A 121,896-nucleotide genomic window follows, 5' to 3' on the forward strand; every position below is an offset into this window, starting at 1 on the left:
TTCCTGCCATATATTCTTACTACATACTACTATTTCTCTAATGTGACTCAGTAAGCACCTGTGTGGCCTCTATGGATGTTTGATTGTGTAGCTTTCACTTTAATATATTTGAATCCTGAGGACCTTCAAGAAGCCCCCTTCAAAGAAGAGTTATTTTTCCAAGATTGTGTTAGCCATGCTCGGGGGGGGAAACAAAGTCATTCTTTTGTTTCCATCTTCTTCATTAATTTCTTTAGCCTAATAGTGAAAGAAAAAAAGGAAAAAAAATACTACCGTGTAGAGAAATCTCAATATATAAAGTACTTATATAAAGGTCTTCTTGCTCATTCTAATTGGCACAATTATTGCATAATCAGCTTTCTCTCCACCTTTGATTTGGCTCTTGATCATGGGGAAATCAGCATCTTTAATTACTCAGTCCTTCCTAAGGTCAAGTCTAGATTTCAGGTAAAAACTGAGACCCAAGAGAATATCTGTATTCCCCACTGTTCCCAGCACAGTCTAGTCCAGGGCAGGTATTCAATAAAGGTATATTGAACTTCCACCTAAAGCTGACAAGTTAAACACAGACATTTCCTCTGGCGCCCTTACAAAACATGCACACACACAAAGGATTTTTTTAAAAAGAGCCATAAGTCTCGAAGACAACAGGAAAGGAGAATGATAACAATGTAATGTTGGAAGCTGGAAAGCAGAAGAACAGGTATCTTACCTAATAAACCAAAGAAAGTTGAATCCTAAGACAGTGGTGGGGAAAGCAAAAAAACAGCATCCATCCTTTCTTCTGCGTGGCAGAGAACGGGGGCCTGATTCCCTCAGAGAGCTAAGAAAAGAAGGCCTGTGGACTGGGGGCTTTAGGAACAGTTAGTGGTGTGGACACCATATTGAGAAGAGGAGAATTAAGTAAAATGTGTATGTATGCACACGAGATATTGAAACCACTGCCAGCACTCTTTCCCTACTTGGCTCCCAGAAAGCAGACGGTGAGGTTCATACCACACAAGAGTGAAAAAGTTTCTTCTTTGGAAATCTGACCTCCCCAAGAAAAATGACCTAGAAATACTGATGGGAGGCGGACATTCTCATAAACAGAGCTGCCCAACCACACTACAGTGGGACCCACAGTCATCAGGCCTCCCTGGCCGAGCACAGACCTTTCACCGAGCTTTTAGGTGATATACAATCTTAACTATTACTGAGCAGGCAAGAATCCCCAGGTATGTGAGGAAAACCTTCAACATCAGAGACAAAGTCCAAATGAACAAAAGAAAAAAGAGATGAATTGCAACTTGGAAGAAACAAAGACTATTGGAGATGAAAACCTATTTTAAAAAAAGCTATTATTAAAAAGTTCAGAGAAATAAGAGATGATATTGCATCCATGAAAGTGGAGATTCTAGCACAAAGAAACAGAAAGATGTAAAAACAAAAGGAATTCTTGGAAATTAAAAGTATAATAACAGAAATTAGAATTCACTAGATAAATTAGAAGAGAAACTGAAAAACTCTCCTAGAAATTAGATTAAAAACAAATAGTAAATGTAAGTACTCATAAGAAAATTAGAGAAATACAGGAGATCCAACAACTGAATAATAGGACAACAGGGAAAATGAAAATTTCCCAAAATTAAGTAAAGAATATGAGTTTCCACATAGAAAATGTCCAATATGGTTAATAAAAATAGAAAAATAAGGTCTCAGAACTCAGGACAGTGAAAAGACTCACGATGTTTCCAAAGGGAGAAAACAGATTAGATCAAGATTGAGAACCAGATGAGACTTCTCAGGGGAACACAAGGAACTAGCAGAAAATGGAGCATTGCCTTCAAAACTCTGAATGAAAATAATTTCCATTCTGTAATTCTAGGCTCAATCAAAACACCTCTTAAATGAGACATTTTCAGAGATTCAAGGTCCCCCACGTTTGTTTCCTATGAATCCTTTTTCATGTAACTTTTGGAGGAAGTCCTTTCTCCATCACACAAAAAAGGGAGGACAGGGGAGAAAGCCAATTAAGAACAAACTAGGAATCCAATAAACTGAGGATCCTGAACATTTGAGAGGCAAAGGGAGTCCATAGGACAAAAGTAGTGAGACGCCAGCCTAGGTTATGCCGGAATAACAGTTCCACCTACATTTCACACGGCAGGCGTATCTGTCATGTTAGCCCTAGCCTAACACAAAGCGCACCTCTTCAGACCTGGTTTACATTATGATTGCTGACATCCAGATGGGTGAGATGGGTGTGGGTGTGAGTGAGGGTGCAGGATGGGAGCATTTTTCACAAGTCACAAATGCTTTTTAAAGGAAGGATTCATTTTGGGGTCACATTTTCCTACTTCTCCATCCCCAACTTCCCCCAAATCTATGAAGACCCATGTAACAGAAATCAAATCTTAAATACATTTTGTTTTTAATCAATTTTTTATTTTAGAACACTCTGGGGGGCTTATGGAAAAGTTGCAAAAATACTAGAGAGAGTCCCCTAACACACCTCCCGCGGTTTCCCGCATTGTTGAGGTAGCAATTCATCTGACAGGACCAGGGAGTCATCGTCAGTACTTTACTATTAAGTAAACCCCACAGTTCACTCTGCTTCACTATTTTTTCCCTGTTCTAGGATCCTATTCTAGGTTATCACGTTATATTTATTTATCATGTCTCCTTAACCTCTTCTGGTCTGTGACAATGTCTCAGATTCTCCTTGTTTGGATGACTTTGGCCATTTCGAGGAGTCCTGATTAGGTATTCTGTACAGTGTCCCCTAATTTGTGTTTGTCTGATGTCATTAGCATGGTTAGACTGGGCCTTGGAGGTGACGTACCCTTCCCTTCATGTCATATCAGGGCTACATGCTACCAGTATGACTCATCACTGATGACATTCACCCTGCTCGCCTGGCCCAGACAGCTTTTGGCCCCATTTCTCCATCGTGAAGTCACCTATTCTCTTTCCCAGAAGCAAGCCACTAAGCACAGCCCATACTCAAAGAGTGAAGAGCTCAGGTCCACTTCTTTGAGGAGCTGTGGTGAGTACCTACAAAACTTATTTGGAATTCTTCCTTAGAAAAGGTTATTTGTTCAGTTGTGGATTTCTGGATATTTATTTTATACTTTAGATTATAAGCTACCTTATTTATTTTGTTGCCCCAATTGTTCCAGGTTCGTCCATTGGTAGTTCTTTTACGTTGACTCCTATTTTCCTTTAACATGCCTAATTTTTGGTTTGTTTTTTGTTTTTTAAGCACTTCCTTACTCTTGGGCAGTATAGGATGCTCCAGGTCCAAGCATAATCTCTGCCTCAGCCCTATAAACTGCCATTTCCCCAAGGAGCCTACTTCCTTTTATTAGAAAAGGTCACATACCCCTAATTTATTGTGAGTTTTTTAAGGACTCCCCCCCAGCCCTGCCCAACCTTAAAAGCTATTTGGAATACCAGGAAAAGAGAAAGATATTGACAACATACTTCAGGATGAATGTAAACTTTAACACCTTACTACTAGACAGAAACTATATTAGTTGTCCCTTGTCCTAGAAAAACAGTACTACAAATTGAAATTTTCAATTAACCTTGTACCTTTAGAAATGTTACTTAACTAATATTTTATAATCCATCTGAAGAAGGCTAAACAGGTATTCCAAGAATGAGTTTCAGTGATATTAAGTATTTTAAAAGCAGGAATCCCATAAGTATATAAGATAGCACTCTTCCTTAGTCTTCACATTTTTATTAGGAATAACTAACAGCTTTTAAATCCTATATTCTGAGTCTTTCGATGTGTGCATTGCCAGTGCCATTTTTTAAAACCTACATTAAGGGGGAAAACAGATGTTTTCACTCTACACGTGAAACGAACAACCAACACTAGAAATGAAAAACTGCTTCAGAAAGGGGAAGTTACATTAAATTAATCTGAAATCTATACTATGTAAACGTGAATTCAGTTACTTGTATTTTTCCCTAAAAGCCACATTTGTACTTACACATACAAGGCTCAAGTCAACTGTCCGTGTCAAATGCCATCATCTGGTTATCAGACCTATGTGGGGTTGTAAACACTTTAGTGAAAGGGGAAATACATTATTATTTTTGTTAAAAGTAAGTTTTGCAATTCAAAGGGTTTGTTCATTTGGGTCTCCAAGATCCTCCTTTCGACATGAGGGAGTCTTGAAAGTGGTATCTTTGCTTCAAAGGATTTTGCTTTCAAATCTAACTTTTGCTTTGAAACCAACCGAAAAGAAATTAAGTATATCAGAACCATACCTAATCCCCTAGGAGACAGCATTGCATCGAGTTTATTAAAATTAAACATTTCTTTTTTTTTCTCCTCCCCAAACAGGCATCTAGTAATAAAGGCAAATCAGCTGGGTTAGGATAAAACAGGCAATGTTTTTCCTTCACTAGTTCATTTGGAGAAGTTGCTTTGCTAATTAAGAAAAATTTAATGGATTTTCCTTGTATTAAAATAAAGGTGATTGCTTCATGGCGACAATGTACTCATTTGAGAAAGTCGTTACACTTATGCATTGTGTTTTCATGTAAATACTTTTGCCAAAGTGTATTAGCAAGGAATATAATATTATGGTTCATGGGCCATGTAGTATCTGAGAAGAATGATTGCATAACTAACTAATCACTGAAAACAAAGTAAATGTTCCTCTTGGGTTTGTTCAATAAAAATGGAATTAGAATTATTCAGGCTCAAAAATGCAAATATAAAGCATCTCTACCAGCAGAAAAATGAAATATTTAAAAGCAAAACTTGTATATTAAGGCCAGTTTCAGTTCCTCTGAAAGTCTTAGTTTGATTTCAGAACCGATCTCATCAAAATTCATTTCATGCGTTTTTATAAAGTAATCAAATATTTCACTCATTCTTTTTAAAACAATGAAATTATCGTTCATTCTCCTGAACAAGCTCACTGATATTCTCAACACATTTTGGGGAAAATTAATGCTACTACTCAGTGCAGCGGCAACTACCAAAATAGCACTTTAATGTATTAAACAGTAACATAAGATTAAATTCACAGTAAACTCAAGAGCAAATAACCAATATCAATTTAAACAGATTAAATCCTGGGAAAAAGCAAAGGTTAGAAAAGATCTGAAGCAATAACCAAATTCTAGTGAGAACAATAGGCCTTGTATTAGACAACAGCAGCCCCTACCGGAAGCTTGAGGCTGCCGGGACAGGCATTCCTGGAGGCTGCAGGGAAGGCTGGGGAGGGGGGAGGACAGGCATCTGTGAGGGCGCTCCCCCTCCACCTGGCAGGTGAAGCTGTGGCCATGGAATGCAAGTGCACCTTCAGCTCCAGAATCCTTTCTTCTCTATTGTGCAATCGTAAACCGAAGCTTGATCACTTAGCTTTCTTTATTATTTCTCAAGTGTAAGTGAACAAGAGATTGTTTCAGAAGGTTTTATTAATCACCGTTTAGAGCGCCCTTTTTAAAGAAAGCTAAAATGCTGTGATAAATACTCGACACTAAAGAGCGCTCTCTGCTCATGGAATATTTTTAATTAGGTTTCCTAAGAATTTCCCCAGCGCTTAAAATTGTTCCTGTCATAAGTCGAGAATGTTTCTGAGGGTGCTTTGATCTGACACCCCAATAAGCATGCGTGGTGGCTGCACATATACATTTGTACACAAATACGTATGTACACATGTATGTGTATGTATATATATGCATATCATGCAATCTGTGCTTCAGAGTACAACTTAGAAAAGCCTCGCTAATTGGAAAGTTCACCAACAGTTTGCCACTTAGTGTTCAGGCTTGTGACTTTTTTCTCTATTTTCTTTTTTTGGGGGGCGGGGGTATAATTAAACATCCTTAACAATCACTTATAAAAAGAAATATGAAAACATCTGAGAAATGATAAAGGGCCATAATTTGACAGGCCAACCATCTATAAAACATTTTCATTTAAAAATTAATGTGAAATGCCCTGAAAGGCATGGCTCAGTTGGTTGGAGCATCCTCCCTTAACCGAAGGGTTGCAGGTTTGATTCCCTGTCAGGGCACAGATCTAGGCTATATGTTTGATCTGCAGTTGGGGCACATGTTGAGAAGGCAACTGATTGATGTTTCTCTCTCACTTCAGTGTTTCTCTCTCTCCCATCCTCTCTCTCTAAAAAAAAAAAGCAGTGAAAAAAATTGTCCTCGGGTGAGTATTTTTTAAAAATTAATTTTAAATGCCCAACAATATTTTGAATGTGGCAATTCAACTAAATCAAGTATTTAAACTATTATGTCATTTAACTAAAGAAATCCTCAGTCAAGCTGACTTGCTAAACGTGTATAAATCCCACGAGCAACAATTACAGTGATCAGAGAACTAAAATGGAACCAAATAACCAGGCAAGATCATTTTAACAGATGGGGTCAGCGAGAGAGAGAATGGAAGAAAAAAGGAAACTGAAACAGGCACTAAAACCAGATTTGTCTTGGGAAAAAAGCGTAAGTTATTATGAAAAATGATTGTGAAACATCTCTCAACTTCACACTTCGTTCTCAACTTCGTTCTTACTTTCTGAACACCCACCCCACCACCTCCAGCACCAAATGCTTTTGTTTCATGACTTACTTGTGAAAGGTTTTTATAAAAACCTACCAGGAAGGCGCATCACCCAACCAAGTCAGTCCCGTCTCAGAGCCCATGTTCATGTTCCCAGACAGAGGAGAGGAGAAGCTGACTTTCCTTGGAATTTCAGAAGTGTACAGAGGAGGCCAGGGCAGCCAAATTGTCAGGTGCCATATTTAACTCTCCTGCCTGAAATATGGACTAAAATCATTTTAGAAAGGAGTTCAATATTTTCTGAGAGTTGTCTGCAGGTAGAAGTGTTCACTTCTTGAGGCTAGAAGCACCAAACACATTCCTCAAAGAACCAAGATTAAAAGCATTTGGAATTACAGTTAGTTGCTCTATGGAGGCAGCTTCATAGCTGGGAGAAAACCCTGGGTCCAGGGCAGAGGAGGCCAGGAGCCAACATCAGCTTGTGCGCTTTTGAGCACCATTGAATCTCTCTATGTCTTCACTTCTTCATCTGTAAAAATGAAGGCATTTGACTATTTTTCCAGTTTGATGGCAAAATACATTTTAATGAGGATACAGTGTTCACCCAAGATATAATTTAGCAGTGCGTCATAGAACCCTTATTACTCAAAAAGAGAATGGGTGCACACAATCAGAGAACTAAAGTTAGTGATGCATCTTCCCTGGATCTGCTCATTCATTTTTTTATTTTTCCATAGGTACTTAGTAAATGGGTCTACTGTGAGTCAGAATCCAAGCCAGGAAACAGAATACAAACTTGGATAAGATCCAATCTTTTCCCTAAAGAACTTGCAGCTTAGTGGGGAAGAAAGACAGACAGCTCTGTTTTCACAACACAGGGCAGCAAGTCCTCTGCTAACTTGCCGCAGTGCTGTGAGAACACGTCTGGGAGGATCTCAACCAAGAAGGCAATGATGAAAATGTCACCAAAGGATACCCAGAGAGGCAACATGCAAGGGCCATCTTAAAGCATGAACAGAAGTTAGCCACGAAGAAAACAGGGCATTTGAGGCAAAGCGAGCAGCCTTTGAGCTAAAGCTAAAAGCAGAGGAAAACCTATGGACGGATGGTTCAGGCACCTTCAAGCTGTTCAGTGTGGCTGGCGAGCAGGGCTGTGTCCCGGGAAGTGGCTGCAGAACAAGTAGGAACAAGCCCTGAGTTGCTGAAGGAAAAAGCTCTTTCTACCCAGGGTGACGGTGAGGTGGGAACAGGAAGAAGCAGATTGGAAATTTTTAAGACTGGTGGCAAGAAGACCAGTTAAGAGTTTGTGATAAAGATCTGTACTAAGGCCACAGCAGTGGAAATAGAGAGAGGGGAAGAAATTTGTAAATATTTATAAAGTAGAATTAACAGGTTTTACTGATTGATTGTGTCTGAGGGCGAGGGTGAAGGAGAGGGAGAAGTTAAGGATGACTTCTAGCGTGGATGCCTGGGGCCATGGACAACAGAAGGATGGAGATCAGTTTGGCTTGGGAAGAATGAGGAATTCTGTCTTGGCCATGGGTTAATGAGACATTCAGATGGAGATGTCTAACGGGATTCTAGAGATCAAAGGAGATTAGAGCCACGGACATAGATTTGGGAGTGAACTGAAGCAATGTTCCAGGATCATATCTTTACCATTTAATGCCCAAGAAAGAAACTCCCTTCTTCTCTCTGCCACCCATTTCTCCGACCAAGTATGAAAACATCCTGTGGAAGAATTCTGATTGGCTTGGATGATAGGCCCAACTCTGTGGCCAAGACGGTAGACTGCATTGATTGGCAGCTTCTGCCAGGACCATTTACATGGAAGGATTATAGACCAAAAGGTATAACGGTGCTGTGCAAAGCCAGGAATGTCCCTAGCACCCCTCCATCCACTGTCTTCTGAATAAGAACCCATTCTCATGACCACATCCTGAAAATGGATACTTCTGGAACTCGTCCACCTCAGAAATTCCATTCTCCCATCACAGCCTCTCTCACCCCATGTTGGTCTGCACCCGCCTCAATCTCGCACACACACTTAACCATCTTTAACTTCATCCAGGTGCCAGTCTGCAGTCCCTTGCTCGTTTGTGCATTGTACCAAGCTCCTGCCAACTTTACTTGCTTCCCTTCCCAGTCTGGACCACAAGGGTCATCATGTTTGGTCTGATTATGGGTCTGTATAGGATCATGAGGAACTCACAGATGACACAGACCAGCCTGAGGGCAGGCCATGGCCATTCCAATCGATCCCTGAGACTGAGATCTGAATATTCACATACTCTTGCCATGTCCTGGTTCGGATGATACTCAGCTGACTTGCCCACAACCACTCTGCATAGTCCCAGACCAAGCAGTTATAAAGCGGCCCCAGGCTGAGCTCCTAGGCCAAAGCCTTTCCTCTCCCCTCAGGAAAGTCGGAAGATGCCAGTGAATGTTACCACAATTTTAAAATGACAGCTCCTCCATGCCATTAGAGAAAGCCACAGTTCCTGGACTTACAGTTCCTAATGAGTTACTCCACTTGTTTTTCAGTAAGTATTCAATAATATTTGTCCAGCAAATAATATTTTCAAGTTATATTCATTCCCTTTAAATTTTATTGTGTATTTTAGTAAGTAGGCTGAAACCTTTTAATTCTCTCTACTAAAATGCTCTGTTCAGCAGGGACCACTGATAAATATGTTGATAACAAGAAATATGGTAATTTAGTAACCCCTAGAGCTAAACCAGTAAAACACATAATGTACATCAACACCCATCTGAGGAAGTAAACCAAGACTTTGTTAACATGTGACTCCCCCACCCACAATTAGGAAGCCCCACAACTCCAATCAAGGTAATCTTAAAAATATGTATAGAATAGGAAAACATATAGTGAATTATGTGGTAGCAAAACTGGGGACAGACTGTAAAACTCTGGAAAAGAGAGCGATCTGTCTAAATGACAAGGCTGCATACACACTTCAATGGTATCTGATTTCGTTTTTCAATAACCGTCTCATTTTCTTTTCGTAGGTTCACTACATGAAGAGAATATATTGGTTGTGCAGATGGAATGCACCATCTTTCTGGCAGTCATATTCATCATTGCCAATTAGAATTTAATTCAGCCATCTCTACTGGATTTAGTTATCTGATGGGCTGGCATCTCCAAATTCTGACTATGTAGGTGGATGCAGGTTCTGCAAAACCTCAGGTTTGAAAGCCATAGAAAAGTAAATGCCACCTGTAGAAAAAAAACCCGGGCAGAAGACTTGCTCAGCCCTCCAGCCACACACTTGACTAGGACACCTGCAAGACACCTTTTGTAACATTCGAAGAGCAGCCCAGTTGATAAGTCAACAAAATATTGACCCACTAAACTTAGGTGTGGTTGTTAGTGAAAATGATCATTCCTATGTGTTGAATGACTCCACTGTGTCAAGAGCAGCTCTGGGTACTTTTTGTAGGTGCACAAAAAAAGTACATAATTTTTTTCCATAAGCTCTTATTTATAACACTGTTATGTACTGAGTATTTGTGTCCCTCTAAAATTCAAATGTCGAAGCCCTAATCCCCAGTGTGGTAGTACTTGGAAATGGGGATAGAAACCTCGTGAATGAGATCAGTGCCCTTTAAGGAGAGACAAGAAATCCACTCTGTCTCTTTCTCTGCTCTCCACCATGCAAAGATGCAACCAGAAGGTGACTGTCTCATCAGACACTGACTATGAAAACATTTGACTATGGACTTCCCAACCTCCTGAATTGCGAGAAATATAATAAATATTTCTTGTTTAAACCACCCATTTTGTGGCGATTTGTTATAGCAGCCCAAACTAAGACATTCACCTAAACCTGGAATTGACCTAAACATTCAAATTACAGAAATCCCAATTGGTATTCACATACCAATCATCTGCTTTGTTCTTTTATGTATTTAATTTTTTTCTACAGTGAATATATATTTTCTAACTGAGAAGATTTGATTCAAAGTTAATTCACACAAAAAATTCAAAATTATTGTATGTCTTCAGAATCTTCTTTAGATATTATTTTAATGCAATGTAGGAGTTCTTATAAAAATCATATTGAATTTTTAGATGAAATATAGTTATACTGTCTCTTTGGTTTACTAAAGACTTGATTTGTAATTCTGCATGCATGTTTTTGGTCCCTCATTCAAAACAAAACCAACAGGGCAGTATCAGCCTAATTTTGCTTCGTTACCATGGCAACATAATGGTGACAAAAAATCACAAGGCTTCTTCCCTCCCTCTCACATACATTCCTGTTACTGTTTCTCTTTTGCTTACTTTCATTCATTGCCACTTTCTTCCATCGAATTTTTTCATCCTTTTTCATATGCTGGCTTCCTTCCTCCCCAAAACATTTGTGTATGTCGAGGGAAAAGTGGAGATGACTAATCAAAACACCCTAAATGCCAATTTATTTGCTCTATTTTGTTCTCTTTAGGGATTCTCCTAGTCAACCATAAATAAGGGACACATTTTTCCTGAGATATTTATCTAATCTGTACTCCTGAATGAAAATAATGTCAACATTCAGAACTTAAATCAAATGTGTTCTTAGGTGGAAGGAAAGCACGCACATTGGGGGAGCCACTAGCAGTAACTGAGTTTTACTGGGCTTTGTTCCACTCCCTTCTCTCATCCCCCGCATAAGCAGCTGTGAAGAGATGGGATAGTGACAGGAGCTATCACAGAGAACCATTTCAACGACACTTAAAATGAAACCAGGGACATGGACGCCATTGTACTCCATACAGAGAATGTGCAGGTGGTCTTGCCTACCACTTCCACTCTGGGCCCTCCTTTTCCTACACCCCTTCCTCCTTCCTAAGAATTCTGACTTCATTCAGGTATCTATCTACCTTTTTTTTTTTGCAAAGATATCTCTAGCCCCAAGCCTAGATGGTGAACCTTGTTTGACATAAGCTAATTATGGCAGTACTATTCCTTTGCCAAGATTTGGGCTTAAGCACGAGCAGGCAATGCTCTTCTGGCCAATAAACATAAAGGAAAATCTGCTAGTGGCTTCTAGGAAAGCTTATTGAGAGGTACAAGAATGTAGCAGTGACTGCTCGTTGTTACCCACGATGCATGCTCCATTTAGTCCACAGCAGTAGGAAGTTTACCTGTGTACGTGGACATCCAGGATAAAGAACACATTTCTCAGCCTCTTTTGTACCCCATTTAGGCCTGAAAGCTTCTGACCAACAGCAGAAAAGCAGAAGTGCAATGTGGCAACTCCTGGGAATCTTCCTTATTAAAAGCTGACAAGTGCCATTTACCTGCTCTTTCTCCTTTTCTGTGTTCAGCTACGTGGAATGGGGATGTGATAGCTGGACGTAAAATCGCCACTTGAGGTCATGAATGACCTTGGAAATGAAGACCATGTATGGAAGAACAAAAAAGATGCCACACTTAACCTACTGTTATTTTGGGTTTTCTGTCATTTACAATCAAGCCAAATTCTAACTCATTCAGAGAAAGAGATGGCCGATGTTAAGCCTCCACACGTTGTTGTGTCTAGAAGTAATGCCTGGAACCACTGCAGCTGTTGCGCCACCAGTAGGGAAACCAGCCAGAGGCCAAAGCCAAACAGAAGGGTTCAGGTGATAAGACAGAGCTGCAGTATCAACCAACCCTGCAGCTACCTTCCTGTGGATTTTTTATTACGTGAAAAAATATATTTTATTATTGTTTAAGCCACTGAATAGGTAATTTCTGTTTTTTGCAGCTGAAAGCAATCTAGCTGGTATGGAGTTTAATGGTTTATAATGATCATAAACTACATGATCCTTTAGAAAAGACTCAACTAACCAATGACTCAGAAGAAGAAAATGATTAAAGCTAAAGGGAAGCTGTATTATAAAACATTTAAAAAATCGAAAACAGAGGGAAAAATAATTTCACCAGTCCAAAATAGCTAAGATAATAATTTTGACCTTCTGGTCTTTTAAAAAAAAGTATTATGTATAATTTCATATATTTTTACATTTATAGATATACATATATATAGTCACACTATACATTTAACTTTCTCTCTCCCACTGAATATAAATTAAAACTCTGGACAAAGGATAAGAAGCAACTGCCTGAGGACTATGAAAAGGAAAAAAAAGAACAAAGTAGTTTAAAGACAGAATTCAAAATTTGAAGAAAAACTACTATGGCAGTTTCAGCTTTTGGGGGGGGGTTGTTTTTTGGCTTTTTTGGCTTGTTTATCTTTCAGCTTTTACTGGAGGGTGGGCCGAATCAACAATCTGCTCAGGAGATGCAGACCATGGAGACCTTCGGACTAGCACTGGGTACGGGAATCACTGCCTGCCTTCCCTTGATCTACCTTTTACTCCACTTACTTGCAAATATTAGATGCTTCGTTAGGTCTCTTAAAACTGTGCCTCCTAAGAAGAAATTTTTTCTTTTTTTGCATTTTAAATAAGACAAACGGAAATGTCTTAACACCCACGAAGTATCTTCAATTCACTTATTGGAAAACTTAAATTTCATCAGTCATTTTTCTGTGTTGCTAGCAACCGCAGCAAAGATTTCCAATTTAGCTAACCCGACATCCAGCCAATTTGGCCTCACAAAGCAAGAATAACCAATCCGTTATTTCCTTCTGTCTACTAGGAAAGGACAAAAACACTTGGTTTTTCAATACAGGAGGCAGAAGCAAGGCCATTTCTGGACTGTTTCTCCCATCTCCTGAGACCACATGCCAGGCCATGGCTAATACCGATGGCCTCACTCTCACTGCCAACTGGCAAAGAATGCGAGGAGGAAAAGAAAGAAACTGAGAAGACAACACTGGATAAAGAGAGAGAGAAGACTGGCGTCATCTTTGCAGCAAAATGCGCATCGATCCCAAGGAGCTGCTCTACAACAGTGAGAAGGCTGGCCACTCCTTGCGGTGCCCCTCTCCTTCCTCCTGGAGCAAATTTCCTAATAATCGCAGCTCAGAAGAGTTGTTCCTTTTCAAGTCACAGCCTTTGGGTGCTTCTCTTTAATCAATTCTAAGTGATGCTTATTTTCAGATCACATGCTAAGACCGAAAATAAAATGTTAAATATTTTCTATGGTTAAGCCCTGGCTGGTGTGGCTCAGATGGTTGGAGTATCATCCTGTGGACCCAAAGATCACAGGTTCAATTCCCAGTCAGGGCACATACCCAGGTTGCCGGTTGGATCCCCAGTTGGGACACGTAGGAAAAGGCCACCAATAGATGTTTCTCTCTCTCCCCCTCTCTCTCTTCCTTTCTCTCTAAATGCAATGAAAAACATTTCCTCAGATGAGGATTAAAATAAAATAAAATAACCTGATTTAAACAATACTTTCTATGTTTAAAGTGTATACAGGATTGTTTTTTATAACTTTGGTGTTCACATTGTTTTAAAAATAGTCATTTTATCTTTAATAAGGTAATTCTTTTTTTTAAAGATTTTATTGATTTATTTTTAGAGAGGGAGAGAAACATCAGTTGGGGTTGCCTTTTGCATGTACACCAACCAGAGACTGGGCCAAAACCCCCGCATGTGCCGTGATCAGGAATGGAACCAGCAACCTTTTGCTTTGTGGGACGATGCCCAGCCACCTGAGCCACACCAGTCAGGGCTGTAATGAGGGAATTCTGACTTCTGACATTTAAGCAATTCAGGCTTCTTCATGTTTTATTGCTTATAAGCAAACATATTCTGTCAAAAGTGCAAAACATTTTTGTAGACATGAATGTTTTTTTAAAAATGTAGTTATTTCAGGAAATACCTGTCTGAAAAATTCTTAAACTGGATTTGTATAGCATAGCAATGTGTATGTTGATATTTGAACTCTTTATGAACTTTAAACACAACAAACTGAAGATTATTAAAGTTTTAAAAAATTATCTCTGGTCCGACAGTTTGCCAGATGACCACGCTTTGCCGAGCACACATGTTCCTCCTAGTTTTCTGGGACACTGAGGCTAGCAAATGTTCACAAATGAATAAAAATTGGGGAGAATTTCAGGCAGAAATAAAAGTTGGAAAAGAATGGAAGTTTGTTTTTCTTAAAAAATAAACAAAACACTTTCCAATGCATTCATGCCGACAACACCATAACGAAGTGATTGAAATGTTGGTTGCGATGAAGGAATTGCAAATCGATGAAAAGCCAGGTAGGTACACAGAGAGAGCTTCACTGCACTAAAACTGTGCCTGCCAGTCTGTGTGGAGAGGCAGAGCGCAGGGCAGAAGGGCAGCGAGCCCAGGGGAGTCTGCTCTCAGGAACACCAGGGTGTCACCTAGGAAAACATCCATCTCCCTTATTACCCCACCGCGCTTTTCTGCCCCACATCAAACACCAGATGGACAGCCAGCTGTCAGAAAACACTGCTCGCTTGCCTCCTCAGTGGGAGTACAGTGTGTGGAAGGTACCTTTTTGTCGAGTCTTGTACTTTCATGTGAGAAGTGCTGGCAAAGGCAGCAGGAGCTTGGGGTAGGGGTTAGGTGTTACAAAAATGGCCAGAAACATCAAACATTACTCTCTCTACAGAGAGGTAGGCCCCAGCTTTAGCAGCTGATTCTTTGGGCTCAAGCTGAGTCAAGCACTACACAAAGAATAGACAAAAGCCTGCAAACGACTGGCAGTCACCATGGGGTACGCCAAACCGATGACGGCGAACTCCTGACACTTTTCCTTCCCTGTGGAAGAGCAGCTGCACCTGTGTCCAGCTGAAGCTTGGACACATCTCCTCTGGACCCCTGGAAGATTCCCCACCGCAAGAAGACAGCACTCTCATCTTTGAAAACCCTTGTTTCTGTATATGTTTGAATGCTTATTCATATGGAGATTTTATTCCTCAGGCTTCACCGATTTTAAGCTTGAGCCTTTTTTTAATGAACTGTAAAACGTGGCATGACACAACTGTTAAAAATAATTCCTCCTTCAATAACTAAACCCAAATGCAGTTTTCTTTTTCTGGAGGCCTATGGAATTAGCCACACGCCTCTATTATCAGCACACATCTCCCGCATCACCCTTCGACACCCCGAACCCTTTCCATCACCCATTGACTGTTCACTGTCACACGGACCCTCACAGGCCACTCTTTTGAGTGTCTCCTGCCAGCTGGTATGTCAGCTTTTTAAAAATATCACTGTTTTCTCTAATAAGAAGTAAATGAAAAACATTTTCTTTCATCTAGTAGTATGGATATCAAGAATAGTAAGATACTCATGGATATTAAGAACTGTCTGCCCATGGGGTTTATTTCTTAAATGAACATTTCTTAAACATGTATAGAACATCCTATTGTATAAGAAAGGGGCACCCATTACTCTTTCCATTTTATAGAAAAGGAAATAAAGCCTAGTTGCACGATTTCTGCAGATCCCTATTATGTAGTGGGGATGAGAAAAATTCCAGGAGAACCATCTATAAAATGATTTAATGCTTTTATGTTGTTATTTATCAATGCACAAAGCATTGAGAAATCTACACATTTCAATACTTAACGGAACATAAAATTGTAGAAAGAAAAAAACACTTTTTTCACACTTTCCTTTTTGGATTCTCTCCTGTGTCAACTCTAGGATAGGGTTGCTGCCCACTATTCACAGTTCCAGCGTGATGCTGGGTGTCTAAAACAGGGCCTCTGTGAACAGGAAATGTCTGCGGGTTGGGAGGCCCTCAGCACACTGAAGAAGCAGACACCAAGCAAAGTGGTCTGTCGTATTCGGCTTTCTTTCTTATTTGTAGGTATATGGTTAGAAGATCCTTATTCCAGGCAGGTATCTGTCTATTTTTATGTTCAGAAAACACTCTCTTCAAAAGTCAACCTTCAAAAATCCTTGAAGTTAGAAAGGTAAACAAATGTGCTATTGTTCCCTTAGATGCCACCGCACCCCCAGTGTTTGCTCTAATCTGCTAATAGCTGGTGGCGGACGGACACAGTGAAAGGAATTCCCAGGAGAGCCGCTTTCTTGTTTGAACAAGATGGAAATGGCACTGGATTAAGTTCAAATATTGTCTGTGACTCTAGCAAACAGAGACATTAAATAGTTTATAATAATGTGATGACTATTCTTGCAACTAATACTATCCCTTAAAATGTACCCCAATAACTCATTCTCACAACTTGCTAAGAAAACATGGTGTGAAAGTGTCAACAACATAACTGTGTCACAGTAGATTTAGTAACCCTCATGTTTAGAAATTCATTCCTAGAGTCCAATTTAAAAAATATAAAACAGGTGAAGAAGGACAGCGACTGTTTCATTCATGGTCCATCACACAGTTCTTCAGTATGGACCATGACCTTCACCATGAGACATGGTGGGCACCAGTGGCAGTGATGGAAGCTAAAGGCTCTGGAAGATACAGGTCAATCACTTGACACAAATGCTTGCTATGAAACATCACAACTGGATAGCTCCCACACTAGATGACTTCAGGAACAAAGTACTAGGTAATCTGGTTTCTGACTATGATTAGACAATGGAACGTAGAGAATAGAAAATGCACAGATCTTGAACAGTAGGTTTGATAATACTGATGAGATTGTAAGTTCATACAATTTGTACAGTCGTGAGCCAATAGACCCAACACATGTTCTAAGATTTTATAAAATTGTAATTTTATGTAAAATCAGTAATTTTGGAGAAGTAACTGATATTACTGCCTCTGTAAACAATCACAAAAATAAACAAGATGTTAGTTTTGGCAAAGGAAAATTTATATGTAGCAGCATAAAAATAAGGCAAGTTATCATCTTGGTAAATCTCTGGTTTCACACAGACATTTTAATGACAATTCAGCAAATAGTATCTTAAGAATACTTTTTGCTTGCTGCCTTTCCACCACGGCAGCCACTGAGGAACAGGAACAGCAGCCACGGCTCTGCGTTACCCTATGGCTACGGGCCTTAACAAGGGCCACAAGATGACCCAGAACGTGAACGAGCCCTGGCATAGCCACACCGGGCACCTCACCCAGCGCACTGACTTTGTGCAGGGTATGATCTGAGCCGTTAGCGGCACTATGAGTGGCGCCCCATGGAGCCGCTCCAGGTCTCTAAGGACAGGAGGGCCCTGAAATTCATCAAGAAAAGGGTGGGGACGCACATCCGTGCCAAGGAGAAGGGAGGTGAGCTGAGCCATGGCCTTGCAACCTTGAGGAAGGCAGCAGCCAAGAAGGACTGAGCCCCACCCCCTGTGTGTAATAAAACCTGTTCAGAAAAAAAAATTTTTTTGGTTACAATAATAGTTATTATGTACATATTGTTGTACACTTACAGCTGTTTCAACCAAGGAGCAATTGTTATAAAAACATGAAAATAGGGGATATAGTATTTCTGATGTCTTAAAGGAAATTAGAAGAAATAGATACAGCCTTTATTATAGAGCTGACACAATTGATTTTAAACATAATTCCGTATTAAATCTTTATTATCTCTGCTCCATGTTCTGAAAGAAAAGTACAAATTGGGGAAATGTGGAAAATAATCTGAATAGTACAACACATCTTGCTGCAAAACACTATGGGGTTATAATACAAAGAAGAATATGCCCTAGTTACCAAGAAAGATATTAATTGGTGCTAGTCAATGGGAAAAGGAAAGAAAAAAAATAAAAGAATTCTAATCACGAGGATGAAGATTTTCCTGAGGTAGCAATGTCCCAGAGAATAAAACAAGAGAAAGTAGAGATTGTGAAACAGGAGTTAGTAACAAACAACACTTGAAAATCAACTTAGGTTTAAAAATAATTGGTAGAAGAGATGTGAACATTTGGTTGTTTTTTCTTCAGTGGAAAGAGATTTTTTTTTTGAAAAGAGGTTTTTTAATTTCATGAATACATATAAGGTAAAAATAAGTCATCATTTAAAAATTTAGAATGAAAGGATATAGTAAATGTGAAAACACTTCAGTAAAAGAACTATGTAACTGCAAAGTGTATTTCCATGATATTTTGTGTTTATCAAGATGTTTTCATGCCCAGGTTGGTGTGGCTCAGTGGATTGAGTGCCGGACTGCGTACCGAAGGGTCTCCAGTTCAATTTCCAGTCAGGGAACAGGTTTCCAATCCTGTTCCCTCCTGAGGGTGTGTGAGTGGCAACCAATTGATATCTCTCTCACACATGAGAGAGATATGATGTTTCTCTTCCTCTCTTTCTCCCTCCCTTCCCCTCTCTCTAAACAGTAAAATATATAAAATCTTTTTTAAAAGATGCTTATCTTACTGTTATTTATAATTGTCAATAATGTAATAGTGGGTGTTTTGACAATAATAAGCAATGCATATTTAAACATATATTTGTAATGTACAAAATGTGTAAATACATGTTAAACATATATTTGTAATGTAATAACTGTTCTATTTGAATTTTTGAATAAGGTATTATTTCTTTGTACATGGTTAATTATGCAATTGTTTTCAGTTTTTGCTCAGAAGGTATATTAATTTCGATTAGGAACTTTAAAAAATTGTTTTTACCTGTTCAATAAAAATGAAACTCTGACCATAATCTTGGTAATTTTATAGTGTTCCAGGGAGGTTATCTAGCATAATTTATTCTAATATTAGGAAAATGAAGATGTGACCATTGTTTGCTGTAAATAATCTATGCCTTCAAATAACACTATGGCTGAAGTAAAGGAGCTAGTTGCTGGAGATGGTCATTTGAAAATTTAGAATTTAAAACTTCAGTCAGCCAACTACATAAACCCCGCTGCTTTGGTTTACTTCATAGAAACACAGGTACTTACTTCTTTTACTTTCAGGTCAGTCTCAACATTGTATTTTCTCTATTTGAAACTCTGTTATTTCTTCTCCTTACTATTTCTCCCAGAAATACACAGCATAAAAAGGATCTTATATGTTAATATCTTGAATTTTTTGTTGTGACTCCTGACTAAGCCTCCACGTTATAATTTTTCTAATTTATGAAAACCTGGAGACTGTGCTACTGAAATACATAATTTAAACACATTTACGCATGCTTTTATTTCCAGGCGAGAAATGAAACAGTATTACTGAGAAAATTATTAGAAAAGTGAACTACATCTCAGTTGTGATTGCCTTACAATCAACATCATTTTATTTGAACAAACAGTGGCAAAATTATTAAGATAGGACCCTACCAAGTCAGGTTAAATTACAGCTCAATCATGAATTTGTTAGATCATTTCGACAAATTGTTTCAACAATTTCCATTTATGCCTCTTGTAAGTATAATAAGCATAATTGTCCTTGCTGGAAGCTATGACATTGAAGAACACGTTTTTGGAAAATTTCCCAGATTCTTAGGTATCTAATATAAAAGAAAAGATACTATCTGCAACAGTACTATCTGTCAAGAGACAAATTTTTATTACATTTATTTGACGCCATGTCCTTATGGCTGTGTGGTAGCATTCACATAAAACTTCAGAGGAGCAAGTACTTTGTGAAATAAAATTATTTAAACAATAACATGGACCCCGAGGAGTAAAGCAGATGAATTGATTTAAATGCCTGAATCCTCAAGACTCTTTTATTTATTCCACATAGTATCCAAAACATGGCAACACCTTAAGTTCTTTCGTTGGTCTTGCTTTGAATTTCCCAAGTGAAAAACCTAGGCAAGAAACAAAATTCAATTTAGAAGTTGGCTGGACCAAGAGCTGTGGACATGACTGGTCATGTTCAAAGGCTTGCCTGCTTCTGCTGGTGTGCACTGGCCACGCAGCCGCCCTTCATAGCGCCCGGTTGTCCCGGGATGGAGTTTCTGTGGCTGTCACCTACCACCTGTCTGCTCCTGCAGCCTGTTAGTCAAAACCCTCCGCTGTTTCTGAGTCACAGAGTACTTGCAAAACCACTTAATTATATTTCATACCTTCAATTTTCCAAGAAGTTGACCTCTAGGTAAAACAGCCATTTTTATCTGTTTTCATAATTTTTTCAGTTTTATTATTTTTAATGATTTTTCACATTATTACATCTGCTATCCCTTCCTCCACAATACACATCATATTTCCAGCAGCTGTTATCTAAGTCTGCTTTAAATCTTAGCTAACAAGATTGCCTGTGTAGAACTTAGCCATTCCTTTTCTTTGAATGTTCAAGACAGACAAACCCCTGTGAACACACCTGCTGGCTAAAAGTACACCATCAGGTGATCATACCACAGGCAGCAACTGCTAAGAAATACTAGAGGTTGAAAGGAAATTCTGCTTTTAAGAAAATTAAGAAAACAATGGTCTTATAGTAGCACAGAATTAGCGAATGTTAAACCTTTAGTCATTGCTAGAGGATGCTCCTAATCATTGACCTGGGGGTGTTCATCAAATTTATCAGAATATTTTGGTCTTTCAGTTCTGCCTATTGTATCCCCTAGGAAAGAAATTAGCTACAGGTTAGGTTTAGGACTAAAAGAGATTTGTATATCCATAATACTTTCCCTATGCCAAATAGCTTATGCTGTAAGTTTGTTTTTGTTTCAAAGATTATTATTGAGTGTTTAGCAATGTTAAATACATCTTTTAAAAAATCAGACCTTTTAAAAACTGCAACATGAAGTTTGTTGATTATTAGAGTCCTTTTAAAAATTAAAATGTCTTCTTTTTCTATATTTTAAACTCAAAAACTAGTGCTGGCCAGGTAGATCAGTGGGCTAGAGCATTGTCCCAATACTCCAAGGATGTAGGTTTGATCCCCAGCCAGGGCACATACAAGAATCAACCAGTGAATGCATAAATAAATGGAACAACAAACCGATGTCTCTCTCTCTCTCTTTTCCTTTCTCTAAAATCAATAAATAAAAATTTTTTTTAAAAAAGTCAACTGACAAGTATTTGCAAAAATGTGAAAATCTTGGAACCCTCATGCATTGCTGGTATTAATGTAAAATGGAGAGGCCACTGTGGAAAACAGGTTAGTAGTTCCACAGAAAATTAAACATAGAATTGCTCTTCTCTCCTATACTTTTTTAAAAAAAATCCTTTTATCGCTTCTATTCATGATTATGAAAAAACATTTCCATTGGTTATAAGCACTTGGGAAAGTAAGATTCACACTTTCAGGAATCTTTAACTTTTTAATTGATTTTATAGAGAGAGTGGGGAAGAGAGGGAGGGAGAGAGAAAGAGATGGAGAAACATGGATATAAAGTAATGGAGGGGATTGTGGAGGGAATGGGGGTATCAGGTGGAGAGGCAACTGGGCAAAAATTAGAACAACTGTAATAGTCTAATCAACAAAATGTTAAAAAATAGAAAGGGAGTCAATAAGGGCAGAGGAAGGAGGAGTCTTAGAGTCATAAACAATTCGAAATTTAAAAAGAATAGTTTATCAAATCGAATGGCCCTCTCCCTTGCATAGTTAGACAAACTGATCCCATACGTGGTTTGCACAAGAATATAAATGGTGTTCGAGGAAAAAGCACATTGTTCGCACAATGGAATATTACTCATCCACAGAAAAGAAGGAAATCCTGCCATTTGCAGCACCGTGGGTGGACCCTGAAGGCACCATGCTAAGCGAAGTAAGTCAGACAGAGAAAGACAAATGCTGTATACCACTTATATGGGAAATCTAAAAAAAACCCAAACAAACAAATAACCAAACTCATGGAAGAAGCGATCACGTATCAGACTTGTAGTTATCGAAGGGGAGGGTGGGAGGTGAGGATATTGGATGAAGATGGTCTAAGATACATACGTCCAGTTGTAAGATAAAATTGAGGATGTAATGTACAACCTGATGACTATAGTTAACACTGCCGTATGCTGTATTGGAAAGTCGTTAAGAGAGTAAATCCTAAGAAGTCTCCCCACGAGGAAGAAAACGGTTTTTCTATTTATATGAGATTATGGGTGTTAACTAAATTTCTTGTGGTAATCATTTCACAATAGATGTAATTATGCTGTACACCTTAAACGTAGACAGTGCTGTATGTCAGCTATATATCAATAAAATGGGGTGAGGGAGAAAAGGCACACTAGACAGGAGACCAAATATTATTCCTGCCTTGCCTTAACTAAGCACTCTGGTTCACCTGGTACTTTCCTTTGAGTTTTAATATGTACTTATTATACCTGTGTGTGTGTGTGAGTGTTCCTGCTAACAAAAGCAATTTATTCTTAATTTGAAAATTCAACTGTTAGTAAAATATATAATGAGGACAATTTACCTCATTGATGAATTATTATTGGACAATTGATGAGTTGCATTACAATGTGAGAACAAGGGAGAAGAAAGCCCCAATATACAGTAAAATTAAAATTACATTTGGCAGGGAAGGGAACAACATAGAAAAAGACCCTTGCAAATCTTAGCAGCTACATGCTGAGCACACACAACTCTTGGGTTTGTAGAAGGAAAAATGGCATCACTGAGACAAAGGAAGTGAAGGGAGAAATTGATGTTGAATGCACAAAGGGAGATGAACATTTGTTTCCCTACACTATGAAAGTTTATTGTGTTTATATTGAAATACAAATTCTGAGCAATACTTACTGCGTACCCCAATCTCATAACAAAAGTGTCATCCTTGGAGCATATTGAAGAAGTCTCAGAAAATGAGCAGATACAGGAAAGGTGATAATGAAGCAGCCTGATGCAATATGATCAAAAGTAATGAAACAGATGAAGAGGTGGTAAGGCATCTGTGCAGCAAAACCTAAGCGGGGGTGTCCAGGCTTTTGGCGTCTCTGGGCCACACTGGAAGAAGAGCTGTCTTGGGCCACACATTAAATACATTGAGACACATAATCACAAAAAAGAATCTCATAATGTTTTAAGTAAATTTACGATTCTGTGTTGGGCCACATTCGTAGTCATCCTGAGCCACGTTTGGCCCATGGGCCGCAGGTTGGACACCCCTGAAAGGAAAGAATATTAGGTATTACTGGTGTGATCTTTGGTATTTAATGCATTTACAAATTAGAATCCATCTATACTTGCCATTCTTCCTCAGTTTGAACATTCATAGTTTATGAAACTCAGTTCCTCAATAAAATGTCGAGTGTTCAGTTATGCTTTTATTTGAAAAAAAGATTCCTGGAGAAAGTAATGTCTTAGAAATGAATTTCTGAGCTTTAGGTCTCAAACTATCCTTTTCAGGGCCTTTAATTGCTTTCTGTCAAATTGGGAAGTTAATCTGGAATATTTTCAGGATGCTCAAATTCCTGCAAGCTTTATACCTTAAGCAGATTCACAACTGTGCAGAGAACAACCTTTGAAGTTACCATGCTTCGCTAGTATCTAAAATGCTTTGCTTTGATCTGTAGGCACCGTTTTTCCTAAGGAACTTTCTTGTGATTGTTGTATTTTCTGAAACCAAGTATTTTTATTCTATAATGTCACTATTTCTTATGAACCAAGAGTGAAAAATATGACTAAATATTTTGCCAGATGTGTTATCTTTGGTAATATAAAGGTAAGAGGAACAATACCGCTAAAGCTATATGATTTATTTTAAATTCTCATTATAACTGACTTTGATTAAACAGTAATTTTATATTTCTTTTTATTTTTACCTTCTGGTATTTGAATAAGAAAAGTGGAGTCATTTGTCTATAATATTATGTAAAATGGGAAACAGGCAGAAAAACAATTTAATTTCTTTAAGAAAAAAGATTTTATTTATCTTTAGAGAGAGGGGAAAGGAGGGAGAAAGAGAGGGAGAGAAACATCAGTGTGTGGTTGCCTCTTGCGCGCCTCCTACTGGGAACCCAGTCATGTGCCCTGACTGGGAATCAAACTGGTGACCCTTTGGTTTGCAGGCCGGCACTCAGTCCACTGAGCCACACCAGCCAGGGCACAATTTAATCTCTTGATGAGTTTTCTTTTTTCTTACAAGCTGAGTTCTGAGAAGATTTTATTTAAAATTTCATACTTATTTAATATATGCTTAATATTTAATAAAATAATTATAATATTGCATATAAAGTTATATTTATAAAGTGATGAAGAAAGAGATGAAAAGTCAAAGAAAAAGAGAAAGGAAGGGAGAAAAAATCTTCACAAGGGAAGATTTTTGAAAGTAAAAGGGAAAGGAACCAAAATCAAGGAAGAACGTGAAAAAAAAGAAAAAAGTAGATAAAAGAAATGGAGGGAGCCCTGGCTGGTGTGACTCGGTTGGGTATCTTCCCTCAACCGAAAGGTCATGGGTTTGATTCTCAGTCAGGGTACATGCCTGGGTTGTGGGTCTGGTCCCAGGTTGGGGCACACGTGAAAGGCAACTCATCAATGATTCTCTCTCACGTCAATGTTTCTCTACCTTTCTTCCTTCCCCTTTCTCTAAAATCAATAAACACGTCCTCAGGTGAGGATAAAAAAAAAAAAAAGGAATGAAGGAGGGTAAAAAAGGAAAAAGGGTACACGTGATAATTCTCTACAAATCTTACTACTGTTGTTGCTATTATTTAAAAATATACATATATACTTCTTTTCTTATTTTTACTTTTTAAAAGATTTTATTTATTTATTTTTAGAGAGAGGGAAGGGAGGGAGAAAGAGAGGGAAAGAAATATTGGTGATGTGCAAGAGATACATTGATCAAGAGGTTGCCTCTTGTACACACCCAACTGGGGGCCTGGCCCACAACCCAGGTGTATGCCCTGACTGGGAGTCAAACCAGCAAACTTTAGGTTCGCAACCTGGCACTCAATCAACACCAACCAGGGCTTCTTTTTTAAAAATATATTTTATTGATTATGTTATTACAGTTGTTCCAATTTTTTTCTCTTTGTCCCCCTCAGCCTGCTACCCCCCTTCCCTCCAGCAATCTGCCCCTTAGTTCAAGTTCATGGGTCATGCATATAAGTTCTTTGGATGCTCCATTTCCTTTACTATTCTTAACCTCCCCCTGTCTATTTTGTACCTATCAATCATGCTTCTTAATCACTGTACCTTTACCCCCTTTTTCCCCCTCCCCCCTCCCAGCTGATAACCCTCCATATGGAGATATGATCTCCATATCTATGATTCTGGTTCTGTTCTGGTTGTTTGCTTACTCAGTCTTTGTTTTCGTTATCTAGATTCAGTTGTTCATAGTTGTGAGTTCGTTATCATTTTAATGTCCATAGTTTTGATCTTCTTTTTCTTAAATAAGTCCCTTTAACATATCATGTAATAATGGCTTGGTGATGATGAACTCCTTTAGCTTTAACTTGTCTGGGAAGCACTTTATCTGCCCTTCCATTCTAAATGATAACTTGGCTAGATTGAATAATATGAGTTGTACATCCTTGCTTTTCATCACTTTGAATACTTCTTTTTTCAAAATGATACTTTATTGATTATACTATTACAATTGTCCTGATTTTTCCCCCTTTGCCCCCCTCACCCAGCACCCCCCACACTCTCAGGCAATCCCCACACCATTGTTCATGTCCCTGGATCATGTGTATAAGTCCTTTGGCTACTCCATTTCCTATACTGTGCTTTACATCTCCATGGCTATTCTGTAACTACCTATTTGTACTTCTTAATCCCCTCACCTCTTCACACATTCTCCCACAATCCCCTTCCCATCAGGCAACCATTAAAACAATCTCTTCCGTATCCATGATTCTGTCTCTCTTCTTGTTTTCTCAGTTTGTTTTTTAGATTCAATTGTTGACAGGTATGTACTTATTGCCATTTTATTGTTCATAGTTTTGATCTTGTTTTTCTTAAATAAGTCTCTTTAACATTTCATGTAACAATGGTTTGGTGGTGATGAACTCCTTTAGTTTTTTTCTTGTCTGGGAAGCTCTTTATCTGTCTTTCCATTCTAAATATCTTTGCTGGGTAGAGCAATCTTGGTTGTAGGTCCCTGCTTTTCATGACTTTGAATACTTCTTGCCAGTCTCTTCTAGCTGGCAGTTTCTTTTGAGAAATCAGCTGACAGTCTTATGGGAACTCCTTTGTAAGCAACTCTCTGCTTTTCTCTTGCTGCTTTTAAGATTCTCTCTTAATCTTTAAACTTTGGCATTTTAATTATGATGTGCTTGATGTGGTCCTCTTTGTGTCCAACTTGTCTGGGATTCTCTGTGCTTCTGGACTTGTGTGTCTATTTCCTTCACCAAATTAGGGAAGTTTTCTGTCACTATTTTTTCAAATAAGTTTTCAGTTCCTTGCTCTTCCTCTTTTCCTTTCGGCATCCCTATGATTCGGATGTTGGTATGTTTGGAGATGTCCCAGAGGCTCCTTATACTATCCTTTTTTTTTTTTAATTCCTTTTTCTTCTTGCTCTTCTTGTTGAATACCTATTTCTTCCTTATGTCCCAAATCATTGATTTTAAACCCAGCTTCTTCCCCTTCACTGTTGGTTCCCTGTAGATGTTTCTTTATTTCGCTTAGTGTAACCTTCATTTCTTCCTTTATGTTGTTGCCATGCTCAGTGAGTTCTCTCAGCATCCTGATCACTAGTGTTTTGAACTCTGTGTCTGATAGGTTGGTTACCTCCATTTTGTTTAGTTCTTTTTCTGGGGTTTTGTTCTTTTTCTGGGGTTTTGTTCTGTTCTTTCATTTGGGTCATATTTTTTTGTCTCCTCAATTTGGCAGCTTCTCTGTTTTTGTTTCTGTGTATTAGGTAGAGCTGCTTTAATTTACTGTCTTAGTAGTATGACCTATTATAGAAAAGGCACCTGTAAATTGCGAGGGCCTTAGGTTATTTCCAGAGCATGGCAACCGGCTTTGCTGCTTTGTGGCTCTGTGTTGGGGGAGAGCTCAGAGAGGGGACAGTGCCATTGCCTGGCTTCTGGAGGTTTCCTGGCACTCGCCCTGTTTCCAGTCACTTCACCCATTCCCCGTACATGATGGTAGCCTTCTAGCTGTTACCCTGGTGCTGAATCCCAGAGTGGGTGTCTTTGGATATGTTCTAAGACCATGTGGGCCCTTTAAGCAGAGTCTCCTAAAAATCCAGCAGTTACTTCCACTGTCCCAACCTCCACTGGGTTTTACAGACAGAAGTTATGGGGATTTATCTTCCTGGTGCTAGAACCGTGGGCTATGTCATCTGGCCTGGGGCTGGGAATGCTTGTTCCCAGGGCATCCTTCCTGATTTTTATCCACCACCTGTGAATGTGGGACTGCCTGTTTCACTGCTGCTGCAACCTCTCCATGCCACAATGTGTCTCCTTGCCTCTCCGCCTGTCGCCACATCTCCGCCCCTTCTACCCATCTGAATGAATGTGGCTTCTTTAAATCCTTGGTTGTCAGACTTCCATACAATTCTATTTTCTGAGAGTAGTTGGTGTTATTTGTTTTGAGGTTTAGTTGTAATTCTCTCTGAGGTTGCTTGAGGAGGCAAAGTGTGTCTTCCTATGCCTCCATCTTGACCAGAAGTCTATACGTATATACTCCTTTCAGTAAATGTCTTTATGTCCTGAGTACACACAGTACCAACAAAGAGTGGTCCTGAGTGCCTTTCTTTCCTGTTATTATGTTTTAAGTAAAAGAGACTTTTTAAAGTGATCTTTATTTCTCAATGTTCTTGAATACAAGGATAAAGTAATGTGGTTAGTATTTACGGTTAAAAAACTAGCATTGCTTGTGTAGATTTTCCTATGCTGATATTTGCTGTTAAGATGTTCATAAATTGTTTATTCTAAAAGATAATTGAATAGCTTAGAGTATACTTTAGCTCCCACTGATCAAAGGTGCTAAAAATGATGAATAAGTGAATAAACTATAGATTAGTGTCTACAAAAACCATTTCTATTTCAAGTCAAATTACTTGCTGAAAAACTGATATCTAACTCTTCCAGAGGGCAATGAATACATCTGGGGTTAGAACTGATAACATTGCATTAAGAAAACATATGATAACCGAGAGTCCTAATCTTGATACAAACATTTTTAATGTAGTTTTTATGTTTTGAATTACAAATGCTGTGTTAGCAGTTACACCTCAGCCTACTGCATTCACCTCTATCTATACGGACAATAGCTTTTTGGTCTATCGCATACCTTGAGCACATACACTGGCTGCAATGTGCACAGAAAAATGCATGGTGTCTGACCCAGAATAAAATAGCTTTAAAACAAGTACTAGCACTGGAATTTGGATCTCAGTATAAGTTACCTTTTCAAGGTTTTTTACTTGCATAATGGTGAACCTTGAAAATCAGCCAGTTACTTGCAACATTGCATGCTCAGGGTAACATATGTCAGGCTTATAAAGTTTTGCTCTTTTTTTTTTTTTCCCCCTGACTGTTGTGGCTCAGTGAATTGAGCATCAGCCTGCAAACCAAAAGGTTGCTGGTTCAATTCCCAGTTGCTGGCCTGGTCTCCAGTTGGGGGCATGTGAGAAGCAACCGATTGGTGTATCTCTCTCACATTGATGTTTCTCTCCCTCCTTCCCCCTCTCTCTAAAAGTAAATGAATAAAATACTTTTTAAAAAAATTAAGTTTTGCTCTTTTTGTTCCCTACCTCTGTGTTGGCACATTGTGTTATATTCCAGCAGCAGAAGCAACTAGGGATCAAGCCAATTGGCTACGTGACCTTGAAAGTCAATTTCTGAGAAAGATGAGCCAAATATAACTTCCCCTACAAAGAATAGCCAAGAAGATTCTAAATGTATTTGAGGATCTCAAGGCAACAGGCCTAGATAGGAACACTACCTAGTCTTTGAGGATGGCTGATACATTCACACCCGGTTTCTCTTTTCCCTGGAGCAGAAAACAGGACATTTTGAAATGTGCAATGCCCAGCCCCTGAATACAATGCTACCTTTCGTCTATTTCTGGGGAGTCTTATTTTCTTTTGTTGATGGATTCCCCATGTAATTGTAAGCATATTGCAGGGAAGCACAATGGTAAACAGTGGGGGGACACTTCCTCCACAGATGCAGACAGTATCTACCTGGCTGGCACTGCTTAATTTGGGCATTAACCCACTTTTATACATTCTTTTGAGCAAAAGGTGTGAAAAAAACTCCTAAAAAAATTAAAGGAGAAGATGCTTTCCAAATTTCATTTTCTGGTCCAATATGTTTTAGTGAGTCAGCCTGAAAATGCTAAGGGAAAAAGCAGAAAGGCCTTCCAGAGACTCATCAAGAACCCTGGGGCCTCTTTCAGAGTGAGCAACATGTGTAACCTTTGTCAAAGTGTAATATTGCCACTCAGAAAGCAACCCAGTCAGATGAAGCAAAGTATGAGTATATTCATACTTTCTGATGGGGCAGGGCGAGCTCTCTGGATTATGGAAATGTTCAAATCAAAGTAAGCAGCAATTTTGGACCCCAGTTGGAGAGGGTCTAACCCACTGTCTTTACAAGTTCATTGTTTGCTGCCTGACCTCTCCAAGGCAGCAGCTACAATAGCTTCCTCTCTAGTCGTCCTGCCTCTACTACTTTCTTCATCCAATTCATCCTCCACCCAGCTACAGCATAATCTTCCTAAGGCCTGATTGAAAGCTTCAGTGATTGCCCATTTGGTGGAGCTGAATGCAATAAGACCCTCTCCCAGTTTCCTTACCTGCAGCATGCTCTCAAAAAGCTGGACTAAGTATCTGATGTGTTCGAGACATGCTACCTGTGCTTCCTGCTCAGAGGTCTTTACTCATTTTATTCTCTTCTAGGATACCTACACTGCACCCACTATCCTCCCCACCCCATTCTCTTCTATTGAAATCTTATCCAGTGTAAGGATTAAAAGGGAATTCCTCCTCACCTAACCCCAAAACTGTTGGAAGTCTTAACACCTGCACCTGTGAATGCGACCTCATGTGGAAATAAGGTCTTTGCAGATGATCAAATTAATATGAGGTCATTAGGGTGCGTCCTAATCCATACGACTGGTGCCCTTATAAAAAGGGGAGGCTTGGACACAGACGCAGACATGTGCAGAGGGAAGACAATGTGAAGACAGCCATGTGATGACAGAGGCAGAGACTGGACTGATGCAGCCATTACCAAGGGATGCCAAGTCTTGCTGGCCACCACCAGAAGCTAGGAAGAGGCAAGGGAAGATTCCATACTGAATCTCAGAGGGAACACGGCCCCACCAACACCTTAATTTTGGATGTTTAGCCTCCCAAACTGTGAGACAATAAATCTCTGTTTTCAGATTTTATCACAGCAGCCCTGAGAATCTAATATATTCACCCTTCAAGGCCCAATTTATATGGCACCTACTCCATTAGAACTTCCCCAACTTCAATCTGTCTAAAGTAATCTTGTGTGCTCTCCTATAGCCTCATAATACTATTTTAAGAGCGTGCCTTTTAACCTACATTTTCTATATTAAATTGTGAGTTCCCTGAGATAACCCTTTTTCCATTTAATCTTTCTGTTCCCCCAGAGCACACAATTCTGCATTTGGAAAGCTTCCCTTAGATGTCTAGTGACTTAAGTAAAATGGAATCCATGTTTTTAAAGATACCAGTGATAAACGACTTAAAAGAAACTAGTTTTAGATAATATTTTATTATCATCTGTTAACTCATTAACCACTTTGGAAAGAGCTCCTAAAAATACAATGGAAAAATGAGAAATGGACAGTAACAGGCAATTCTCAGAATAAGGTATGAAAAATTTGGAAAAATATCACATTACTCATGATAAAGCAATACCAATAAAAATAAGCTACCATTTTTTACCTATTGTATAGATAGAAGATCCAAGCTTGCTAACACACCACGGTGGCATTGCTTTCATAAAAGCAGCATTCTCACACATGATCATTGAAAATTAAATTAGTACAACTTCTTTGGAGAGTAATTTGAAAAATGGCTACCGAAATTTTAAATGCGCATACCTTTGACCTAATAATTCTGCTTCTAGGAATTTATCCTCTAGAAGTACTTACACAAGTGCTCCAAGATGTATGAACAACTGTATTCAAGGCCACATACTGTTTGAAATAGATAGAAATATTCTGGAAACATAAGTGCCAATAAACACGGGACTAGTTGAATAAATTATGGTTTAACCATAACACAGTATATTGTGCAGTCCATAGAAAGAATGGAGTAGAACTACATGAGCTGATAGGAAATGATCACAAATACATATTATCAAGAGAAAATAAATAAGAATATACAAAGCTACATAGTATGCCTCTACTTGGAGAGAAGAACATGTAAATACATACAAGTATGTATATATCATATGATGATTTTGTAATGATATGCAAGAAACTAGTGATTATAATTGTCTTTGGGAGGCTAGAAGTCTCAGATAAGAGGAAGATTATTTTTTATTCTATATTCTTTGGTATTATTGGAAATTTTACTAAAAGGAAATACAATTTCTTTAATTTAAAAATTTAATGAAAAGGTTTTTTATGGAGAATTTAGTATTAAATACAGATATAAAACACTTTGAGGTGAAATCTACTAGATTCAGTTTGCTTATTATAGTAAATATATGATTCATCTAAAATGATTTATTAACTTTAATTTTATAGCTGTTAAACTTTATAATTTGCAAATGAACTTAAGTACCTGTTTTAGAATCAGACACTTTAAAAAGTTTCATAATTTTGTTACAAAAGCAGCACATGAGCAGCCCTGGCTGGCGTGGCATAGTGGATTGAGCACCGGATTGCAAACCAAAAGGTCACTGGTTCAGGCACAGGCCTGGGTTACTTGGGGGCGTGTGAGAGGCAAGCAATCGATGTTTCTCCCACACATTGACGTTTCTCTCCCTCTCTCCCTCCCTTCCCCCCTCTCTAAAAAGTAAATAAATAAATAAAATCTAAAAACAAAACAAAAGCAATATATGATCACAGAAGAAAAATTAGAAAATGAACAAAAAGAAATGTCCTTATTTCTATCGCCCAGAGATTAGCAGGTACCAAATTGATGAATACCTTTCCAGAATTTATTTTATACTAATATATATATGTATATATATACACACACATATACATATATATATACACACACACACAAAAGGGACTCACATATATTTATAATTTTTAACTGATAATGTATCAGCAACATATTTCCATGCTTAGAAACAGAATTAGACTTTTAGAGCTAGAAGAAACCTTAACATTAATTTAGAACAGTGTAACTAAGAAATGAGACCTACATATACCACCATACATATGTCACCTACTTCCCTGCAGGCCGGTGACAGATACTCTGGGTTGTGACGGCACTGTCCTGCAGTGTTGAGACAGAGCCTCCAAAGCCTCAACAAAGTGCTACAGAAAACCACAACCAAAAGATTAAAGTCATGCAAGTTGAAATTGATTATTTTTAACTAATCTAAACCAATAATGAGGAGTCCATTGATTTCTCGACCCAAACCACACAATTGGCACTAGCTCCAAGGCAAGAAACTTCCTTTACTTCCATGGTGCTACTCACATGTCTTCAGAATAACTGTGGAGTAAATTTCTGAGGTCTAGTCCCAGTTCGTCCATTTGGGCAGGCGGTGAATTTTCAGAGCCACTTCTGTAATGAGATTTACCGAACCTTGAATCATTTTTAAAAAGCTAAAAAAAATATTTTTGGAAGATTGTAAATACTATTTTATGAAATATTTCAAAATGCTCATCTTTAAATATGAAATTGGGGCAAAAGGGTGAAATAAGTAAGTACAGCTTAACTTTTATCCTTTGTGTTTAAACCACATTTATACAATGTGGCAACTCCACTTCTGCTGTAGCACACTGTCAAAGGAACACAACACACTACTCGATATTTTGAAAGACTGCCATAGACAGGTCTAAAGGGCCCTTCCAAACTCCTGTTCATGGGAACCATCGAGGATTCTGAATCCTGTAGTGTGCGTTTTAGAAATCTGACAGAGTACTGTACCCGCTACCCCTGAATTTGGGAACTCTGGGGGAAAAAACTGTGCGTGATCTTAGGACTCCAGAATTCTTAAGGAACATAGTAGCCTGTGGCCTTCACATGTGATTTTTAGTGGTATCTAGGCCAGGTTCACGTACTTTATTACCAATGTGTTGTTGCCTGGAATATACATCCCGGGTCTGCATTCTACCAACTCAACATAATACTGCGCAGTTGAGTCAACAATACTTAACAAGCATTTACCAAGCACTTGTTTTGCACCAAGCACTCCGACAGTTTCTGAGGCTGCAAATTCAGGCAGAGACACAGTTCCTGACCTGAAGGAGCTTGCAGCAAAATCAGCAAGAAAGACATAAACAAGATATTTTTTTCTCTTTGGATTTTTTCTATGATTTATAGTTATCTCATCGATAAAGAAATGAGAAGTAATGTTTACAAATCAAATCTAAGTCATAACCTATTTTTCCTTAACATTTTAACAAATAAATGACTGAAACATGAAGTTGTAAAACAATGTCTTTTTGTTCTTATATTTTTTTACGACAAGCTTTCTTTTTTTAAAAAAAGATTTTATTCATTTATTTTTAGAGAGAGGGGAAGGGAAGGACAAAGAGGGAGAGAAATATCGATGTGTGCTTGCCTCCTGCGTGCCTTCTACGGGGGACCAGCCCACAACCCAGGTATGTGCCCTGACTGGGAATTGAACCAGCGACCCTTTGGTTTGCAGGCTGGCACTGAATCCACTGAGCCACACCAGCCAGGGCTGTTCTTATATTATTTGTAACCTATATTATTTTACTATTATTAGTATTTTTTCATTTATATGTATTAGATAAATGAAAGGTGAACCTGTTATTTCAGAGGACAGGTATTGTCTGCAATTGGGCAAAGAGGGAAGCTCATGCTTGTTCACTATTTTATTATCAGGTTTGATTTGTAAATAAAATACATTATTTAAGAATTTTAAATAATAAAATATATCTGTATATAATTTTGATTGTTTCAAGAATAATGGCGTGTTTTCTTGTGGATGCCCTGTCCCACGGAGCTCTCCTGGCCGCCTCAGATGAGAGTAAGTTGCCCCGACACAATCTGTTGTTCCGGGACAAAAGGGGTCCTGGAACAGGCAGAAAAAGGGGTGGCGATTCCCACCAGTGGAGAATGCCCCAAGCCCTTGTCCGAAATGGCTTTTATTGGGATAAGTATGTACAGGGGTATGCGGCATGCATGCATAGTTCATCACACAATGCCCAAAGGCTGTAGTTAATAGAAAACAGATATTATCTATAGATAACGATGAAGGAACACAGAGATCTGCCTCAGGTCAGGGCCTCTTAGACCTGCTGACGCTAAATGGTTGTTAAGGCCTGTTTCCTGAGATAAGGAGTTCACTCCTTCTGCTTTTGGACCTAGATATCTGATTCCCAGCAACAGGAATACAAAGCAAAGCAAGCCTCAAGGGGTATAATGCATTCTTTAGGCCTGATCTCCCATGGGAACCCTTGGCGCTAGTATAGGATCCTGTCTGCCTCCAGCATTCCTAGCGTTCTGTTGGAGACTTATAGGCCCCTTTCAAGGCCTTGCTCCCGCGGGGCTAGAGTCTCCAATACCACAGAAAGTGGTCCCCAACATTTTCTTACAATCCTTTTAAATCAAAAAGCAAGTTCTTGTCCTGACTAGTGTAGCTCAGTGGATTGAATGTGGGCTGTGAACCAAAGGGTCGCCAATTCAATTCCCAGTCAGGGCACATGCCTGGGTTGCAGACCAGGTTCCCAGTATGGGGTGCTTGGGAGGCAACCACACACTGATATTTCTCTCCCTCTCTGTCTCCTTTTCTTTTCCTCTGTCTAAAAATGAATAATTTTTTTTTAAAAAAACAAGTTCTTTAAGAGGTTTAGCTAATTCTGAACTCATGAATTGGGTTTTTTTCCTCCCTTATAAATCAAAATATGAGGTGTGTCCAGAAAGTATCCAGCCACATAACATAAAAAACAGAAACATTTGTTGAAGAAGATGTAAGATAGAAGAGACATTGTACATAGGACAATGATGCCTCAGTCCCCCCTTTATTTACAGCAAATATCTAAAATGTTGCACAGAATTTATAAAGTCAGATTTATATTTCCTTTGAATGTATCTCTCATCTGAGACTGAGCCACATGAAGACTTGTGAATTAATTTGATTAAATTAAATATTACAAAATATATACATATTTTCTAATAAAATATCAATGTGTCAATGTCAACCAATTACAGTAGCACAGCTTTTAAAGGCAATTTTGAACAGGATTGAAAGAAATAAGCCTAACTAGACATAGCCAGGAATTTCTGCATCATTCTCTGCCTATTATCAATCCTTTGGCATACTTAATTGAAATTTTGAAGGGAGTTCAGTAAAGGGACAATTTACTGAGTTGTGAGCAGGGTCAAGGGGAGCACAGAGGAATGCTGAAGCACGAAGGGCCCAGCAACAATGGGGAGCTGTTCCCTGGGACTGAAGGGTTGGGGGAAGGGACAGTATTTCTGGGGCCCGTTGAGTTGTGCAGCCTAACACTTCAGTCATAGACATTTTCCCCTTAGAAGGTGCAATCACTCTTTTATTTCAAACTTCAGAATATATTGTGATAATACTAGGTCTGTCCAGAGGGTATCCAGCCAAGTAATATGAAAAATAGAGACACTTACTGAAGAAAATACAAGATACAAGAAACATTGTACATAGGATAATGACACCTCAGTCCCCGTCAAAGTAGGCACCTTGGGACCTCACACACTTTTTCCCATTTCCATCAGCTGCTCCATCGTATTTTCCTGAATCTCATCAACAGTCTGAAATCTCTTCCTTTTCAAATGTGATTTTAGTTTTGGGAAAAGCCAGAAGTCATAGGGCACCAAATCTGTAGGGGGACGGAGTCACCTGGGTGATTTGATGTTTTGCCAAAAGTCTCTCCACGAGGCATAATGCATGAGCGGGTGTATGGTTGTGATAAAGCTGTCAATCACAAGTTGCCCATAGCTGCAGGCTTCTGAATCATCCAAATAATTTCTGTGAAGGAATAATTCAAACTTAATGCAAATTTGATGCAGATTCATTGCTCTACTTGCTCAGTCATTTTGAATGTGACAGCCACACAGTACACATGCTCACTCAATGGTGTCTACCGCCCCCACTGACTGGTACGGTGAAGTCATCATTGTTCACGCATCCATGTTTCAGTCCACTCTCCTTGGCTGCCAGGTTAACTGACATTGCTCAGAGCATTCTCATTCATATTAACAATGGCCAGACTTTTTCCAGACAGGCTTCATATATCTCCCTTGCTCTCAAAGTAGCATAGTAAACACATTTTGTGATGGTTAAAATATTTCTTCAAGGCCAAGTAACTGTTAGAAGAATAAAAAGGGTTGTCACATGTTTTCAATAAAAAAGTACTTTCTTTGTATTGGAAGACCATCTTCATCTCCAGTCCTGCAGTTTTTTCATGGACCTCATCATATTTCAGGTGCCCTCTCAAGGTCAAGAAAAAAAGAACAAAAGTTCGAAAGAGTCAGACAAAACTACCGTGCTGTCAACAGCACTATCCTATCATATTCTCCTTTTGCTCTACATTTTAGAGGCTCATACTAGGTATGTCAAGCTCTCAATATAAATGGGACATCAGGACAATAGAAGCAATCCAAGAATAAATAATAATGATGAAATGATAATGCTATATGACTTACATGCAGAAAATTCTGTGGATGACAAAATAAAGCAACTGTAAGGTAAATGAAAGAGGTGAAAAGAGTGAATGTGGTGGAGAAAAATGAAGGAATTCTGTTTGTTTTTAGCTTTACACACGACATTAGGCATCCCATAGTGACAGCATCTGGACACTTTTCACAGAGTTTGGTTTTTGGATTTTTTTATTGTGGCCGGAGATGCATAATATAAATCCATCATTTTAACTATTTTAAGGGTACAGTTCAGTGGTATTAAGTACACTCACCATGTTGTGCAGCCATCGCCAGCATCCATTTCCAGAACTTTTTCATCATCCCAAACAGAAACTCTGTACTCATTAAACAATTACTCACCTTTCTCCTCTCCCCTCAGCCCCTGGTAACCTCTAATCTACTGTCTCAATTAATTTAACTCTTCCACTACTTCATATGAAGGGAATTATACAGTATATGTCCTCTTATGTCTGGTTTATTTCACTTAGCATAATGCCTTCAAGACTTATTCATGCTGCAGCATGTATCAGAACTGTGTCCTTGTTAAGGCTGAATAATACTGCACTGGATGGATATACCACGTTTTGTTTATCCATTCATCTGTTGATAGACATTTGGGGTGTTTCTACCTTTTGGCTATTGTGAATAATGCTGCTATGAACTTTTATACCACTGCTGGGCGGCTGTCTTCCACTACTTCCTTCCCAAGGCACTGGACTTTGATGAGAGCATACATTAACTTCTGAATAGTTTATTTTGGTTTTGCCATGAGTATTTATAAGGGGTACTAAATAACGCAGACTCAGAGACTCTAACGACAGTAAAAGACAAGTCTCTAAGGCTGAAAGAACTTCTTTCTTTTATATAAAGTGATCTGTGGTATTAGCATATTTTTAAAATGCCAACAATTAAAAATGGCTTGTATAAAGGTATAGAAAAAGCAGGAGTTGAAAATGCAAACTGAAGTTGGAGAACCCCAATAAGCAAACTGTAAATTTTACGTCTGTAGAACATGTATGTCCACTGTGGAGACAGAAACAGCAAATTATTGTAACACATATTTAATAAATTTTTCAAAGGCCAAATTGTAAACCTTAAAAAAAATGTCTTTCCTCATAATTTACCTGATGGCCATACCCTATCACATGCCTTATAGCTCGCAAGGCTTTTTACTCTGAGATTTTAATTTATTAATTAGTTGTACAATTATTTGTTTGCTGTTGTTTGCATGAGTCAAACTCCAGGTGATTAACTGCTATGCTGTATTGCTTTTCTAAGTACCAGGTGCTTCATGACAGAATTCTTAAGGATTGCTCTTACCAGGAGGATTGGAAAAACACCTATTTCTACTTCTTTTCTTTTCCTGTCCTGGTTGGCACTGTGAACTCCACATTAGTTTGAGGTGGGGTTTGCGAGTATGGGAAGCACAACCACACATATGCTATCTCTGTGTTTGCTTTGTAGAGGAAGTCAAGGCCCATGAGAATTTGCACAAGCAAAAGTGCATGCTGTTGTCTTAAATCTCCCATTTCCTCATGCTCTTGTTTTTAGGGCGTAGCGATTTAGCATAAATTATAGTTCTATGTAAGTGTCAGGAAATTAAAATATGGAAAAGATCATACATGTTTCCTGATCTAATCATGAGACCATGTTCTTCCTTTAGCAATTTATTCATTTATTTTCAAAAATAGTCTCTTTCATTGAGATTTAGTGGATCACACATTCCTAACTAGAAAAAAGGAAAAAATTTCCATTTTGAAAAAATCTATATAATGAATCCAGGAGAAAAAAAAATATTGTTTTGGCGTCTCTTCTATAGGAGATTTGGTTTCTCACTTTTCTATAAACTGAAATCAGGCATAATGTAGTGACCAATGGAAAACAGATTCTCTTCTTTTCAGGATTAAAAAATATAACTCAAATGCATGCAAAATTTATTGCATGGATGTTGACGCTATATTTCTTTGATAATAAAAAGATAGCATGACAAGATTTTACATTTTATTGAACAAAATCACAGTTGATTGAAAATGCTGAATTATTTTTATCTTATGCAAACATATTTTATTGTTGTGCAAGATTGCCCTCTTGTGTTTTCTCTAGTTAGGCCATTATTATTTATCAATTTAACCTTCAGCTTTTAACTTTTGCATTTAAAATTAACTCACTACTAAATGAACTTCAAAGCTGTACATTCAAAACCATACAGGTCGTAAGTTAATGTTAGTATTTGGGTTGGTGGTACAACTCTATTCTTTTAAATCTCAGAATTAATTTATAAAATACTATGGCTTAAAGTTAAGAAAAAGCAGACTCAAACAGACATAAATACATAATGGAAAATTTAGAATAATGTCAAGGAACACTAAAACCCTGGTACTAACTGCCCACATCACCAAGTAATGGAGGATGCAGCCAATTAATCTATTAGTATAGGTTGGCTTAGTATCCTTGCAGTTAGTTTCTTCCTTTAACTTACTTAGTTATTATGGGTATACAAAAACACAATTAACATTTTTAATTATTTTGAAAAAATTCCTTCTTTATTAAGTTAGCAAAGTTTTTTTTAACGTTGCCTAATTCAAACAGGTACTCTCAAATGTTGCTGGTAAAAATGTAAACTTGGTACACATTTTTGTAAATCAAATTGGCATTATATTAAAGAAAAATTATTAGGTTTACTTCTAGGAATTTATCTCAAGAGTGCAATCCTAAGTACCCAAAGAATTTTATGCCCAAGCTGCCCATCATAGCATAATTTATAGCACAAACATCAGTAACGACCTAAATATAGCCCTGTGTTGAATTAGATTGGAATACAATCATAGTGTGAATCTTTCACAACTATTAAAATTTTAATATTTAAAATAACAACATTTTCCTATGTTACAATTTTAAGTTTTTAAAAATCTGGACTAAAAATGAAATGTCACCAAATATTATAGTGGTTGTCATTTGGGGGTGGAACTATGAAGGCTTTTTTCCTCTATTTTTTTCACTTGTCTGTAGTTTTCATGTTTTATGTTGCATATGAATTACTGCTATAAGAGAGGAAGTCCCCATGTTCCTGACATCACCAGAATCTGGGTAGTATCCTCTTTATAGAAATCAGGAATTCTCTGTGGGTTTTCTATGCAAGCTCAGAAAGCTTTTGCAAAGAAAACCAGGACTTCAGCAACTAGGTCAGGATATAGCATCCAGATGAGTGATTGTGGGAACGTGGAGGGGCCCCACATCACAAAAAGAGTGGGAACTGTCCTTAGAATGGATACTTTTTCTCCCAAATCTTTATTCTTTGAGAGAATCAAAAACAGACAGGTGATAATAACAGAGCAACAACTACTTATTAAATGCTTAATACATGTTAGGTTGGTCGAAAGGATTAGAAGTTAAATGTGATAAATGGCTGAATGCAAAGGATAGTTAACAGAACTTCACCTCCAGCCATCCTGTAGGACTTCCTCAGCTAGATTTGTAGCTAATGAGCCAGTCTTCCTATCTGCATCTCTGCAACATCCTTTGTATCCTTTTAACCTCCATCTCCATCCATTTTCCATACTGCAGTGAGGGTGATCTTTTCAAAGAGCAAACCTTCAACAGATTCCCAGTATCCTGCGGATAAACTCTGAACCCTTCATGGTGGCTGACAAGGCCTTTAATGATCTTACTTCATCTTACTTCTGTGGTTCCCTTCTGCTGCCTCACTCTGCCTTCCAGGCTTCTGATCTTCACCAGGCTTTGCCTCTGGTATACTCACTCTCCAGTCGGACCTGCCCTGCCTCTAACTCCTGCTTCCTTTTCAAGTCTCTGTTTAAACACTGCCTTCATTGGAAAAACTTAGCTGCCACCACCATATGCACCCATCATAATCATTGCTTTCCCTATCACATCTCTTTCTGCATGTTATTAAATTCTCTGGTTTAATTGTCTTCCTCTGGACTGTAGGCTCTGGGAGGGAAAGGGCTAAGTAAGCCCGATTCACTTCAGTACTTACAATGCTTAACAGGGGAGCAATAGATGTTTACTTAAAGAATGAATAAATGGATGAATAAATTTAATTTCCCCTGAACTTTCTTTAAAGAGGTATTCTGATGCAAGTGCATATCGAAATTAAGGTAGGGGATACTCATTCTAATGGTGGTAGTCCTGGGATGCTGTGAGATCTTCATTCAGCACTGAGGTCCCAGCTCTTGTTTTCAGTTAACAGATATGTGTGTATGTCTGTATATGTTTCAAAAGATTTTTCATATTATTTCTCAAGCCCCTCATGGAAAAAAATTCTGAATTATTGACCGATTGTTTCTTTTTTTAATTTATTTAAAATTGTTTTTTATTGTTGTTCAATTGACCAATTGTTTTTAATCCTCAAAAAATAATGACATCTTCATTTAACAATAGGGGAGTAAATACATTACAATTTATAAAAGAGATATAAAAATCTTTAAAGACAAGGTAAAACAATAATATAATGCTATTTTAATAATAATATCATGGTAAGATTTTTTTAAGCACACAAACTACATATACAAAATAAGCTACTATCTCCCACATGAGAAGAAGTGTATTATGTATTTACATAATGAAAATATTGAAAGGAAAGCATTAAAAGTATATTGTGATTATTTCTGAAGGTCATTTCTACCTTAAACTTTTCAGTATTTCTCTTTAGAATAAGCATGTATTACTTTTGTTAAAACATGAAGCATTATCAAAAACTCTTTATAATAAGATTAATTCCTTTATGTGTAGGCAGTTGTCCCAAAAATTGTTTTAAGACTAAAGGATATTTTATGAATATTTTTTCCAGAGAGCACATACATATTTTAAAATATTTTATATTGAATAGATTTAATAATGCAATGGCCTTTGATGCAGATGCTACTAGAAGACTATAATCTAGCAACTATTCTACTAGAAACTATAACTGTCTTGAACTTGACTTCTCAAATATCCTTATGTTTAGAGTTTTTCGTATTTCTCAAGAGAAGACAATTTTATTAAAGAGTATTTTATGAAATGGTTTTGAAAGTAAATTAATGTATTTTATTATGCCTAGTATGAAACAATGACATTAAAAAAACCCCGTAAAGGATAGGCTACAGGAAATCAACTAACTGTAGTTAGTTGAAGTGGATTGGGGAGAGGCTACCTCGGGCAGAATTACGTCTTGAAACAGGCCAAAAGCAGCAGTTCAGACTAGCAGCTAGTCTGGGAAAATCCCTCACCTGCACCACCATCTCAACAGATCTAGGAAGTTGCTTTTTCTTTTGCTTAACAATAGGTATAGTGATAAGCAAAATTGCCCTCTTGCAAATCTCCCTGAAGTGCAAAAAGACTAAAAAGATCAAAGGAGCCATTAGCCACTCCCTGAACTTCAAAGGTTTATCCTATGGGAACTTTGAGAAGCAGCTGTGAGTTTATAGATTACTCACAGACTTCCCTTACAGTCTATAAATATAACATTACAGATATCTTGATTACCATAGTCTTTTTATTTCCCTTCTGTGGTTGCATTTGAGGTTTTAGAGGTTTGTATACAGATTGAGAAACCAATCAAAACATATTAGGACTAGACCCCTATAGAGCCGCAAGGAGCACCGAAGCACCATCGGTGTTCTTTTTGTGCTTTCTAAACCTAGCTTTTTAATGTCTTGATTGTTTCTATATTTTCTCATTCAGAAAAAAGTAATAAAGCAAGCATTTTTGTTTCACATAGTTTATGTTTTAAGGTGTTATCAAAGTCTGCAAAATCCTTTCCTGGACTGGATGTACAGACTCAGTCCCCATGATGATGAAACTGTTTCTTCGCTAATGCACTTCTTTTGGGCTTTTTTACAGCCCAGAAAATCCAGTTGGTTGTGTGTGTGTAGACTGCAGTGTTGTCATTGAATACATGGCCTCCAAGTGCTCATTTTAATAATTAAAAATGCATCCGTGAGCAACTACTTTAAGCAAAAGAATCTTAGGCAAAAGACCCTAGAAGACATGACTAGACCCTCGAGACTCCAGAAGACACTTCTATCACTTCTAGTGATGAGAAGTCCTGTATAAATAAACTTGTTTTGAGGCATTTACACCAAGACAGAGATCTACTATCTGAAAAGATGTAGAGCAAGGCCAATCTTTGAGTCATACACTCAGAATAATGTATTATGCACCTACCAGTAAAAAATGGAAGAAGACATAATTCTCATCCTTAAAAGACTTCCATTCTAGAAGAAGCTGCAGGTGAGCAAAGAAGTGCTGTAAACAAGTATCCTCATGGAAGTCCAAAGCACTGGCAGCATGGAAAAGCCAGTTTTGCAAGTAGTGAGAAGGGTGAGAAGGGGTGTGTGTGTGTGTGTGTGTGTGTGTGTGTGTGTGTGTGTGTGTGAGAGAGAGAGAGAGAGAGAGAGATTGACCAGGCATGGTGGGGGTGATGATTTCAAGGAGCAGTAGCAGCATGAGCACAAACACAGAGACCAGAAATCGTCTTGTACATTTTGGGAACTACAAGCAGTGGTTTGGTTCAAAGTTCATTCATTCATATATACAATAATCATTAATTGAATACTTTGAGTTAGAGTTGTGAATGGCAAAAATAAATTGTGCTTCAAGGTAAGATCATCAAGAGGACCTTGATCAGCCCTGCCTGGTGTGGTTCAGTGGATTGAGTGCTGGCCTGTGAACTGAAAAGCTGCCAGTTCAATTCCCAGCTAGGGCACATGTCTGGGTTGTGGGCTGGGTCCTCAGTTGGGGGTGTGCAAGAGGCAACCAATCTATGTTTCTCTGGCACATCAATGTTTCTCTCCCTCTCTTTCTCCCTTCCTTCCCATCTCTCTGAAACTAAATAAACAAAACGTTAAAAAAAAAAGAGGACCTTGCTTATGCAGTAAATATAGGATGTAGTCCTCCCAGATTCCACTCCCGTTCTTTCTAATAGAAACTTAATGTTACTTAGTATACACCTCTTCCCTACACACTATATGTCTCCAAAGAAGCTCACCCATGCTTAGCCCCAGGTAGCCTAAATGGGGGTACACTTAGTTTCTTTCTAGTGACTGAGGCAGGAATAGCATATGATTAATTCTGACTAATGAGACACTGAGAGAAGTTTGCTAGAGGTTCCTGGGAAAGCAACTCATATAAGTCACTGTAAGCATCTCCTTTCCTCTCACTGAGCATGAATCAAGAAGCACATAACTCTCTGCCCTGACTGGTGTGGCTCAGTGGCTGAGCATTGCCCTGCGAACAGAAAGGTGGCCGGTTGGATTCCCAGTCAGGACACATGCCTAGGTTGCAGGTCAGGTCCCTGATTGATGTTTCTGTCCCCTTCACTCTCCCCCCCCTTCACCTTCTCTCTTAAAAATATAAATAAATAAAATATTTTTTAAAGAGAGAAACAGCATAGCTCCAAATGCTTATGGCCACCACATTAATAATATGAGGGAAAACCAGCTTTAGGGTGGAGCTGACTCTAAAAATGGCAGGAGAGAGAAAAACCTAGGTTCTCAATACTCTCATTGAACCAACTAACCCTGAACTTCACACTACCTCTGGTAGTGTTTTACATGACCTAATTTACTCCCTTATTTTTTTTAAGTTAGATTGTATTCATTGTTCTTTGTGTCCAAAATACCCTAACCGAAGTTTAGACTTTGTTAGGCAAAGGGTTGCCAACATAGATGTTTAAGCAGGAGACTGACATCATCAGTGTGCACTTGATGAACAGCACTGGCAGAAATGCTGAGGGGGGTGGACAGGATGGGGGACTTGCTGCCATACATGAAAGGCTTACTACGCACTTTGTAATAAACATTTTTGTATATTAATTCATTTAACCCTTCCAAAATCCTAGGAAGCATGTAATAGTATCCACATTCAATAAAAGGAATCTGAAGCCCAGAGACACGAAGTTGTCCAAGAATAGGAAGCTACTAAGTGGCAATTTAATTATAGACATTCCTTCACTCCAAGATATATATATCTGGGAGTTTCTATACACACACACACACACACATATCAGAAGCAGCTCATCTCACTCTCAGCCTTAAACAGGCCTCATTGATATGAGTAAACCTAGCCCTTCTCCAGTGATTGCCTCAGAAATAGGCTGATGACCCAACTCTGGTCTGGCTTCTAACCACAGATTCATACTATATACTTCATAGGGTTATTATGAGAAGTAATGAGCCATTGCTTATAACATACTAATGTCTGATAGGCTCACATTAAATGCTAACTATTACTATTATGATTATAGACTACAATTATCAAGAAAAACTGAGAAGAAATGTTCAGAGAAGGAGAGCAATAGAGAGCAGTGTAACAGAAGCCAAGGGAAGGGTTTCAAAGGGCGGAGCAGGATCAAGCGCCATGGGGGACTGCAGTGACAGGATGGTTGAAGAGTCTAATGGGTCTAGCCTCTGGGACACAATGAGTGGCTTTTGCCAGAGTGGTGTTAGTGGAAGTGAGGTGAAAGCCCACAGACTGGTTGAAGCGTGAACTTGCAATGGGTGGAGACAGTGGCTCCCTACTGCAGATTAACAGTTTCACCATGATGGAAAGGAGAGGGAGAACAGATGGTAGCAGAAGTTTCTGGATGGAGTACCTTTATAAACTCTGAGGCAGTAGCTAGCAAAGGTACTGTTGAAAATTCAAGAGAGAAACAATGATGGGACAGGTCCCAAAAGAAACTGAAGAGATGGCATCAAACCCACAGGCAGAGGGAAGCCTTAGTCTTGAAGAATCAGGCCATCTACCCTCCTCTAAGCCTGGGGGGAAGGAGGTAAGTGTAAGTTCAGATATAGATGCATTTGGAAGTATGGGGAAGGAGTGGAAGTTGAGAGAATATACCTATGGACTAGTTCATTTTTCTTAGTGAAATGAAGGCAGGGTCCTTTGCTGCGAGGGAGGGTGTGAAGCATGCAGTGGTCTGGAATAGTCACTGCGGGATGAAGCTAGCCTGGAAGACGGATTAAATAATTCTAGAGTCTCAACAGCCATGGCATAGCTAAGTTGGAGACCACGAATTTCCAAAGGCTTTTAACCATGTAGGAATACGATTTTCTCCAGTACCACTCACAAGCTCCGGCGGAGATATGAGAATCAGCCTGCTATGAAAGGAAGTATGAGGTTAAAAGTAATGGAAATGAGGACCATTTGACCATAGTTCTCTCAGGTTCCTCACATTCTCCAGAAGCCTCAGTTCTACAAACAAAATCTGTGCATACGATTGGGACTGCCCATCACTGTTCTCAAAGGGAAAGAGGATTAAAGAACAGACTGTCACACCCCAAAATTCAAAGGGAAGAAGAATAATATTTTTACTTACAGCACTTTACTTAGGAACCTCACAGTATCCCAGGATTGCAGGTAGTAAAACAATATACTAATATTCAGTCTTTGACTAAATTCCATGGCCCTAAAATTTGATGTATGCTCTTTCTTCCATTTAGGATAAAACAAAGTTCAGGGGACTCATACTCAGGCTTTATGTATAATAGATAGGATAAGTAAGAACCACACAGCATGTAAAATAAAACTACATGAATATTTAAATTATTCAGTACGTGTGCCCATGGCTCGTAACATGTCATCCTGCTGAGTCAAAGGAACTTACAGCATCTCTCCTTTATTAATGTCTTCATTCCTATGGTTGCCTTTCAGGTAGGTACACAGCTAGGTTTCCCCTCTAAACCTAGCCAACAAGAGAGAAATATTTAGCTATTAGAAAGAATTAGGAAGGGAATTTTCTCCTTCCAAGCTAACTTCAGGAAGTTGTTTTAGGATTTTGTTTTTGAAATTGCTGTTGGTTATTTTAATTGATTAAGTGAGGAGTTATTTGCCTTTTCCGTAAGAGAGGGGAAAGGGAGGGAGAAAGAGAAGGAGAGAAACATTAATGTGAGAGAAAAACATCGATCCTCCAGTACGTGCCCCAGGCAGGGACCAAACTCGCAACCTAGGCATGTGCCCTAACACGGAATCGAAACTGTGAACTCTCCTTTTGTGGAATGACACCCAACCAACTGAGCCACACCACTCAGGGAGAGGAGTTATTTATTCTAAAAAAATTAAGGTGTGTCCTTTTGACGTTCAAAAAAAGAACAAAGACAATAGTAAAAAAAGTGACTATGGCATCATAAGGTATTATAAGGCAATGAACATACCAATCATCCAGATAGAAGAATATCACTGGTTACACTTTACCTGCTCTGAGACCATTCGTTCCTATGAAGTCATTGCTCGTGAGAGAGAGTTGTCTTTTCAGAGTCTCATTAGAGGTAAACATACCTGAATTATGACTGAATTAACCTCATTTCTATTCCTAAAATAATGCTACCATAACATCAGCATATTACTCATAAACATGAGTAAATAAGAAAGGATTTCACCCTGGCTGGTGTAGCTCAGTAGATTGAGCACAGGCTTCGAACCAAAGGGTCACCCGTTGATTCCCAGTCAGGGCACATGCCTGGGTTGTGGGCCAGGTCCCCAGTGGGGGCCACAGGAGAGTCAACCACACATTGATATTTCCCTCTCTCCCTCCCTTCCCCTGTCTCCTAAAAATAAATAACTTTTTAAAAAATAACTTTAAAAAAATTTAAAAAGAAAAGATTTCATAAGTACAGATTTCTTAGAGATGTCATTTGCCTTAGAAGATCATTATTGGAATTTTAATACTGGGATATAAAGTGGAGTCACCAGAACTTAGATATCAGAACCCTTATTAGCTTATTAATTAGTAAGGATGCCAGAATTTACTTTGGTTAATTATAAACATCCTGGACTGCTGAATGAGAGAGTAGCATAATTCAGTGAAAAAGCTTAAGTCCCCTTTCATGTGTTAGATACATGAATACAAAGTGAAGAAGACTCAGTCCCTGACCTCAAGGAGGTCTTTACAACTCTCATCTTTCTGAAAATAACTCTGCGACATCAGGTCAGCTCCTTAGCGTGAGAAAGCTCAATGGCAAGTTACAATATGGAAAGAACATGAAGACTTGCCACCACTCATTCGTTACAATAGAGTCACATCTTTCTAACGAGAGGGCTATATTCCACAGTGAACGATAGACATTTCTCCAAGTGAAAATTACCCTTAAACACAACACATCTTAGTAAGTTGTGTGGGGGCATCTTGATCAGTTTTTCCTGCATGACTTGAACAGATTGTTTCTTTTGCTGAACACACAGGTTATATTTAGAAACCTTGTCTTTTGAAAAATATGTATCTTTAAACAACGTATGAACACTTGGAAATATGAGCTTGTTTTGTATTTTTTATAAACCATAAATGGTATCACATTGTACTTAGTATGCATCTCATTTATTTTACCCCCTTAAGGCATTTAAGAAGTCTTTCAATGCAAGCTCCTGTGGCGAACCAGTGTTTTCCAAAAATGGCCACAGCAGTATTTCTGGTCTCACACAGTCTTTAAGAACTTTGCCTCTTCCCTATCAAGAGGTAGGGTCCGTTTCCCCTCCTCTTAAACCTGAACGAGGCTTTGTAATCGTGTGGATAAATCGAATGCCGCAAAGTTGAACTGACACTGTATGACTGATAAGGTTACTGATAATGGAGCGAAGAAAAGTCGTCCCTGCTGTGCTATCTGAATTCCTGACTCACAGAATCTGTGAGCGTAATAGATGCTTGTTTCATACCACTATGTTGTTGGGGGGAATTTGCAATACAGCCAGAGTAACTGGAAGAGCACCTATACATCCATTTCAATGTTTTAAACGACAATGCACAGTATTATTCTATAGTATTTATGTATCATACGTGTATTTAGTCATTCTTGTGTTGATACTCAGGTGGTTGGGATTTTTCCTATTATAAACAAGGTTGGAATAAGTAAGCTTCTATGTCTATTGGTGCACAAATGTCAGTATTTCTACAAAAACCTAGTGAGTTTTTATAGAGATCTGTAAATGAGTTAATAAATACGTATAAGATACTTAGAACAGTGCCTGGCAAATCGTAAAAAAAATTTTTTGTTACTTTTGAATCAGTATAAGTTGAACTTCTATATAGAAAGTGGTAGTTTTTCCTTTCCATCTTTAGTGACAAGGGCCCTCACGACTGTATCTAACAGCAGCTATGTCCAGTGCATACCGCTGTTTACAGTTCAGATTATGGCAAACAGTTGCAAACATAATCAGTCATAGAATTATACTCCTGAAAACGTCCATCTGCTGCACACCTGACCCGCTGTGTCAGTCTCTTGTTTAAAAAGTTAATTTGCTCCGTGTGCTGGTGGGTTACACTCCCCGCGTTCCTCTCAAAACAGCTCTGCTGAAGATCATCCGCTGTGGACCCCGCGGAAAGAGCGAGCTACGGCGCCGCCGCCGCGCAGCGTTACCTTCTGCATCCGCTCGGGAGGACTGTTCCGCGGGGCGGGGGGAGGAGCTTCAGGTCGCTCTTTTTGGCACTATTACAACTCCTGTCACAAGTTTGGAAATCTGCTTTATAAAAAAAATTTTTAATTAAATTTATTGGGTTGACATTGGTTAATAAAGTTATGTAGGTTTCAAGTGTATATTTCTATGGCACGTGACCTGTATATTGCGTTGGAATGTGCTTTTTTAGTCGCTGACACTCTCTTCCACTCTAACTCTCCCTCAGGCTTGCTTGCTGCAGCCCAACACCTGTTAATCACATTTACCTCCAATTTTCCTGGGCGGGGTGAAGGGGGGGATATCCTTAAAGAGGAAGAGGAGTCCCTGTCCACCTTTTCTCTAGTGTTAAAGGGGCAAAGTCTAGTTAAACTTAAGTCACATTTTAACTTCCTCTCCTTTTCGATTTTCTCCCCTGCATTTGCTCCAGTTTAAGAGACTCGGGTAAGCGCCCCCCGACCCCCGATCTCCGACCCCTCGCCCTCGGGCAAACGCCCTCAGTTGTTAAAAGAGATACAACTGAGCAAAAACATTCTTAGGAGTCTTGTTAATGGCGGGATCGACAGGCCCGGAGCGGGCGGGCTTCGCCGCAGCTCCGTGGGGGCGGCTGGCTTGCAACAGGGAGCGCCCGTCCAGCCCATCTCTCTGGGGCCCCGCAACGCTAACTCCGAGGAACTCCAAAGCCAGAGAGAGTGGGTTGGAAGCAAGTTACCCCAGAGCCTTCAGCAACTTCCCCGCCCCACAACCCCCTCGCTAGCGCGCGCCTCCACCGAAGCCCGCAGGAGACACCTTCGGCCCCGCCCTTCCACAGGTCACCTCCCTCCACGCCCCTTTCCCTTGGCCCCGGCAGCCGGCAGGCAGGGAAGTGTCGTAAAGCCAGGCCCAGGAAACTTTACCCGGGGTAACAGCCGAGGCGCTTTACGGCGACGGCGGCTGAGTGTGAGCCTTGGCGGTGGAGGCGGCCGCGGCGGCGAAGGAGGCGGCGGCAGCGGCTGAGGAAAAAGAGGAGTGGCGGCAGTGGCGGCGGGGACCTGTGCCGGGTGAGCCCCGCGGAGGGGACAGGGAGGGGCAGCGGTGACAGGGCTGGCGGATGGGCCGGGGCAGACGGGGACGGTGGCCGGCTGAGCAGCTGGGCGGCGCTGAAGAGCGTGAGGGGGTCGGGGGGGACCGCAGAATTGGGGGGACGCCTCGGTGAGGTACGATTTCTGCCTTTGTTTCCCCCACCTCCGTTGTCCCCCGCCCGCCGCCCCCTTGGCCCCGCGCTGGTCGGCCGGGTCTCATGGCCTCCGCTCTCGGTTTGTGTCGCCTCTAGGATGGCGGAGGTACCGCCTGGGCCTAGCAGCCTCCTCCCACCACCGGCACCTCCGGCCTCGGCGGTGGCTGAGCCCCGCTGCCCCTTCCCGGCGGGGGCCGCCCTCGTCTGCTGCAGCGAGGACGAGGAGGACGACGAGGAGCACGAAGGCGGCCGCGGCGGCGGCAGGAGTGCGGCGGGCAGCGAGGCGGCGGCGGCCAAGGGGCATCCGTGCCTCCGGTGCCCTCCGCCGCCGCAGGAGCAGCTGCAGCTCAACGGACTGATCAGCCCCGAACTGCGGCACCTCCGGGCGGCCGCCTCTCTCAAGAGCAAGGTTTTAAGCGCGGCCGAGGCGGCCACGACCACGGCCACCCCTGACGGGGGCCCCAGAGCGACTGCAACAAAAGGATCCGGGGTACACTCGGGCGAGAGCCCCCCTCACTGCCTCCCCAGTAACGCAAGAACTGCGCTCCCCAGCCCCGCAGAGGCAGCGGCGGCCCGCAATGGACTGGCGGAGGGCGCGGAGCAGGAGGAGGAGGAGGAGGACGAGCAGGTGCGGCTGCTGTCTTCATCCCTGACCGCCGGCTGCAGTTTGGGAAGCCGCTCAGGCCGGGAGGTTGAGCCTGGGGAGGATCGGACGATACGTTACGTCCGATATGAATCCGAGCTACAAATGCCCGATATCATGAGACTGATCACCAAAGATCTGTCTGAACCCTACTCCATTTATACCTATAGATATTTTATCCACAACTGGCCACAGCTGTGTTTCTTGGTAAGTGGGATGGAATGAAAAGAGGGTGAACCCAGCAGAGAGACCCAGGCCGCGCAGGGCAGGGAGTGTGAGGGCAGAGAGTGGCAGTGGGTCTGCGCTGCCTTTCCCAGTACCTGCCGTGACGCTGAGTGCGTGTGCACGCTCCCAGGTATTTAATGAAACTTCGGAAGGTGAGACCTCGTGATCTCGGTTAACTTGATACTGATGTCAATGCAACAAGCCTGTATGTTGCGTGTTGGGGGTTTTGTATCCTGTTTGCTTTAGCTTATAATAATGTTTAACCTCTTTAATTACCCTCCCTCATTTCAAAGCACTTTGCAATCATTTAATTTGAACATGATTCTGTTCGGTTGCAGACCTTATTAATCTCTCAATTACAGCTATAATCAGGGAAGAGTGTATGCATAAACATGTTTTCGTGAACGTGATTGTCAGTAAACTTACTGTGGTCACATTGCAGAATTAAATCTTAAAGCGTATTCTGTAATTACGGAGATTGTTTCCTTTTACTTCAACAGGACAATTAACAGTTGTAGCCAGCCTGCTTTTTGGTGCTTGATTGCAGAAGGCGCTATTCACACTTCTGGTGGCTGAAAAACTGAAACTTGAACAAAATACCTTTTTGCGAAATGTAGGAAACTAAGTGTGAAATTGTTACTAAATTCAATATCCAGATACCTACCTTTTTCCAAGTGGGTTTCTAGGGAAAAAAAGTTTCCTTTTTAATTTTTTTAACTTACCTATTATTTTTTTAAGAAAGTGGTCATAAATATGCCTAAATACTAGTAGTAACACTGGCTTGTGTGAAGTATAATTGGCAAAAATTTTTATTTGTGTGTAAGCCAAAAAAAACCTGGCTACAAATAAGCTGAACAAGTTTATAAAACTTTATGTGGTAGCTTCTTTCCATTTATATTTACCAATTTCATTCTGTTTGAAAGCTTTCACTTAGATATTAACTGCAGATACATGCTTTGTATCGTGTACTCACAAGCATGTTGTTTCCATTGAATTTTACTGAAAGGCAACATGCTTTTAAGGAGTATTTTATGATATGTAAAGGGAAAAGCCACTACCCCTGTTCATTGTTTCAGCACTGATTTAGGTGCACTTGGTAATTCCCGACAAGATGTTTTAACAATACTTCCGAAATCCATCTTTTTTGTTCTGTAGTCTAGTGGTAATCTGAAAATACATCCTCAGCATTGTAGTTCTACTATTTTGTGTTCACTTTGCCAAACTTCGGCTTAGTACATTTGTTTTAATTGTGGAAACTAGTTTATATTCTACGAAACTCCTCTTAGGATTCTAACCATTGTATCAAAAAGTGGGAAAATGATTTTTTGGCACTGTTATAAATGTCATATCAAATGGCATTGTAATTACTAAAAATTACAGGTTTATTTAACGGTAAATTAACCCACAGAAGTGTACAGTTGAGTTATACTTTAAATTACAATGGTATATGTGTTTCTGTTAATTTCAGAAAATAGTTGGGTGTATACAGGGGTGGGCAAAAATAGGTTTAAAGTTGTGGATATGTGAAACAATTTATTCTTGTATTATTTACTAATTACTGTATCACTTTTCGTATGAACAACTGGAAGCCTACTTCTGCCCACCCTAGTATAGGATATTGGGTAAACTTTTGAGTTCTGATACTACTAGGCCTCTCTTAACTTGTCTGCCATTTTAGACTCTGATAAACGTAGTAAACTTTAATTTTGACTTTATGTAGACTCCTCCCATTTACCAGTTATTTTGTACTTTAGCCCTTGAGAGTCAGTTTAACATTAAATTCTGAATATCTAGAAATGGAGATAAGAACAAGTGGTTGACCTATATAGGTTTACTAATGCAAATATAATCTAGTGGTGTGGAGCATGAAACAGTAGCCAGACAATTAGAGGCCATGTAGCTCAGGGGCCTTTATATTGACATTTTAAAATTTTGAATTTCCTATGAAAACTAATATAAAACAAATTTAAGTGTATATGTTTATTTTAAATCATCATTTTAGAACTATAAAGGACCCTAGAGATAATCTAGTCAATTTTATTTTTTTAATGAAAAAAAGTAAGGACCAGAGTGACTTTACAATTTTTAAATCTCTAGATATTTAGTGGCAGAGAGGTAATGCTAGAACCCAAATCTCCTGGCCTCATGGAAACAAGAACCTGAAAAATGACATCACCTTGACCCATTCAGTGAATGTGATTGTCACGAAGTTATACTTCATCAAGGGACACATTGTCCTTACCAAAATCAATCTCAGTGATTAGAAATCTCCAAACCGTTCCTGGTTTTCATGAGTACCCTATAATGGATTGAATGGAATAAATGAGGTCGGACCTTAGAAAATTGCCAATACTTGATTATATTTGACTAACAGAATGACATTTTGTTATGATTCTTCCTAGTAATGGTAACATGTGAAAGAGTATTATACAAATGGGAGGCACTGTCAGTTACTGTGTACTTAACTAACTTCTCACTACATCGTTTTTGAGTTCATGGTGTTTTTAGTTGTAGGTGTGTTTTCGAACTTCTTAAACTTATTACCAGTGATGTATGGTACTTCCATTTATTTGTTCTAAGTTTAACTTTCCGGCTTCCTCTGGCAACACTTCTTTCCTATTTTTAGTGTTCTGGAATTTAGGAATCTCTAATTTACACAATTTATATATTGTCAAGTACTATAGATAAGCCTTTGGCCTTTAGAGTTGTCTTAACCTTGCTGGAATTTTTCAGTTCCCATATGAAAAAAGAACACTTTTGATAGCATGAGTTCCAAATGTATGTACAGAAGCTTTTTGGAAAAATTGACAAGCAGTTTAGTGATTCTTGTAAGTGTATATTTATCAGTAATTTATCAGGAAAAAAATAACATTGAGCTTTCTCACTACCAACATCCTGTTAGTAATAATGTGTAAAAACAACTTGGTTTTTGCTCCTACAGATTATTAATCAGGAAGAAATCAATCTAGTCCAAGAGGGAACTAATATGCTTTGTTTGCTTTTTACTTCCTTGGTCAAAGGACAAAGAAGATTTGAAATTTCTAATTTGAAAGTATTGTCCAGCTGTATTGTATCTGGTGGTTTTAAATTTTCCTCTTTTGGATGGTTTATAAACTGTGAGGAATAGCTCTTCTACAGTTTTGTATTATAGATTTATATAGCTTTCCATTTTCCCTAGCTGGTGAGGTTAGGTCCAAATTTTTTTTAATGTACTATTTGTTCTGTGACATGTACACACACTGACACAACCACACACATATTTTTGAAGTGAGTTTTCATATCACAAAATGCCGTCAGAGTTGTTCAAACAACTTTTGTGTATATTTCAGGTCTTAATACAGAAAGAAATTTTAGTTTTCAAAAGATTTTGAAAGTACCAGATTGATTTATTATGATTGAAAGTGGAAATAATTTTAGAGATTTGTTGACCCAAAATAGGACTGTGTGATAAAACAAAAATTAATTGGTGTGGATTGTTGAATTTAATATTCCTTCAAAAGGACTTTCCTGACCTAGTTGAGGTTGAGGTTTGCATGAAATGGATTAAAATTATCTTGCCTAAAAGATTTCTCCACAGTTTTTTTTTTAAGCCAAGGGCTTTCAATGCATTTTATAAAATGGTGAGCTAAAACAATCTCACAGCAAATTTAAATTAAAGTAGGTATTAAGAAGTATAGATTGGATGCTACTTAATTTTTAACCCATCCCTGTTTTTTTGTTGTTGAAATAATTTCTTCTGAAAAGTCAATTTCATTAAGAGAACTTTAAGTTTTAATTTTTTTTTAATGAAGGCTCTTTACAGCAAACAAGTATTTCTCACCGACACATTATTAAACAGTTTGAGCTATTTCCCTATTTACATTTACCAGAATACCATATTACTAGAACTTTCTATCAGTGATGGAATTTTTGAAAAACATTTTCAGTGGTTTCACTGGAAATCTTAAGGACTCTGGAAAGCTGTACATTTTTGGTAAAATAGAAAGCTCTCATGTTGAATTCTAGATATTCTGTGAGCTTTATGACAATGACTCACACTACCAAGAGTGTCCTAAACGTGAGACCGTCCTAGCTCTAATCTTTGTAGTACTTCCGTGACAAAAACCCCTGGGGTAGGATCCAAGGAATACCTTAAAGCAATCCTTTTTCTGAAAATTTTTTACATTTTTTTCCCTGATCAACCTCTAACTCTACTATTCAAGTATAAATACTATGTCATTTCTTTCACTAATGCTTTATTATGATTAAATTTTAAATTATTGTACTCTGCTGATAGGCAAGTGTCACAGTATTTTATCATGTCCTAATGAATAGACTTCTTTAAGAAACTATTTTCACATGTTCTCCCTTTCCCAAATCTTAATTATATAAGTCTTTATTGCAAATAATTGTAATTATAAATCTCTTTTAAGGCTAATTATAATTAGAACCTTTTTATAAAATACTCAAATGTTTACCTTGTGGAATTCTTGCTTCCCCCTCCCCCGCCATGCTTTGATAATAAGCAAAAGAAATTTATGTTCTAAAGACTATTGAAAGATTTCAAAACTAGAACATTTGAAGGAGCTTTGGGATTTCTGAAACTTCTGCTCTCTTGCTAGAATTCTCATTATTTCTTCCTCCCTCAAAAATGCTGAGCACTAGTTGGTTGCTGTTTCCCTGGGTGCAGTACCTGATGGCAGTATGTTCTTCATAACTGTTTGTTTATTTTTAAGGCCATGGTAGGGGAGGAGTGTGTAGGTGCCATCGTTTGCAAGTTGGACATGCACAAAAAGATGTTCCGCAGAGGTTATATAGCCATGTTAGCTGTGGATTCCAAATACAGGAGAAACGGCATTGGTAAGAATATTATGTCACTAAAAGAATGCATTTAATTATTTTCCTTTTTTGTTTTTGAAGCAAAACACTTAAATGTAAATATGTAGAAATGAGCATGATGCTAAGGTTGTTTTTATTTGAAACTATTTCTAATATGTTGTTAGTGAATTTTTTATTGATTTAGTTGTTTGAGAGATTATCTTTCTAATAAGTAGCAGGTGACCTTTTTTTTTTTTTTTTAATCGTTGATACTATTACAGATGTCCCCCAGTCCCCCCTGTCCTGTGGCCTTTACTGCATTGTTGTCTGTGTCCATGGGCTATGCATATATGGTCTTCGGCTAATGTCTTCTGTTCTCTCCACCCCCACCCCTCCAGTCAGAGATCTGTCAATCTGTTCCATGTATCCATGCCTCTGGTCTTGTTTTGTTTGCAGGTGACCTTTTTTTTTTACCTCCAAACTTTTTTTTATGTTCAAAATGCTTTGTTATATACTAAGTACTGCAGCTTTGGATAGCATTATTAGGGTACTTGATCATGGCTCTCAAGCAGCTGTCTATACTTCGATGAAGTAGACCTCAATCAGGGCAAAATTATGGAGAAATTGGTAATCAAATACTATATATTAACAATTCAGGGAAGGCCTGGAAAAAGAATTCTTTCTGTTCCCAATCATCTCTTTCGTGGGTCATCCTTTTTTGACATTTTTCAGTTAGTCTTATAATGGCCATTGGAGTCATCTGGGTAGTTTAAAAACAAATACTTGGGCCCTTCCCCCTGAGAATCTTGTTTGTCCTGTTAGAAGCAGGGCTGAAGCTTCCACAGGTGACAGTGATGTAAAGCTGTCCTAGTGTTTAGGAACTATTGGCTCTTTGTTCAAGATGGAAGATCAGGTAGACAAGCTGAGTATGTCAGATTCGGGGATATACTGAAGCTAAGTTAGTATTAATGAAAGAGTATTTGATGCCTGTAGCAGTACTTAATTACTAGCAGTTTTGTCACTTGTAGTTTTTTTTTTTTCCTCAACTATTAGTGTTATTGTCCAGTTTAAGGCAGAATCTTAGATACCGTGGGAAATTATTATGAATAGGTTTACTTACTACATTAGGTTTAACCAACTTACAATGTTATAGTTTACCACTAAGATTTTTAATGAATCAGGCTTAATATATAAGCCAAGTTTGAGACATTGATGCATTAAAAAGAGCTGATGCGAACTCATGGCAAATGATAGGCAATTGGCTATTTCAGAGGGCAGAAGCCAGTAGCCTGAGGGTTGCATCCTAGCCTTCAGACATTTTGTTTGGCCCATATAATGCATGTTTGCTCATGTTTTGAGAATTAAGAGATTTTGTAAAATGTGGATTTCTTTCTTAAAATGACATTTGGCAGTTGTTTGCCCTTTAATGTACCAAATATATCTGACCCTAAACTAGGATATGTTTTGCTAGGCATTTGCAGACATACCTCTGACATCATTTGGGACTTCTTGGGAGTGCCAGACTTTAGTGTGACTAGGCTCATTATTAGCTTTGTAGGAACCAACCCGGTGTCTTGGGCCTGCTTTAAGTCACAGCAATTCTGGTGTGATCTTTGGCAATATTGGTTCAAGGGTCATGAATTGAGTCCTGGCCAGCTCAAGAGGTTCCTGGATTACTCGGCCATACTATATCTTGTTTTCTTCTTTTTTCCCTTTTACCTTCAAACAGAATAGCACAAACTCCTGCTTGGAACAAATGATTACACCTGAGAAAAAGGAATATGTCAGGACTTAGGTCTTTCAAGAGGAAAATTATGTTGCTATGTGTAGGTTCTTTTGGCCTCTCATTTTAAATCTAAAATTTTTTTCACTTTGATTTGAGATAATCTGTGTATCTGCATTCAAGGTAGAACTCAGCATTTGACATTTCTGTGCCTATTACGATATTATAATTTAGTTATCTTTAAGAAGCTACTTATATTTTTCCTTCATTAATACTCAGATCTATGTTCTAGGTACTAACTTGGTTAAGAAAGCTATTTATGCCATGGTTGAAGGAGACTGTGACGAGGTAAGTCTTTCTAAATGTGTAAGACCTTTTATCTTGGGCAGCATTCTACTGGGTATTTTTTATAAGTAGCCCATAATAATTGTACTGCAGGCTTTATTACAAACTATTACTATACAAATATAGCTTGTAGTGAAATTATATATTATTTAAACACACATGAATTTTGACCTAGAATAAATTTTAAGATGATAATGGGAGCTAAAACTTGTTTTGTGTCAAAATGTAAAGCTTAAATCTTAGACATTTTCAGTAAATAATTGATACTGAGAGGAATTGGTATTCAGAGGACTTGTTATCAGTTAAGGTATTTAAGGTAGCTCTTTTAGCAAATTTTATTGTGATTTACTTGCATATAAGCCTTATTTTCTCTCTAAATATTTTTTTTAACTGTTGGCTGTCGCCTCATATTTGAAAAACATCTCTTAGCATTGAATAATGATAATGCTTGGTGGCGGGGAAGACAACCACTTTTTTAAATGTAGAGCTATCTGTATGATAACCTAAGAGCATCTCTTTTCAGCTTGTTTGTAAGACCTGATGGCAGGTATAATTTCTTTGTGTGCTATAGCCCTGGGCTTTAAACATGGTAGATGTTCAATAAATAATGGTAATGGTTGGGAATATTAAGATTTACTATGGAATAATTTGGGGAGGAATAAGTTAGGGGAAGTATAGATGTCTATACAGCAATGATGACGGAGAAGGAACAAAGTTGCATTTTTATGTATAGTAACTTTACGAGCAATATAGTTGTCTTTATTAGTGGAGGGCAAATGTGCCTTAGAAAGTTTATAATATACTTGAAATCAGGTATTTTTTCCCAACAGACTGACATTAATAAGTTACTTGTCTTGGTTACCTTTTATTTAAGGGTTTTTGTTTTTGGTTTTTTTTTTACAAAATCTAGACACAATCGTTAACCATTTTGTGTGTGTGTGCACTTTGTTTTATAAAGTCTCTTTCACTGTCCTCATGCTCTTCAACTCTTCATCTTTCCACTTAAAACTATTAGTCTTTCGACATACATCTTCCCATTTTCTAAGCACACGTGTATGCAAATGTGTAATACTCCTTTATAACGATCAAATCACAATTATTATTCTGTAATACTTTTTCCATTTAACTATCTCATGAACACATTTCCATGTCAGAATATAGAGATTTACCGCAGACTATTCTCATGCTTCTTGTTCACGTTAGTTTGTATTCTGACAGATCACACTAAATGGTGGTTGTGTGTGAAGGCCTACAGACATACTAAGCAGCACAGAGAAGTCCTGGGATTTAAGGATATTTAATTTTACTCCAAATAAGATAATTACACATGGTGGAGGATCTCATATTGTTCGCAGCTTTTAATATCAAAAAGTAAAAGGTACAGTGACCTTGATCATTTACATGGCTGGTAACTAAAATTTGCATACGTTTATGAGTATAAGTCTGTGTATTTGGGCCATAGCCACACTGGCTTAAACATCTTATCAAGAAGAATGTCAAGCTTTGCAAAAATAGCATATAACAGTTTGGAGAAACTTCGGTGTCCTGAGACCATGTTTTGGTCTCCTACTGCTACTGAGTAGAGTGGTTTCCAGAACAGGGATGCTGTGAGCAGGGAACCTTATGTTCCGTGTGGTTAAGCCTTTTCTGAGTTATCCTGGTTAGATACCTGTGAGACGTGCTTTACCTAACTGATCAAATATTTAAATAGTATTGGTTTTTCTTTGAAAGTTGGGAAGAAGGATATGGAGATTTGGGTTATATTGTTTTAGTCTAAGGTTAAATCCTAAATTAGTGATATATTTTATGGTAGAAATAGTCTTTTCATTGTGGGCCTAAAAACTTAATTCTGATTATATTTCTTTTGAAACAGTGAGTAATACTTAATCTTTAGACTGAAATGGGAATGGTTTCATGAACCTATTCTAGTTGTATGGTTTTAAATAGATGGTTTCTGCAGTATGAATAGCTCTGCCTCTGGATTAGACTCTTTCATGTTTTAAAAAAGTGGTCAGATAAAGGATTTGCTATATGAAGGGATAGAACTCTCATTTACTCTTTATAAGGGTTTTACTTTCCCTTTCATTGAGTTTTAAACCATAGCAACAGACTCTTCTATCCCCTTTTTCCTTTCAATTTTTAAAAACTTAAATTGTATTTTATTGATTATTCTATTATAGTTGTCTCAATTTTCCCCCCTCCACCCCCCTTCACCCAGCACCCCCACTCCCGCAGGCAATCTCCACACCTTTGTTCATGTCCACGGGTCATGTGTGTAAGTTCTTTGGCTACTCCATTTCCTATACTGTACTTTACATCTCTATGGCTTTTCTTTGACTGCCTATTTGTACTTCTTAATCCTCTCACCTCTTCACACATTCCCCCACACCCCCTCCCATCTGGCAACCACCAAAAGGGTCTCCACATCCATGATTCTCTCTGTTCTTCTTGTTTGTTTAGTTTGCTTTTTAGATTCAATTGTTGATAGATATGTATTTATTGCCATTTTATTGTTCATAGTTTTGATGTTCTTCTTCTTTGTAAGTAAGTCCCTTTAACATTTTATGTAATAAGATTTGGTGATGATGAACTCCTTTAGTTTTTTCTTGTTGGGGAAACTTTTTATCAGCCCTTCATTCTAAATGATAGATTTGATGGTTAGAGTAATCTTGGCTATAGGTCTCTGTTTTTCATCACTTTGAATATTTCTTGCCAGGCTCTTCTGGCCTGCAAAATTTATTTTGAGAAATGAGCTGATAGTCTTATAGGAACTCCCCTGTAGGTAATTAACTGCTTTTCTCTTGCTGCTTTTAAGATTCTCTTATCTTTAACCTTTAGCAGTTTAATTACAGTGTGCTTTAGAGTGGGCCTCTATGCATCCATCTTGTTTGGGACTCTCTGTGCTTCCTAGACTTTCATGTCTATTTCCTTCACCAAATTAAGGAAGTTTTCTTTCATTATATTTTCAGGTAGATTTCCAGTTTCTTTCTCTTTCTTTATTCCTTCTGGCACCCCTATTATGTGAATGTTGGAATTCTTGAAGTTGTCCCAGAGGCTGCTTATAATATACTCTTGGGGTTCTTTTGAAGTCTTTTTTCTTCTTAGTGTTCTGACTGGTTGGTTTTTTATGTTTCAAATCATTGATTTGATTTTTGGGTTCATCCACTCTACTGTTGTTTCCCTGTAAATTGTTCTTTATTTCACGTAGTGTATCATTTGTTTCTGTTGGATTATTTTTATGCTGCTGAGGTCCTCAGTAAGTTCCTTGAGCATCCTTATAACCAGTGCTTTGAGCTCTGCATCTGATAGATTGCTTATCTCCATTTTGTTTAGTTCTTTTTTTTGGAGGTTTGATCTGTTCTTTCATCTGGGCCATGTTTCTTTGTGTCCCCATTTTGGGAGCCTCCCTGTGTTTGTGTTTATGTATTAGGTGGAGCTGCTATGACTCCCTGTCTTGGTAGCATGGCCTAACCTAGTAGATGTCCTGTAGGATCTAGTGTCACAGCCTCCCCTATCACCCAAGCTAGGTGCTCGAGGTGTGCCCTTCGTGTGGGCTGAGTACGTCCTCCTCTTGTAGTTGAATCTTGATTGCCATTGGCAGGTCAATGGGAGGGATTTACCCAGGTCAGTCCATTGCAAAGACTGTCTGTGACCACTAACTGCCAACCTCTGCCCTCTGTGGAGGATCAGGTATGCAGGGGTAGGGTAGTGGTGCTCCGCATGTAGTCTGTAGCTGTTCACTGGGTGCTCAAGCACTGGAGTTTCCTGTGTGGTGCAGGCCAAGGCCAGCCCCCACCTGTGGTCTGCCTGGAGCCACTCTGCCTGAGCTATAAAGCAATCTGAGATGGCTCCTGCTTGTGCAGGCTTGGAGATTCCCGGGCAAAGCCAAGCTGTGAATCTAGGCTGGCTGCTGCTAGTGCTGGTCCTGGAGCCACTTAAGAGGTTGCGGGGCTAGGGGCTTATTGAGGCCAGCTGTTGTCTGTTTGATAGGATTTAGGAAGTTGTGAAGCATGCACCAAGACCTGCCATTCACATGGAAAAGTCACTGTTAACAGTTTGGGTGGGCCCATAGGTTGGGTGGGATGGAGCCTCAGGGAATCTCCAGGGTAGGTTGAATAGTGTTAACCAGGTTGATGGATTCTCAGATATGGCTCCCACTGGCTCTGTGGCTGTGTGTGGGGAGGGTTCAGAAAAGGTACTATGGCTTCTGCCCACCTTGATGTCTGGGCAAAAGCTGTCCCCCAGCTCTTGCTTTGATGCCAGACACTTCAGTCCCTCCCTGTATGCCACTGATGCCTCACATTGCTAACCTGGTGCTGGAGCTCAGTCTGATTAAGTCCATGTGTGGGCTCTTCAAGAGGAAGAGCTTGGACTCCAGCAGTTCCACCAACTCAATCCCCACTGGTTTTTGCAGCCAGAAGTTATAGGGACTTATCTTCCTGGCACTGGAACTGTGGGGTGGGACTGGGACTCCTCACTCCCAAGATAACCCTTCTGAAGTTTTATCCACCACGCAGGGATGTGGGACTGGCGGTTCTCTGTGTCTGCCCCTCCTACCTGTCTGGGTGAATATGGTTTCTTGAATTTGGTAGTTGTCAGACTTCCATTCAACTCGATTTCTGACAGTTCTTAGTGATGGTTGTTCTATATTTAGTAGTAATTTTGATGTGGTTGTGTGAGGAGAATAGCCATGTTTACCTAAGCCACTATCTTGACCAGACATCTCTCCTTTTAGTTTTTTTTAGTATGTTTGTTGATTCCACTTTATATTGCCATTTTATCCTGTTTGGTTTATTTTCTTCCTCCTCTACTCCTTTGTAACTACTTTCTAACTGATTATTTGCTTGAACCAGTAGCTTCTTTGTCCTCCTCTGCTTATTAAAATACTTCTCAGTCTTTAAAACCCAATTCCAATATCAACAACCTCTTTAATTTATTTTAATCCTTCTGGACACAATCCCCTGCACCTTCTTTGATTTTCTTGACTTCCCTTTCTCTAATATAGTCAACCCCACTTATCTGCAGTTTTGCTTTCCGGTTTCAGTTACCTGCAGTCAGGTATGGTCTGAAAATATTAAATGGGAAATTTCAGAAATAAACAATTCATAAGTTTTAATTTGCCTGCAGTTCTGAATAGCAGTCTCACGCCGGCAATGTGCTGCTCCATTTGAATCATCCCTTTCCACTGTATACAGGCTGTGTATTTTACCTGCCCTTTAGTCATTTAGTAGCCATCTTGGGTATTCGATCGACTGTTGCAGTATTGCTGTGCTTGTATTCAAGTAGTCCTTGTTTTACTTAGTAATGGCCTCAGAGTGCAAGAGTGCAAGCTGGCAATTTATGTGTTCCAAAGAGAAGCCATAAAGTGCTTCCTTTAAATGAAAAGGTGAAAGTTCTCAATTTAAAAATTGTGTGTTGAGGTTGCTAAGATCTACAGTAAGAACGAAACTTCTACCAGTGAAATTGCCTAATTTATAAGTTAAACTTTATCGTAGGTATATATGTATGTATTAAAAAAACATAGTATATGTAAGGTTGGGGGATACCCATGGTTTCAGGCATCCACTAGGGGTCTTGGAACATATCCCCTGCAGATAAGGGGGGACTGCTGTACTTTGCTCAAGTTTTCTTGTATGGAGTCTGTGTCTTAGCAGCTAAGGAGAGCAGAGGTGCTTTTTCGTGTTTACTTCTGTATTCTTAGGGTGGCATTTGTGATAGAGTGCATAGTTCTTAGAAGTGCTTTGTTGAACCAGTCTCTGTTGAATGATTAGTTTTTTGTTGCAGTATCTTATCTGCACCTCCTTTCTAGGAACAGCAATTGCCTCACTTATTTTTGTACATAGTAAGATGAAAAAATGAATCTGAAGGGTTAACTAAGTTGTTAAAATACCTTTTGGTAAAAGCAAAATTATATGTAAAAATAGTCTTGTATATAATTCATTGTTTTGAGGAAAACTCAGAAATTATAATTCTCTAAGAATACAGTGAACAATTACAAAACGTCAACATGTGATTTTACTTTCATTAATTTAGACTAACCTTCCTTTAGAGTATTAAGGAATTTTGATAAATTATCAGAAAAACATTTGAGAAGGGTTTTAAATGACCTTTTCTACTACTTAGGTTGTGATACAGAGTTGGGGTTTTTTTTTCTTATTCTTACAAAAATAGATACTTTAAAATATGTAAACCTATTAAAAGATACATTTGGAAACTTCTGTGAAGCCTTCCCCTGCACATCCAGGCAATTTTTACTTTCTATTCTGTTTGCAGAATTTATGGCCTTGGGTCATGTTTATATTGCTTTTGGTTGCCACTTGTCATTTTAAGATAAATTCAGAGTAAGTTAAACCAAAGTTAGTAATCATAGAGTTGAAATATATGTATATATATTTTCTGGATTAGATTTTTGCCCGAATAATAATGATATACTCTCCATAAGTTTTTATTTTTCTTTACTATGACTTCCCTAACTTTTTATATCAGAATTAGACATATTAAAACAGCTTAACTAAAGATCTTTTCATTTTTATATAGTTTGAGCTGACTAAAAAGTTACAGCATCAAAAAAAGAAACAAGTGGACTCATTGCTTCATGAATAAGAAATACATTACCCATATTGCTGATCTAGCTTAAATTTGTGTACATCCTGTTCTCTGACAGGACTTGTGGTGGCTACTAGAACAAGCATCTTGGGTTCGTATTTTACATTAGGGGAGGTAGTAAGAAAAACATATACAAATAGCATGAGTGAGTTTCTAAAATGTACCGTAATTTTTGAAGTAGGTCTTGTGTACCTAAAATAATGAACCCACTTGGTGGCCATGTAATCTTATGTACTTTTTATGAAATAATTGAGAATGGAGCAGGTGATTGAACAGCCTGAACAGTGCTTTACCTTTTAATCTGTAGATGTCTTTGATAACTCACTTCTGGAAATTAAAATTTTAAAATTATTTTCAGACTTAAGGTATGAATACTATGATATTAATATTCAGTACTAATTCATATGATGAGAATACACTGGAATCAGAACTTCCTAATAGAGTGGAAGTGTGCACTATGTGACAAAATATTTTTAGTTGACCAACATCTTCCATTTCCCCCTCCCCCAAGCTCCTGGCAACTACCATTCTACTCTCTGCTTCTATGAGTTTGACCATTTCAGTTTCGACATGTAAGTGAGATCATGCAGCACTTGTCTTTGTATGTCTGATGTGTTTCACTAAGCATAATGTCCTCTAGGTTCACTCCTGGTGACACAACGTCAGGATTTCTTTTTTTAAGGCTAAAAAAGATTCCATTGTATATATATACTACATTTACTTTATCCATTCATATCTTGATGGACATTTAAGTTGTTTTCTTATCTTGGCTGTTGTGAATAATGCTGTAAAAGGGGCATGGTAGTGCAGATAGCGATTTCAGATTCTGATTTCAGTTCCTTTGGATGATGTACAAGTATATACCTAGAAATGGGATTGGTGGATCATATGATAGTTTTATATTTAATTTTTGAGGAACCTCCATACTATTCCATAAAGGTTGTACCAGTTCACATTCCCACCAGTAGTGGCCTAATTTATTTAAATAACCTACTACATGTTAACATCATCATACATCTTATAGTAATGTACAAGGTGACTTTTAAGGTTTTTGTGTTGAATAATTGTATGTTTAACATTTTTAGTTTAACTGGAAACATTTTGGCTATGAGACTGAGGCTGCTAGGTGAAGAACAGAGTAAAATGGACTTATTTAAGCTGTAAGGATTTTTGGTTGAGTTTAGCCTAATTAAAGATCTGGGTATGAGAAGCCTGGCTTCTAGATCTATCTTCTGTCACTCAGTGTAGTTGTGTGATTGTAGGGAAGTCATTTAACTTTATGGCCTGTCTCTTCTTGCAATATGATGGTAATTCTAATGTTAAAGGGATACTATGAGGAGCAATGAAGGTGTTTTCAACAATATTATAGTGTTAAGTAGCCTGTGGGGTGCCAGACAGTGAGCTAGTGCTTAGGTTCTAGCAGTGAAGAAACCTGTCCTCCCTCCCGCAGCTTCCAGACTATGTATTAAAAAAAGCTTTCTAAACTGTAATGGTTTGGCTTAGTCTGACAGTGGTTTGTTGCTAAGAGAATTCGTGGAACTTCACTGTAATCCTTTTTTTTTTTTCTGTTAAGTAGAATTCAACTTTGCCAAGTTTTTTTAGAACCAAAATAACCTCATTATCCATTGGCTTCCTGTGTAGTACTCTTGTGATGTGGACTAAAGAATAGTTTTATAGCAAATTTCCAGTATAAACCCACATTCTTTTTCAATATAAGAATGTAAGTGATTTAGTATTAAAAAGTAGTTATGTTTTTCTGGCATTTTCTATTATGTCAAATAATATGTGACCTCTTTATTTAGAAAATGTGAATGTGCCAGGAGAATCTTTTCGTTTTAACTAAGGTTAGCCCTTCGTGTAAGTTTTTTCTATGTAATTCAAACCCTTTTTGTATTTTGTGTAGTTGTAGTTAGCTGCAGATGTTTTGAATACTTCAGATTGCCAAATATCAGTGAGCATGGACTTAGATCTCCATCATCGTCTCTTCAGTAGGGTAGAGCTCCCATTTGCTTCATTGTCTTTACTTTGGAAAGTAATCAGGAGGAGGTTAGGAGAGTGGATACTATTAAGCTCTAGTTCAGATTTAAAGACTGGCCCTGAGTTTCATTTATTTACTGGAGATAATAGTGATTATTTATAGGGCTGTTGTGAAAATAGCATGTAAAATGCTTTGCATAGCACTTAGCCTTTAATAAATACTAGCTATTTTTTTTTAAACTGTTAACTCCTTTTAATTTCCATGAAATCAGTTCCACGTTTTGTGTTGTTGTGGCTTTATTGTTTCTTATATTAATTGCTTTGATTTAACATTTTAGCTGTAAATAGGTGCCGGCCTAAAACAATTCTAGGAAGTATCCAAGAGAATTGTTCAAAACTGAAAACTTGTATTGACCAAACTGGAGTGTTGGATAGTATACATTACTGAAAATTAAATTCTGTTTTTTGAGAGCAGAGAGAAATTGTTGACTTTTTACTTATCTTAAACCAATATGTTTGCTGTACAACTTTTTATTTCATGCCTTCTTAGGAACATTTTCTCTTGATCCTGAACTATTAATTACTTGTTCTTAGATCTTTTAAAAGTTTGTGTTTAGCATGTGATTATTTATATAATATAATGAAAGGTGCTGAGGACATATATGTTATAATTAACCAATATTTCAGAGATTTCTGTGTGTCAGGCAGGATCTTAAGTGCAGGGGAAAAAGCTGTGAAGGAGGTACCTGTGATTAACTGCCCTTGTTGGGCTCATCAACTAGGAGAGATGACATACTCCTTAAATGGTAGGTGAGAGTGCAGTTCAGTAAGGAGCAGTGCAGAGTGCTGTGGCATTATCTAAAAGGAAAGGGGCATACTCCACTCAGTCTGGAAGTGACAAGCTAAGGCTGAAAGCAAGGAGGGTAGGAAGAGCATTCTTTCTACACAGAGTATGTGAAAGGTGTAAGATAGGGAAGATCTTGGTGGATGCCAGAAACTGAAAGCTTAGTGTTGATATTGGAAAGCAAAGGGAGATGTAAAATTGGCTAGGTAAATAAATAGAGGCCAAATTTTGTTTGGCCTTTTAGGTCTCTTTAGATCAGGGGTGTCAAACTCACTTTCACCAGGGGCCACATCAGCCTCGCGGTTGCCTTCAAAGGGCCCAATGTAACTTTAGGACTGTTTAAATGGAACTACTCCTTAACAGTTAAGTGAGAGCTCGGCGCTGCCACTGGGTAGAAACAAGGTGGAGAGCTGGATTCGGCCCTCGGACCTTGGGTTTGCCACCTGTACTTTAGATTATCTTTACTTAGGGACTTTATCTTGAGGACAAGCAGGGAGTTAACAAGAACATTGATCACACTACTTAGAGAGAATGGGAGAGTTTTTGAGTTAGGAGGCTCTTGTACTTAAAGTTGATGGCAGCTTGTACTAGAGTGTGGTATCAATGGGGATAGAAAGAAGAGGATTGGTTTGGGAGAGATTTGAGAGAGAAAATTGAAAATACTCAGTGCTTGGATGTATGTATGTGGGTGGACAGGAAAGAGGTTCCAAGATGACTCCCAGGCTTCAGGTTTGAGGCATTGGTGGGATGGAGATCTTGTTACTGACATGGAATTATGGAGGAGGAATTGATCATGAGTTCAGTTCTGTGTATGATGAGTTGAGGTACAGTCCTTTCTCTGTAATTTGCATCTTTTGGTTGAATTCTAGCTTGAGCTGGAATTGGAAGAGATTCAGAGGCTTCAGAACTTGGGCCTCTGTTTAATTATGTTTTGCCCGTTTTTATCCAACTCCAAACATTGGAGGGTTATGACACTCAGTAACAGTGGCTCACTGTTGATAATTTTCAATGAGGTAGGTTTAGAATCAATAGAAAAGCAAATAGAGCTATGAATATGAAAGTTAGGGTAGTGAGATAAATGATGTTTTGGTAGAGGAGGGTAAAATAAATTAAGGAAAGAAAATCATAATATTCAAAAGTATCAGTTCTACATTGTCAGGGCCATTGGTTCAGTGATACTAAAAAAGACCCGGAAAGACATCAATACTTTATGTGTTTCTCTTTTAAAGTGTTGATATTTATAATGTCTAAATAGTGGTTCTCAGAATTTAGTCCCCTGACCAGCAGCACCAGCATCATCTGGCAGTTTTTAAAAATGCAGATTCTTGGCCCCATCCAAAACCTACTTGGAAATTTTGGGGGTGAGGTTCAGCAATCTGCATTAACAAGCCCTCCGTACACTAAAGTTTGGATACCTTTGGTCTAGCCTCAGCAAGTGTTCTCTGCAAAATGCTGGATAGTAAATATCTAAGGCTTTGTGGACCATAGGTCTCTGCTGTAACTACTTAAATCTGTCCTTGTAAATTGAGAAAGCAGCCATAGATAGACCTCATGTAAACAAATGGGGTTGGTTGTGTTCCAATAAAACTTTATTTACAAAAACAGGAGGTGGGCACATTTAACCAAGTGGCTGTAGTTTGTAGACTGTGGTCTAGACTCTAGACAGGTATGGTAGTTGTCGCCAGGATAAACAATGACGAACAAAGGAAACTATAGGAGTTGGAGGCTGAAGTGAATACTTTCAAATACTGGCCTATTTTCTTAAACCATTGATTGTTGCTTTTTTTCTTTTTGCTATTTTTTGTCACACTTTTCTCCACAGGGAACTAATTTATCTTCGTTTTAGTATAAAACATATATTCTCATTACGAAAAATTCCAAACATCACAAAAATCAGTAGAATAGAATATGTCTGTTTTCCCACCCCACTTGCCCCCAAAAAGAATTGCTGTTAAACTTTTGATGATTATTTTTGGTTTTATTCTGTATATCATTAATAATTATTGTGTTGCCATCAATTTTAAAACAACCATGGTATGTTTTTAAAAAATATTTGATCTGTGTTTATAAGTGATATATCAAATTATGAAATTATAAATTAGTTTCAAATATATAACACTATAACTTAGTTTTTCTTATTTTTTGAAGGTTGTTTTGGAAACAGAAATAACGAATAAGTCTGCTTTGAAACTTTATGAAAATCTTGGTTTTGTTCGAGATAAGAGGCTGTTCAGATACTATTTAAATGGAGTTGATGCACTGCGACTTAAATTGTGGCTGCGTTGAGAAACTGACATCAAGGAACAACTTTCCAACCACGCAGAATCGACCTTTGCATGCAATGCAATTTGTACAGAATTGCTTTGCAGGTGGATTTAGTGATTTCCATGCAGTTCTTATCTGTCAGTGTCTCATTGAGTGTCGCACAATATTTGTTGCACTTTGGCATGGCGCATTTGTTCTGAATTAAAAGAGATTGTTTTAAACTTAAAGAGTTTTTTTGGTACCAACAAGATGTGCCAGTTGATAGCCAAGACTTGTTTGTTCATTTGCAAAGTCGGCTGACAATGTTATTTACACAGTGATCATTTTACCACAGAACCAGTAAGTGGAACATGATTTTTGTTCCTCAAAAAAGCCAATGTAGATTGTAAAAATCTCTTAAGTATTCTAACATTTCACATGAAACCTGCCATAGTTTCTGAAGGGGGTGGGGGAAAAGCTTCAATTTTAGGTTTTATTTTTTCAATATTAAATTTTCCATTCTTGAATATTGGTACCTCAGTGATTAGTGAATGAAAAATTTAGGGTTGGGTGTGTCTTACAATGAGTAAAGATAACAATTAAATTGCGTCTGCCAGTGCCTGTGTAGATAAGTATATTTGTCTTCATCTCTAGTTTTTAAATGCATGCTACCTTTTCCTTTTCTTTTTTAAGGCCTTTGCAAGCAAACTTTGTTTTTATTTAAATTCTAAATTTGATAATAAATTATTTCAGATTTTTATAATTTGGATACTTTTTCCAGGTGAGTGACACAGTGGTTTACTTTAAAGTAAGAAGTTGAATCTACTTGGAAAATCTTTGAGAAATGGCTCAAAGGGGATGAGAAAAGTTGATGGAGCCGGGAATTGCTGGGTTTTGGATGCACTTTTCTTTTTTGAGAGTGAGGGAATTTTTGGAAAAGAATAGGAAATTAATGTAAACTGGTATAATTTTATTTAATCAAAATTATTGCTAAGCTGTGAAGAACAGCTTTACAATGTAGTTGGAATTTTTTTCCCACCTGATTAGGATTCACATTGCTTTCATTTCTTAACACGTTTCAGCTTTTGGTTCTTGGTCTTAGAAATAAATTTCAAGGTGCGTTGTATTCACTTTAAACTGATTTTATATACTTTCCACTTATTTGAGCAAATTCTTTGGAGAGCTTTGCTTAGTTCCTAGAAAAACAAAAGGGAGAAATGGAATTTTTTTTTGGAATGCATTCTTAATGGGTTTTCAGTAGTCATCACCATGTTCATTAGTTACCCCATGTTTTGGCCAGTCTGTGCACTGTAACAAATCTTAAAGTGAAATTGCTTTTTTAATTGAGTCAGGAAACCTGTGATGGATAATTTATTTAACTGGAAAACCTCGGTACCCATGAAAAAAAAAAAGACTCATTCTCTGTGCAAATGTTTTATAGGGATCTTATGGTTTTTTTCTTTAATTTGGATATGCTTTACTTCTGCTCTAAGATTTGGTTTGAATTTTATTTTATGACTATAATTACTGTATTTTTAAAAACCCTACCTCCATTAACAGTTGGTAAAAGCCCCCTTTCAGGAAAGTTTGCTGTCTCTTTTTTTAAAATTTTTTTAAAGGAAAGCTGCTCTTTGCTCAGTGTAATGTCTTCAAAGTGAACATGATAACAAGTACTTTTAAAATAAAGATACACAGATTTGGTGAAAATAAAGTCTTTTTGCTGGTGGGGTCATTTATAGTTTCTTATTTTTAAAGAAAACTTTTTCTTTACATTTTGTATTGCTCTTGAAAGTTTAATGGGCAGAATATTGGTTACATTACAATACTCAGCTTTCCAGCTAACCATTTTGAGTATGTTTTTGGTCAAACTTCATTTGGGCTGTAGCATTTAGGAATACCAGTCATTGTGATGCTTGTTATTTTTATATGGGGCGGGGACTGAACGAAAACAGTTCAGTAATCAGATTTTATCTCACTACTTTATATTTGACTTGCTGGTTCATAGGTAATGATTGTTGATGAACGTACATTTGCTTGACTCACTAATGGGGACAGTTCTAAAGTAAATACGTGCTGGATTTTCACTTCAACCATTATGTTTATGGCAGGTCGTCAATGAAACCATCACTACTGACCTTTTCCCCCAGAATTGACCAAGTTTTGCTGAATTGACTGGGTGTTTGTAAATATGACCTTAACCATGTGACTAAAAAGTCATATGGTTGCCATATTGTTAAACTGGTGTGTGTTGAATAACAACATCTATTTTATGTCTTTAATTGGGAAAGCAAAAATTGTTTGCTAAAATTTTAACCTCTAACATGATAACCTAGTACCAGAACCAAATCTCTATTGCATTTGAAGGGGCATTGGTTTTGGGCTTTTATTTTTCTTCCGTAATTCACTTAAAAGAATTCCATTTAAAATTGATGTAGTGAGTTCACTTGGCTAAAACTGAGCAAAATTGGTGCAACTTTCTTTTAAAGGGGTGCTGCCTCTTTTAAGACTGACTGTACTATCCACTGACACTGGTTTGGCAGTTAATGCTGCTGAACATTTTTATACATGCTACCATGAAGCTATATATATATATGTTAGTGTTGAAGAAGCTAACGGGTATACTACCATTTTTGATGTGTGGGCTGGTTATAATTTTCCTTACGTTAAAACTACTCAAGCGAAGTCCACAGATCAGAAACCAGACAGTAGTTTTTGAAGTTGAAGCCAGCAAAATTTTAAAAAGAAAGAAAAAATTACTATTAAAAATTGGTTTTAATATTTTCTGCCTCTTCCCCAAATTACCCTCTCCACTTGCTTGACAAATCTATGTAAAGGAGTTTGTTTGTCACGTGTTTTAACTTTTCCTTGCCCTGTGTTATGGTATTGGCTGACATGTATAAGACTGGATGTGTATATTATGGTGTCTAAAAATCATGAAATTCATCACTTCCCAGGAGCATAGATTAAAAACAAATTGGTAGCGCATCAGAATTTTCAGTGCACCATGACATCACTACAATGAGTGCTATAATGTTACAGGGCTTTCAGGTTTGTAAAGACATAACCATAAGTTATATTGACGTCAGATATGAGTTGAGTATCTATAAAATATCACGTGTATCTCAAAATATTGGACTGCTGTTTGATGACTGGATATTGCTGCATAATTTTCTTCTATTGTCCCATATCCTTTTGGAGAGAGAGATTTAATGGGATTTGAAATGTGCAAGCTGTCTAAATAAGGATGCAGTCAAATAAAGTATGGTTACGTTGTGTTTGCATTTTTCTTTTAGATACAGCTGTGTGCATTTTATGATTGAGTTGTTTTACCTGCTAAGAACAAAACCCACGCAATCTATTCTGTTTCCCACTTCCTGTCTCCCATCTTAGAGTTATTTGGAAGAAGTGATAAACAGTTATCTGTACTTTGTGTTCTGACAAAATAAATTAGAAAATAACAACATGAAGTTGATTTTCCTAAACGTATTCAGTTAGTCAACTCATATGTCAGATATCAATACAAATGAGCATATTAAATCAGAACTTTTTTGCCCTTGTTCCATAGCAGTTTATTCCTAAGACAGTTTTTATTTTAATTTTCTATTTTTAATAGATTTTATTTATTTATTTTTAGGGGAAGGAGAAAGAGAGGGAGAGAAACATCAATGTGTGGTTGCCTCTCGTGCAACCCCTACTGGGGACCTGGCCTGCAACCCAGGCATGTGCCCTAACTGGGAGTCAAACCTGTGACCCTTTGGTTTTGCAGGCTGGCACTCAACCCACTGAGCCACACCAGCCAGGGCCTAATTTTCTATTTTTGTTTGTACTTAATTTTTTTTTACCCTTACTAAGACCCTAAAGTAAAATAGAACATTATATAAAGGGCTTTTTGTCTCATTCTTGTGAGCAGCTTTAAATGGTATTCATATATGCTTTCATTATCAAGATTTATGGACATTAGTAGAAGAGATCTGTTTTAATCTTGACTGTTAAATTACTTTTATCGTGCATACTAAATCTTTTTTTAATGGTCATCTTGTGAAAATATATGAGTTTATGTTTTACTTGGTTCTTATGTAGAACTTTAAATAATAAATTGTCTAAGTAAGGACCAGAAAATTGATACTGTTCTTTCATACCTATGAACAGAGATCAGTATTAATCTCTAGCCTAGAAATACAGTAATACTTTTAAACAACTTTAAGAAAAGGTGTTTGAAAAGTCTCAGGAGCATATGGTATACTGCATTCAGATCAGTGCTGTCTAATATAGCATTTTTTATGATGATAGAAATGTTCTTTGTGTTCTCCAAATGCTAGCCCCTAGTCACATGTAGCTACTGAGTCCCTGAAGAATTGTTAGCGTGAGGAACTGAATTTTTAATTTCTGTTCATTGAAATTTCAATAGCTACCTGTGGCTAGTGGCTACTGCATTGGACAACATAACTTTAGATCGCATTTAGGCAGCAAAAGCTGAGGAAAGCATGTTTTATATAGGATTTTTAAGACTACACTATCTATTGAAATATGAAACAAAAGGGTCATGATTAAGATTTGCCTCTAAAGAGTAGCTGCACTGTTTGTCGAGAAGCTTTCGTTAATACAGTATCTGACTGACACCTCCTCATTTCCTGCCCCTGTCGTTACGTAGTACTTCTGAGGAAAGTTGTTATTATTTGGTTCCAGTTGTTATTATTTGGAAATTCCTTGGGTTGCAGAGATGCACAGATTCAAGTGCCAAAAATTTGGTTTCTGATGAGACTCATCTTTTTAGCATTAGAACATTTTACACAGTTAAGCGTAATGTTCATTTTAGATGAACTCAAAATCTTTACGTCTCTAAATGAGGGTGATTTTTCGTTACCAGTGGTCAAATTGGAACATGGAGGAATATCATATTTATACTTTACACATCATTTTTTAAATCCCCGAAGATCGGTCCTGCTGATGCAAAGGCAAGTGGTTTTGTTTCTGAGAGAACCACATTAATTTTGCTGTGTTCTCTGGCCACAGTGTGTCATCCTTGATTCTAGCTGGTCATCTAATAAGGGATTCATCAAAAGGATGGGAATGGGAGTGCCTGCCAGGTTTGGTACAGCCTGTTAACACTGGTGGGCCATCACGGCCCATGTTCCATGTTCTGTTGAGTGCAATCTTCATACGAAAAAGGAGTACCACCACCAAAGTGCCAAAATATATCTTCTATTTTAAAACGTGTAAATGCAGGGGTTATAATGTAAGGTTTTAAAGTGCTAGGAAATAAGCTCATTTTTAGTTACGGGTTTAGTTATGACTACCTCTTTGCTACATGAATATATCAGTTTTCTGATACCTCAATTCTCAGAATCTGTATGTACATTTTTGTAAACAAAATAATTTACCATATGCTAGGGCAAGGACCTGGTTTTTAAAGAAATTGTATAAAGGCGTTTGTTACATGGTCAATTTGGAATTTCTTAAAGACGTCGTAGCCTTTTCTGGTCCCCTTGACTGAGGTTTCTTTTTCAGTAAACATATTTAGTGAGATTTGTATTCCAGGAAGTGTGTACCCTCATTTGTTCACTTAGAACTGCAAAGATTTGTATTTCTCTTATGTTTTACTTTCATGCCAAAGAAACCCTTTTTAAAAGCCAGCAGGATGCACTAACTGAAAAAAAAAAGTTTGCTCCTTAAATAGGCATTCTTAAGAAGTTTTATTTCCTTGGGTTTAAGTATTTTTCCAGAGGAAAATAATCTTCAGTTGTTTAGTTAAAGCCATTAGTAATAATTTGTAAAAATGCATGTGTTTTTTGGAATGCACTAGTTCCGTTATATTGCATAAATGTTTTGCAAGCTGATATAAAGTAATTGCCAAATTTTATGTGTGTGTGTGAACTATTCAGGATTCAATGCCTGAACATAGAGTGGGTCGACCTCTATCATTTTTAGCGCCAGATTCCCATGATTGTACATGGTTATTCATTTTAAAGAGGCTGAACCTGCTGTCTTAAAGCTAACCCTGCTGCCTTTAAACTTTGCTACCTCCCTTTCTCCCTTCAATTGTGGCTGTTAATAGTGACTCTGCACAATTAGCTAGTGTTACACTTGATTTTATTGTGAATGCAAATAAAATTATTATAACTTTTGAGTTAACTAGGTAAAAGTAAACTGATTTCAACCTTGTCTTTGGCCAAGTCTACCTGATAGTTTACAATAATTTGCAAGTGAAGTACGTTGTTCCGGATGTGCGCGTCGTGTCTGAGTTATTGTGGGAACGATTATTTTCTTCATATTGGGAATGGATAACGAACATTCAGAGGGTTTATTTTCATACTGATGATACTAGGCAAGTTTTTTTTTAAACCTCTCTGAGTCTTTAGTGACAAATACCTGGTAAGCTTATTGTAAAGAATGAATGACATGATTTATGTAAACCACCCTAACAGAGCCTAATAGCATAGTACAGAGTAAATAACAAATTATATTACATATTTTGTATTTTGGTATTGGGTTTTATAGCACCATTTAAATGGCAAGTCATCTAAATATTACATTACATCTTTTGAGAGTAACCCAGAAGCAAATGAAAACATTTTGCCTTTTTATGTGGGGAATATTAAAATACGTAGACAAAAGTATATAACGAATTCTCTATGTACTTAACCAGGCCCAATACCCATGGCAATGTGGTGCCATCCATTCCTCACTCACACTTCTGGTATTCTTTCCGAAGTGAATCCCAGAGATGATATTTTATCTATGAATGTTTTAGTACTTAAATGGTAATACCTAATTTTTAAAATTAATTTTATTTTTTATTTATTGATTTTACAGAGAGGAAGGGAGAGAGAAAGAATCATCAATTTGTTGTTCCACTTATTTATGCATTCATTGGTCGGTACTTTTACGTGCCGTGGGGATTGAACCTGCAACTTTGGCATGTAGGGACACTAACCAGATGCGCTACCCAGCTAGGGTATAAAGCCTAGTACTTAATAACAATAGCATGATACATTACACACGGTCATCTTTAACCATTATATAACCAGTATTAATGCTCCAGTTTTTAGGAGATTGTTTTTAATAGCAGTATTGAGATGCGTAAGAAGTGGAGAGTGAATGTAATGACTAGAGAGGAGGTTACTCTTTCAAAGAGGATTTCTTTATAAAAAGGATTTGTAAAAGATTTCTGTTACAAGGACAGTAGACACCCTAGTAGGTAAGTTTGGAGGTACAGACAAATGATTAAAGAAAACGTGGAAAATAACGGTAACTGCAAGGAGGGGCTGTGTCTTGTATACCCCAGTATCTAGTGTTTTCCTGTAAGATACTGGGGAAAAATGGAGTTGACAATTACGGTATAATTGCCAGCAGAGACAAAGGAATGACTTAGGAGAAGGGGTTGGGGTTTTGAAATATCAGGGAAGCATGGCAGAAGAGATAGTGAACGGGGGAGGGAAAAAAAGAGGTGGTAATATAAGGACACGATTTTAATAGAGATGGTTAAGCAAGTGAAGACAGGTTTTCTTTTGGTAAAAAATAAGGTGGAGAAAGGGTAAGGACCACCTTACATTGTAATAACCCCAATATTGTTAAAAAGGGATCAATAGAGAAATAATTCAGGGTAAATTCATCACAGCCATTATTTCAATTTGTAAGAAACCTTAAACCACATGGCCAGCTAGAGTTGCCAGAAATGCATAAAATTGGGAAATGATTTTATGAGGTTTTTTTGTTTTGGTATGGCAGCTATACTGAATTCATACAGAGTATGGGCTACAGAATTGTGGTTCTCAAACCAGTGAGACCCATTTTCTTTCTGTGTAAAAGAGTACCTGGCTGGAGATAGAAGAACACCTGGACGCCTTTGCACAGCGTACTGTGCAGAAGATCACTGTGGTCTGACCTGATTACAGGATGCTCGCAGCCATTGGGATGTGATCCCCTCAGTTTGGGGTGGAGAGGCCTGTGATTAATGTCCTCTCTGTGCCAGGAGAGCAGTAGGATAAGAGTAATAAATAGCCTGCAGTGAGATTGCCTTCTAACAGTTTTCAAAGCAGTTTCACCTACTTTTACTCAAGTCTTTAAAAAGATCCTTTGCAATGAAGATAAACCAACACTCACAAATGACACCTCTGTCTTGGGTCGCAGCAGTGATGAGACTTGAACCCAGGCCTCCTAAGTCTCCTAGATCTACTCTTCTTCCCATGATACCTCGGGTGTGATGAAACCCAAAAAGGACAGAGTCCAGTATGTTTCATTCTGTTGCATAAAATTAAAACTTTAATGAGTCCTACTAAATTAATAGGTCTAATTTGTAAAATCCATTAAACCATTTAGGATTGAGTAGTTTTTCTTAACAGCTAATGGATTTCTAATAATTATGTCTGTAATATCTTTCAAGGGGATTGAAAGTTTTTAAAAGTAAACTTGCCTTACATACTGTCTCATATGAAAATTGAAATGAGTACTCATTTAGATCATTTATGTTTAATTTAAAATTTTTGAAGTATCATGCTCTATCATGTAACTTGCTGTATTCCCAGTAAACTTTTGTCAAATTTCAGATAACTTCATGGAAATACATTTTTCAGGGAAAGGAAGGAGTTTATAAAAAACTACCTTGACTATTAATCAAGTTTAAAGTCTAATTAAAATATGTAAAATACTTAAAAACATGCAAAATTACACTATACTAATAATTTATAGTGAGTGTTTGTAGGGGGGCTCTACCTGCAGCCCCCCCCCCGCCCCCCAGCCACCACAGATGAGAATAAGTCTACCAAGACATGATCTGCTTGGGGAAGAGAGGTGGCCGATCTCAAAGGAGAAGGGCCCAGAGCCTGTTCCTCAGTGGGCTTTTATTGGGTTCAATTTGCACAGGAATACAGGTAAAGCTCATCGATCATTGTTAGGCAATAAGGATCAAACAATAGATAACATACAAAGAACTCTGAGGCCTTATTCTGAGTCAGGGTCAGATAGCTGAAGGGCCATAAAACTTTGGGGAAACAAACTCATTCTATGTTTGGACCCTTATCATTTAAATTGAGGGTATTAGCAAAGCAGGTTTCACAGGATTTTATGCATTCTTTCTCAGGCCTGACCGCCCTGGGGAACCTGCCCTTTCCAGCACAGGGCTGTATTGCATTGTTTCAGGCTTAAGTCAGGCAGGAGAGGTAAGGCAGCCAAGAGATTAGGAGACTTCTTACAGACAGAATGAGGACTCAGGCTGTGTCAAAGCCGAGGGGTGAGGGTCCATCACCCCCTTTTTCTATAGCCCCCCAAGACCTTCACTGAGGGCCTCTTCACTACCATGCCTGTCTTAGGTCGTCCCTCCCTTGAGGAATCTTACCTGTCATTGGCTAACCAGTCATCCACCTGTGGCCAGGCAGGGTGAAGTAAAGGGGGCAGAGGTGGCACCCCCTTCCAGGAAGATAAGCTTTGTCTCCTCAGTGGCTTACAGTCCCAAGGTCTCTTTACTCAGCCTTAACCCAGGGGAGTTACAGCTTCTGAAACCAGGCAGGGCAGTTCCCAGCAAGTGCTAAGCCTCAAAAATGCAAACAGAAAATTATTTTTGTGTATCTGTGCATATGTGTGTATGTGTATATAGATATATCTATATATCTATAGATATATATATAATTTTTTTCCTAATAGAACCTTTTCCTGGTGGTAAAAGCTTAGTTGAATTGGAGTATCAGCTGCTGGTAATAACAATGTTAAATGACTGTGTTGGTCTATAAAGCTGGCTTCAGTGTGGGATGCTAGTATGTAAAACTCGTGCCACTTAAAGCACTGGACAATTCACGGGTGGCAGGCATGCTATGGGAGAAAATCTTTATTTTCCTACTAATAAAAATGGCATCATCAATATTCGCCTTTTAGGGTAGTAATTGGGTTCAATTTGCACAGGTTCAGTAAATTCCATTCAAGTGTAATTCCGTGACAGTAGGAAATTTGTTCATGGCTGCATTTGTTCACTGCTTCCATCAGTGCCTGGAATATATCTGGCACAAAATAAATGTTTATAACATAAATGTATCAACTGATGCAGAATGCTTTTTAAGGTGCACTACAGAAAGTTTTCACACTGAAAACCATCAGAGGAATCCAAGGTGTGCACCGGCAGGCAATCTGTATTTCCCTCCCCCATCTTCTCCTTTCTTCCCTGCATTACTCATGCAAATACACATCCTCTGCTAAAGTCCTTGTCTGGGAACCTGCTCTAGGCTACGCACCATGCTCCGTACTGAGGACAGAGAGACAACCGAAAGCTCTTGTGGGGCTCACAGACCTACCTTAAGCTCTATGAGATATGCAGAGGTGATCACTGTATTATTTTGGGGGATGCCAAAGAAGTTGACAAGGAAAAAACTCTGGAGAATCAGTAAGATCCTAGATATCTTTCTTTCTGAATTGTTTTTCTGAATTTTTGAAAAAGAAACAAGCAAAGAACTTTATTTCTTGTGAATGTAAAGATTTTTTTATTGTGTCAAACATTTAATTACTCAGACACATAAATCCACATGCAGTTAACCCTGAATTGTACATTAGACCTAAGAATTTGATCAAGAAAGTTTCATGGAAATCGAGATACCAAATTTACATATTTTAGCTTCAAAGAAATAATTTTTTTATAAATCTAATGCAGTTGGACACTTTGTTTTAAGGTTATTTGCATATACCTTCAATTATGAAGAATTAACTTCAATGCTTTAAAATCAACAGTGCTTATAAAACCTTACATTTTCAAATTTTTCTAATCTGTAACCCGACTTTGCCCATTCCTTGTCCATGCTATACCACTTCTTCTGTCTTCCCCAAAAGACACCTTGCCAAGTCAGCTGTAAAGTCAACTTTCTGGCAAAACCGAGACAATGAATACACTTTTTAGTCAAAGCAGCCTACTGACAGCAAGGAGAATCAAGGCCAAAAACAGGGTCATATTTATATATAGAAAAATAGAAGCAAAGGACCCACAGTCTGGTTATTTAAACAGGCAGAAGAGGAGGAAAGAATATTAGAGATTTTTGTGGATTGAAGTAGAAACTTCTGAGTCTTAATGCAGAATGATTTTATTTCTACAGAGAGAAAATTTTAAATGTTATAAGGATATATAGTTTTTTGCCCAAATGCTATGTCAGCCAAAATCATTACATCTACTTTGAAAGATAGGTCACTTCTTTGAGAAGTTTAATTTGCCTTTACCAAGGGGAAATGTGGTTGACTTTTGCATATGTTTCATTTAATTGCAAAGGACGCATTTACCTTATGAATGGTTAGGGAGCTATGTGTGAGCCTCACCTTGTTTGTTTTTTTTTAAACCTCAGAGATTTGACAATTAACTACCAGCTCATATATTTTGATACTTAGAGGGATCCCTGGGAAGTCATCTGAATCCTGGTTCCAAGCCTGAGCCTAACTCCTGGCAAATGGATCTGTGCATTGGGCAGTCGGGGGGAAACCACGCAGCACATAAATGCTAGTGGAACGTTGCTAGCATCCAAAGAGATGTTTAAATTTCCAACAAGAACACACCATTTAGTCATCCAACCAATATTTATTGAGTACCTACTATGTGCCAGAAATTGCACCTGGTACTGTAGAAGAAGACTTCCACTCTTTTTTTTAAAAGATTTTATTTATTTATTTTTAGAGAGAGGGGAAGAGAGGGAGAAAGAGAAGGAGAGAAACATCAATGTGTGGTTGCCTCTCACATGGCCCCCACTGGGGAACTGGCCTTGCAACCCAGGCATGTGCCCTGACTGGGAATTGAACCGGCGACCCTTTGGTTCACAGCCCACACTCAATCCACTGAGCTACACCAGCGAGGGGAAAACTTCCACTTTTTTTAGCATCGAATAGTGTGTGAAGTCCAAGAGAGCAGAAGTCTGGGGAAGGGAAGAAAAAGCATTAATTGAAGGTTTGAGGGGCCTTGGTGTCATCTGTATTCTTTGAACAGACAGCAGTCCCCAAATGCTAATGGGAAGCTTGGGAATACTTAAATAAGCATGCAGATATATGGTGAGTCAGAGCTGTGGAAGGCGCATTTTGAAAGATCAATTAGGAAGCAAGGGGGAAGCCATCCTTCTTATAAGCAGTTTAAAACTGGGCAATATGAGTAATGCAAATGTAGCTGGATGTTTTCAGCAGCCTAATAATTCTCTTTTCAGTCCATAACCAGCATTTTATAGCAACTCTGTCCGTCCTCTTAAAAAAAATCTAAAAGGTATTGGTAAGTGCTATGGATTTTACTCGAGAGCGCGCGCGCGCGCGCGCGCGTGTGTGTGTGTGTGTGTGTGTGTGTGTGTGTGTGTTGGTACTACAGTGTTGCTGGCACACACTCCTCGGTGTCAGGAAGTATCTCAGGAAGTACTTCAGCCAAAGAGGGCTGCTTTGCCCAATGTGATGCCCCTTCCCAGAGCAGCCCATTTTCAAAGCCTGGCTGATGTTCGCCTGTAAAGGTCTGGATGCCTCGCCCCAATCCCAAAGGGCCTGGATGCCAGAACTCCCCGCGGGATTCCCTGAACCTCCGTGGGGGCTGAATCTCAGTTCAGCTTTGCTTTCCGTTCAGCTACTTCCTGACAAACTTCCTGCATGCAGATCTCCATCTCAGGGTCTGCTTCCCCAGGAACCCACGTCCGAACACACATGTGGCATGCCTGGAAGGGATCCGAGACTGGAAGAGAGACTGAGGCCCCTTTCAAAAATAGCTTCAACACCAGCCATCTTTGTGTTTCTTCCCAGCAAGGACGGATGGGACATTGGAAGGCTGTGGCAGGAAATCAGAGCGTCGGCCAGGGTCTAGTTTTAAGAGGTCAATGAAAAGGCTCAGCCCGACCAAAACTGTGTCTTAGAGTTAAAAGCACTGCCTGGGAGTCAGAGAGATTTGGGTTCAAAATCACGTCTGTGTTTGACTTTGGACGAGTTATTGAAATACTGTAAACCTCAATTTTCTCACCTGGAGAAAAAGGAATAATAAAAGTTACTTTATATGTTTATGGTGATAATTAAATGCCAGTCACTGTGACACGATATACTCAATTTATCTTCATTATCATTATTATTTAAAGCATGTACAGCCTATCTCACACAGGGAGACCAAAGGCAGAGTTTGGAGATGACACTTGCGACGTCAACCTGTCCAGCTCTCTGGGGTCTGGGAGTACAAGGGTAGAACCCAAATGCAAGTACACACAAGTGGGGCCCCCATATGGGCTGAGGCACCCACCCTTAGATCCCGCGGGACCTTGACTCCTGTTGCCTTTGAGTCTAATGTGGTTACCGAAGTCGGTCCATAATGTCAAATCCGATCATAATGTCACTTGGGCTCACTTGATTCTGCTATTCTTTCTTGTGTGAAAGAGAAATGAGTAGGTTCCAGCTGATCCTCAAAAAATGTGCCAGGGTGTATGTTGCATTTCAGCTACTGTGTATCGAAGCAGAGAGAAAGTTTGAGTGCTCCTAGGAGGTGGGAGTCATGATTTTCTGGTTCTGGCTTTTGGATGTTCCCATTTTATTCTAGTAGATACTCTTCAGGAAAAGTTATCTGACACATATAAAATTTAACTGAGGGAGAATGACAATTGAGTCTAGTCTCTAATTAATGAATATACCCTGGCTGGTGTGGCTCAGTGAATTGAGTGCCGGCACGTGAACCAAAGGGTATCTAGCTTGATTCCCAGTCAGGGCACATGCCCGGCTTGCAGGCCAGGTCCCCAATGAGGGGGCTCATGAGAGGCAACCACACATTGATGTTTCTCTCCCTCTCTTTCTCCTTCCCTCCCCATCTAAAAATAAATAAATAAATAAATAAATAAAATCTTTAAAATATATACTTTATCTTTAAAAAAAGAATGCAAAGGGAAATTAATTAATATTGCAGGTGAGTATTTTTTGCTGCCTCCTGTGAACAACCTCTCCCTCCTGCCCTTTAACCAAAGCAACCAAAAATAGCTAAACACTTACCAGCTGGCCACAGCAATGGAACAACCAGAGGTCTTTACCAGTATGATGTGGGTCAGCTAGGACATACGGTAGCTCTTCTCGGGAGAGCCGTTCCCCTCTTCCTTGGGTTTGTAACTAGATGGTTACTTTTCATTGTTTTCCGTTTGGGCATCTCAGGATATTTTTTATAACTGAGATGATACATTTGTCACGGAATTTTGATCCTGAGTTATAAGCTGGAGTCTAGAGGGAACCGGAGAGTGTTGAGGCGAAGCACAGCATCTTAAGTAGTGGTTAATTATATGGGCTTTGATATCAGAAAGCCTGGGCTCAAACCCTGATGCAGCCGCTTGGAGCTTTGTGACCCTGGAGTGTGAAATCGCTCAGAGCATCTGGTTGCCTGATCTGTGCAATGAAGAAAATAATAATGGTTCTTATTTCGTAGGGAAATGGAGATGATTAAGCAAAACAGTGCATGTATTTAGTAACTGTGAGTTGCTTGTATTATTAGTAGCAGTAGAAAATATGGGGACTTTTATTTTGCAAACTAGGAAAACAAGAACCTGTTGGTTTAGTGTGAAGATCTGAACATTATGTTGGTGTCTAAGATAGGAATTTGGCAAGAAAATCAAACTATGGACACAGTCATCTTGGCAGTGGGTTGTAAGCCAGACAGTAGAGCCCTCAGCTAGGCGGTTACCTTACACTCCGCCTGAGATCTGCAGTCTGACAGGAAGGGCCGCACTTCTTCCTGAAGAGCCCTGAGGGTCCTGCGATAATACCTTGCTCCACCCGGGTTGAGTTACTAATGTTCCTTACTGGGCTCTCTTCCTCAAGGACAGACACTTACTTCTCACTTATTTATGGAAATTAAATCTTTTCTTTTACAATTTAATTCGCCCTTCAGGGTTGGTACTTCTTTAATGAAGTAAATGGATGGGCAGCATTTTTTTTTTTTAAGATTTATTTATTTATTTATTTCTAGAGGGGAAGGGAGGGAGAAAAAGGAGAGAAACATCAATGTGTGGTTGCCTCTCACATGCCCCCTACTGGGGACCTGGCCCCCAACCCAGTCCTGTGCCCTGACTGGGAATCAAGCTGGAGATCCTTTGGTTCACGGGCCAGCACTCAATCACTGAGCCACAGCAGCCAGGGTGGCTGGCAGGATTTTTTAAAAATTCAATTCCTCATTTGTGGGGATGGGTTGTACATATTTTTAAAACTTTGTATTTTGAAATACTTCTAAATTTATAGAAAATTTGAAAAAATAGTACAAAGAACCCCTATATATCTCCCATCAACATTTCCCAATATTTAATGTAGGGACCCACTCAGGACGCCAAAGTTGGTATAAATATTACTTGAAGCTCAAGACAGTTGAGAATCAACAGGTGGAAAGAAGTCTTCTGGGAGCTTCCCTTATGAAACTGAAACCAATAATTTTGGGGAAATAGGCCACAAATTTCTTCTGTGGGCAGATTTATGTCCACAAGGAAGAACATGAATAAAACCTACTCCAAATTCCTTCTCTGGGGGCAGTTTTATGGCCCTGGAGGGCACACAAAGCCATTTGTGTCTGGGTAGACAAGCATTATCCATTACCAGCTAACTGTTTTATCCTTTGGTTGTTATCCTAAAAACCTATTTATCTTTCCTAAAGAAACCTACTTCTTCCCAGAAAAGCCTTTTCTTCCCTGTCTTTTTCCCCCTACTAAATTAGGAATATAAGCTTTTAACTTAAACCATTTATGGAGCCAACTACTTCTTTAGTAGGCTCCTGTTCATTTGTCCTTTGACAATGGTCATTTTCTAATATCATTATTACCTCTGTATTTTTACCTGGCTTTCTCTTATAAGGCAGAGCTTTTTCTTTCGCTTCATGTGTTTATATATTCACTCATTTATTTATGTAAACATGGACTCATGGACTTCTGTTTTGTTCAATGTGTTATTACCTGTTACTATGATTATTCATTAGTCCCCTCAAGCAGGCTTCTCTGTCTCCATCATTCCTTGAAGCACTTCCTTACTTTCTGGTTCAACACGATGTTCCAGGTTCATTTGCCATTTCCTTGTCACAGCCCTGGAATCAGTCATTTCTTTAAAGAGCCCTAGTTCCCTTTAAGGGAGATTGTAATTTCAAAACCATGATCTCAATGCTCATTGATATTGGGGTGTCACTACTTTTAATTCTCAGCAGACTAGGAAATAGGTACTTACACACTCCTACCCACTCATATATATGCACGCATCCATATCTGTCTGTCTGTCTGTCGATCACCTACATTAAAATACCATGAACTCACATTTGTACCTTCAATTCCAACCCAACCCCACAGGGTTTATCCTTTCCTCTTTTACCTATTGGCCATGCCGTTCTCCAGCACTGAGAAACTTGGCTCCCTTAGCCTCATTGTGTTTACTTAGTTTATCATTTCTCCTGTGTGTATCCAACGTTCTGACTGCACAGGCTGCCTCTTTGGCCCCAGCCCCACTGACTGTACTAGCTACACCAGCCAAGTTCTTGACCTTGACTAAGGGAACTGGAAGGGGAAGAGATGGTATATTTTTTCTTTAATGAAGCCTAAAGTAGAAGCTCTGCTACTCAGTGCAATGTGTTTTTCCTACTTAAATCCAATTCTAAATTCAAAACAGACCAGTAAAAACCTGAAGTGAGGGTTCATAGTCAATTGTTACAATTAGTGATTGACTTGGCAAGTGATCATCTACTGCGCTTATTTCCATTGTCAGAGACTGATGTAACACCCTGTTGAAGCCATTAATGTCAATCATTTTGTTGCATAATGGACAGATCTGCTCATTTTAGTGCAACCAATGTGCTTGATCCGTGTAGATAAAATTCCAAACATTAGGTTTTGCCACAAGCTTAAACTTCTCAGATTGCACTCATTTTCAATCACTGAAATTCGGCATTTCAGTATACTTAAACGTTGTTCTAGCTTCCAGTACTACTTGTTACTTAGTGGTTTGCGTGACAGCTCTGGATTTGCTTAATCAGCACTCAAACTTTAATGGACACCCAAGCTTCTGTGGTGCTGGTTCACGATGCTGACACCTGGGCCCACACCCAGAGATTTGGATTCAGTAGCCCTGGGGAATGTCTGCATTTTAATGAGATCCCCAGCAGATTCAAGAGTAGGTAACTCAGGGACCACACCTTGAGAGACACTGGATTTTCATGTTTTTACACACAACCAGGAGAGTTCTAGTTTAGAAGCTGTGGTTCATTATTCCTGGTCACATGCAAGGTTGAACTGGCCGTTAGATCCGTCAAAGCTTTCATAATCAACAAGCAAAGCAATGGTTGAATTTGGCTGCCAACACCACCATCACAGGGCAAATATGTCAGTGGTTTATCAACATTCATGTGTCGAGGCTGTGCTGGTGTGTCTGAAAGGGGTAGTAGCATCAAAGCCAGAAACCTGGCCAACAAGGTAGAACCACAGCAACCCCCGCCCTACCCCCACCAGGATGCCAGCGTGATAAGCCAGGTCTTCAGGCCTTTGGGTTTGGCTGGCTGGTGTTTTTATTAACTCTGAGCAGTGACTGGAGACAGACTGAGTTCATGTTTCAATCCCTGGTGAAAGTCTGTTTTCTCTCTTCAGTTTTCCTTGTGGGACAAGGACAGATGACAGGAAAAATAAGCAGAAAGCAAGCAAGCTATCCATCAGCACTTATTTATGTCAAGTGCTTTCACAGAGTATTGCGTTCAGTGTTCATAAGTCACCTAGTGGGCAGGTGACTCTCTTATCACAGTTCCACAGATGGGGAAAGGGAGACGCGGAGAGTGTGGTTACTTTGCACACGGTCACACATCCAGTGGCCAGGAAGAGTTTTAACCATTGGCCTTTGTCTTTAAATCCAGCGCTTTGTGCAATAGACACTACATTGACCGGTTGGTCAGTTCTGACTTAGATTCTGACCTTGTGTTCCATACCAGACCTATTCTTTGACTTTTAAAGCAGAATATAGAAATAGAGGTCAGTGATTAATGTGAACGCAATTTTTCAGACAATTAACATCTCTATGCTTAATGCACTCTGGAAAAAGATTAGAGCTATTAGATTGGTTTCTTTCACTTGAGGGTAGGCATTTTTCATGGGTAGGTGGTCTTTTAGAATGAGAATGTACATGGTGACCAGAGTATAGTATTTTCCCCGGGATCTGGGATTTTGCTGCTGTCTAGTTGCTGGTTCCTTTGATCCTTTACGTGAGATACATGCTTTGTTAAATGGTTTTATGCTTCTTTTATAATCTATCAAAGGTAACTTCAGATATAACCCGGGGGTTTCCCTTCATTGCTGCCAGATTTTAGTTATGCAAATTTAAAAGCAAAGACCGTCTTCTGAAATGGAAATATTTCACAGAGGTTCTTTACATTTAGAAAGGAAATAAAAAGGACCATTTGTACAATAAAAAGGACCATTTTGCCCTGGCTGGTGTGGCTCAGTATATTGATTACCAAATCCACTGGCTGGTTGCCTGTAAACCAAAGGGTCACAAGTTCGATTCCCAGTCAGGGCACATGCCTGGGTTGCAGGCCAGATCCCCAGTGGGGGGTGTGTGAGAGGCAAACACACATTAATGTTTCTGTTCCTCTCTTCTTCCTTCCTTTCCCCTCTTTAAAAATAAATAAATAAAATCTTTTTTAAAAAGGGACCATTTGGGTTATTTCACAAGAAGAAAGGACCGGCTCCCAAAGTATTACTGTAGGGCTCATCACTTCCAGATCTGAACTGCTACTTTGGATGCCTACCCCTCCCCCCAGGTTCTTTCCCTCAAGATTTCAGCCCAGGTGCCTATTACAGGAGTCAAGGGGCTATTGGTCCATAGACCTCAACGGCCATACTTGAGTGCATTGACCCAGAAACTTGCATTGGCCAATTCTCTCAGCTCATATGAGCCAGAATCAGAATTCAAACCAGATCTCCTGACTTTAGTCTAGTCCTCCTTCCTTAGAGCCTGGGCAGTGGGCTTGAAGGTATGTGAGTATGATGGGTAAGAGTGTTGAAAGGCTAGCCCCAGTTGTCTCCTAATAGTCTTCCCAAGTTTTGAAATAAAATATTTAGATGAGTTATTTGCAACCAGCTCCTAGTCCCTTTTCCTGAAACCCTACAATTCAATTTATCCAGGTGTAGACTGGGTAATAGCAGCCCTCAAAACTCAGTGCCTTAGGTAGATACCTGTCGGTTTGTAACTGAGGGAGATTCCCTGGTGAACCCCAAAACTGTTTCCTGTACATGGAGGTCAAGACTGCTGAAAGAGGCCAATGACTCCAGATTGGTAGGTGGCAGGTTGAATAAGCAAGGGAACTTACAAGGAGGCTTGTCTCGAGTGACCGCAAAATGAGTAGATCTCTGCATCCACCAGCCAGAATCTGAAAAGTTTAAATAGAGGTCTCAGCTGGGTTCAGTCACATATTCAGTCCGGATGGTCTCGGCAACACTGTATTTTCTCAAGGCTGCGTCTTTGAACTGGCTTCCGCTGTGGGAACGGCGTGCAGGATGAAACTTCCAAGGACAGGAAACGGTGTAAAGAGCCTCTGATTGCCTGGGTCCAGCTTGTGGGCCAACTGCCAGCCACTTCCTCCTGAGGACTTCCTCCAACAATAGTGCAGAAATAATACTAGGAGCACAATAGAAACATCCATATCTATCATCATATCTAATATCTAATAATCTCCAAGCCCAGGGAATTTTCCTTTCTAAATCTCTCTCAGTCCAATTCTATCTGCCTCCATTGCCACGATTCTGGGGTAAGCCATCATTATCTTTGGTGGAGCCACTGAAAGACTCCCCTAGTCTCCTTTCTTTGTGTACCCGGGTGTCCCCTTCAATTCATTCTTCGCTCCACATCCTAAGGTTGCGGCCTTCTTGCATGACTGTCCTAGAACGGCCCTCCCCACACCCTTCTGCCTAATGCGCCTCCACTCACCCTTCAGATCTCTGCTCCAGCAAGGTTCCTGTCCTTGGGGAGAATGATTTTGCCCCCCAAGTTTTTGTGTTATTTGCTCTTAAAGAAATTTCTTGTTTCACTTCATAGCATTTGTCTCCACTGATAATTAAACACTCGGTCTGTGTGACTGTTAGGTTAGCGGATGTCTCCTGTACTAGACTGTAAAATCCATGAGAAGGGGATGCATCTATGTTAGTCTCTCTCCCTTCCCTTCTCTGCTTCCCCCTACTTCTCTTCCTGCCTCACTTTTTCCCACAGGAAGTCTATCCTCTCACTGAACAAAGGGTGTGAACTATTCCACACTGAAAAGGGAAAATGGAAGTTGTTCTCTGGAAGGGCAGGCTTCCAAAGATCTGAGATGTTCCACCGAAGTCCAAGTTAAAGCCCCTCTGCCAGGGGCCCCTACAACCTTTTATGTATGTAGTTAATTTTTCTCACTTTGGGGGGCTCTGTTTTTTCGTTTGTCCATAATTTTATTTATTAAAAATTGTAATAGAAAATTTCAGAATTACATAGAAGAAAATAGCATTATGAGCTTTTGTGTACTATAACCCAGCTTTAACAATTAATAACATTTGGCTAACCTTGTTTCATCTTTTTCCTTCCACTTCTGTTGGTGGTGGTGGTAAAGTGATTTAAAGCAAATTTGACCTTATATTATTTTACCCATAGATAGTTCAGAAACAGACATACAAGGATTTTTAAAGACATAACCCCACCCCAAGGCCATTATCACCCCTAACAATGATTCTGTCATGCATTTTTTTAAAAAAGATTTTATTTATTTATTTTTAGAGAGAGGGGAAGGGAGGGAGAAAGAGGGAGAGAAACACCAATGTGTGCTTGCCTCTCGCAAGCCCTCCACTGGGGACCTGGCCCGCAACCCAGGCATGTGCCCTGACTGGGAATCGAACTGGCAATCTTTTGATTGCCGCAGGCCGGCACTCAACCACTGAGCCACACCAGCAGGGGCTGTCATGTAATTTTAATAATACGTAATTCCCCCATGCTCAAATCTTCCCCATTGTCTAAAAATTGTCCTACAATTTGGTTTGTTTAGGTTATAATGGAACAAGATCCACATACTGCATTATTCCCTAAGTCTCTTTTCATCTATAACTATTTCTTCTTCTCCCACCTTTTAAAATTCCAGTTATCTGTTGGGAAAACTGGGTAATTTATTGCATACACTTTCCTACCTTCTATATTTGTCTGATTGCCTCCTTGTCCAACTTGTTTCTGTGTTTCTTCCCTGTATTTCCTGTAAACTGGTAGCTAGATCTCCAGGCTTGATTAGATTCAATAAACCTTCTTTGGCAAGAACACGTCCTAGATAGTGCTTTGTTTTGCATTTCATCAGGAGACATGTGATGTCCATTTTCAGTGATAAGCTAGATCAGCTGATTGGGCTGTTGAGTGACAGTTCTCCATCGGGCTCTGCATTCCTTATGTTTCGCAAGAAGAGCCTTCGACTGCCCTTTGTCTGCTCTACCTTCTCAAGGTTGTTTGGGTAGTGAAGCAGTCTTGGAAGAAAGAGATAGTGTCTCCCACTGGAGCAAAGGTTTTGTACTGTCAGCTCACTAACAGTATAAAATATCAGAATTCCCTAAGCTCGGGGGTTATTTCTTCTAAGCAGCCCACTATGTATACAGGGTCATCTGACCCTCTTTGTTAGAATCGAGGTTCAGGGAACCAGTGTAAAAATGATAACACTCTGGCCACTGCTATTGCTGTAGCAATAGATTGTCCTTGGTCTCTGTATTAGTCCAGATTCTCCAGAGAAACACACACACCCACATACCCACACACACCACACATACACACAGATTCACTGTAAGGAATTGGCTGACATGATTAGGGAAGCTGGGAAGGCCAAGATCAGAGCAGTCAGCAAGCTGGAGACTCAGGAGAACCAATGAATTAATTACGTTCCACTCCAAGCCCAGAGGCCTGAGAAGCAGGAGAGCTGAATAGGGTGGGTTTCAGTCTGAGTCCAGGTCTGAAAGCAGAAGACCAATGTCGCAGCTCAAACACAGGCAGGTGGAGAGAAAGAATTCTTTCTTACTCAGCTTTTTATTCTTTTCAGGCCATTGCTGGATTGGATGAGGCCCACCCACATTAGGGAGGGCAGTCCGTTTTCCTCAGCCTACTGATTCAAATGTTAATCTCACCCAGAAACACCCTCACAGACACACCCAGAACAATGTTTGATCAAATATCTGGGCACCCTGTGGCCCAGTCAAGTTGACACGTAAAATCAACCATCATAGTCTCTGACCCAGAATCTGTATCTTCTATCGGCTTCCTGAAACTGTGGCAGGTTAATTTGTTAGTTTACAAGTAGAATGAAATCTCAGACCCTTCATAGCTCTTAATATATTCTTTAAAAAGACAATGAAAACATTGGTCAGTGGGCTCAGGTGGTGCCAGCCTGCTCTCTCCATTATAAAACTCCCATTAGCTTTTCCCTTAAAGATTTTAGCATCAATGGATGTTTATTGCTTAGAGCCATTATTCTATTAGAAGTTGCAAAGTGATGTCACTCTAATGCTACCATTCTGTTTGCATTTATTAGCAGGACTCTTTCTACAAATAATTTTCTTTTATCAATATTTGATTATGTTAAAATCCAATTTATACAGGAAAGACAGGATTAATTGCTAGTTCTTTCCTGTTAGTTACTTAAGAATTTTAAGAAAAATGAGCTGGTGTGATAGAAATCTCCCAAGTAATCAGTATACTCGTCTTTTAAGTGTTATTATGAACTAATGGGTTTTTACATATTTCATATTTCAATCCATTAAAGTTATTTGTTTTTCATGCTCAAATTGTCCCATCATTGATTAGTTGGAACCCCTTCGGATAGCTACTGTAAACTTTAAAGATGATCACAACAGTATTTGATACTATTATTGCTTTCCTGAATAACAAAGTGGGCCAGGATTATCTTGTACATTCATCCTGTTTACCAAAATCAGTCATTTATTTCTCCAAGCAGTCCCGATTCCTTACAGCTCATTTATATCAGTGGCAAGGTGTGTTAAATCAACTCTGCAGGGGATTGACCAGTCACCATAGAATTAGATGACTACAAGGGGTTTCTGAAATCCTCTGGGCCAGCTTCCCTTCACCCTTAGACAAATGGACAGACTTTTATTTTTCAATGTTTACAGGGAAGATCCTAGACTGCAGAATAGAGGAAAGAGTTGCAGGGTGGCCTAACACATTCTGCAGGGGAAACAGGGGCAAGGAAAAGATTAAAAATGTGAATGGGGAAGGAGAATAAGTAGTGGAACAGGCTCCGCCCTCAGAATTTGGTGGGTGATGCATCTTGGCCTGAGATTTTCACAGCCTGGTCTGCAAGGGGTCACCACATAACTGGGGATGGCTTTGGTGTGTCTGCCTCCAGGAGCTCCCAGCCTATTAGTAATTAGATACTATTCTAAAGACTTGGTATCCCTTTATAGCCTATTTTTAGGGCCACCTCTGAAATACTGTCAGGAAAGAAGCCAGAAGCTAGATAACAGAAACTTTGTAAAGAATCACGGAAAAAAACCTGAAGCCAGCTCAGAACAAGAGAGAAGGTCAGGGCCAGGTCCGCTGACCTGTTTTCCAGGAAAGGATCATAAGGAATGGCTGGCAGTGACTCAGATCCCAGGAAGGAAAGCAGGCAGGCAAAGAAATGCCGGAGTGAGCCGAGATGTCAGAAAAAATACCTTCACTGTCTCCAGTGTCCGGTGATTGCTAAAAACAAGACAAAACAAAACAAACAAACAAACACAAACCCCCAAACTAAGCAGTACCTGCAATGAGAATGGTCAGCAGAGGGCCTTCAGATAAACGTGAACGCTGATTACTGTTTAATCTTTCTGTGGGATCTTCGAGTTTTGCATTCTCTTCACTGTAGAATTTTTTAAATAAAAAAATTTAAATTCTTTACCTTTTGTTGGGAAATAGTTGCATACATCCCATGCATGTTGCTGACACCGAGTTATGGTTATTAGCAGGATTTTGAGGAGAGCAAGGCGCTTCAGCAAAAGGTCAGCAGGTGGCAAGCTTCTACAACCTTAGGCTGAAGAAGGCCTGTAATGGGTAGACCTCATTCAAAGAAATGGGATCTCTTGCAGTATCTTTATCAACTGAAATAATCACTTATTTAAAATCATTTTTCACTCTCAGATATTTTCCTTTTTAAACAAAATTTATTTTTCAATTACAGTTTACGTTTAATATTATTTTAAAATTTTTAAAATAAAATTATTTTTTATTAGTTTCAGATGTACAATGTAGTGGTTAGAGAGTCATAAACTTTACAAAGCGGCCCCCCTATGTTTCAAGTACCCGCCTGGCACTGTATGTAGTTCTTACAATAGCACTGACTGTGTTCCCTATGCTGTTGTTTACATCCCCGGCACTGTTTCGTAACCGCCAATCTGTACTTCCCAGTCCCTTCCTGTTTTTCACTCCCCTGCAGCTCCCCCCTCCAATAATGACACCTCTTACATGCTCTGCGGTCTGCCTTGTCCAACAGTAGTGTGGACACTCCCGCTTGCTTTTGATTGGAGTTGGCATTGAACGCCTTGTTCATCTTTTACTTTGAACCTTTTCGTGTCGTTATATTTAAAGTTTGTTTCTTGTAGATAGCAGATTTGGTTCTCGCTCGTTTATTCAGTCTGACCATCTTTGTGGGTTAAATTTGCGAGCTTGGTATTTGGATCTAGTTTTTCTTCTCTTTTGTCTGACATTTTCCTTTTTCTGACTTTTTTTGCATTGAGTAATTTTATGATTTGATTTTATCTTCCCTTGTGCTTATTAGCTATTCCTCTTTTTGTGTGTGTGTGTGTGGTTACTCTTGGGTCTGTAGTATGTTACTTAAGCATATCACAATCTGCCTTCAAGTAACACTATAGTGAGCCCACTACTTACGCTCGCACAGTTGTCTTTGCGCACTGGTGTATTTATTCTCACTGCATAAAGTTTGAGAAGTGGTTTGCAAAAGCTGTTGATTTTTAAAATGTACTTCTTTTACCCAGATACCTATTTAATTCCATTTTTAATTCTGGAAGTTTTTCAGTTGGTTTGTTGGGTGGTCTGGTCCGTCATCACATCATCTGTGAATCAGGGTGAATTTGTTTTCACAGTTCCATAGTCAGGTACGTCCGGCTTTTGTTTCATGTCTCATTGAGCAAGCCAGACTTCTAGAACCACAAACAATATCTTACTTTATTTCTAATTTCAACGGGAATACTACCGCTGGTTAACTAACACATATTGAGCAGTTATTGTGTGTCAGGCACTGTTCTCAGTGCTCTGCCTATATGATCTTATTTCTCCATCACAACGACACTGTAAGGTCGTTATCTCCAATTTACAACGAGGGCACCGTGGCCAGAGAGGTTCAGTAACTTGCCTAAGACAGGAGGCAGAGAGCTGGGATGTGAACTGTGGCTCTAGAGCCTATTGGTCTTTACCTCCTGACTGGTGTGCTGGTAAGTGTTTAGCATCCAGCTCTCTGAAAATAAGCCCTGGTTTGTCATGTTTGCCAGTTGTCATGGTGTAAATACTCCCATCGTGGCTGACGGGGCATCACTGAGCATGGGTTTGGGGAGAGAGCCTCATCGTTCCTCTAGGATGCCGGAACTCTCGCCAATTCCTGTACACCACAGCCTTCAGTGTTACACCACTAGGTAAGCAGGTGGTGGTGTTTAAGATAATTAGTTATTGAGATTCTTTGGTTTTAAGAAACAGAAATCAGCTGGAGCTGGCCCAAGCAGAAGGTGGAATTTACTATAAGGATGTAGTCTCAGAATAAAGGGCAGGGGGTCCTTGCGAGGGTGGTGGGCAGCAAATGAGGAGCAGATATACTGAGGGCCTCACTGGGTCCCTGGTCTCTAATGCTCTCTTTACGGCAGGTTAGTGTTCTGGCATCTCTGGCCCACAGGCAGAAGACCACTGCCCATCACTCCTGCATGTTCTTTCTCACTGAGGTTCCTGCCACCAGTAGAGGCTGAGGTCTTCTCTGGCTGGCTCAGTTAGGTCAAGAGTCAGGTCCAGGTCAGTCGGCTCTGGCCATGCAACTTTAGTGGGTTTGTTTGCCTCTGTTCAGGATCGTATTGGAGATGTCAGCCAGCAGTAGGACCAGCCCCTTCTGTCTGAAATTCTGTTACACTGAAAACCTATCTTCATTCTGTGGTCCCCTGGGCTCCTCACCATTTGGGTCCTGATGGCTTTTCTGACATATGTCCTCCCTGTCAGTTTTCCCTTTACTTACTTTGCCATCCTGGCCTTCCCATTGGCCCTTGAACATTTCAAGCTCATCTCACCTCAGGGCCTTTGTACATGCTCTTCCAGTGTCCAGAAAACATTTTCCACTGGTCTTCTTGTGGTTCACAGCCTCCCTGCAGTCAAGTCCCTCCCCGAGAGAGCCCCTCCATGCACATCCTGGCTCGTGTTATGAGATTATATCAGGTAGTCGGCTCTCTGCTCACGTCTCCCCACTGGACCGTAACCCAGGGTGCAGGGGCTTTGTCTGGTTGAGAGCTGTGTTTTCAGTGTGTTGTAGATACTCAAACTCTATCCTTTGAGTGCATTCTTAAATGAATGAATGAATGAGTTGCAGACGTATTGTGAAGTATACACTTAAAAACAAACCTTAACTATTGACTTTATTTTCAAATGGGTTTTGTTTATTCTGTCTGGAAAAAATAGTATTTCTTTAAAAATGAGATGTAATTCAGATTTGTAATGGTCTGACCCTCCCTAATCTAGTCCTTAATGCACTTGCTCCCCAGCCCTCCCTGCAGTATTGTAAATAAGTGAGGTTTTCCAGCGATATGTGGAAATGGGTGTTTGTGGTTCATTTGATGCAGGAAATAGTTGATATTAATTATGACTTGGTGATCTGTATGTTTTCCTGGCAAGAGAGGAAGTGGTCTGAAGAGCTGGGGTTTTGTTTTCTGTTTTTAAAGGCTTTGTGCAAGCAGAAAACATTACCCACTTGTTTATAAAACTCTCTCACAGGGGCTCCTGCAAGAGTCATCATTCATTAAACCCAGGTAACGTGACTCAGAATTATCACCCAAATAGGCAGATGAGGAAAAAATGGTTCTCTGCCTGAAAAGAAACAATTGAGAAAGGCATACTTCCAAATGTATGCCAAAAAAGAATTTATCTTTCTTATGAAAAATGCAAAGCAAGAAGGAAGATATTATTTTCACAGGAGAAAGCATGCATTTGGCCATTGACAAGCCTGTATTCTTTCCAAAGGTAAGATTTTCAGTTGAAGAACATTGACAACTTTGCCTCCAGGCTGAATTTTATAGTTTTTACCATCATGATTGATTTTTCTTTGCAGCTAACACACTCTGATAGAGTTTCGAGAAATATTTTGAGTTATGGCATTCTCATTGGCATACATACGGGTCTAGCTCCTGTATCCCAAGGCCATGTCTAATATATGCCATCCATTTAGATGTATCCATCCCAAGAGCTTTTGGGAAAAATATCCTTTCTTTGCTGTATAATCAGCCTTGTACATTTCAGACTCTTGGGAAATGATGGGAATGAGAGTGAACAACTGCACAGCTGGAGGGAAGCAAATGCCTCTCTAATTAACTAGTTAACACATAAATTAATGAATTCAACAAACACTTAGTAACAAACTCTGTGCCCGATGTTGCTCTAGGATGCAGGGATACCACAGGGAGAAGACAGGGTCCATGTTCTCGCATAGCTCACAGGCCAGTGAGCTTCTAGAAGGAGATACTGTCCAATTTCAAGTCACAGACCAATGGGAGGAAGGCGTGCTTAAACTCTGCTATCTCCAACAGTGGGAGTTGACCACCCACTTTGTTTTAAGCCTTTCATATAAGCTCTGATATTCATTATGAATTGGTTGGACTCTTTTCTTTTCTCAAGGATTTTACTTTTTCGAGAAGGGTGACTGGTCAAACCATTATGTATTTCTTTGTAGGAAGTATGCCTTTACCTACCACAGAAAGATTAAGAATACTTCTTGCAAAGAATGGGGAGTAACTATGCCCAGGGATGATCTAATGACCTTTCGTCCTTGGAGGAAGTGTGTGTGTTTATCTCCTGACACAGTGGTCCTTTTGTGTTCTTAGGGACTGATCTGAATGCATGGAGGGTCAAATTCAGGGGGTGTTTCCCTCTCTATTTTTTTGGGGGGGTTCTAAATAAGGCTCGAAAGGGTGTTTTTATTTTGCTTTGTTTTAAAGTTTTACTAATATCTTAGAATTTTCTAGATGGCATAAAATTATTTTTAGAGTATGCTAAAAGTAGGCCCTAATTTTACAAAAATAAGCTCTTAAATTACCTTAAAAAGTCTAATTTTAAAAAAAGATTTTATTTATTCATTTATAGAGAGAGGCAAAGGGAGGGAGAAAGAGAGGGAGAGAAACATCAGTGTGTGGTTTTCTCTCACACCCCCCCTCAAATGGGGACCTGGCCTGCAACCAAGCATGTGCCCTGACTGGGAATCCAACTGGCAACCTTTCAGTTTGCAGGCCAGCACTCAGTCCACTGAGCCACACCAACCAGGACTAAAAAAATCTAATTTTTATAAATGAAGTAATTTTTGGACTGAATATTTCTGAAGTCCTTTTAGTTTTAAAGAGTTCTAAGATCTGCATCATACTGGACATTATTCCACCTCTTTCCTGTAGCCACTCTGTTATGAGATGGTAAAATTGCTAACTCACAAGAAAGTGACTTGAGCTTAGTCTCTAATGTAGCATTACTATTGCTTTTCTTTAAAAACTCATATCAAATCTACTCTTTCATCTCTTTGATTTATAAGATCTAATTTGCTTTTTAAAAATATGGTGTGGGGGGCCCCAGCTGGTGTGGCTCAGTGGATTGAGCATGGGCCTGTGAACCAAAGGGCCACCAGTTTGATTCCCAGTCAGGGCACATGCCTGGGTTGTGAGCCAGGTCCCTAGAAGGGGGCATGCGAGAGGCAACCACACACTGATGTTTCTCTCCCTCTCTTTATCCCTCCCTTCCTCTCTCTCTAAAAATAAATACAATCTTAAAGAAATATATGGTGTGGGGGCAAGCATCAAAGATAGACCCCAATGGACCACACTTTGGAATTCGTGCCCTTTTTCATTGACTGTGATCTGACCAATGAGTTGCTTTAACCACAGAATGTGGTAGGAGTGATGCAGAGCCCATTCCATGACTACCCTCATCTGCTTCCTCCTCTTGGAACATTTGCTTTTTGGAGCCCTGGGCTCCTAACTCACTGCCCTGCTGGAAAGACCACGTGGGGACACCATGTACAGAGGCCTCTGAGTCTGTATGGAGAGGGCATGAGGTCCAGCTGCCTGAGTGTCCTGGTCAAGCCCTAGCTGCCCACTGACTTTAACTACATGAAAGATTCAAAATAGACTGCAGAAGAACCACCCAGCTGAGCCCCGCAACACGCAGAAAAGTGAAACAATACAGGGCCGTTGTTTAAGCCCCTACATTTTGAGGCAGTTCGCCATGCAGCATAGTTAACAAAATATGTCACACTTCTTAATCATAAGGCTCCAAATAAAAAGAAAGTGAATTGATTTCCTCAGAATAATTCATATACTAACTTGAAGAATTTTTACAGGACAGTAAGCATTCAGTGCAGTGAGTATCTTGGTTAGTGAAGAGCATTCTTATTCTCGATCAAAAAACTCATCCCAAACGGGGATTCTCTCTGTCCTGGTCCTCACCAGGGCTTGTGGTTTTTTCTTCACATTCCCCAACTCATCTGAGTCAGAGCTGGAACTGTCCCAGAGAAGCTGTCCCTGGGCCTCTTGTTCACAGAGCCATGTTTCCATTTTGCCAATTTTCCGGGGACAGTAGTCATTCCTTGCTTGATGTTCTAAAAATTCTGCATCCTGTGCGTTTCCTACAGAAAGTTAAAAGTTTAATTTATTTTTCCTGGACAATATTGTATTTGTTTGAGTGCCTATATTTTATGAACCAGAATAATCTGTTTGCCATTTTAAAAAATATATATACATTAAAGGATTCTAACTGGGAGTGTATTAAAGATGTTTTTCTTTTTATTTTGTTAAAAATTTAAATTTTCTGAAAGTCACAAGAATAGTGTAATACACACCTGTATACTCCAACCCATCAATAATATTTTGTCACAGTAATGACATATAGTGATATATATTGCAGTATGTATATATAAACATACACATACATATTGCTACTTTTCAGTAGAAACATCTGAGAATTAGATGCACAATCACTTCCCTCCTCCACATACATCACCACAAATCTCCTAAGAACAAGGGCATGAAGGAGAAAAGAAGAAAGAAAAAAAGGGTAGGGAATTGTTCTTGAATTAAAAGACAGAGACAAGAAAAATAAATGCAATGTATGATCCTGGATTGGATCCTGGATCTTAAAAAGAAAGCACAAGTGGGGAAACAAAAAGCAGCTATAAAGGGCATTACAAGGACAACCATGGATATTTACATATGGACCATATTAGGAAATAGTGTGTTTCAAAGTTAAAACTTTTAGGTGTAATAATTGTATTGTGGTTATCTTGGGAAGAAGTTGCCCTTGTTCTTAGGAGATAGCTTAAAAAAATTACTAAGTAAATATTAGTACAGGTGTCCAGATGAGACCAGAATTGCAAAGGGGCCATTAAACTAATGTATTTAGGGTGATACTTCCCCTGAAGCATATAGTTACTTTCACTATTACATATCAGTTCCCTCTGTCTTCAGTTTTGTCCATATTCCCATGCATTTAATGACACTTCGCATTTCACATGTGCTTTCACACATATTTAGATTAATTTTTACATAAAACCTGCATGGTGACATGTGTTATATTCCCATTTCACAGATGTGGAAACTGAGGTTTGCAGAGGGTAGATAACTAGAGTTGACCTATAATCTCTCTCTATGTAGAATAAACCCATGCAGACAAATATATAGCTAATATTTATTGAGAGGATACTATGTACCAGGCACTGTTTTAGGAACAAGAGAAGGTCTCTGCTTCCGTGGAGCTCACATTTAGTAAATACACTGTTGGGGCTCCAATGAAAGACTTTGGCTCCAAGTCCATGGCTTTTTCTACTCACTCTGTGTGAATCATGGCTTCTGGAAAGGGCAGGAGCCTCATAAACATGCTAACACTCAGAGAATTGTGAGCCCGAAAGAGTGATGTTCACTTTGTATAAGTTAATATTGTTTTATATATACATATATATAATTTATTATATGAATATATGCAAAGCGTGGGCAATTTCATTTTAAAGAGGCAGCAGAAAACAAAGACTGATTTTTGTTTTTGTATTTCACAAGAGACCTGAACTCTCACCCCATCTTCCAAACGAGGGAACAAGAATGGGCAAAAATAGCATTCAATAAGAGGAGATGGGGACAGTGGAATCCTAATGAGCAGAGCCTGACTAGCAGAATGCTCATGTAAGTCTATGATCTTGGCTACACTCCACTTTTAGGAGAAAGCAAAGTGAACTGCTTTTAGAATACGGGGAAAGAAGTCAAAGATACTCTTTGGGCATGAATAAAAAGGAATCATTGCTCCAGCACATGCCTACTGCAGTGGTGAAATCTCTAGGCTCTGCAGAGGGCAGCCTTCTCTTGAAAGATAAGGTTGAGGAGTCACAACCTCTATTATTTGCAGACTTTCCCAAGGTGGTCCTGGACGGAGCTCCAAGTCCCTGGAGTCCTATGAGGCTGTGCAAGGGGGAGGGTGGAAGAGCACACTTGGGAGGCAGAGGGACCTGGTCTTGAATCTTAGCTCTGTCACATGGGGGCTAATAGTAACTCCTACCTTATAGGTTGTGTGGGGATTAAATGCAACTGTGCATTTAAGGGCAGACCACAGTGCCTGGCTCATAGTAAGCACTCAATAAACCTTTGCCAGAGAAAAATGAAACAGCTCTAAAAAGCATGAGGGGAGCAGAGGAAAACCCCCTTCGCATTTCACAGTCTCTCCCATGACCCCCAAATCTGAGGCATCTGCCAAAGACTATACCAATGTTGGTTTTCTTGGCCTGACCTCAAGCGATGAGTATAAGTGTCTAACTGTTGCTGAGGCACTTGTCTTGATTGTTTTGCCACTATTTTTTTCAATTGTAAAAGTTGTTTCTCTACATGACTACATAGCATATTTCATTCTGAGACTCGAGAGTATAGGTTAAATAGATGCCTCCCATAGATTTTCAATTATTCAGCCTTTTCTTGTTTAATGAACTTATTGACTAAGCATCTTGTTCCTCTGAGCAGGAGCAGTATCTCTTTCAGCTGGCTATTTTGCTCCTTAGAAGCCAAAGTGCATGGCCAGCACTTCCTTAGATCTCCTGGTGGTCAGTCTGGCTGAGGTGGGGACTTGGCCCACAGATCAGGTGTGGGGGCTGGGTGTGAGAGTGGCAGGAGATGAAGCTGGGAAGGGAGTTGTGACTTTTGTCTTCAGGGTGATGGAGGTTTATTAAAGGATTTTTTTTTTTTTTTTTTTTTAGCAAGACAGTGAGTTGGTCAGATGTGCATTTTGTAAGATTTCTCCACTATGAGCGCATTACTTCTAAAACTTTATCGTGCATGGGAATCACTTTGGAATCTTGATAAAATGCAGGGCCTGATTCAGTAGGTCTGGGGGTGAGGCCTGAAATCCCGCATTTCTAATAAACTCCCTGGTGGCGCAGACTCTGCTGGTCTGTAGACAGTACTTTGATTATCAAGTAGACCAGTGGTTCTTAAACTTCAGGGGCATCAGAATCACTGGGGCGGAGGTGTTAAACCCAGATTGCTGGGCTCCACCCCTACAGTTTCTGATTCAGTCTCTGGCTGGAGCCCTAATAAGTTCCCAGGTGATGCTGGTGCCAGTGGTCTAGGGACCACGCCGAGAACCACTGAAGTGGAGGGCTGATGTGAAAGGGTGAGACCTGAGTGAGGAGTACAGTTGGGAGGCTATAGCAACAGCCCTTGTATAACACGGTGACCTAAGGGTGACATGGGGAATGGGAGGAAGAGGGCAGATTTCAGCGCTAGGTGACATTAACAGGACTTTGTGACTGACCAGCTGCAAGGGGATGGAACAGAAGGGCTGAGAGGCCCCATGTCTCCGGCCTGAGTGACGCAGGGCATGGAGGCCTCACTGAGACAGTGGATGCAGCAGGAGCGGGCTTGGGTTCCGTTTGAGATGTTCCAAGTGTGCTGGAGGGGGAGAGTGGGCCAGGGGCGACAGTGTCTGCGGAGGGTGCCAGGCTGGCTGATACCAATTAGCCATTTAAAATTCTCTCCACATGCTTCATTCTCTCTCACCACAAGATGAGGCTCTTTTGCCTTTTTTCTCCTGTGGATGGAAGAAGGATTGCCAACAATGCACATAAAGTATAGTAAACCTCTAAAAAGGAAGAAACATCTTACTGCAGTGTTTAAACTTCTGTCTTTTCTTCTCAGCCATCCAAAATTACGTAACATGTCCACTATATCCTGGGAGGTAAAATATCAGCAGGGACCCAAGGCTATTTGCTGGCCTTTCCCTCCGGCTCCCCTGGATGTATATTTGATGCTGTTTTACACACTTGAATGAATATTTTATTTTACTGAAACAATTTACATGACTTACCTGCACTTGGGCTGAAGGTTTCATCAGGCAACAAGGTTTGAAAGTCTCCGCCCTCATTTCTTGGGATGCTGTGAAGGATTTTCTTGCCTTTATGTTCCCTCAATCTCTCCTTATTAACCCTTGCCTCCCTGTGCAGACTTTTCTTCAACTCCGCTTGGGTCTGCAAATGATCAGTTATAAATGGTTAAAGTTCTTCCTCCCGCCTCCACCCCCAGCTACTTTCAGCCACTTTGCAGTTGGGTACTTATCTCTAGTCCTCTGTGATCCCCCACTCACAACGTGGTTCCCTTTTTCCTGTTAGAAGGCACAGGGACTTTCTTTCTGCATAGGTTGGTTAGGAGAAGGGAGAGTACACCCTCAGTCTCAAAAAGGCGAGGGCTTCGGTAAGAGCATTTCTCTGTAGGCTAGTTGATGTACTTGGAGTTGCAGCAGACAGAGGCTTTAGGCTTATTCGCTAGAGTGAGGAACTTGGAAATGAGAGTTAGAGGGGCCGTTACTGTGAGGGGGTTTGTTACAAGAATCTTGTAAGAGAATTCTGTGGCACAAGTCGTAGAGAGGCCTAGGTATTAAAGTGAAGAAGAACTCACCCCCTGATCTCACCCCATTTTTCTGCTCTAGCCAGAATGTCCTAGTCAAAAAAGAGAGCCTGGAGACCCAGATACATCCTTGAGAGGACTGAAAACAGGGGAAGGACTCTGTCGGTAGCAGAAGGGATCTTGCTGGTTCTTCCTAACTCTGGTAGCCAAATATTTTGGACCCAATGACTGAATTTAAGATGCTAAGTCAAGCCTGGAGATGAATGCTTCACATATTCATGTGCAGGGCAGTAATCACGCCGAGTGGCTTTGGTGAATGTGACATTCTTCCACTCTCTTCGCATATTTACCTCTTGTCTTTTACGGTTCATTTCCAGCATTTGCATCTTATGTAAATATTGTCTTTTCCCAGAAGTATACATTGGAATTTGCATCCTTTTTTCCAATTCCTGCTACAAAAGACGACACATTCATTAGTATTAGTTACTGATTCTGCCATCGACAACTTGAAATCCTGTTTGGGATTTCAACCCCAAGTCGTAATTCACAGAGATCTCTGGTGACACCAAATGCGGACCATTGCAGTCCCCGATAAGTCCGTTGTGTAGCCATCAATGAATGAAGTGGCCATGTGCAGCGTGGGTATTATAGTTTTTAAGGTTCCTGTAGAGTTTTACAGACCTTGAATGGACATATCTTTCCATATCTCATTCTGACAGGATCTCACTTCCCCTGGGAACAGATGCCTATTACTTGCTTCCCAGAAATGTGTTCTGGTTCAGTGAGAGCTGCCTCCCTCTCTCCCTGTCTCTTCTACTACTGACTGATTGTCCGGCTGTGAACTTAGAGGGGAGCCACTGAGTGGTTAAGTGGAACCTATTTTTGTAGAGTGTTCCCCCATGTACCAATCTAAGCCCTAGTTATATTGCAGCTTAGAAGGGCTTGAGATTAATTATTTGTGACTTTGGTGCTCTTCCCCTGGTGAGTCATAAGCTCCAGTGAGACCGTGCAGACAGACAGCTGTACAGAGCAACCAGAGGTGAGTACATTCACCACCAAATGTGTTCAGTGACATTTCATGTTGCCCCAGGGACAGTGACTGTTCGCTGCCGTGAGCCTCAGGGAGGGCCCCTCTCCCCAGGTGCTGCCAGCATCACAGACACGGCCTGGAGGATCCAAAGTACCTGGACATCTCCTATCACGTGAGCCAGCGCACTGCAGTATCCCGCTGGCTCCAAAATGAATCAGGAGCTGAAAGTGTTGTAAATCTGCTCCCACCTCCCACTGTACATTTCTACATGGGGGGAGTTTCCTCAGTAGAGGTGACATGTTTGTAAAAGGGGAGAGCTCTGCAGAAGGCCCTTTCCAGGATTACTTCTTGGTGCATTTGTGGTAAACAGGTCAGGAACAACTCATAGATATGACTTATCCTGAAAACTGAGAACAGAGAGAAAGATTGAACCCGAGAGGAAGAAGTGAAAGAGAAGAGTTATGCTGGACTTTTCCATAAATTTGAACACTTCTAGAATCACCAATTTCCAAGGGAAATTCCTCTGTCTCATCTACATCTCCCTGTTTCACCAGGAAACAGGAAAGGGCCCCAGGTTCCCCTGAGAGGCAGAGCAGGTCCCAGCCGGAAGCAGGCCCAGGAGAAGATGGATAGCTTTGGAAAGTTCTAAGTCTGAATGATGCAGTAGTTGGATTTGCCGTGAAGTCTTCTGTGCAGGGAGTACATGAAAGGGACAGCCCACCCTCCAGGTCACCACTGCGGTTCACCTTTGCTTTGTGAGTTGTCCTGGCTTCTCGCTGGCTCAGGATCCTTTCAGAAGTAATTACTTGTGGCAGGTCAATGGGTTCAAGCTTCTAGAAGTCCAACATTTAGAGCATTCAGCATTCCTCGTGCCGTGAGATGATGAAACATAAAAGCCAGGCATTAAACTATCTTAACACTTTGCAAAAGCAGCGCTTGCTCCTGAGAGCACACCGAGAAGGCGATTGCAACACATTAGAGTCACATCTGTGCAAAAGGCTTTTCAACCTCTCTGGGTTCTTTATTGTTCTAGCACTGTTGTCAGTGGCTTACTGATCTAGATATTGGTCGGAGAGTTAAAAGACTGAGAATCCTTTTCTATCTGCATTGAGGGACCACATCCAAAGTAATCAAACAATGAGGATTTTAGAGTGTTAGAGATGAAAGAGGCACCAAGAAGTTACTTTAGTTTATTCATCTCGTAACCACCCAGCTGAGCTCTTCTGTCCTATTTTTAAGGTCTCCAGAGAAGCTCCCTGAGCCTCCTCAGTAATAAACAGCAGTGCTTATGAAGCTCATGCAAAAGGAAAGTGCAGCGCGCTCACAAATTTTAGACATGACTTTTCCTAGCAAGGGCTTGGCTTTTATGGGGGAGGCGGTGCTGGAGTTTCTAGGGGTCACGAAGACTGGGCAGCAGTGGATGAGCCGGTGGATCTGCTCCCAGCCCTACTTGCCTCAGATGACTTCTGGCTCCAGAAGCCGGAGCACTGAGTAGTGACTGAGTAGGCTCGGGACATAGAGGCTGCTCTACCCACATTGACGTGCGGTCAAGGACCTGGAGGGTCACAGAGCTTATTTCTTCTCTCAGTGAGCACTTACCACACAACCACCACATGCCAGGCATGGGGATACAGTGTCCACAAAAAAGGCATATTTCCCCATGGAGCTCACAATCTATGGGGGAGCAACCACACTTCTGCTTGTGTGATTGTGTGATTGAGAATTACAAACGAATGAGTACTTTCAAGAAAAAGCCTACAGGGCAGGGCTGTGACAATATGTACCTGGAGGACTCCATCTCAGAAGTGGGAGGGTGTTATGAGTTGAACTGTGTTCCTTCTCCCAAATTTATATGTTGAAGTTCTAACCCCCAGGAGCTTAGAATGTGACCTTATTGAGGAATAGGGTCCTTGCAGATACAATTAGTTAAGATGAGGTCATACTGGAGTAGGGTGGGCCCTTCATTCAATATGTCGGTGTCCTCATTGGAAGAGGAAGCTGGACAGAGACGCACACCCAGGGGGAACACCACGTGAAGATGAAGGCAGACATCGGGGTGATGCTTCACAAGACAAGGAAAGCCAAACACTGCCAGCAAGTCACCAGAACCTAAGAGAAGGCATGGGACAGGTTCTTCCTCATAGCCCTGAGAAGACACCAACCCTGCCAATACCTTGGTTTCAGACTTCTAGCTTCTAGAACTGTGAGACAATGCATCTCCATTATTTGAAGCTACACAATTTGCTATACTTTATGAGTGTAGCCCTAGAAAATGAATACAATGGGAACGGGGGTGAGGAGACCATCCACAAGTTTCCTGAAGAAGCAATCTTTCAGCACAAGCTGGCAGGTTGGGAGTTTTAAGGGGACTGAGGTGTTCCAGGAAGGGAGAACAGCCCTGAGGTAGGAGAGTGTGTGAGCTGTTGAAGGAACTGCAGGAAGTCAGTTGGCTGCAGTTGGAGAGGAAGAGCAGCTCAGATGAGGCTGGAGTCGGAGGCCAGGGCCAGCTCATGCCCAGCCTGATGGGGGAATGAGTATCAGATGTTAGTTTTATTAAGACCACAGCAGCCACTGGCATGTGTTTAGCAAGGTAGTGACATGATTACATTTGCTTTCAGCAAGCAATCACTGCGGCTGCAGTGCGGAAACCAAACTAACATGAGCAGTTAGGAGGACAAAGATGATGGGCTGCGTTCATGGAAGGATGCAGGCGGTCTCCACAAACATTTAACACCGACCAAACAGGATTCATGATGGCTGGTAAGGGGGAGTGAAGCGTCTAGATGACATTCAAGTATAAGGGACAGATAGTGATGCTGGTCCCTGAGATGGGGAACTCTAGAGGAGAACCAGGTTTGGGTGGAACATAGCAGGAAGAAACAAATTCGGTTCAGAGCAGGTTGCATTTGAGAAGCCTTTGAGACAGGCCGTGTAGATGTTGAGTAGGTGCTCAGAGAGACAGGCATGGTGCTCAGAGGACAGGTCTGCACGGGAGATGCGTGTGTGGGGATCATTCCTGGGTAGAGAAAGACTGAAACTGTAGTCATGTGAGAGGTCAAGAGTGAGAAGAGCAGAACCAATAAGCCCAACACTGAGGGGCTGTTGAGCAGCGACGGAATGGCCAAGGAGACTGTGAAGTGACGGCTCAGGAGGCAGGAGGAAACCAGGACGCCATGCTGCCACAGCAAATGTGTGACACAAATCCCTTAGTCCGACACGAAAGGCAAGTGCTAATCCATGCATTTTACTGCATGCATGCATTTTTTCACTGCAGTCTGATTTGTTGCGTTATCAAGGGGTAGTCCTGGAAGCCAGTGTGGCTTTCAAGGGTGAAAAGAGAGGGGGACAGACCAGGGGAAATGGATGCTGAGCATCCAGCACTCACAGTGGAGAGCATGATATATACCCCCTGCTACTTCCCTGTGGAGCAGCTTCCTGGTCCCGGGGGCGGGAGAGGGGGGTGCTGAACCATTTTCAGGAGGGCAGCCAGCATTTCTTCCTGCTAGAGCAGCCTAACATGAGGAAGTGGGTTTTTTGTTTGTTTGTTTGTTTTTTATCATAATGAGAGGAGATCAGTACTAGTTAGAGAAGTTTGTCTGGCTCTCTTCTCTGCAGAACATTAAGGTACAGGGCTTATGGGACCTGCTACACAGGAAGAAGCAGCTGGTGCTGAGGGGAATGGAGTAGAAAAGGAAGGGGAAGGGGGAGCAAGGGTAAAGGAATATCCAGGCACGTATGGAATGGAGAATCAGAAATGACTGAGGAGAAATTTGGGGCTGAGGAAAGAACAAGGAAGTATCGACCCTGGCTTGGTTCATGATTCAGTTCTTTCTGGTGATTAGGCCCCTATGCCTGTGTGGCCCCTGCTGTCCGCCATGCTCAGGGTCACAGTATGTCATCTCGTTCAATTATCATGGGAACCCTGTGAATGATTATGATGATTCCCGATGTCAAAGAGGTTAATAACGTGTCCGAAGTTGCATAGCTAGTAAGTGGCAACTCAGAAATGAAGCTCAGGTCTGTCCACTTCCAAATTTCATGCTTTTTTCTTACACCTGGTTTATCATTAGAAGCTCTTGGAATTAAAAAAATCCTAAGTTATTTGTTGAGGATTGAGATTCAGGATTGAGGTCTGGCCTATGCCTGGCAAAAAAAAAAAAAATACTCGTATATATAGTATATATACTTGTATGTATATTTAATTAATACACTTTATTTTTAAACCATATTTAGGTTTGCAGAAAAAGTAAGCAGAAAGTATAGAGTTCTCACATACCTTCTGCACCTAAACCCATGACCAAAATCCCTCACCAGAGTATACATTTATTACACTTGATAAACCGACACTGACACGTCATCATCATCGTCATCCAAAGTCTTTAGTTTACATTAAGGTTCACGCTCGGTGTTGCACTTTCTAATGGGTTTGGACAAATGTATGATGACATGTACTTACCATCGTAGTATCATGTAGAGTAGCTGTATCACCCCCCAAATCCTCTGTGCTCTGCCTATTCATTCACCCCTCTTTCCCTCCTTACTCCCAGCAACCACTAATATTTTTATTACTGTCTCTATAGCTTTACATTTTCCGGAATGTCACAGAGTTGGAATCACATAGTATGTAGTCTTCTCAGATTGGTTTCTTTCACTTAGTTTTTGCCATGCCTTTTCATGCTCGAGAGCTCATTTCCTTCTAATGCTCAGTAATATTTCCTTATCTGGATATATCACAATTTAGCTCTCCTTTCATCTACTGAAGGACACTTGGTTGCTTCCAAGTTTTGGCAATTATGAGTAAAGCTGCTATAAACATCCATGTGTAGATTTTTGTCTGACTATGAGATTGTAGTTCATTTGGGCAAATGCCAAGGAGCGTGATTGCTAGATTATAGGCTAAGAATATGATTACGTCTGTAAAAAACCTTCCCATGTGGCTGTACCGTCTTGCAGAGCAGTGGATGAGCTCCCTATCCTCCACATGCTCATCAGCATTTGGTGGTGTCAGTGTTGCAGCCTCTGGCCTTTCCAATACGTATGTAGTTGCATTTCACTGTTGTTCTAATTTGCACTTTTCCAATGACATATTATGTTGAATATCTTTTCATGTGCTTAGCTGCCAGTATATCTTCTCTTATATTCTCATTTTCTTGACACTGTCTTTCACAGAACATAAGTTCTTAATTTTAATAAAGTCCAGCTTATTAATTGTTTCTTTGGAATATATGTTTTTCAAAACTCTCCAGGGTATTCTGATGATTTCCTACGGTGGGGCCCACTGGCCTCCGTACTGTCTGAAGTGAATGAAGGAGCTACGTCCAAATAGACCATAGTGGGTTTGTTTGTAGAGGACTGCTGAAAAACTGAGTCTGAAGAAGCCAGCTATTTAAATATTTTCAGCTATTTAAAAAATAACCTATCCATAAGTTCTTTAAGCCAGGTTTTCTTTGGAAAGTATGAATATATATTTTTCTATTTTCAGCCTCATTTTTATTTGGATCCTCAGTTCTGGTAAGGGTTAAGTAGTAGGTGTCTTGAAGTCCTCTATCCAGGCCATTTCTTCCGGGCCTTTGAAAAGAACCTGAAGGCCTACACTATTTCTCCATGAAGGACACTAGGTGGCGGCAACTAGCACTGCAAACAGAATCTCTAGGTTAAGTCCCTTGCACTTGGCCTGAGAAGCACTGCAGACAAATTGTTGGCAAATCGGCCTCTCTAAACAAATAGTCAAATGAAAGTGCTTGGAATTCTGGCTCCATGTTATGTTCCTTCTCCCTGTCTGGAAAACAAGGTGCCTCACTTCATCATCTCCAGAAAAAATACAATGGAAGGAATTGGTGGCATGATAGCTGTTTTTGTTTCACCGCTTAGAAATAAAAATGATTATTTATCTAAAGATTTCTGGATTATTTAGCTTCTCGAATAAAACAAATTGTCAGGATGGCCAGTTGAAGTGTCACAGAGGAGACTGAAGAAAGGAGATTACATCGAGCCGAGGTCACTGAACCTGGTGACAAACACTAACCTGAGACAGTGGCTTCTATTTGCTAGCAGGACGAAGGAGGTGGGCAGGAGCACCTTGAAGAAAGTCCCAAATGCGTTTGGCATCTGACTTAAGAAGGTGTCCTCCAGGGTTGTGGGAGAAGAGGTAAAGATGTCCAGGACGGCCTTGGAGCAAGAAGTCGTAATGCCAAGGAGGAATTTCTGGTCAAGGCATTGCAGTGAGTTCCTATTTTAATAACATTGTTTCCTCCAAACGTACAGCAGTGAAAAATAAAACATAAACCCTAAAAGACATGGTCAGGCTTTAAATATAGGATATGTATCTCCATGGACCAGAAAACTCAGGGGAAGCTGATCTACAAAACATTGAGGGCTCCTGATGGCTGTGAGTTATTTCTATCAGTTTAATGGTAGGTAAAAATTCTCCATACAAGATGGGAAGCTAGAGCCAGGCTCACAGTTTCAGCTTGGAGTTAAGTTGTTCTTTACCTCTTTCCCTGCTTAAAAAGAGCTGCATCAACATGTGAGCTGGCAAATTTGTTTGGTACGCGTTGTCAAAGAGTTGAATATGAATAAGCTAAGGCTTTATAAGGATGCATTTGAATGCTTAGATAAATGGATAATTTTGGGGGAAAAGTATAAGTTAGCAAGATTAAATTAGGAAGAAATCAGATACCTAAATCAACTAAAAACTATAAAACAAATTTCTCAATCCCCCCAAAATTCAGGTGGCCAAAGATGGTTTCACAGGCCTGTTTTACCAAATTTTCTGGAAAAAATAACTATGTTTATCAAATGTTTCAGAGAATAGAAAAGAGGAAAAGGTAATCAACTAATTTTAAAGATTTTATTTATTTTTAAAGAGAGGGGAAGGGAGGGAAATAGAGAGGGGAAGAAACATGGATTGGTTGCCTCCAGAAGCCCCCAACCTGGGACCTGGCCTGCAACCCAAGCATGTGCCCGACCAAGAATCAACCAGCGACCTTTCAGTTTGCCAGACGATGCCCAACACACTGGGCTACAACAGTCAGAGCTCAAATTTTCTAAAACTAGTATGACTTCGAGAGCAAAACTGGAAAAAGAAGTATAGGGAAGTTAGCCCTGGCTGGTGTGACTCAGTGGATGGAGTGTCGGCCCGAGAATCAAAAGGTCGCTGGTTCGATTCCTGGTCAGGGCACATACTTGGGTTGGGGGCCAGGACACCCGTTGGGGGAGTACAAGAGGCACCCGATTGATGTCTCTCTCATACATTAATGTTTCTCTCCCTCTCTTTCTCCTTCCCTTTTCCTCTCTTTAAAAATAAATAAAAAGTTAAAAAATAGGGAAATTATAGAACAGCTTTACTAGTGAAAATTGATACAAAAAGCCTAAGCATATTTTAACAGATTATTTAATAAATGGAGTAAAAAAATCAATAAAATTTAATACTCAGCCCTGAAAAAACTCTGAACACACTAGGAATAAAGAAAACAATAATAATTTAATAAACGGCATTCTGCCAGATATCTTCTATTCATTTCTCCAAATCTGTTTGCCACATCTCTCTACCCTTTTCTCTGCCTGTGGGGACTAAGCAGCTTCTCCTGCCTTCTGGCTTTCCATTGGGTTCAGCCACTCAGGAGCCCTGTTAGGAGATCTGAGGGAAGAAAGAGAATGAGATCGGGATACGTCTTCCTCTGGCTCCCTCCCTGGATGGTCATACTGGTTGTTTGTGCCCCTCTCAAAGCAGCTTCCTCTACCTGATTCTCTCAGTCCCAGCACCAGAAGTCTGTCCCTTTCCTAGTCCTTTTGCCTAGAGGCAGTTACTCCTCAGCTGCCACTGGTAGGTATTGCAATACCTTCTATGATTTTCCTAATCCAAACCTGTATAAAGTTAGTTGTAAAGAAAACTGCCTTGAATTATCTTAATTTGAGTGTTCTCTTTTCAGTCTCTGACCAGCATCTATCCAAATCCTATGACAACTGTGGTTTGTTTTAGAACCAGTGCCATTGATGTCATGGATGCGACAAGGATGCCCATTATCACTGCATGAGTTCAACATTGCAGGGGACATTCTATTCCATGCAAAAGTCAAGAAAAGCAGTCCAAGGAAGAAGGGAAGAAAGGAAAAAAATCCTTACTTATAAAAGATATTGTCTACATAGAAAGTCAAAAAGAATCTGTAGACAAATAGAAATTCTAAGGTATTTCAATAAAGTTGAAAATTCAATGTATAAAAATCATTAGTTTTCTTATTCGCCAATAATAATCACTTACAACTCATTTATAACAGGAGGGAAAAACCCTACAGAATATATCGGTGTCCATTTGTAAGTGTCAACTTGGCTAGGCCACAGTCTCCAGTTATTTCAACACTCATCTAGGGGTTGCTGTGAGATTCTTTTGTAAATGTGGTTAAAGTCCATACTCCACTGACTTTAAGTACGGAAGATTATTTTAAACAATCTGGGTGAGCCTGATTCAGTTGGTTGAAAGGTCTGAAGAGCAAAGCTGAGGCTCTTATGAAGAAGAGGAAATGCTACTTGTGGAGTGGCTTCAACTCAGGCCCTGCTGTCCCAGCTGCCCTTCCTGATGGCCTGCCCTGTGGGTTTCAGACTTGCTTTGCCAGCCTTCACAGTCATGGGAGCTTACTTCTTGCAATAAGTCTCTTAATATGTATTTCCGTCTGCTGGTTCTGTGTCTCTGGTTGAACCCTGATCGATAAATTCCCAATAAATAAACATAAAAAAATTACACAAGACCCCTTTGGAAAAATGATGAAATATTATTGAAAGATCTCAAAGGCAACATGAGTAAATGGGGATTTATGCCATGTTCATGATTTAGAAGACTCAGTATTGTACATTTGGCTAATCTTCCTCAAGTTCGCCTATTGATGCATTCTAATCAGAGGACTGACAGCAGACTAACAGTTTTTCGTGGTGCTTGCCAAGAAGTCCCAAACTTTACATGGAAGAGCAAAGGACTATGAATAGCAAAGGCAATTCTGAAGAAGAAAAAAGTGAGGAGACTTTCCATATTGGATATTAAAACTCAGTGTAAAGTGACATAGTTAAGACTGTAGAATTCCTGTGGAGACGCCAGGTAGACCAATGCAACGGAAGACAGCGTCCAGAAACAGACTCATGAAGCTCTGGAAATGGGATATATGATGGAAATAACATTTCAGATCAATGGTCAAAGAATGGCTGACTCCCTAAAGAGTACAAGGACAATAGATTAATCAAATGGACAAAAAGTAAAATTAGATTCCAACTTCACACCTGCACACAAATGAATTTCAGATCGATCAAGACCTAACTGTGTAAAGTTAAATACTACAAATTTTAGAAACAAAGAATATTGTTATGAACTTGGGGAAGATAAAAATCAGTCAAAATACAAGAAATGTACAACATAAAGATTAAGACTGAGAAATCTGACATCAAAACTGGAAATGTGTGTGTACACACACACATCACACACATGTGCCGAACGAGAAAGCAAACCATGGGCGAGGAGATTCGCAACACACATTACTAACAAAAGACCAGGTTTCGGGTATGTAAAGAACTCTGACGAATCACAAAGAAAAAGATAATAGAAAATGGGCAAAGGACTAGAAAAGACAATGGGAATAAGTTCGTGACAAATTGTCCAGTACCGAAAACAACACAACGAAACCACCAGGCCAGAACCGCCCTCTTCATCTCCCATCAGCAGTCTTTACGCTCACCCTCCCCTCCTCTCCACTCACTCATTCAGCGTGTATTCAACACACGCCTATCGATCGCCTGTGATGTGCCATGTACTGTTGCAGACACTCGTATTCATTAGTGAAGACAACAGACCGAGATCCCTGCTTCTGTGAAGACTGTATTCCAGCACCCAGGTTGGGGAGAGGGCAGGGAGGTACTGAAGAAAATACACAGTGGAAATAATAGATAAGTACATTGCTTGCTGTGTTCAGTGAAAAGAAGTGTTCTGGGGGGAAAAAGATAGTGAACGGTCAGGGCGATTGGGAGTGCTGGGGTGAGGGTCGCAATCGTCACTGCGTTGTCAGGATAAGCCTTTCCAGGGAAGGTGAGATTTGAACAAATATTTGGAGATGAGGGAGTCATCTGAGATCACCTGAGGAAACACCGTGTAGTGCAGTGTTTGGTGGGAACATCTCCCCCTTAGGCTGGACCTGAGATGGCTGATGGAGAAGGTGAATCAGGCCAGAAGGGACAGTGATAGTCAACTCTTCAACTGAGATAGGCACATTTGCATCGGAGTTCCCTGGAAGAGGCTCTCAGATTTTAGCAGCTCCAACTTGGAGAGAACCTTAGTTCATGGCCTGCTCTTTACTTGAGGAGTGGATGTTCAGCAAGTACGGAGTGCCAAATACACAACTCAAATTATTTAAAGTGCAATTAGACTTGGTTTAATAATTTAAAATACGTTAACATTTTTCTCTGGCAGAGATTAGGCTATTAATTAGCATGTCATGGGAACCCAGCATTTATTATTCTCTCAAAAACCCATTTGCAGTGGAAAATGTGCTGAGCCTCATTTGTAAAGATAATTATAGTTGATATCCTTCAGATATCTGCCAAGTTCCCAGTGATTTCCCTCTTCTCAGGGAGCTGCCTTCAGAATCTAATGTGGAAGGCTTTTCTGCCCACATTTCTACTGCATGAGCGTATTCTCTGGTCACAGCTCATTGGACCAAAACCAGAATCATAAGCATAGCTGAGCCAATAAGATTTCTTCTCCCAGGAATTTGGAATCGGAGCCAACAGAGCCAGGCCACTCTGTTTCACTGGAACTCTAACATGCAAATTAATGGTCGTATTTCACTATTGGCCTTGAGGAGCAGAGAAAGTTGATTTGCAGGGAGAGAGTAAAGCAGATGCATGGGAAAAAAGCTTAGAGGAGACACATAGAGTTCTGCCTTTCGAGTTCTAGGGCACAGCCCTTCCCTCAAGTTCAGGGGCCTCCCAGCTCTTGGGTTCAATAAAACACTCTTCTATCCTTATAATTCATCATATTGATTGTTTTGGCTAGTCAATTGGACTTCCAATACAGTGATGCTACAGGTCTGTATAGGGAGTGTGCTTTGATTTTCTCATGCATACATCCGTTCATTCACTCACCAAATTTTGTGGGGTACATATTAGGGTGTTAGTGAATGAATATATAAGACTGAAGAAAACATACTCTTTGCACTCAGATAATTCATTTGTCTTGATTCTTCTTTTTTAAGGTGGTTGGTTAGGATGTGGGGGTGTAGTCTTTGAAACACCAGAGTTCTCTTTGAGCTTGATGGACTCTTTTAACTTATTTAGGGTTGGTAGCTATAAAAAGTGCTTTGCGCACTATAGACCGCTGCACAGTTACTTTCCACTGGTTATAGTAACATCTTCTATGGGAGACATTCAACTTAGAGTCTCCACAGTAACATATGTTAAACACACTCCTTTAAAAGGATATATTTGATTTAGGAATAAAACATAAGTTTTAAAATTGTTCAATTTAGTTAGAGATAAGCTCAAAAAATTAAAATCACCTTATTTTCATTAAACAATATTTTGAGGTTTCTGATATTTTGGGAAAAGATGCTTTTTTGTGATTAAAGGATATAGTCACAGCAATAGTAATTGTGAGCTTCTGGAGAAAACAGGTAAAGCAAAAACCAACTGAAACAAAAATAATGCCTCACAATGAACTCAGATACACCTGGGATTGGCCCAGTCATCTGGGGGAACTGTGTAGCAGGTGGGGTTTGGCTCCAATTTCTGAAATGTCAGTGATAGATCCTGCTCGCAGGAGAGGCCCCTGCCTTCCTTTCAGCTGATGCTTATTTTCAAGGACCCACTCATATTCCTTTCCCCTTCTAGAATAGGAGTTCTTAGAATTTGCAGTTCTCTAGAGAAAATGCATTAAATATTTATTAAGGTGAGTGCATTTAAAACTCTTGCTCTGCTGCCTTGTAATCTAATGTCCTCAATTTCAACAACCAGTGAACAGTTAGAACAAGAAAAGTTTAGGGACAGAGGGCTGTAGAGATCATCTATGCCCAGCTAAGAGCATGGGCTTTGGAGAACTGGCTGGTATCTGGCCTCTGTTGTCCTTGTTTACTCTCTGAACCACATGGAGAAAGCAAAGATAATACATCCTTTTTCACAGAGGCGTATGAGGATTAAGGGAATGACATAGATCAAGTTGTCTGCAGTGTATATGACCTGTAATAGGCGGTCATTAAAAAGTAGTAGCTGTTGTTGTTGTTATTATTGTCTATTACAAGTGATTTCTCCACAGTCATCCAACTAATCAATGCAAGCTTCAGGTCCTTTGAATCTCATCATGGCTGTGTCTTTGGTACTGTACTACACTTCCTTCTTTTGGTGGCAGCCTTAAAAGTGAAATCATTACACAAGGAAACATAAAGAAAGATGGTCTTGCCCTGGCTGGTGTGGCTCAGTGGATCAAGTGCTGGCCAGTGAACCAAAGGGTCGCTGGTTCGATTCCCAGTCAGAGCCCATGGCTGGGTTGCAGGCCAGGTCCCCAGCAGAGGTTGCAAGAGAGGCAACCACACATTGATGTTTCTCTCCCTCTCTTTCTCTCTCCCTTTCCCTCTCTAAAAATAATAAATAAAATCTTTTTAAAAATTCACAGATTAAAAAAAAAAAGATGGTCTTTGCATTGACAACATTCTCTTTAACATTATTCTCATTCTCATTTGCTTGGTCCTTGTCAGTGTTCCTCTTCTATGATTATAGTTAAAAAGGGATGCTACCATTAAATTCCTTATGAAGCCCTTTAAATTCATCTTACTTGAAGTCTTCGGGGTGGATGCCTTTTAATAATACTTGTTTCTGTCTTTTCCAGTGGGATGTCAAAATACAGGGCCCTGGGCACTTGAAGGATTGGGGGAGAAGCAAAAAAAAAAAAAAAAAAGACCATTAGAAACAATTTACTATTAAAGTAGGCTGATCATGAGTTTTTAGACTTAGCACAATTTTGCACCTTCTTTGTTGAATATGTCTAACCTATAGGTGGAATGTGGAGATGAAACATGTCAAGTGGGAGCCCTACATGAATGCAAATGACAAAATATTAGCCTAGATGCAAGATTTAATCTCTCCTTTCCTCACTTTCTCCCTAGATTACTATTTAGAGGAAGAGCTGCACAATGAAAAATGTATTGATGACAAAATTTATTCAAACACAGAATTCGGCACGTAAAATAGAGACTTATTGGTTTATTTTAATTTCACGAAATCACCCCAACATAATATAGTAAATCAGGGGAAAATACAGCATTAAGAAATGAAAATAATCCCTTTTTAGGTGAAATAGATAGATAGTTAATAGATAGGTATTAGACAGACAGGTGATAAAGAAACGGCGCACGAGTATGTCATAGGAGTATGCAATGCTGAGCATTGTACGTTCCCAGTTAAATAGTCTCCCTGACTGGGGAGAGCCATTCCCACAAGTTGCCACTATAATACAACGTGTCGATATTCTCTCCTAATGTAATAATGCAGGGCTAAGCCGTGTTGGGAAGCAGAGAGGCTCAAGAGATCCATTATGAATTTGAGTTTTGAGCTTGATTATCTTGGGCCCTGGGAGTACTACCATGACCAGCAGTGCATGAATGAAGTTCTTAGTCAATTGGACTTCCAATACAGTGAGTCCTTTCCTCTCAACAAGCTGGAAGCATTCTGATTTCCAGATTCTTGTGTAGACCACCCTACAGTTCCACTTTGCATTTGCAATGGAAAAATTCCTAGGTAATGATGTGTTTCTCTCCTTAAGACGTTTGAATGACTGTTTTAAGCACCTTGCCATGTCCTTCTTTTCTTTCAAGAGATGCCAGCATAGTGAGCAAAACAGAAATGACAGCAATGGCAATGAAAATCACGTGGGGTTTAAAAATCTAAATAGTTTTGGCAAAATTTTCTCCAGTTGCCTGAGTACTCTGTAAGTGTGTACTATGATTTTAGTGATATCACCCCATTATTTGATTCTCCTGAAATGGCATAGGCAATGTCAGGGAGTTATTTTCATCCCTGGTTTATAGTTGAAGAAAACCGAGGAAGTAAATTGCCCAAAGTCATACTATTTGGTATTTGGTGGAGCTGGGTTTAGAATACTGGCCCCTGAAAATAGTGGTCAAAATGCTTACCATCTCCTAGTTATTTATTTTTAATGTGATTTTCACTTCAAAACTAAGAACATTTCCCAGTTGGGACTCAAATCTACTAGAATCAGCTTTTACCACCCAATTACCAAAATCTTAACATTCTGGATAAAGGGTTTACATTAAAAAAGAAAAAAAAAGAATTTTTCAGTAAAATTAAGAGGAAAATTCCCACTCATGTTCTTACAAAGTTGAAGAACATAAAAACATAGGTTATAGAACTAGTCAAAAGTTGTCAATTATAGAAAGTAGCCATTCTAGGTGAGATTTCCTAGTTACTGAAATAGAATATAAGGCTTCTGGCCAAGCTGACCAATAATGAGAGCTTATTTGTGTCATTGACCCAGAATGTGAAGAAAAGAGAAAATTACATACATCTCTAGGTATGTTTCCACTGTGCCTGCGTACTACTCTTCCCGGGTTAGAATGTCTACTTAATTACCACTGCGGTTGTCACAAAGCACTTTATGTAAAATATCCCGGGATAATTTATAGCCACTTCAGGCTCAGAGCTTTCTATCATAATTGGAAAAAATTCTCTTAGTTCCTCAAATAACCATGAAAAATATGGGGTTGGAGAGAGGGTGACTCACCCACTCATCTGTACTGCGATAAATCAATTCTGTTTGGGGCGCTTTCCAAGTTCACTTAGAACGAACTCCTACAGTGCGGCGTTCACAGCAGCAAAGCCTGATGCATTACGCAGTACTGGAGAGGATGATTTAAATTTAGAATCTAACTGAAACATATGATCATTACAATTTATCACACCTTTATCTAAAGAATTTTAATTGTCTGGCAAAGCTACATATAAACATTGAGAGCACTATAAACTAAGCTAAAACAAAATGATTTCTTTCTTCTCACATGAAATGCTGAAAAGCCCTTTATGCAGTTTACATACTCACACTAATGCACCCAGAATATTTACAGCTGACAAACCTTCAATCTCCCATTGAAAGGTATTCCCTTATATTTCAATCCTTTAGGAATTTCCTGAGAGTACGGGGCAAGACAGGTGAATCTATCAATAGCTCTCTTGGCACAAATACACAAATCTCATGCTGGGTTTCATGTTTACCTGCAGAGTATCTCCCATACCAGGTCTCTCGCAGAGGAGGCAGCTGCCCTTCCAAAGCTGGGCTCTGGCCCTGCAGTCTTGCCAACGAACGTACACTCTTTTCTTCCAGGTTCTGATGGAATGCGAAGTCCACAGGTGCAGTTGAAGGTGTTTCTTCCTCTTTGTTTTGCAAAGGGGCTACTTTGGTCACTCTAGGGTGAGCCTTTGAGGGGCTCAGGCCCATTTTACATGAAAGACAGTCAAAAGAAAACCAAGAGGGAAGTGCTGTGGGGCCTTTAACGTAGGTTGTTTTAATCAAAGTATTTCAAAAGTTTACCTACCCCTTTTACAAAGCAGTTGTTTCCTTCCTGACATCTTTGTAGGTCCGCTTCACCACACACTAGCCCCTCTGGCCACTTGCTGGGAGGCTGGTTTCCATGGAGACTTCCCTTCAACTCCCACTTTGCCATTTCAGACTGAGAGAATCTAGTTAAACATTGACTTGGTTATGCTGCTTTCTGAAAGACTCGGTGGTAGGAATAGGAACCTCTATTGATCATTAAACAAATCTCTAACACCAGGAAGGCCATTAAGGGCGATGGAGAGCAGAGGTTTGGAGAAAGAAGTCTTAAACTTGACCCTTTCATTGCATGTACCTTTAAGCTCCATCTGTAACAAAACTGCCAACTAAGAATAGCTAAATCACCATTGGACATGAGGGGATGCATGCTAACTATTTAGGGCTTTGTTAATCTTTAATTTTAATTGAAAAAGTTCATCTTCAAATAGCTAAGGAAACAGTGGACTGGTTAAAATAATTTGGTTTTTCTGTCAACTTGAATTGCCTTTGAAGGAGATAAATATGTTACAGGAGCATAGGAAGATAACAGGAATTTTTCCTAAAGACTAGAGGACAAACTTCTTGAATAAATGGTTCCAGTAAACCTTGAGTTTTAAAAAATAGCCTGTTTACTATGTTTTTAAAAATAAGGCAGGGGAAAGGGAAGCACTGGAAAGAAATGTGCTAAAAGGTTGAGTTGGGGGGGTTGAGTGATGGAATTATAGGTGATTATTATTTTATTTTTTATACTTAGAAGAAACATAACTCACTTTCAAGTTCTAATTGTTCATGGCCATAAATGACGTGTTTTCATCACATCCCTGAAGAGAAGCTCAAATAACTTTATTTTTCATTTCTGAAAATTCATTTGCTAAGAGGCTAACATGGGTTTGGGAAATCTTGATAACCAACAGAATTCATCTAAAAAGATGTTAGACTTTAATTTTTTCCCAGTTAACTCCCTTTTCATTTTACAACAATGTTATCTGTGGCAAAGAGACTCGTAAGAAAGAGTCATATATTAACAGTATTTGAACAATATTTAGTCAGATTTATTTTTGGATACGATCAGTTTACGTATTTCTAAGGTCAAGGAGAAGCATTGCAAACGAACCGATGAGCGAGGAATGATATGGGGAACTGTGGACTTCGTGGGTCTCGACCAGTGAGAAGAATTCAGCTCTCACTTTTTGCTTTACTATTGTCTCATTTTGAGAGACTGTATGTGGGGAGAGTATCAGCCTTTGCAGAGGAAGTTGGTTAAT

General features: G+C 39.6%; 3 protein-coding genes across 8 annotated transcripts; 2 read left to right on the top strand and 1 right to left on the bottom strand.

The window, feature by feature from the left end:
* Positions 1-14,657: 14,657 nt before the first annotated feature.
* Positions 14,658-17,713, top strand: LOC112311896 (large ribosomal subunit protein eL36-like). The gene is given in 3 exon segments (XM_053928973.1): positions 14,658-14,688; positions 17,395-17,547; positions 17,550-17,713. Coding segments are annotated over 3 exon segments (348 nt in total).
* A 32,488-nt stretch (positions 17,714-50,201) lies between these two features.
* On the top strand, positions 50,202-73,239 carry NAA30 (N-alpha-acetyltransferase 30, NatC catalytic subunit). 2 transcript variants are annotated; one of them, XM_045201620.2, is made up of 5 exons: positions 50,202-50,386; positions 50,659-51,190; positions 56,146-56,269; positions 58,243-58,298; positions 69,871-73,239. In XM_045201620.2, the coding sequence occupies exons 2-5, from the start codon at positions 50,660-50,662 to the stop codon at positions 70,006-70,008; spliced, it is 849 nt and encodes a 282-aa protein (XP_045057555.2). In that variant the 5' UTR covers positions 50,202-50,386; position 50,659; the 3' UTR covers positions 70,009-73,239. The 2 variants fall into 2 exon arrangements, with proteins under 2 accessions (XP_045057555.2, XP_024423450.2); XM_024567682.4 differs by having other exon boundaries at positions 50,203-50,386; positions 50,659-51,412.
* A 20,824-nt stretch (positions 73,240-94,063) lies between these two features.
* CCDC198 (coiled-coil domain containing 198) lies at positions 94,064-121,429 on the bottom strand. Of its 5 annotated transcripts, none has more exons than XM_024568476.3 (6): positions 120,313-121,429; positions 117,860-117,942; positions 105,804-105,890; positions 104,378-104,476; positions 103,492-103,651; positions 94,064-99,778 (listed from the first exon to the last, which is right to left on the bottom strand). In XM_024568476.3, the coding sequence occupies exons 1-6, from the start codon at positions 120,533-120,535 to the stop codon at positions 99,543-99,545; spliced, it is 888 nt and encodes a 295-aa protein (XP_024424244.2). In that variant the 5' UTR covers positions 120,536-121,429; the 3' UTR covers positions 94,064-99,542. The 5 variants fall into 5 exon arrangements, with proteins under 5 accessions (XP_024424244.2, XP_024424242.2, XP_071078106.1 ...); XM_024568474.3 differs by having other exon boundaries at positions 104,378-104,479; XM_071222005.1 differs by lacking the exon at positions 120,313-121,429 and adding an exon at positions 119,825-120,056 and having other exon boundaries at positions 117,822-117,942.
* Between the last annotated feature and the right edge of the window lie 467 nt (positions 121,430-121,896).

The sequence above is a fragment of the Desmodus rotundus genome, chromosome 7, assembly GCF_022682495.2.
Source record: "Desmodus rotundus isolate HL8 chromosome 7, HLdesRot8A.1, whole genome shotgun sequence".
Lineage (NCBI taxonomy): Eukaryota > Metazoa > Chordata > Mammalia > Chiroptera > Phyllostomidae > Desmodus > Desmodus rotundus.

Bases quoted from the DNA above. Each gene is read 5' to 3' on its own strand.
- CCDC198 (XM_024568474.3), bottom strand. From the start codon at position 120,535: ATGGGCCTGAGCCCCTCAAAGGCTCACCCTAGAGTGACCAAAGTAGCC. The intron at 117,943-120,312 runs GTAAACATGAAA...CAATCCTTCAAG, and splicing joins GTATGGGAGATACTCTGCAG to TGCCCAGGGCCCTGTATTTT. The intron at 105,891-117,859 runs GTAAGATGAATT...TTGGACTTCTAG, and splicing joins ATCCACCCCGAAGACTTCAA to AAGCTTGAACCCATTGACCT.
- NAA30 (XM_024567682.4), top strand. From the start codon at position 50,660: ATGGCGGAGGTACCGCCTGGGCCTAGCAGCCTCCTCCCACCACCGGCA. The intron at 51,413-56,145 runs GTAAGTGGGATG...TTTATTTTTAAG, and splicing joins GGCCACAGCTGTGTTTCTTG to GCCATGGTAGGGGAGGAGTG. The intron at 58,299-69,870 runs GTAAGTCTTTCT...TATTTTTTGAAG, and splicing joins TTGAAGGAGACTGTGACGAG to GTTGTTTTGGAAACAGAAAT.